Source organism: Pagrus pagrus (genome assembly GCF_965226575.1).
Source record: "Pagrus pagrus genome assembly, chromosome: 3".
Classification (NCBI taxonomy): domain Eukaryota; kingdom Metazoa; phylum Chordata; class Actinopteri; order Spariformes; family Sparidae; genus Pagrus; species Pagrus pagrus.
Genome location: NC_140187.1, coordinates 33,845,356 through 33,948,147, shown reverse-complemented (window position 1 = coordinate 33,948,147; position 102,792 = coordinate 33,845,356). Strand labels below are relative to the sequence as shown.

At 40.4% G+C, this 102,792-nt stretch overlaps 2 protein-coding genes across 7 annotated transcripts; both read right to left on the bottom strand.

Annotated features, from left to right (window-relative positions):
* Positions 1-5,015: 5,015 nt before the first annotated feature.
* Positions 5,016-17,811, bottom strand: chia.1 (chitinase, acidic.1). Its single transcript, XM_084347856.1, has 12 exons — positions 17,802-17,811; positions 17,316-17,377; positions 15,427-15,456; positions 15,105-15,309; positions 12,105-12,161; positions 11,803-11,968; positions 7,974-8,098; positions 7,446-7,569; positions 6,519-6,701; positions 6,075-6,191; positions 5,705-5,831; positions 5,016-5,451 (listed from the first exon to the last, which is right to left on the bottom strand). Exons 2-12 carry the CDS (start codon positions 17,332-17,334, stop codon positions 5,243-5,245), a joined length of 1,362 nt encoding a protein of 453 aa, XP_084203982.1. The 5' UTR covers positions 17,335-17,377; positions 17,802-17,811; the 3' UTR covers positions 5,016-5,242.
* A 2,176-nt stretch (positions 17,812-19,987) lies between these two features.
* On the bottom strand, positions 19,988-95,906 carry cntn2 (contactin 2). Of its 6 annotated transcripts, XM_084349964.1 has the most exons (25): positions 95,713-95,906; positions 95,157-95,314; positions 89,289-89,467; positions 53,813-53,977; positions 49,692-49,833; positions 48,151-48,326; positions 47,845-47,940; positions 47,272-47,484; positions 46,498-46,600; positions 46,118-46,299; positions 44,251-44,387; positions 43,210-43,339; positions 42,648-42,798; positions 37,184-37,311; positions 35,509-35,684; positions 33,684-33,804; positions 32,050-32,208; positions 31,667-31,816; positions 31,302-31,372; positions 30,632-30,866; positions 29,984-30,099; positions 28,770-28,956; positions 26,857-26,969; positions 25,584-25,752; positions 19,988-24,583 (listed from the first exon to the last, which is right to left on the bottom strand). In XM_084349964.1, the coding sequence occupies exons 4-25, from the start codon at positions 53,871-53,873 to the stop codon at positions 24,477-24,479; spliced, it is 3,123 nt and encodes a 1,040-aa protein (XP_084206090.1). In that variant the 5' UTR covers positions 53,874-53,977; positions 89,289-89,467; positions 95,157-95,314; positions 95,713-95,906; the 3' UTR covers positions 19,988-24,476. The 6 variants fall into 6 exon arrangements, with proteins under 6 accessions (XP_084206090.1, XP_084206091.1, XP_084206093.1 ...); XM_084349965.1 differs by lacking the exon at positions 89,289-89,467; XM_084349967.1 differs by lacking the exons at positions 89,289-89,467; positions 95,157-95,314; positions 95,713-95,906 and adding exons at positions 68,294-68,436; positions 68,786-68,914.
* Between the last annotated feature and the right edge of the window lie 6,886 nt (positions 95,907-102,792).

Here is a 102,792-nt window from a genome sequence, read left to right as displayed (position 1 = left end):
AGGGGTAAAGGGAAATCACATCATCATATTTATTGATAATTATCAAAGGCAAACTCCATGTAAACAGATAGGGCAGGCAGGAGCCAGACTGCCTGTGTGAACACAAACACGTGAGAGAGCTGCAGCAGCTCAGCAACACGCACTGCACAAGCATCCAGTGTGGCCAGCCTGTAAAAACAGACAAGCAACCGTTTTAAAGTGATTCAGATGGTAGGGAGAATGTTCACTGAAATTAGTCTCCGCTCTGAAAGTCTCTGTTACCTGACTGGTGCACTGAAAGCAGATGATAAAATAACTTCACACCTGCATGGAAGCAATCAGAGAATGTAAAGAGCTCACACAGGCCTCAGCAGAAGGCTGCGTTTTGAGACTTTAGCGGAGACCTACTATTGAGTATCCCATGCAACAGTTACATCATGTGCAACAGGGGCCTTTTGTCCAACAGAGTCAAAAGTTTGATACCATTAATTTACAAGAGTATTTGTTTAACCAACATGTTACCACACAGATGTTTAAAAAAAGGTTTGGCGTAGGTGTCTTTATGTGCTGCAATAACACCTCACTCATGATTGAACTCTACTGTGAATACTGTACTGTGAATCTAGTTAGTCTAGTCTAGTTAGTCACTGACCTTGTCTCTGGTGTACTGTGTCTGGCCAGAGGGTTTCTGGCTAGTACAGTATGGGGAATATTCCTCGGCCTAAATAGTAATTACCCTGGTAACAGGGCACTTTGAACAAAGGCTTAGACTAGCAGCATCATTACTGAAATTCTTAAGGCTCACTAGGCTGGTATTAGGATACTATGTTGCAATACTAAATTTAATTTAATGCTGTAGATCTCAGGATAAATATGCAGTAATATTCTGAGAGATAATGTAGTGCTGTCTTACAAGAACAAAGTTCTTTTCTTAAAGACTAATATGACCTGGGTGGGTGATGCATTTACTTTGGTTTAATCTACAGTGTGTTTGTGTTTGGGGTGATACAATAAGTCCCATCCATGGCCACTGTGTATTATTTTTAAGGTCACAGTACAAAATTCCAGATCACATGGAATACAAAGTTCAAGGTTAATTCATTCATAAAAGCATATCAATCTCAGTGCTTGTACTGTACATCATCATCCAAGCGTGTTATAGATTTACAGAAGATAAAATACAGACAATTAATGCAAAAGCAATAAAAACATACAATTCAAAAAAGGACTTTTTTCCATTGTTCCATTAACACTCATATAATGGTTTAATGATCTTCAAGTAGACTTATATATTAAATATATTAAAAATAAAAAAGGGACACATATACAAACACACAGACATACTTGGAGAAAGATTACAAATTGTTATAGAATTCAAACAGCTTGGGGCAGACATGGGCTTGGTGGTGCTTTAGCCACGTCACATATCTGTCCGGCCCCTTTAAGCCCCCAGATGCATATGGTCAACCAGTCTCGTCCAGCAAGTCATTTTGAAACAGAAATCAAGCAGCAAAGATTGTGATGATAGCCAGCTTGTTTTACGGTTTGTATACACAGTTGACAGGGGAAACACGTCTGGTTGTGGCTGCACTTTGGATATTATTAATTACGTCTCTAACATGACAGCCATTTTATCTGAAACATCATTACAAATAGATAGATAGATTGAAATTGAATTATTTTTTATTTTTTTTGTTCACCTTAGCATGTAAAAGAAATTCTAGTCATTGCATTGAAGTAGTTGAACCTTGAGAATACAAGAATCATTTCAGAAACAAGCCAGATCATTTTCATCACTGTCATTTACTAGAAAAATAAAAGCAGTCTGAGCAGGAAAAATCTGATCAAGTATACTAATATATGTCTCATCTATAAACTGATTCATGGTATGGCTCATCCCTTGCTCAGTTGCTATGTTAGGCAAATCACATCACAAGAGGAGTCACGAGAAGAGGTCACATTATTACATGAGGAACATCTGCTTTTAGCCAATCTGCCTTTTCAATTAACGCAGCACATGAATGGAATGCCATACCAGTTCACATGAGGAAACTAATCATTTGCAGGTCCTTTAAGACAGTTAACAACATGTTTGGACACATTCATCATTTGGTAAATATCAAATAACTCATATGCTGCTGAACTGCCCTGTTGCTTGACCTACATTGCTGTCAGTGTTATTACTGGTGTTACTGTTTATCTGTTTTACATATCAGTCTTTGCATATAGTTGTCTTTGCTCTTATCTGTCCTGCTTATGTCTGTTTTTGCAAAGGTGTTCTGTAACTTATGTGTCATGTTTATGCCTGTTTGCATCACAATTGTCTTTAACCTTGTTTCTTGATTTTGGGATGCCAATTTTAAATCTGGCCAGGATAAAAGCCTTTCAAAAATAAAATTTAACTTAACTTAATCAAGTGCCATTTGAACATGAATAAATTAAATAAAAAATAGGAATTAGAACTATCATTATGATCATTGTAATCCAGCACATCCAGACAAGTATATTAGCAAATGATTTACTGTAGCTATGGTTACATGGACAATATTTCTTTATTCTGATTGAAATCATACTGATAGAGATTCCATCTTGACTGTTTACATGGACACAAAAAAGTGATCTGCAAAGCAAACCATAGCAAAGCATTTAATCGGAATACATCACAACATAACTTTTTTGACATGCATGAAGTGGTAAGGCCTGCTGTGAAGTGTCTAATCTGAAGACTATCTGAAATTCTACAGATTGTCTTTCTTTGGGACCTTGCCAGAACAGCTGACTCTTCATACTTCAGACCCAGAGTGCACTTAAGTGGCTTCCATTTTGACTGTGATTAATTCCCATTTTAAATGACATTTCTGAAAAAAGGTACATTGTTCTTATTCTCCATCGCAAACAAAAATAATGCCTTTTTCTTTTTTCATCACTGAAGCCAAAAACATGTTCATCAAGAACTTTAACTGTTAAAGAACAAGAAAACCTTCTCGTTAAGAGGAAATATCTTTACATATATTATACTATATAGTGTAATCTACATCATGACACAGGTCTGCAGAAGAAACTAAACTATGATTTAAAATAACTTTTTTGTATCCTGGCTTTATCTTTACAATGTTTTTATAAAAGCGCAAATGTATAAACAATGAAGAGAGCGGTGAGACAGGGATAATATCATTATGCATTTATTTAGCTCAACGATTGCCTTAAAAATATCTCACCGAGAACAGTTCCACAGCCTAGTGAGAGAATCTTGTCACATCATCCAGATACCTATAGTGTGACACGTCTTTTCCATGTTCAGTGCACTTCTGTGTGGACACACTGACAAACATCTCAGCCCATAATTCAGTGTTAAGGACAATAACTGTCATGGCTTCCCACAGCAGACATGTCCAATTGTGTTCGCTCGAACATACAAGTCAGAGACATCACTACTAGGAGCTGAGGCCCGGAGCTGTGTTTTGACTGAAACCACATAGAAACTCTTCAAACAGCTCTAGTCTGTGCAGTGCAAGTTTCTAGTCAATTTTCAATGAGGTTTGAGATAAAAATCATTCTGAGGCATGTTTTCTGAGAGTTGGGGAGGTGACCAAATATCATTCAAACCACGCAACTTGTTTCTCAGATAGTAGAATGATAAATCCATTCCACTTGAAGGTTTGGTGTAGGTATAACAAAAAAGGTAAAATATCAGTGGAAAATCTGACAATACAGCAACTGTCGTCTTGCATGTGGGAAAATATTTTTAGTTATGAATCATAATTTTTGCCACATGAAAGACTCTTATAAAAGCCTAGAAAAAGACAAATATGATAGTTAAGTCACAGATACATATGTCAAAGAATTGATTTTTGATTGTAAATTGTTGCACAGTTACATTTAGTGGAAACAGCTCTTCTCTTTGAGGGAGCTCCTACAGCATCTGACCATCAGGTAGGATTCTGCTGAGAGGACTAATCCACTGTTAATAAGCGAAAAACATGATCAAGAACATGATGGTCTGATCTGTGTGAGTGAGTGAATATTTATGTCTATGAGCATGAATGTGAGCCCGTAAAGAAAATGTTGTTTCATTTAAAGGTCACAAACAGGCTACAATTCATCCATCTGTTTGTGTCGGTTTTCAGATAGTTTTTTGTGAGCTAGCTATTATTGCTAACAATTAATTGTTGTAATTGAACAGCCTGAGAGCTATTTTTTCTCAAGCAGTTACCAAACATCTTCATTGCCACTCCCTTCTGGAGTTGTAATGCCAACGCTTATTTGGATGAAGATTACAATCAGATTTGTGATCTGGCCAAGGAGACACATATACTGTATTTGTTTAAGTGTAAGCAAAAGTATATTACATCACATCTGGATATGAGACACTTGAAATAACAGTAGTGACTATAATGAAACATTTCAGGTTAATGTATGTCCATGCTACACACCTGCATGAATATTGGACTATGCTGAGGTCAGCTGATAGGCACGCAGCAGTGAATGAGCCAGTGATTGTGACACATGACTGAGGCTGATAGAAGCACTGCTTTAGTGCTCTCTCCCTTTATTCATTATGTACCTACTGTCAGGAAGTCTATGGAAAAACATACATAGATTTTGAAGGAGCTATGTGTGAGAATTTTGGCTTAAAACATTCAACATGAAGTAAAAACAACAACAGAATGTGGAGAAATAACAGCTTTGGCTTTATGTCACAGACGTCGAGATAGCTAGATAGCTAGGAAGTTGGCATGCCAATCAGCCAGCCTCAGTCCATGCTGTCTCACAATACCACTTTGTACCTCAAGAGGTGATAGAGAGTTACTGTAGTGTCCAGTCTGCCCTCAGTCATACATGAGAGGATGAAGCAGAAGCACTGTGCCAAGTAAAGTGAACAGCTACAGCCAACATTAGGCTGTTTAGCAATAGCTCAGAGGGATATATAGGTTGGACAATTCTTACATGTAGCAGCTTTAATACAGCCGAGTGTGTAATTGAATAAAACAATGTGTTTTAAATGTATTTACTTGTGCAATATAGAACATATTAAATGCAGAAAAAATGTTTTTATTCAACAAAAGAATGAAAGTACAAATAAATCAGGCATATCATTCATCAGGTCATGTAGGTTTTGTTTATTATTTTTGGAAAGCAGGATCCAGTTGTAACCCATGAGGTTAATCAGTTCATGTTGACACTATGTGAAAGGATTTTACAGAGTAATAAATTCATGGACTGTGTGTTTGGAGTGTGTGCTTGTAGTTTATGTTTCTATGGCTCATGGCCAGTTGCAGCACTTGCAGGAGTCCCAGTAGATGAGGCCGGGCTGGCAGCTGTGCAGGTAGGTGTTTCCTTGGAAGCACTGGAAGTAGGTGGTCTTATCAGCTTGGTTCTCATATAGGCCATCGGGGCGGCCTCTGCAGAAATCTGCCACAGGGTCCCTGGTTGTGGTGGGGGCCGGGGTGGTGGTGGGCTTCGGGGGGAAGCCTGAGGAATCAGACATGGAGAAACAAATGTCATAAAACAGGCTAAACCAACCTTTTCTGAACTTTTGACTACAAACTGCTACAACTGAAACTAAACCAAATTTTTATCAAAAACCTATCAATTAAATACAAGACAGCAATTTCTCAGGTTCCGTGATCACTTTCTATTGATTGACCAATAGATTAAAAAGAAATCAAACGCCACCACAGTGAGCAGAGATGGCTCAGTAAGTTAGCTGAACTACAGAATTTACCCATTGACATCCTGAGGTGGTTGATGAGAGGATAAGCTCCAGATGAGCAGAAGGATCCACCAAAGTCATCCATATCCAGAGTCCATACGTGAGCACCTCCCAGATTGTTGCGGGTCATCCACTGGACCTAAAGGACACCACACCAATAATAAGGTGATAAAACAGAAGCAGCTACAGATCTATGAAATATATACATAGAATGGCAAAATAGGAATGAAAAATACTAGCAATACAAACTATTTGTTTTAGGGACTTCTACTAATTCTCCTCTAAAAACTTTACAAGTACATTTGATGACAATTTACAAATGTGGGATTTGTTGCTTAGTAACATTAATAGAATTGCCAGTAGTAATGGCACCCTTGGTTACCTTGGAAGAATAGCTTCTCATGTCATCATAGCCCACCCAGGAACTGCCATAGGTAGCATAAGGAACCTCTTGTTCAGAGATCCATCCAACGGAAGCACTGGGGATGAAGTCACAGATCTGGTAACAAAGAAACATAACCATCTTTACTTGAAGGAAAAGTACACCCTCGTTTTCACGTTTGTAATATTGCATCAGTAGTTTCTTTGAGCTGTATTTGCTTTTTGATCAAATTTAGAAAAACACAAGTCTTGTCACAAGATTTGGTAGGTCAGGGATAAAACAACACGTTCTCACTCCTAACTCGTCAAATACAGCAGCTTGGTCAGTGGCCTTCAGTTTCAAAGTGTGACGCCTTTCTTGCCCCTCATCATTCAGCTCAATATATGCTGGGACATACTGATTTTTAACAAAAACTGAACTAGGCATTATATGAGTGTGCTGTACCTCATAATAGGACCAGAAGCCATCAGTGCGAGTGTAGGGTCCAGCATCTGCGGGGCCATTAGCTGGTGCGCCAAGGCCAGTAGCACCGGTGCTAAGGCGGTAGGTTCGTCCGTAGGTAGGGAAACCCAGCAGCAGCTTCTCAGCTGGTGCTCCCAGGGACAGCCAATGGGATAGAGAAGAGTTCTAACAAAAGGACCAAGGAGATAAATACTACAGTAAAACATGTTTTTTAAGATTTAAAAAAATTATATTTCTGCTTTATTTAGATAGGGACAGTTTGAGTGAGATGGGAAAGATAGGAGAGAGAGAGGGATGACATGGCCGCTGCTGTAAGGACTCACTCTTAATTAATGGTATATGCTCTACCATGTGAGCTACTGGGTCACCCCAAAACTAATATTTTTATATTACCAATCAATCGGATCCTTGTAGTGTAAAGATATCTAGTACTGCCGATTCAACTGTGAATCAACAGCTGAAACTTTCAGCTTTTTGTTTAGCTTTACAGGTCTAGCAGCAAAAAAAAGCTGACTATTTTTCTCAGGAGTTGACCAAACCAGAGCTTAAAGGGGATTGAATATTGGATTTCCTGTACCTATAAATGCTGGATAGAAACATGACTCCAAATGCATGCTAATGTAACTCCTCTGTAGCTCTACATAGCAAGTAACTATTTGTTAATTGATATCAATATCCAATATTATATCATGTCTCATTTGCACATGTTTTGTGAGACCCTCTGTCCCCTAGTGACCAAAATCAGTTAATGCAGTTTGAAGTGGGAACCATAGTATATGAGATAAAGCCTCTTAAACTGCATTTTGATGAATTTGTTGATAAATATTGAGTCAAAATCACACAGACTAATGTGAAAATGTGTGTAGTTTAGAGGTGTCTGTATTTTTTGTGTCTTTGTGTGCAACTTACAATATTGTGATGAAGGTGTGAGCCAGAGTCCACACGGCTGGGGTACAGTGGGCTGTTGTGTCCGGTAGTTGCCTCCCAGCTTCCATGGAAGTCATAGGTCATGACGTTGATGAAGTCAAAGTGACTGTTGATTTTAAAAGGTTCTTTTTAGATCAGCAGTAGAAGAAGTGACACCATTGGTGAAGAACATGGTGTACAGTACATGCAAACTATCTGGCTTAACAGTAAATGTGAAACTCTTTCTCACCCTGCACAATAAGAGAAATATTGGTCCAGTCAAGTGATCGCTCAAATGTCTGTCCTATCAGTGAATACTGGTCTGGAGTTCAGTTCTTCCTACAAAGTGTCCTTGCACAAGAAACTGATGCCTCTATGCCTCTCATTCACAGTAAGTAAGGCTGGGTATCATTTGAACTTACCACTACCAGTACCATGCTTGTGTTTCACTACTTACCAAAGCTATACTTTTTTGGCTGCCTTGCCTTTCTGCAGGTAAACATACATTGGGTCCAGTGAAAACACACTTACGGTGCAATCTTGTTGACCTCGTAGGCTCTGTCAATGGTGGGGCGGAAAGCAGCAACGTTGGCTGACAGCAGCAGCTGAGTCATCCTGTTTTCCTTGGCATCATCCTCAAAGGCCTTGGACAGCTCCTGTAGGCAGAATGAACAAAAAAAAACTTAGATCTTCTACATCTGATTGTTTCCGTTTCATCTCTTATCAAAGATTTGATGAAAACATGATGACCATGAGGTTGGCATTCTTGTTTTATATGGAGAATGTCTCAACAATTATTAGATGTATTATTATCAGATCTGATAGATACATTAATATCCCCCTCAGAATGATGGCTGTAGACTCTAAGACACAATCTCAAAACCCCCTTTGCCTCTTCCACTTAGACCTGCCCCTCTGTTTAGCCTGTTCATGCCGAGGAGTAGTGTGTCCTAATTCTTGTCGGTATAGAGGGGCAGGATGAAGTGTTAGGGCTCCATGACCCTCCAGACAGAGGCACACTTCAAACTGAGGGTCATGAGAACTCTGTTGTTTCAATGCATTATGGTCCTTTTCTTAATTGAAGCAAACATCACGGAAATTTGAAAGGAAATGGCGTTCCACCAACTTGGAAGAATCCCGCTTAGCCTGGAAAGATAGCCTTAAAACATATAGGAAGGCCCTCCGCAATGCCAGAGCAAGCTATTACTCGTCATTAATAGAGGAAAACAAAAACAACACCAGGTTTCTTTTCAGCACTGTAGCCAGGCTGACAGAAAGTCACAGCTCTACTGAACCATGTATTCCTACAACGCTCAGTAGTAATGACTTCATGAGCTTCTTCAATGATAAAATTTTAACTATTAGAGACAAAATCCATCATCGCTTGCCCTCAACTGGCACTATTGTATCTTTAAACACAGGAACCTCAGAAACAGTTCTAAATTCTGACTTATATTTAGACTGCTTCTCTCCCATTGACCTCCACCAACTAACTTCGATGGTCTCTTCATCTAGACCAACAACTTGTCTCCTAGACCCCATCCCAACTAGGTTGCTGAAAGAAACTTTACCTTTAATTAGCACATCTTTACTAGAAATGATCAACCTGTCTCTATTAACAGGATACGTACCACAATCCTTTAAACTAGCTGTAATTAGACCGCTCCTTAAAAAGCCTAATCTTGATCCAGAAACTTTAGCCAACTATAGACCTATATCCAACCTCCCTTTCCTCTCCAAGATCCTTGAGAAAGCAGTCGCCAACCAGCTATGTGACTTTCTTCATAAAAATAGTTTATATGGGGATTTTCAATCAGGTTTTAGAGCACATCATAGCACAGAGACGGCACTGGTGAAAGTTACAAATGACCTCCTAATCGCTTCTGACAAAGGACTTGTCTCTGTCCTGGTCTTACTAGATCTTAGTGCTGCATTTGATACCATTGATCATCACATTCTACTACAGAGACTGGAACACTTAATTGGCATTAAAGGACCCGCATTAAACTGGTTTAAGTCCTATTTATCGGATCGATTTCAGTTTGTACATGTTAATGATGAGTCATCCCTGTATACCAAGGTTAGTCATGGTGTTCCTCAAGGCTCCGTGCTTGGACCCATACTATTCACCTTATATATGCTCCCTCTAGGAAATATAATTCGGAAACACTCCATAAACTTTCATTGTTATGCAGATGATACACAGATATACCTATCAATAAAGCCAAATGAAACTAATCAGCTTACTAAACTCCATGCATGTCTCAAGTACATTAAGACCTGGATGACCTGCAATTTTCTGCTGTTAAACTCAGATAAAACCGAAGTTATAGTACTTGGTCCTAAACACCTTAGAGATGCATGATCTAATGATATAGCGAGTTTGGATGGCATTAACTTGGCCTCCAGCACCACCGTCAGGAATCTGGGAGTTATCTTTGATCAAGATATGTCCTTCAACTCCCACATAAAACAAATTTCAAGGTCTGCATTTTTTCATCTACGTAACATTGCAAAAATCAGGCCCATCCTGTCTCAAAAAGACGCAGAAAAGCTAGTCCATGCATTTGTTACTTCCAGACTGGACTATTGTAATTCTCTATTATCAGGCTGCCCTAACAAGTCTCTAAAGAGTCTCCAGCTGGTCCAGAATGCTGCAGCACGTGTACTGACAGGAACTAAGAAAAGAGATCATATTACTCCTGTACTGGCCTCTCTGCACTGGCTCCCTGTAAAATCAAGAATAGAGTTTAAAATCCTTCTCCTCACTTACAAAGCTGTTAATGGTCAGGCACCATCATATCTCCAGGAGCTCATATTACCCTATCACCCAACTAGAGCATTACGCTCCCAGAACGCAGGATTACTTGTAGTTCCTAAAGTCTCCAAAAGTAGAATGGGAGCCAGAGCCTTCAGTTATCAAGCTCCTCTTCTGTGGAACCATCTTCCTGTTTCGGTCCGGGAGGCGGACACCCTCTCTACCTTTAAGAGTAGACTTAAGACCTTCCTCTTCGATAGAGCTTATAGTTAGGGCTGGTCCAGGACAGGCCCAGGCCTGTCCTGGACCAGCTCTTAGTTATGCTGCTATAGGCCTAGTCCGGGGGACAATGACACACTGAGCTTCTCTCTCCTCCCCTCTCCTCTCCTCTCCATCTGTATACATTATGCCTGTATACATGCCCCATCTCTGCATGTCACTGACTTGCTTCTTCCCCGGAGTCCTTGTGCTTTCTAGTCCTACAGGCTCCCTTGGATCCTGGCCGCGCCCGGGTCGTGGATCGTGGATGCGCCCACTGCTATGGCCCTGCCTGATCGTGGATGCGCCCACTGCTATGGCCCTGCCTGATCGTGGATGCGCCTACTGCTATGGCCCTGCCTGATCGTGGATGCACCTACTGCCATGACCCTGCCTGACACCCACCACTACTGTCGCTAATATTAGTCACATCTCTGTTACATACGTTCCACTACTATTATCGTACTGCATTGCTACATACCATCCTTGCCATTGATCATTACTACTGTTATCACTAGTAATCACATTTCCATGTGCATTTCATCATTATTGCTGTAATACATCTTTGTGTACTTTCACTCCTGTCAACCATCGCTTATAATTGAATACATTGTGATCTCGTTGATCTGCTCTGTACATGCGACATCTATTGCACGTCTGTCCGTCCTGGGAGAGGGATCCCTCCTCTGTGGCTCTCCCTGAGGTTTCTTCCGCATTTTTTCCCTGTTAAAAGGGCCTTTTTTGGGGCAAGTTTTTCCTCACTCGAATCGAGGGTCGAAGGACAGAGGGTGTCGTCTCTGTACAGATTGTAAAGCCCTCTGAGGCAAACTGTGATTTGTGAATTTGGGCTATACAAATAACATTTGATTTGATTTGATTTGATTTACAACAAGTATAAAACAATCACTAATGTTACTGCTTTACTGTCTTGGTAGCTAACTAGCTAGCTAGCTACATGACATTGTTACTGCCGATTTAATTATTGGTTTGTCAAAAAGTACAACAGTGCTGATTTGTAATTATTTTAAACAATGCTGTAACTTCAGTGAGCTGAGGGTTTTGAGATCTTGCGGTGGTCTTTAAAGTGGGTAGCAGACAGCAAAACAAATGCTCCAATGTATCCAGCACAAAGACACTGAGATAAGCGAATTGCAAGCTACATGGACTGCACCATTTCTGAGCAGAGTTGCCTCATTTGTTTCACATTAGGTCATCAGAATATCTTTTTAACATGCTATAATCACGAAAGGTTCAACACTAACAGCTTTAGGGACCACATTGGCAGAAGAATCAGTGGCACACTAATTTCCAACAACCATTATTGAAAATGAGGTCCATGCTAACCTGGACCAACAGAGAGAACCTCTCTCGATCTGCCTGTGGGCTGCCGTTGTGTCCAGGATATTCCCAGGCCAGGTTCAGGCCATCAAACTTATGGGTGCGCAGGAAGCTGATGGCTGACCTGATGAAGGCTGCACGAGTCTCAGGCTTGGCAACCATGGCGATGAATCTGGTGGGTTGTATGAAAAAACTGCTGCCTCAATTCTGGTAATACAGTGTCGGTGGAAGGTTCACTGACTTGAGTTGAAAGGATATTGAGAATGTGTGTGGAAGACTACAAGAACTGGGCTAAGATTTGAACTTACGGGCTGATTCCATTGACTGTGCCTCCGACAGACAGCAGAGTCTTCAGAGCAGGGTTGCTAATAGCAGAGAGAGAGAGAGAGAGCGAAACAAAACCTTACATGTAATCATCACACCATTAGACAACAGCAAGTGTCAATCAAATGCATGCTCATAACATAACGCTATATGTCACCACTTAACTCTGAAATTTTAAACATTGGTGACTGATTATAAGTGAGAAGACTGAAGACCTAAAAACGGTCAGATCAGACTGTTATCTGGTGTAGACAAACTACAAACTAAAGAAACTCTAAATTGTGTCTGTTCCTGGCAACCCTAATGTCCACATGTTTACCTCTGACTATATTCATCTGTAAATAAATGTTTATTTTTCACTGTACATGTTACATACTTGCTTGCAGGGGTATAACCACGATTTGGACTTCTTGTGTGGGGTTTTTCTGTGCTTGTTGTGTGTTTGTCTCCTGTGTATTTCAGAGGTGCGTTTCAGAGGCTGGGCGTGGTTTTCCTGGAGGGCTGGAGCTCCTGTCTCACACAACTTCAACGCATCTAATCAGCAGCTCCAGCTTAAATACCCTGGTCTGCTCTACTTGCGCTGTCAGATTCTTTTTCGACTGCACAACGTGGTAGATGGCTGGATCTCTCATGTCCTTTCTTCCATCTTTTGCCTAGGTATTTTTGCTCTCCCGCTGACCTAACTGTGTTTCTCCTCGACCTCTCTAGTGTTGATTGCCTGCGAGCCTCATCTCCACAAACTGCCCTGCCATCCAGTTTCCTGCACCCCTGTCACCAGCCTCGACTATACCAAGGACCTTCGGTGTCTCACCCAACCAGCGTCTCCTCTCCTACCACAGCTGACGCCATAGTGGGCCCTGCTACCACACCAGCTGACCAACTGTCTTCACCTGTGTCCCACTACCAACTCTGGACTTCCCCCTGCTTGACATGCAACTCGATAGGACTTGTCTGTCTCCCACTAAACGCCAAAGACATTTTCAAAACAAACTCTGCATCTACTGTGGTTTACCTGGTCATCTTCTCGCCTACCTGGTCATAACCTTGCCTCCTGCCCTCTAAACCAAAAGAGCAGGCTCACTAGTGAAGGAGAGCACACTGGTGAGCTAGACCTCCTTCAGCTGCCGCTCCTTCTGCCATTCACACTGCCGCCATTCTGCTGTTTCCATCAACAAAGCCCCTTTGGCGCCCCCTCCTGTATCTCTTGACCTATCTCTAGTACCGCGAGTACCATGACTTGGCTAAGGTTTTCAGAAAGGAGCTAGCCCTGTCTCTCCCCCCTCACAGACCTTATGATTGTGCCATTGACCTTCTTCCAGGCGCTGATTTATCCGTGACTACAGCAAGGTAGCAGTACCCCTCACCAGGCTTCTTTTCTCTCGACGCCTATCCTCTGCTGAACAGAACTATGACGTTGGTATTGGGAGTTACTGGCAGTGGTTCTGGCCCTCCAAGAATTGTCAATGTAATATTTTGGCCTGGTATTTTCAACGTGTTCTTTATATTTTTGAATGTTTCTTGTTTTCTTTTGTATGTAGCCAGTTTTGGAGGTACAATATCTTTTTGTGGATTTAAAGAATAAAATTGTCAATATAGTCTGCTGCCCTCTTGTTATTCATACTGTACACTACACAGATAGACTCATTCTACTGTACTTGACTAATTTAGTTATAGTTACATAACTGACAAATTATAGCTACATGTATTACATATTTTGTGTATTGTTTTAATTTGGTACATTTTCTACATACAGTATCTCAATGAAATCTATATACTACTTCACCCCACTGGACTACTGTTTATTCAGTTAATACATCTTTATAAAGTATTCACCTATATTACCAACTGGTCAGATAACGCCCATGCTGCTTTTTCAGGACTTGCCAAACAACCATAAGAAGATTGCCACTGTGTGATATAACTCACACTACAAGATCTGACTGCAGTCTTAATGACTCTGCTTGCTGCCTGTCACAGTATACAGGGTTTTATATGACCTTGCTCCAGGGTTCAGCTCAGATATCTTTGTCAGCTGTGGGCCTGTTAGACCACTCAGCTCATTCTGTGCTGGGTTAAGTAATGATCTCACTCCTCGCCCTTGGAAACACAGTCAGCTTTTAGTGTTTGTCCTTGCAGGAATGGAAATGGTGTTCCTGCTGACCTGAAAAGTGTCTCTGTTATATAAATCTAAGACAGCTCTTTTAAATAGTGTCTACAGAACACGGAATAGATGCCAGTGCTAGTGTGGAAAGCACTTTGAGATACCTTTGTTTTAATAAATATGAAATAAATGTAACTTACATTTAACCCCGCTTTCATGTGAATGTCTTATCTCAACACATTTATCTGCTGTGATGTGTCATATGATCAATTTGTTGTTTTATTCCTTTAGCTCACATTAACTTAGCTTTAGGAAAAAAAAAAAAAAAAAAAAAAAACTTCCCCAGGTCAAAATATGTAACATCAGTGTTAGGCTTGATCTCATGATGATCCGAATGATAGGACTTTGGAGTTCCAGAAGTTGTCAGTTGGAACTTTTCTTTAACATACTTTTGTTTTAAAATGAATTATTGAAGTTTTCCCCAGCCATCAAAACATGTATATTACGTTCATTCTCCTACCAGTGCCCTTGACCAAGGTGCTGTCTCAGCAATGGAGCTGGTCCCTGGGCACCCACAGTGACTGCCAAATGCACGTCATGGATGGGTTAAATGCATTTAATGTAAATAACATTTACATTGTCTACCTCACAATGTTGAAATTCAGCATTCAAGGCTTCAAATGGTCCTTATTGTTCTAAACGCCATTCCACTGAGACTAGAATATAGCTCTGGAGGAAACATTGCATATTTGTTTTGTTTTGCTGAACAGTAAAACATGTTAAATGTTGAGTAGTGGCACCAAAACAGTGTGTGTGTGTTATTCGTCTTGAAAAAGGCCCATTTGCTGAATGATGGTGTCCATATTGGCTAAGTGTTACTCACACATTCTTGAGGCCGTTGAGGCTGCTGTACTGCTGCTCATCGTTCCACTCGACGGCGCTGAGCTGGTTGAAGCTGTTGATGGTGGCCAGAGCGTAGATGACATGTGTGCACAGGAAGGGATCAACATTGGCTGGGGCGAATTTGCCTCCCCCAGGCCTGTACTGGGCCCAGTTGGTCATGTGGCACACCAGTTTACTGGATGTGGCTGAGGGAAGATGGGAAGATAGACGCAATGAGGGCTACAGTGTGATCATTCTGGAGTTTTGATAATATTAGTGTGAAGAAGAGTCAGCACTTGTTGTTCTACAAGACGAATTCTTACCGATGTGCAGCATGAGCAGAACGCCCAGAGCTACAAAAAAGGGAAGAGATAAGATGTCATTGTTTGGCATTATATACATGAGATGTATAGAGTAAATACATACATGTCCAAGATAAGAAAAACATAGAATCAACAGGAACCAGGTCCGCAAAACAACAATCAACTACAATTAATAGCACTGCAAGAGTGACATACTGTTAATATATTCGCCAGGTCATTTTTAACAATATACTGTACATGAGCACGACAGATTTTAAGGAAAGTAGGTGGTAGTAACATATTTTTGAAATATCTTTGAAAAATTACACCATTATTGAATGCAAATATTCATCTTTTTTCCTATATAAAGCTGCATCAACTTCAATTCACTGGCCTGCTGAAGGGAAGTTAGACAGAAACTAGTTGGAAGTTAAAATAGAATAATCAGCAGGATTAAGCAGGTTAAGCTGGAGCCAGTTGGAAGTTTCCTGGAAATATATTAAAGAGATTAGCAGCTATTTATTAAGTGCTTATTGGTAAATAGTGGAACATTATTATTAAATAGCATTGGGTTCATTTTAAATACATTTTGAGGTGATTAATGTGGAAATTTGGGGGTAATTTTAAAGAAATATGTTGCTTGGTAACTAGCACTTACTTACCATGAAATTTGCAGAGTTGTAAAATGAAGTGTTACTTATTCTATTTATCAATATTATAAATCTGTTTAGTTTTTCTCAATGTAGGAAGTTACTGAATTAGAAACTAGAGTTAAGTCAACTGAGTAGCATGAACACATTTGCATTTTTTGAGAAAGAAGGTAAATAAGATTAATAATGCTTCCAGAGTACAATGCTAAGTTGACTGATATAGCTTCTTCACAAATTAAGTTATTAAAAATGTTTAAAATTGTTAGTCATTTCACAACAATTTTAATTTACATGCTTAGTTTTATCTGTTTACTAAATGCAAGTTATCATGTGAATGCATGAGTGAATGAATTAATAAGAGGTTGTTGTATATGCTCTCCGCTTCCTACCTCTCTCTCCAGGAGCTTTTTGAAAAAAATGGACACAACCATTTTGAAAGTATGCAATCGGCTTTGAACAGTGGTGATGTTTTTCTTTTTTCCTTCAATAATTGCTGTTTTAGTATTGATAAATCATAATAATTCAGACACTAAATGTATTGTTTCCTTTTGAAATAGTTTTGGCCCCAAAAGAAGAATAATTAAAAATATCATTATGTCAGTGTCTCCACAGGGTTGCATAACGAATACCATTGTAACCATTTTCCCTTCCAAATACTCTGCAATTATAAATTTGTTTTCCAGTCAAGAAAAATGCAGGTTCTATTTTGAAACTTTTACGGATAGCTTTGCTAAAGCAACAAACCTGTCGATTCCAGCTTGTTATGGGCATTATCGTGCACTAGACACTGACACAGAAACCTGTTCCTATTTAAATCTGCATAGATTTGGATGCTAAGCTTACAGTTAATTTTTAACAATGACTGGTGATTTCATAAGGTCTCATGTAACTTTTACTCAGAGGTGTCTTTGTCTCTTTCTGCCCTTTTAAGTGTCAGTCTGAGTGAACCATCACACAACGTTTTCTCCATGTATAAAATCTTTGATTTTTGGAAACCTTTTATACAAATAATATAATATACAGTATTGGTAAAGCGGACTTTGAACAACCCAAAAGCATGAAAGAGCATTTCAAAATATACAGTAGAGTAGTCAGCATGTCACTGTATTGAATGAAGCTTGTGTGGCCAAACCTCTGAATGACTGTGTGTACTAGGCCAATATACATTATTTTGGCATCGTGGCATATGTATGTGTGTGTCTGTGTATAAACATAACTGGTGTATGAAGTATACAAATGAAAAGAGTGAAAGGTATTTACCGGTGAGGAGTCTTGCCATTGTGTTCCCGGAGATGCAACCAGTCAGCAGCAGCAGTGAACCTCTGATTGATCATAAAACATTAACATGAAATGATGATAAAATAAATAAAAAACGAAAGCAGATTTCATGAAACAATCAAACAGATCAGTATGTTAACACTTGGCAGCTCTGCCATTCTCTGCTATAGACAGAAGTAATTCTCAGACGTCACTTCAGTCACACATCTTTTGATGATCAATTCTTTAACATTTTAGTGTAGCTAGTGTATTAATATTGATTATTAAAAAAATAATAATCCTTAAGTTAATCAATAATTAAAAAAAAATTCTTAGTTGTAGGCCTATATGCATCTACTAATAATTGCAGTACAATTTAACCACTGTTCCCCTTTTAAATTAAAATATTTACGTTTGGACATGAAGTTACTTGCAGCTAAATGCTAGTAGTATACAACACAAACCCAAATGGAGTGATGATCTCATTACCTTTCTTCAAGAGGAACCGAAGCAGAGTCAAGAGCTCCGTGAAGTTGGGTTAGATTTATATTTTGCTCATTAATGACTAATAGCTGGTGGCAAAGTGCAGCTGATAAGGCTCAGGGTGGTGGGAGTTTGGCTGACGTGTGCAAAGCCATGCAAGAATTAGACTTGCTGGGAAATGAGCTATCAATTTGATTTCCACATAATACCGACTGTAGTGATAAGTGAAGGAATCAATGATCAGTAATAATAAAATAGGTGATATAGGAGGTAAATAGCTGACAGATGCAGACAGCCTAAATGCAACCATTGTGTGTCCCATGAAAAGCAAGTTTTCAAAAGGGACGGTTTTAGGAAGCAGTGGTTTTAAGCTAAACCGCAATCTTTTCCTAAACCTAACCAAGAAGTTTTGGTGCTCTATTTTGAAGGTTTAATAGGCATTTTAGCACCATTCTGTGCATGTTGCTTTGCTTTGTAAGAAATACTGACTTTGACACTGACGCTTTGGGGTGGCAGTCAAGCCTAGTTTAGCACAAAGACTAGATTCTGAAGGAAACTGCTCGGCTAGCTCTGTCCTGTTCAAAAAAACATGCTGTCGCCTGACTCTTGTCTCACCAAGAGTCACCTGGGTTTTGTTCAGTGGGCAGTGGTGACCCTACTATATGGACAGGATTCCTGCAATTCTTCCAACTAATCCCTAAACCACAATGTCTCATTACTTATTTCTGCATATTCTAAAAACACAAACAGGAAGGGATGCAAACTGTGTAACCTCGAACATCAATATAAGTACGATATTATTTTGCCTAAATACCAGTGATGGAATGTAACTAAGTACAGCAACTCAAGTACTTTTACAAGTAACTCAGAACTGAACTTGAATATTTTGATGTTATACTTGCACATTTTGGAGACATATTGTACTTTTTCCTCTACTACATAATTCAATAACTGTAGTTACTTTGCAGATTACATGCTGCATAAGAGCCGAGGCAGGGTATTTTTAAATTCATGTATTTTCTTGGACATCAAATAAGATAACACTGATTCCGATAATCACAAAATGCTGAATATCACATATAATAATCATTCAACCCATGGTATGCAGTATACATACATTTTAGTATACGTTACTTTATGTTTACTTTTGACATTTTTTTGTCAGATACTTGAATACATTTGATATTAGATACTTTAAGATGCACATGCATCAAATGCATGACTTTAACTTTGATTACATTTTAACACAATGTAAAGTATGACTTGAAGGTACTTTTTACAACATTGCTGAATGTATTCCGTTTCTTTTATCTTCATTTCATTTTGTGTTTTAAACTGTTTAAGGATCTATCTTACCACCATCTACTACATAAAAAAACCTAATATGGAGCTGCTGATATGTGGAAGATGCAGACAATGCGGTGTCTGTTCTGAATTGAAGGTCAGTTTTATGTCACAGCAGTAATTTTGGCCACAACATGTTTCAAATACTATAATAATATTAAAACAAGCTAACTGTAATGAGCTAGCACAAAACTTCTGAAATTAAAGGAATCTATCAGATTATCTTAGAACCAGATCCCTCAAACTACATGTCAAACAACAACCAATTCCACCAATTTGTGGCAAATATCAGGCTGGATCCTTGAGGCGCCTGCCCCACTTTCCTCTGGTGAAACCCGCACAGCAAAATGTCAGTTGACCTTCTCTATGTGGATAGTTCATCAATAAACACAATTGTAAATACAGTCAATACACACAGCACTGAAATACAATCCCAAGGTGTTTATTTTCAATCATATTTACAAGTAGCACCCGCCCACCCCTCCCTCACATTTCCATTCAATTACAGTTTTGAAAAGGCCCAAAGGCAACATAATCCAGCCATATGAAACACAGACTCACTGTCACCACCTTCAGTGGGTGATGAAACCAGTCAGTCGCCGGTTAATCAGCCAGAACATTCAGTGACTGGGCACCCAGAAGCAATCGGTGAAATGACTTTATGGCTCTTCGATGAATACTAAAGGCATTGAGAAAACACTTTATACAGAGTTAAGCACATAAACACAAAACCAGGACATCATTCAATTGTTCTGTATTTCCAACTTCTGGACTAGTGCGGAGATGAAGCAGCTACGTGACACTCAACATTTCTGAATGAATGACTGTGATGGTGATTTAAATTCAGGTTTGGACCAACTTTGTTCATAGAGGGCTTGCTGACTCCATCAGTATTTAGACGTCAAACCAAAACCAAACTACTAAAATGACTGTAAGGTCTGAGGAAGAGCAGGCTAACCCAGACCAGAGCTGCAATTTGTCTGCTTGAAATAGCAGTACACTCTGAGATTGGTCAAACCACAATAAATCTCAGTTTTTACTAATCAAACGTGTTATCAATAGTAATAATAACTGTCTAAAGCTAACAGTCTACAACGTGAAGTTCAACATGTATGTGTTTTACATTTGTGATATTTTGCTTTCCAGTGCTCATAGAAAATTATACGTTAAGCTGGTTTTGCTACACCCACACTAACATGAGTTAAATGATGAAGTAAGGGCAACATTTTGGTGTAAAGTATGAAGCATGTGATGATAAGTGACATTTTCCAGACAAAATAAAGCACATAATTGTACAATCAAGTGGTCTATCATTCAACCACCTGCAAAGTATAAAATGTAATGCTCAAGCAACACAAAAAGGTTTTGGTTGTCCAGACCATTCAAATATTTAAATTCAGCAACAACATAAACATCTTTAAAATACAAACGATAGTTGATCTGGATCTGATGGCCAACAGAGAACCTTCCAATTGCACTCATAGGCTTGTTTCTCTGCTGCTTTTGGCATTTTGTCAACATGTATTTAGTTTTAGTTGTATTTTAGATTCACTTCCACAGAGTTTAAAAACACATCCAAGCAGACCAGAAACCACATTGGTGAATCTGTATCTAAAGGTTAAATCCTTGAGTTTCTTGTGATTCACCAACTCCTGATGATGTGACTTTGGATAAGTCTCAGAAGCAAGCGAACTGATAAACATGGCAGCAGCTCATCTGCAGGCACAGACTGTACGTAATAACAACAACTTCTCAGATGGAGATCAAATTATCTGAACATAACTCCAACAAAGCAGTCATGAAATCTTGACAGGCTGAAACTACAACATGCAACTTGTCTTAAATTAGTTTTTTAAACAATGTTTAAGGCTCTTGTACAATTTGTGGCCCTATCATATTGTGTATGAATCAGCAGTAACTTGATTCTGGTTCAATTAGGCCAGTGTCCTCTAAGCTGGAAGTCACAGTGACAGCATTAGATGAAGGCCTGTGAGACTATACAGGTGCAGGTTGCACCCTGGCCAATAAAGGGGCCCAGGGGCAGAACAAGCAATACAAATTATTTGCCAATACAGGGTGTTTGAGGCTGCTATAAGTATTTGAGAGTTTAAAACTCAGATAAACAAATATTGTGGATAAGACTTTCATAAACTTGATATGGAGAACTAAAAATCTGTGATTTGTAACAGGATTATTTACCCATTAACATATGCAAATAATGACACATCTGCAATAAGCTAGTAGCAGCTGATATACTGGCCAGGTCAAGCTATCGGTCTAGTTCGTATACAAATCCTTTCTAAAAGAGATGCTAAATATTGTAGCCTCAATAAACAATGTCCCTCTGTTCACCAAAACACGGTGGTGGCTATGTTTAACTCCTGAAACTTTGCTATTCCCTCAACAGGCAAAAAAACCGACTGTGTTAAACCTGCCCCTAACACTTCACTCAAGGCGTACTAGCTTTTTCCAGAGCTTTCCACCGCATGTCAGGGTTTTCCTCAGTTGTCATTTTCTACACTCACATGATGACAACAGATCTATCTCTAAGACAAGACACAAGAAAAGTATGAGATGTGTGTGAAAGTTAGTAAGTGGACCTTGAGTTCATTTTTTTTTATTTCAAACTACCGTTTCCAGAGTCAAAATGAACTTTCACATTGTACTCTGTTAAGATTTGGTATAGAATGAGTAATGGCAACAAAAATATGGTTATACCAAAAGTGAATTAAAAGTAAACTCGCCTGTTTTTTTTTTATGCCATTAGAGGAACCAAAACCATCAGCACCAGTTAGCATTTAACCCTTTGAGTATTAAACTGTTGACATTTCTGATCAAATCAACCAAAAACAAATGAAAAAAAAAAAAAAAAGGCAACAACAACAAAAGACATTGTAAGCACTTGCTGTCAGTCTTTGACATGCTGACCAGACCTGACCTGGACAGGATAGCTGTGGACAAAGAATACTGAATGAGGTCACACACTTCCTGTAAACTGTAGCGAGCAAGACATGTTATGTAAGCGCTGATAGAAGCTGACAGGATTACAATGAGGACGATATATGACACTGTTAACTGCACTCTCTGATAACTTTGGTGACCAGCTCTTTCATCTCTAGCAGTGATTCATCCCTGCTGCCCCGGGCATCTCATATCAGCCTACCAGCATAAAACAATAAACCTAATAAACACTTGACAGAGGCATTTTTACATTGTTACAGGAATTATTCAAACAGTGCAGGCACAACAAATATAAAAAAATAAGGAATAAATACGCCTTCATCTATCCAATTTTACTTCCCCCAAAATGAGAGATAAAAAATAGAAAATGTAAACATTCATTTGGACCTGTGACATTTTCCTGTAGTTTGCTATAATTACAGCAGAGACACAAACACAAATAAGCATACAGACATTAACAGGAGCTTAACATAACAATAACCAATTCTTCAGTGCTTTGATGAGTGACTCTTATTCTGTGTTCACACTGTGAGCAACAAGACCAGCAAGTTCAGTTGGAGCTGCTCAAAGTGTGTGAGTGCAGAGAAAAGAAACCTGAATGGTCTGTCAGTAATATTTGGATTTGAAGCAATGCAGTCTCAGAACACAATCACAGAAACCTATAACCTATGCTTTGAAATCTTGCTTTAAAGGTGTGATTTGTAAAATATGACTTGATATGAATTCGAAGGTAGCTCCAAAAACGTGGGGCAGCATATCACCAGAGTAACTGACAACTGCAGTGGCCCTACAGTTTGTCTGGACCGGGACCTCGGATCACCGAATGAGTTTTTGTTGAGTATGAATGACGTGTGTTTTGTGATGAGTTGACAAGTCGGCCACAAACTGTCATTCAGATGGGGTACCGTTTTTTTTGTTTGGTAAGGAAAAGTAGAAGTATTTCTTGGCATTGTGTGAGTTTACTTTGGACAGCTGTCTCAAGTTGCATCATCTGAAGCCAAGTGACGGTCTAGTCTAGTCTAGTCTAGTCCAGTCCAGTCCAGTCCAGTCCAGTTCAGTCCAGTCCAGTCCAGTTCAGTCCATCCCAGTCCAGTTCAGTCCAGTCTAGTCTAGTCTAGTCCAGTCCAGTTCAGTCCAGTCTAGTTCAGTCCATCCCAGTCCAGTTCAGTCCAGTCTAGTCTAGTCTAGTCCAGTCCAGTTCAGTCCAGTCTAGTTCAGTCCATCCCAGTCCAGTTCAGTCCAGTCTAGGGAGCAATGCTGTTTTCTGGCGAGTTAAGGGAAACAAGGTGAGCTTTGATCCTGACATGCTGCAGTCCATCCGAGGTGAGGGCTTAAGTAGAAACAACTGGTGTGGGTGTTTTGATGTGCATTCAGTGTGCATTGTCCTAAGTTCGGGATAGATAGTTGTGCTGACTCAGAAAAACAACAAAAAATGCACATACTCCCTGAATACAGAATATTTGAAGAACTGAATGAATATTTTGATATCAGACATTTATTGTGATCTTATAGAGCTTTTTTACTGATGACTGTATATCATCTAGTATGCTGGGTTACTGTGTTCTGATATTTGTCTCTGCCAGTCCTAACTTTCATGTTGTAACACTGTCAGTAAGTTGATGTTTACATTGTGATGTTCACATAATGAGTATAACCTGATAAATGTCAAAACCTTGTAGCTGTATTCAATAATAATCTGTTTAGGGAGCATCTATTCAGTGTGCTGGTGCCTTTATTTATTTGACTGTTTTCTTTTTGCCAACACACCTAATAATAATGGGATATGTATAGACTACTTTCCACGACATTGTCAAAGACATTTGTCAAATGCAGATGTCATAGTTTGAGGAACTTAGGTTTAAGTTTAAGTTAAGTTTACCAGGCAGTGAAATGCACGTGGAGCTGTTCTGATTATTTTAGCTCTTTACAGCTCTCAGACCACCCACAACTGGTCACAGTACACAGAATTATCAGTCAAGTTGCTCTCAGTGTGAACAGACATGTAACACTTTATTGTATGTACAGGTGTTTTACACACCATTGAGCCCATGAATAATTTACAACTGAAGTCTGTATGTCTCGCCAGCTACAGTTTGAAGGACACGAATATGAGACACGTCAGCCACAGATGTGATGGTCCCCATAAGGCATGTTTTACACAAATACACAACCAGACAGGGCTGCCCTGCCCCCTTCTCCTTTCAACCCATACAGACTAAAAAAAGACCCTCTTTCATTTGTATTATTATTCAAAAAATAAATAAAAGAAAAATGAAACCCTGCCTTCCTCCCCCACCTGTCCAATTCCTGCAGTGCTACGACCTTCCCCGACCGCTGGAAGCCACTAAATGTAAAAAGTCCACAGACTGGTTGAGATCACAGGCCTAACAACGACACAAGAGTGAGTAGAACCAAGCCAGTGAGCAGGAGGAGAGGGTGACTGGACAGTGTGGAGGAATCGTTCTGCACCATCATACCAGTCCCTGTGTGTGAGAGAGACAGAGAGAGAGTGTGAGAGAGAGAGAGGGGTGGGGTATAGTCAATTTTAAAAGGTGCAGAAGTACTGACGGTAAAATAAATATTTCCAGCCCTGATAGTTTGCCTCTCAAGCTGTAAATGAGTACGCTCTCAGGTTCAAATTTGTACCAGTTCATACATAACTGGACTTAGTTTTGACCCTCAAAATAACCATCAACATAACAGCAAAAGGTAAAATCAAATGTTCATCCTGTCAGACGGTTGAATTGTTCAACCAGATGAAAATGTTGCCAGTTTTGGACAACGTACAATTTTGTTCTAGAGTCTTTACACTCCTTCAGTACACTGTGTATTAGGGTGATTTCAATAAGGTGCAGACAGCACAGTGAAGTCTGTCAAGTAATGTGAGGGGAGAGGTGTTGAAAAGATGGAAAGATATCAGGAGAAACAAAGCCCTGCCTCAACATTGGAGAAAACCTTTTGACCTTTCTTTTATATCCAAAGGAACTTAAATGTCTAACCATATAAAACCATATATAACTGTCACCGTCCTATATTTGTTTTAGGTACTGCAAAAACATTTATGATAACACGGCCATGAAAGAAGAAAAATAGCACAAACAGATTCTCAGATTGTGCATGTCTGACCGCTCCTGCTCTCCGTGATCCATTTTATTCTCTTTGGTAAGTGACCATGGTAGAAGCAGGGTACTGCCCTTTGAGGTGTCCATTATGAGGAATCAAAGGACCCCATGTTTTCAGACATTATCCCTTACACATACAATAATATTTATTTGTGCTGGTGACAGGTAGCTCCTTTCTCTGCCATTGATGGAATATTAAAATCTAGGCCATCCTAGCCTGAGAGGAATGGGGTGCTATAGGGGTGTTGGATCACAGGGTTGAAGCTGCTGTACCACAGACTTGTGGTGCAGATGCAATGATTCCAGTTACTGTTTCTGCAATTCCTCAAAGATCATTTCAGTGGTGTGTGTTTATTCTCACCTGAGTCCCGGGACACAATAATCTCGTGTGCTGGCCCGTCCCCTCCCTCTCCCCAGGACCGAATCTCCAACACAACGTAACCGTTGTCTTTTGGCAGTGGCAGACTCACTGATGTCTTTGCCTTGTCCAGAACTTTCAGCGCAGTCTGACCTTCATGCTTGTACAGAACCTGACACACAGAACACAGCAGGTCTACAGTTTTGTTCAATTACAACATTAAAACATACAGGCGTCCTTCTAGTTAGCATCAGATCAAAAACCATCCTGCTAAGAATAATCCAAAACTTGTTGAGATTTTGGTGGTTTGTTCCCCGCAATGTCACTGTTTGTGTACAAACTAGGGCTGCAGAGATTAATCAATGAATTCATTTTCAATGATCAAATTGTTCAGCAACTATCTAACTGACGAATTAAAAGTCAGAATTTTCTGCTCTTTAAATGTGTTTCTCTACGGCAGTAAACTGAATATCATTTGGTTGTGGACAAAACTGGGCATTGGGAACACTGATCAACATTTTTCACCCTTTTCTTACATTTTTTAGACCAAACAATGAATTCAATTGAGAAAATAATCCACAGATTAAGTGACAATGAAAATGTTCCTTAGTTGCAGGCCTAGTTAAAACCACAAATAGATATCTTTTGATGACCTTGCTTTTCTCACGCATAAGCTGGTAGGAACCCAAAACATGTTCTGTACTGTTGTACTCTCTTTTTATTGCTTCTCATATCTATCTATCTAGGAGATTACAAGTATAATGATCTGATCAGTCAGCAGTATGTTTACTCCTGCCAAACTGTATGAGGGGACATTTTATTCAGCCTCTTAACACGATCATCATGTGAGCTCAACAGTTACATTTGTGTGAACATTCTTAATCATGAAACACCAAACATCAATTAATCTTAACAGTGTTTAAATGTTCATAACATACCAGAGACATCGTGAAATCATGTGGATCCAAGTCAAAATAATAAGCAAAAGAAAAAAGCTACAGTTTATTTTCCAGTGTAACTAGGATTTTGTCGTCCTAATAATAGACTTGTAATGGCTTATTTATGATTTACTGTTCCAACATTTTACCAGGTTAAACGTTAAGATCTGAATATTTTTGCAACAAGTCTGAAGACACGATGTCTGTCTGTGAAGTCTTTTTTGTCTTAACTTGACTTCTAGTGTCACTGTCTTCAGTCGACACCTTTGGATAGTGCTACCTGAGAGAACCCTTTTAGAAAATGCACATACACACACCTTTAGACAGACAGTACTCACTTTGTAGCCCAGTACAGCTGACTCATTGTGCATGGCCTTCACATGGTCCCACCTCACCGTTACCCATAAGCCATCAGTCTTCCATGACACGTTGCCTGGACGACGATTAGGAGCTGTAATGGAAACAGAAAAATGTTTTTAAAAGATTAAAATAGATAGCAGAAGGAAAAGAAAAAAATCTGACAGTGTGTGTGAAAGAAATATAACACCACTACTCGGCTTGCTGTTGGGATCTTTGGAAACTAAATATCTGGATACCCTGTCCTCTGTTGCTTTGGTTTAATTTTTCTCTTTCACAAATCCCCAAACTTGATAAAAGTGCAGAACTAAATCACTGGAGCAGCCTTTTAAAATTCAAATCTTTACATGATAGGATGGTTAGGATTGTCATAAAACATTGCAAAAACAAAATATAAACATTTTAATTTTAAGACAAAACTTTATGTTAAATGTCTACAACCCAAAGACTGTAACACATACTTTTATATAACCTCTTGTTATTTATTACGCAACTACCAATTATATATTTATCCATGTTGTAATGTACTTTATGTATGTTAATATTTATATTGTATTTATATTTATATCTATCTATACTATGTGTCTATAAAGAATGAGCAAGCGGTTATAAATTGTCTTAGTATGTGCTAGCAAAGGTACATTATAGCATTTGTATTACCATAAAGCATAGTAGACCACAGGGTTTTAAATACTTCATAAAGACAGACACACATACTGCAATTATTCAGTATAGAGGTAAGTGAGGTATATTATGACAGGTCTCTGTGTACAGTCTGACTCCAGGCAGAGGAGTGATGCTGCTCTGAAACAGAGATCATGTCTAATCCTCCTGTTGAAAATGTTTACAACCTCAGGCCCAGGAAGTGTTAAGTACCTACTCTCCTTCCTGAGTACTGAGACCCACTGGCTGCTACAGCTGAGAGGGAGGGGTGGAAAAGGAGACTACATGGGTCATTTAACCAGATGGTATCAGTCATAGGACCTTTAATACAGGACATGCCTAAGGAGACAACACCTGTGTGTGTCTGTACAGTGTATCCGATACCTCTGTGTTGGTGCTGTTCCTAAAATATCATAATGTATGTTGCTCCAGGACCATCATTGCAAATGACAAAATAGAGACCAAGTGAAGCAAGCCATCGTGGCTGAATAAGGATATGACTTTCAATTGTTCTCTCACTTGTTCATACTGTTCCCTTATTATTTTCTGTTTCTTGTCAGTTTACTGTCACTGTTTGGTTAGGTTTAGGTAACAAAAGTACTTTGTTATGTTTGGGTGAAAGAAATAGTTAAGTTTAGATAACAAAAATACTCGGTGTAGTTGACATGGTCCATCTCACAACATTGAACATCAAACACGTGTTTTAACTTCTCTCATGTGCATATTTTTCCGATCTTTTTCCCTGAGTCGCTTAACTATGACATCATAAAAACATGATTGGTCAGTTTCAATGATGGCCTTGGAGCAACGCTAATTATGATCCTCCAGGAACAACACCAACAAGGCGATATCACATTATATCACCTCAAATGTCATAAATAAAGGCAGACAGGGTAGTAATTATAGAGTATACACGCATATACAAGGTACCTGACTGCCCAATCATTTTAAATATACATGTACACCATTAATACAGATTGCTTCCTTAAACAGCTGGCATTCAGCAGATGGATTTATCAGTGTTTAGCTTTAAATGTATCTAGAGCCATAAAAACCTGTCGCTAATCTGCTTTGCTTTCACCCTTACCGAGCTGAGGTGACAGACAGATATGGTCATATCCTTCTACAAATCTGACTGTGTGCACTCAGAAATCTTCACTTGCCGGTTTTGTTTGTTGCTCACTGACAACATATGTAACTGTGTATGCATGTGTGAGGGCAGAAGCCATACGTGGTTTCCTGGTGGTGACAGTGGTGCGCGGTGAGGGTGGCCCGGTGCCGGCGCTGTTGTATGCCAGAACGGCGACATGGTATCGAGTGCTGGGTCGAAGTCCAGAAACTCTGGCTGTCGTTTCCAGTCCTGCGGTCCGCACTCGGTCTGCTGCCGCTTCCCGTTCATGCTGCCGCCAATACCGGATCTGTGGACACACATCATGTTAAAAAGAGGCCCTATCCTCGCTGCAGTGGCCCAGTGCTTGAGCCTGATCTGTTGCCCTTTGCTACGTGACATCCCCTCTCTCTCTCATCACGTTTGCTGTCCTATCCATTTTTTGGCCTTGAAAAGGCCAGAAAATACATATACATGAACCTATCCAGGAACTGCCAGTTTATTAAATACAGTTTAAGTTTCAGGATGTCTCAGATTATTAAAACTCGACACATTCACAGCAGCAGACGCAATTAATATGTCACTTTTTTTTCTATTTGAGTTTTGTGTGTCTGTGGTTGTCATGGCTGTCTGTCTCAACATTTATTTTCTTAACTTTACCAACAGGCCGAGAATGTGCCGATATCAGCCACAACAGCACTGACTGAGTAATACATTTGTTATGATCCTTGTTATGATCTTGCATAACAGATCAAATCAAGCTGATTAATTGAGCTTCATCAGGTTCCTCAGACTCAGAAACCCCTGAACTCATCCTCAACACTCCACCTTTAATCATACTTTATTTTTATGACTTTTATATCCTTTGTGAGTAGCACAAAGGGACAACAACAGGCATTTTGTTATATCACCCTGTGTTGTAGAATGATAAATAATACAATGTAGTACCTGTAATAAAATGATAAGAACTTAGGGGTGTGGAAAAATAAAATAGTCCTAGACACAAGGTCAACCTTGTTTATGAGAACAAAGTGTTTTCCCTATGACAGGTCAAAGAAAATCACTGTGGGATCAGTGAGAAAACTAAAGACAGTCGGAAGTTGTACTTTTTGTCCTCCATCTTATTTTAGTAGTTGGATGTCACATCACGTCTCTTCCCCTGCTTTTGTGGTGCAGTAAGATGCTATAAAGTTTCTAGATATGATTTAGCTGGACCATACTTACAACAAATAAGAGACGATTCATGTCCTACACAAACTACATTTTTCTGTACATTGTAAAACAGATTACATTACTCAATCATGTCATTTTTTTACCACCTTTGAATTTATACTCACCTCATATCCTCTGAGGATGCCGTTGGCACTGAGCTGCTGGACAGGCTCCCATGAAACCTGAATCTCAAAGGCAGTCAGTGCTGTGGCGTTGATGCTCGACGGTCCCACCGTGGGTTCTGTGAGGAGTCAGTGAGAGGTCAGTCGGGCCAGATATGCCACAAACATCATGATGTACACTGTGACCTCATATTACACAAAATGACAGCCATGTTCATCTTTTATTGTCAGTGACGTCATAATTGACTGCCCTCTAGTGGTGACAGCAAATACTGCAGCTGGTGACAGAAGGCCCTTTTCACACAGAGACTCTGCATTATAGCCTGGCTTTTTTTTTGCGGAGGAGCATTTTAAGCTGAATATTGCAGAGGAACTGGAAAACATGGACTGTTAGGAACAATAATGCACTTGTGATCTGCTATATTTTGGTTTAACACGACTGTTCCATGAGGCATCCTGTTTATGGTCTACAAAAAAAGAAAACTGCTGGGTAGTAATGCAGAATACTTGTGAGTAAATGTTTCCCAAATGGAAATGACTTGGGCAGCCCACCAAAAGAGATCAACTCCTCCCCAGATGGAGTTAGTATTTATTATTCCTTTAAATTATCATTCCTTTAAAAAGTCTTTCACTTCTTTCACAGTGACTCACCTTCCTCAGCAGAGTGGACCACAGCGATCTGGCTGAAAGGACCTTCTCCTCTGCGGTTATAAGCTTTGATCTTCACCTCAAAGGGACTGTACGGTGTCAGGCTGTCGTTGTAGTAAACATATCGGGAAGACTCCACAAGAGGAATACGCACCACTGTCCAAGATGATGTGTCTTTCTTCCTGAACGCCAGGATGTAGCCAAAGCCATCTCCATTCTGGTACTCTCTGGCCATGGGCTGGAAACGTCAGCAGAAAGTTAAGATGCAAAAGCTTCATATTATCTTCATTTCAACTTCAAGGTACAGTGGATTTTTTTCTCATCATTTACATTGGAAGTGTTTCAGCAAAGGTTCTTTTCACAGGAATTATTACAGCAAGCAAAAACAATCTCAGCGTTCATATGGACACGTAAGTATTGTTTTATGATAGATTTGAAAATAGTAAACCAGCGGACTCCTAATGGAAGTACATAAAACTCACAGCTGTAGGCAGCAACACTGTGATCTTAAAGGGTAACTCCACCAAATTCACACATTAAGGTGTGTTTACAGGTCTTTCGGGAGTACTACTGCATGTAAAGTAATGTAAAGCCTTTTGTACATGCATAATATACTACAGTATGTGCACATGGAGCAAACACACACACAAACCACTGAGAGTCACCCCCTTACCGTCCAGGTAACAATAAGTTCATTGTGGTCTCCTCCTCCTCCTCCAAGTCCACTGGGGGCCACTGTTGGAGCTGAGGGCCAAATATACAAACACACCATGATATATGTATATATATATATATATATATATATACTTACATGATATAATCCACATTAGTGGATCAGTGATAAGTGGTATAGGTGGAAACAACATGTGGATGCTCCTATAGCTGCTGCATCACTGCTCGTCTGCTTTGGCTTGGTATTCAGATTTCTTCATACAGTATGTTCCAACATCCAGACATAGTGATGAAGTCAATGGTGAACTTAAGTTTAATGTAAAATGAGTGTGTGAAGCCTACTGGATGTGACCTGTGGCCTCTCACCTGCTTGCTGTGTGCGGATGGTGTGTGAGGGCATGCTTGGCTCTCCGCTGCCCAAGATGTTGCTGGCAATGACCTGAAATTCATAATCCATCCAGGGCATCAGACCCATCACACGAGCCGACTCTGCGTTCCCCTCGATGTTAACCGGGTCTGGTGTACAGTGAGGAGTTGTGTGATTATTTACATAGAAAATTATGAAAACAAATTCCCACAGCCAAAAATACTGAAGTACATATTTAGTCTGACTTAGTCCTCCCAACCGAGAAGCTGTTACCAGTAAATATTTTTGATTTTAATGCTAATACTTTAATTCTACAAAAATGATGCACATGACTAAAAGTTGATTAATCGTCATCTACACACACACACACACACACACACACCTGTCCTCATCTTCTTCCACTCTGATGAGAGTGATGATCGGCCCATGATGATATATTTGCCGATGGGACTGTGGTTATCGTAGCCACGACTCCACCTGAGTTCCACCGATGTCTCAGCGACGTTCTTCACCAGTAAACCTCCAGGAGGCCCTGGGGGGCCTGGTCAAAACACAGGAATGTTACTGTTTAGTCCTTTTCACACAGAGACTCCACATTATTGGCGCAGTGAAGGCTCGCTATTTCTCCGCCTTTGTTTGTTCACACTGAACCAAGCGCGCTGTGGATCCAAAAGCGGCGTGACGGTACACATCATGACATTGAGATGTGTGGTTTATGTGTGCCGTAATGTGTTGTGATTGAGATCCTGACCCACCATACATCCTGAAAAGTTTCAAAGTTACGTTTTTTCGCTCTAAATTACATAATCGCCATCATTAAACTGCAGTATTTTTTTCCTCATATAAGATGCCAAAGACACTACCAGTAACCACATTACTGTTGTCTGGTCCTGTAACGTTGCTTTGAGGGTTGAATTGTGGGACATTTCTCTTTTATTTGATGAGTGAAGGATCTGTTTAGTGATCAGACTGTGAACACCATCAGACCGACACACCCCTGTTCCACGCTGCCAGCTTTTCCATTCACACAGACACTGGCTCGCCTCTGTGATCAGAAGAGTTATGCCTCCTCTACCTTTCTTCTGATGGTGTTGGAGAGTAAAACAGAAAGCCTGAAACTGGGACGATTCTTCTCTTTTTTGGGTGGAAACTTTTTTTAAAATGTGATGTACTGCAAAGGTTAGAATATCAAACTGTACAAGAAGGACTTTAGTATAATGCCATCTACAACAATAATACAGCTGAAACTTCAAGAGAGCATTTATCAGAGTTAATGCTTGACTTTGACACTAACCACATGTCCTGTCATGTACTTACTTTGACTAGTGATTAACAGGATTTGTCTGGTGTTCTCTTCACAGCATGTTATGCATCTGTAGCAACTGTGTACCTCACTCCATCACTATACAACAGTACCACATGATAAACTGGTTCCTTCTACACACCATACAGTTCTAAAAATGAATACAAATGATAATTGCTTTATCATTTATCAAAAGATAGTGAACACAAATGCGTGCAATTTCACTGCTGTTTTCCCCCTGAAATAATCCAATTCAGAACCAGTGTTTGCCCTCAGTAAATAATATGAACCTATCTGTGTCTTTCTTTCTCCTGAAGTTGTCCTTCTAGACAGGCAGTACCTGACAGGCTGAATTCAGGGCATGGTCATCAACCTCACTCGTTGTTGCTGAACAGCTCTGAAACCTCTGATCACCAACATCATATTAACCAAAAATACTTGTACTTTGGAAAGAAAAAAAAAATTAAAAGAAAAAATTAGCCATTGATTTGATAGAAAATGGAAAATAGCATCCATATTAGAAAGAGCTGGAATAAACAACAGCCTTTTACACTAACTTCTGTTTCTAGTCTTTGTCCCTGTATTTTGCTGGATTGCATGAATGAGTTTGATGTTAATTGTTTTTTTTTAAATGTATTTTCTCATGTTTCTGTAGTAGCAGATGAAGTGGTTTAAAGGAAATAATATGGAGACAGAGCTCTGATGCATCTTACCTCGAACCACTAGTTTAGCTGACGCTGAGGCGCTGTCCACCACAGTCTGAGCTGTGCATGTGTACATCCCTGCTTGACTCAGCTGAGTATTCACAGTCAACAGGTCTCCAATGTTTTCCTTCTGAAAGGTCAAAGACAGAGCAAAAGAGAGAACCAAGCAAATGAGTCAAAGGCTCTGTTAGTCAAGAGCATGACAGACTGAGGAAATACACCGAACAAAAATGGTATGCTGCAGCAGAACATTATAGTGCTGACCATAACTACAATAGCTGACGTATAACTCATTTTCAGCTAGACCCACAACCAGCTTATAAAATAGGAGCATCTTATTAAATCAACATTCATTAACATAAAGGAGGGGGAATGGATAGTTAATCTAACTTGGGATCTTATTTCTCTCTGGTCCTCTGCTCAGGCTGCATGACATGCATGACATGTCATGACATGACATGACTGACTGTACTGAAATGAACTCTTAATATGTTGGAAAATATCTTGCATATATTGGTGGTAAGATTCAGCCTCTACCAGACTCTGCACTGTGTGTTCATTTGGACATGAGGGGAAATCTACAACTATTCAGGACATGAAGAAACAAATCTGTGCTCTTTGTGCTCGAGGATGTGTTTCCTGCTTAAAAGCCACAGACACAATTATGATCCAATAACTCAGGTTGCAGATTACTATGGGCGGCTGTGCTATGATCTTTTAAAACAGTGCTTACAAAGGCCTAGTTTTGTACTGAACTGAATCAAACAGCTTGAACCAGCAGCACTGAACTTAAGTAGAATCAAAGACTAAACTGAAGACAGTCAGAAGCAGTACCTTTTAAGCATATGTCTGGTGATATATTTTCCTTATCGTGAACAAATCCTTTAAAAAAAAATAACAATAAATGTTTCCTTCAAACAAGTCTTGTGTGTCTGATACATCTTCCTCCGCTGTGCCATAGAGCTCCATTGTTGTCTAAAAACTAGTAAAAACACATCAGTGAGCCACACTGTTGCACTGGGTGACATATTCCTTCATTATCATAAACACACATACTGTAGTTTATTTTGACTCACACACACTGTCCTGCTGCCAGCAAGATTAATCCACTGCTGAGAATATTCCCCAACAAATGCACTATTTACAGCTGTTTGATGGATGTTTTCTGTTGAGCTGTATTGAAAGATCAATGTTTTCTGTAGGAACTGGTTGGCTTGGGGTTGAGAGCCACTTAAACTGAGAGATGGACTAACATGTTTCTTCTAGACTCTTTGAAGAAATATATAAAATATTGTCAGCCTTATTTTGACAGCACAACCTTATGAACAGTGATTTGATAACTTAGAGTTAAAGAAACAATTACTACAAATCTTTGTACTTGTCTGGACAAAACTATTTAAATCTATACAAAAAAGGCTGTTTGAGTTTGGTGGAATGACTAAATGGCGAGTGGAAACATAAAATCCCGAAAAATGTAACCACACAGTGTTTATCCTCCTCAGTCAAGTCAGCTAGAACCTTTGATCAAAGATGGATCAATGTCTTGCAGTCGTTTCTTGAGAATTATGAACACTGACAACAGCTCAAAGCTGAGGTCTGCTAATGGTCATCCATGGTGTTACTTGTGGATTGATGTTCTGAAGCCTGGATGGAAATAATGAGAATGCATCACAGGCTCAATTATCAATGATAGCCCTCCTTCCCCCACACTGCCTAACAAAACCACCACTGTAGTGTTTCATCTCAGATGAGTACAGTTCTGCAGGATCTTCTAGTCCAACACACAAAATATCATCCAAACCACCTTCTCTCCAGCATGTTACATGGGACTCACCCCCTCCACCCGGTGATATGGCCCAGCAGAATCCTCAAGGTCCAACAGGACCCCGTTGAGGGCCCAGGTGAAGGTCAGGTCCATGGTGGGGTCATGGGATGCGTGACACTGCAGCGTCACATTCTCCCCCTGATTGATGTCAGCATTGGAAGGAGCCAGCGTGATCTTAGTGGCATCTGCAAGGTTTGGGCAAAAAAAGGAGAGCCAGTGGCAGAGCTGTGTATTGTCTTGACTCTATGGGAGGCTTAAGTTTTAGAATACGAGAAGGAAAAAGAAAAAGGGTTTTTTATTTCTCAACATGGCAAGTTTTTCCTCACTCGAACTGAGGGTCTGAGGACAGAGGATGTCGTTCACTTTTACAGATTGTAAAGCCCACTGAGGCAATGATTGTGATTCTGGGCAATATAAATAAAATTGATTTGATCCGATTTGACAGTCGTTGGTCCTGATAGGCGAGTGGTGTAAAATAATGAATAATGAATAATTAAAACAAATGCAGTCCATTTAGGTGAGCTAGTTCCATGCTACTGGAGTTGTGCATGTTGGCTCACTGGCTCCTCGTGGACCTGAGCTAGGGATGCACAATATGGATATTTTTTTAGCTGATACCAATGACAGATAACTACCTGCTCCTCATGGCTGATACATTTTATGTAGAACAATAAGCTGTAGTTTCTGCACACTTGAGAAAGGCTAAGATGTCCGTCCACACGGGTGATGACTTGTTTAGTTCTCTAGTCTACACTGCGAGCGTGGCTTTATCCAGGTGCAGCAGTTTGAAGTCAGAGTGTGACGACAGCGTGCTGCGCTTGTTGTGCGTAAAGGCTGCTCTCGTTCAGTCAATGAAAACAATTTGGCTTCAAATTATCAACTTTATTTCTTGGCTATTTCACAGACACCAAAAATATCCCACAATATAACATTTCCCAACATCAGGCCAATAATTTATTGGTCTGAAATATATTGTTAGTGAGCCATGAGCCATTATCAAATGATATGTTTGTCTTTCCTGCTATCATAAGTAAAGTTGATGGATACTGAAAGACAAAACAGTTCTCTAGGTGATGGATGGACTCACTGTCACTGAACACTTCTGTCCAGATGTCAAGAGCACCAAGAAAGTGTGCAAGGCTGTGATCAAAGACCAAAACTCATAATATGGTTAAGTAGGATTTTGGATGTCTGAGGAACTAAAAAAAAAAGAGTCAGTGTGGTTTAGATGGTAAATGTCTGCAGAGGTTATAGATCCTGATCAGACACAAAAGTGACAAGGTAAAAAGTGAAGAAATAAATCTTTATATAAAGCTTCAATTGTAACAAATACAGGAAAAATACAATATTCTTAGTTTTTTATTTAATGACTGATAATGTATTAATCAGATTTTTTAGTACAAATATACTTATTTATCTGTCTTTTATAATAATGCTGATTTATTTATTTCCTGTGTTAAGTTTTAGACCCTGATACATACTTGTGCAGCTGAGGGCAATTTTAATGATGTCCATGATGTGGATTAATGGTACGTGCTTCAATTGTTTTGCTGGGTGACTGTAGTTTTGTTGTCAGTTGCTGTCCATGCGCATGATAATACATTCACTGCCAGCACTATGAATACAAATATTCAGTCAGTATCAGTGTGCGTGCTTGCGTGCGAGCGTGCGTGCGTGTGTGTACCTCTGACAGACAGGTGTCCGGTGCTGTTGGCTTTGCCCAGGTAGTTTTCAGCGAAGCAGGTGTACTTCCCTTCATCTGCCCTGCTGATGTTGTGGATCCACAAGATTCCGTCTGGAGTTACTGTGATTCTGAGGAGACAGGACAAACATACAGCGGGTTAAGAGCGCCCTCAGCTGGATGACTACAGTGCTGCTACCAACCATCATGTTGTCCAATACAACATCACAAACTATGGCTTCAAATTTTATAACATAACATGAACATTACAGGCATCACAAAGATTTGTGGAGGTGTTCCTGTTATTGCATCCGCCTCCTTTGTGTCAGCTCTCACTTTATGTGGCACAGCAGTGACAAATTGTTATGAATTTTAAGGTAAATACCCCCTGCATGCTGTAACCTTTATAAATCCATTCCAGCTGCATCCTGCTGCAAACTCATGAATGTTAAATCATTTACTTTTCTGCCCACATATTCCCAGCTGTTCTGCTACTTTCAGCCTGAAGCCCACAGCTCTAACATTCACAGTGCTGCTGTACAAGTCATTAGTTTAGCTTTAACTATGCCTTAAAGGAAAATAATGTTGTTTTACAACTTATGTCTGAGTTTGCTGGGGTTGGTGAGTTTTTAGAAACCAGCCAGAGAGAGCTTAATATTGTAAGTATCCAATTGAAAAAATCCCACCTCCCTCCAGACCAGAGCCACTCCTCAGAAACACATGAACGTGCACTGCCTGACTACACAGATACAGAATGCCCTTAGCTCTTGCTGGTCAGCAGGGAGATGTGTTAACGGCTTGTATGCTACATTCTCATGTGCGTGCAACAGTTAGTCCTTACTGCTGTAGGTGTGTGCTTTGTGCTAACATTAGCCGCCAAATGAGTGTGTTGCTGCTGCAACGGCTCTTTTGTTGGGCTCAGGGGCTGTGTGCTTACTGTAGCTAGCTGCTGAACAACAGGCTCAGTGGCTATGTACTGCAGCACATTGCTGTCATCACTAACCAAATCCAACTTCTTCACAATCTCACTCACATGTAAGAAATGTTAAGATCTGGAAATGTGGCGAAAGCTACCAATTTACATGAGGGCAAAAGCAAACTATGTGAGTGATCAGGACAAATCCACAATTATACTGTAATTTTCAATTTTAAACTTTAACATTGTGAAATCTAACAACTTGAAATTGTGAAAGCAGTCAAACTTTTAAGTTATTGCCTAAACTTACCCAGTCACCTTTAACCTGCACTGCTGTACTCACATGGAACAGTTACATTAGTACGTGAATACAGATGATGTGCAATTAATGTGTGGTGTAAACGCTCTGACCTCGTCACCCCCTGCAGGACAAGCACTTGGAGACTTAAGTAATGAAAACAAACCAACCCTACAATTTACAGGAGACTAGAGCCTTGAGGTGGATGCCTGGAGTGTAGCTGTGGCCAATTAAGAGCTACACTGCTAAGATGCAGTGTGATAATGCAATATTCATGCAATGAGAAGAGAAGCAGACGTGTGGCAGGTTACATATAACACCTTGGATATGCATGGCAGGGGGTGGAGTAAGTTCTATGTACATATGGGACAAAAACAACAAAACAAATAAATAAATGTAGAAACATAACAGATGCAGATTCTTCCATACAGAGCGGGAGGGTTCACTGAAAAGTTTGATGAGTATGAAAATGATTTGAATCAAACAGTATATAACCATCAGGTAATGTTACTGAGATCAATATCTGGTTTGATCGAGACACCTGAGTACAGCAAAAAAACAAGACAAAAAGAATATGCTGTGGTCTGAAGCTCAGCCTGACTAAACAAATGTTAGAGAGTGCTCTCCACCACCATCAACACACTAAATAAAGGAATATCTTTTGGAAGAATGCGGTTCATCCATCCAGTAGAGCTCCCCTCACTTGGACAATCTAAGACAAGGGGCTTTGAAGCTTTTCTGGAGGCTTGTGGTGGAACAATGCCTTACTGACACACTTCATGTTGGATTTTCCTTTAATTTGTCAGCTGTTTGTGGCAGTATCATTTGGGTTGTCTGCCTGATCTAGCTTACAGGCTTTGGTCCCTCTGAGCACCCCTGCTGTTTGAAAGTGCAGTGATCTATTATAATACAGCTTTGTGTGTTACTTTTAGCTTCACTGCCAAATAACTGGCTTAAGATATTTTGGCCACAGAATGACTGTTTCATCTCCTGTGTGTGTTTACCTGCTCTGTTGGATTTTGTTGTAAACCGTGTCCCCACATCTCAGCAATGGCTTACAGGCTGGCCACACTGGCTGCTTGTGTGGTGCATGGTGGCTGCATTGTTGAGTTGCTGTTGCCCGCACAGGATGCATTGCTGCAACACAGCTCCTGCGATCTGTTTACATGGAGTTTGTCTTTGATAATAATCAATAAATATGATGACGTGGTTTTCCTTTACCCCCGACTTTACCCCTTGTACTTGGTGGGTACAACTGGTGATATCCCGACTTGAATTAAGCTGAGGCTATCTGGCTTCCCAAATGTTATTACAGGTGTCATTTGTAAGAAATGTCCAGAATTCAACAGTAGCTCCAAAACTATAGGGGGCAGCATCATTGCTTGCTTCTGCTCACCATACTCTTTGCTAAAGCAACTGGCTGCTTTTCGCAAGTAGCTCGTTAGCTGTGGAGGTAAGTGGCTCTATTAGCTGACAGAAGTCTGCCTGGACCGCAACTGTGATGAGAATTTTGTACTTCATGTGTAGAGGAATGTGAATTGACGTTTACACAGCCCTATTGAGAGAGACTGTTAAATGTGAACTGTGACCTGTAACCTTGGATGACAGAAAGGTGGGGGCACCATGGTCAACGGGCCTCAGCTCGATCAGCAGTGGGTAAAAGCGGCATGTAGAGTTAAATTCTGACCATATGTTACATATTAGCTCTTTAGGCATAGCTAATCCCTGGCATATCTCATATTCACGCATAACTTTAAACTGTGGAAGTAAAGCATTACTCACATGCAACAAAATGACAAAAATGACTACTCATCTTAGTTCAGTGGTTTGTGGCTTTAAATAACTGACAGTTTTTTTAAAGTTGCTGCTTTAGCACTGAGAGGTTGACTGATGTGTTTGGACTAAAGGGGGATGTCACTGAACACTAGTCCATTCGACACTGTCACTCACAGAGACTGATGTTTTCAACTGAGCCAGTAACAGATGAGTGCCTCTTAAGTTCATGTGAAATTTGGAACAAGCAGTGGAATTCTCACTCTTTCGCGTACTTAAACCCTTAAAGGGGGATCAAACAACTGACATTTAGTAGGTTTGCTGAGCGTACAGGCAAAGATGAATTCACAGCTAGATCAACATCAGTGTTAGTTTGACTGAAATTGTCATGATTGGACTTTGTGGTGGCCTGTTTTGTGGTTGTGGTTCTGTACTTTGTTTTTCAGAGGTGCTTGGTGAGGCTGGGAGTGGCTTTCTGCTGGCCGGAGCTGTGCCTGTCCACCCACCTGCAGCACATTGGACTTAATCAGCACCTGCTCTTGTACCCAGACCTTCCCTCTGCATGCTGCCAGATTATTGTCGCCAGCTCCAGTGGTACTTGGTTTCTCTCAGTCTCCAGAGTAAATGTGTTTAGAGGGTTTCTTAAAATTCACTTGCTAGCGCCTTAATCCAGTTTCTCTCCTCTTCCAGTGTGACCAGACCATACCCGTGGACCAGCTCCTCTACCACTCGCCACCCAGCCTTCCGCACCTGTGCCACCCCGCACAACCCTGACTGCCAGAGCCAGCTATATGTGTAAACGTGAGTCTCCCCTTGCACCACCTGTGGAGCCACCTAACTGTGCCGGAGCTCACCACCTCTACCTGCCATATTCCTCTTGTGTTCAATAAATTCACCTTTCAAATCTGTTCCCTGTTTGGCGTCAACTTTTAGGTCCACCTGTTCACCACTACAATCATCACAGAAATTGTCTGAAAACCAAATGCAAGACTTTAGTTAAACTCTCACATTTTCCCTCTATTGTGTGTTTAGCTGAATCTTTGATGTTTTTCCTCTGAATCAATATGACACACAAACACTCAGGTGGTTTCAGGCCTTCATGGCGCTGTGACAGAATCTGATGAAATCAACAGTAATTGACAGAATTGAAAGAAGTAACAGAATCCTCCAATACATACACACAGCACTGTGGGAAGTTACTTTTGATCTCACCTCCAAGTAATAAGGGTTTTTCTAAATCTTTCAACAGCTGACGAAAGTTAAAAGCTGTTTTTTTTATGTGCTGCATCTCCCTGTTGTGCAGAAACGGAGGTCTCTCTCACCCTGCAGACAATGACATTTATTGTAGCTTTAGTTGTTTATGGCTTTAATCTAAACTTGCAAGATGGGACAAGTTTGATTGTTATAGTTTGCCTGGAGCAGGGTGAGACCGAAGCAATGACCCCACTATCAAGAGAATGTACAGTGAGTAAATTAAAGACCTACACCTTCAGGTTCCCACCTGAGCTGGAGCTTGATTTGTATAAAAAGAAGTGTGATGAACTGTATGAGCTGCTTTATGGGAGGATACATACAACAATTATACTTATTGCAACTCAGATTTTTTTTTTTGTGAATAGTCCACGGAGACACATTTGATTTTAACAGTTGGTCACATGAATACTGTATTACAATACAGCTGTATTGTGTAAAATATAACTAAATATATACTGTATACAGTAAATAGTGCACTGGACTTGTATAAGCAGATGTGTGCCAAATAAAAAAGTTGTACATTCCATGAGTGTAATGGATGACGCGGGAGCTAAGAGCCACCCAATGCAAAGCAGAATCCTTGAATGTACAAACTTCAGTCACTTGCCAACTATATAAATAAATAATTGAAAAATATCAGTTGTTAATTTACAGCTAATTTTGATCTTGCTTTTCTATCTTAAATATAACATACAGTTCCTGTGCTTCACAATGTCTTTGTTTGCATCAGTATCTAGCGAGGCTGGCCTTGGTGTTTGTGTTTGTTTTTTTTAATTTATTTTTTTTTCCAAGTCGATGTAGTAGGAATCATTCTTTAATTAAATCTTTATTTCATTTTTTAAACGCTTTAATAAAAAGTGACAAATCTACCTTGTACCTTTTTACCTTGTTATCCTATTTTTCAGTAGTTGTTAGTGGTTACACAAATAACCAAATCATCAAATTCTTCAAGCCCCACTGTTGCTATTTCTACCAACTATAAAGATTAATACTGGCACATTAATTAAAAACAGCAATCAAACACATGTCATAGGGGTCCAGTTAGACTGGCCGATAACCAGAAACTTAATCCACATCTTTCAGCCAATCAGAGCCCAGAATTATTGGTGACCATGGTATAATTACCACAGGTCTCTAGATTGTCTAGATCTAGCCAAGTTTGTTTATTTATTTTTGTCTTTTTATAATTGTCGAGCGATATGAAAATCAATTCGACTTAACACTACCTGCTGCTGTTGGTGAGCAGCTCCGTCCCACGGCTCCAGAACAGGATGGGCTTCGGGGCAGCTCGAGGCCGACACTCGATCATGACCTGTCCCCCTCTGGCTGCTGGGATCAATTTCCTTACTGGGTTTAACCTAAAGTCTGGAGCCTGAACTGGAAGTACAGAAGGTAGGATGGAGTCAGAATAACAATACAGAGGGGAAAAAAGGAGATAGATGATGGATGAGATGCAGAGAGGAAGACATAAAGATGACAGCAGGGAGAAAATGATGGATGCAGGAAAAGTAAAGCAATGTCAGAATCATGTTAAATTCTGACAAGAGAGCAGTAACAGTATTACACCTAATTAAATTATAAATATTAAACTTAAACATGCACTAATATGAAGAAAATGTGTGTTTTAGTGATACAGATCTTAATGTTTAACAGCTCTATTCAGTATGATATAATACTTTTATCATAAAATTGTAATTTTGGAAATGAAAAATACATCTTTTCAAACTAAAAAGCATGTTAAATGTTTTATACAAGGTAAAATAAAGACAGTTCTATGTAGATAACTACCTTGAACTCTGAGCTCCGCACTGGAGTAGATGGTGCCATGTTTGTTCTCAGCTACACACTGGTACATCCCAGAATCCTCCAGGGCAAGGTTACTGACCTTCAGACGAGGCCCGTTCACCTCTACCCGGTCCTGGAGGAGTCGGAGGGAACGGTCATGTGGGAGGTAGGAAACAAGAGAGAAACGAATCAACTGACAGGAAGTGTGAGCTGTGAAACAAACCATACATGCATTGTGCATATACTGTATGTGTGGTGGTGTATGAGAAATACAATGTCACAATAAATTCTACCTCATCCAATAGACTCCTGTTCAGATTTACACTCCACCCATATTTTTCATGTGGTACACAAGTTTTTATTGAGCCTGTTAAAATGTTACTTATAAACTATAACACCTGTAAACTCATTAATATCTACTGTATTTACACTTAGGGCTGACATAACTTACAGTAATTCATATACTGATGGCTGCCATGCAAGGTGCCAACCAGCACATCAGGAGCAGTTTGGGGTTCGGTATCTTGCCCAAGGACACTTTGATATGCAGACCAGGGGAATCTATCCAGCGACCTTCTGATAACAAGACGCTGTTCCCTGAATTTGTTCTTACTCTTCAGAATGAGTCTGAATTCTGAGCTGAGCTGAATTTGTGCCTAAATGCAATCATGGCTCTCATTAATATAATGATTTTCTTCTCTAGCAGTCAGGTTCACTTGGGATGAATAATAACAAATGACCTCTGTAACTGGGGAAATTTGGTGCGTAGTTATAGCGTAAAAAACATGACCTTGTGTGGGTTTAATGTATTCTCTAATTTAAGGAAATGTAGTTTCTCTGGATTGAAGTATTGCTGTTGCAGAGATTTTTCAAATAAAAGAGAAACAAGAACATCAGACATGAACACTGTTTGGTGTCCTGAGCATTAGAACAAGGGGAGGAACACAGCAACATGTTTTTTTTTCAAAGCAGTGCTGCAGGAGTATTTTAACAGAACTTTGTGTGTGTAGGTCCATAGTACAGTGAGAGAGCATACTGCATTACCTGTGTGCTGAGTGGCTGTCCATTGCGCAGCCAGCGTACGGAGGGTCGCGGTTTACCAGCAGCAACACAACTCCAGTGTAGCTCTGAACTGATCTCCACCTCTGAGTCGCTCATCACCTGCAGCCACTCCGGCTGAGCTGGAGGGCAGGAGAAGAAAGGTAAGTGAGAAACAGCAGAAAATAAATCAATAATAATCATGCCATGGTCGGGGCGAAAACTCAATTCTGACTGGCTAATTTCTGATAATGTGAGTAGTTTACTGCTCTAAATTAAATTGCTGGCCACATACTGTAGCATCAGCCTGTATCTACAATGAGTAATAGTTGGGTGATCTCCTGCAAACTGTGACCATGGAGGGTGAAGTTTTGTTTGTCAGTGGACTCCTCAATGAGGGTTTTAAAACTAATGTATCACTTATGCCTCACACAAAAATGCGGACTAATTTTGTAAGAGCCACAACCCAAAATGGCTTTCATGAGTCATGTTGGAAATGATCTCTTCAATGGTTTCACCTCCATAGCACATGGTCTCTGGGACGTTTTGGGTCCAGGAATTCAATTGGTTTAGTCTTGAAGATTTCACCTATTCTTGACCATTAAATTTACGGCTTATTTTCAGCTCAGAGCGGTCAAGATTTCATTATGAAACATGACATGATCATGAACATGTCATCATAGAGGCTTCATATTAGGCTTTAATGAAATCTGAGTTGAATTCTAAAGAAGTAATACGACTAATAGGTACAAATGGATCATGTCATGGGTCAAAAAGGTCAAAGTTGTGGTTGATTAGAAACAAATCCAGTTTGAAACAAATCAAACTGGAACGACTGTCTTTGAACAGAGGAGGTGGCCTACGACATTACTTATCACCCACAATGCAGTACTGAGTTCTCTCCCCAGACAGCTTAACAACCATTCACACCTGGGCTCACCCAGCCCTAACGACCCACATGAAGGCTGGTTGGGTCAACGATCCACAAGTGGCCCTAACGACTCTGAAACTCAGAGCTCACACGTGTCCTTAAAGACTCTGTAAGGACACTCCCACACAGAGTTTAAAAGCCTGCAGCTCCCCTCCAGTTAGTTAGAACTGAAGAAGCCTCTTGGATAAGAGGTGAAACGTCTTCAGGGAACTGAAACATGCCTAGTTGCCGACGATACAGCACTTAGAATTACCATGACCTGGATGACTGAGAACCTTCATCAACCTATTTAAGCTGAATTTGCAACTTCACAGGGATTCATTTTTGAGCTAATGGGCTGCTGCTCTTCATCTGAACAGTCAGGAAGTGTGAGGGCTGGTGGCACGTGGGGAATGGTGTCGGCACTTCCTAATGAAGAGTTCCCAGGCATTCCCAATGGGAGAGAAATAGAGTGACTGTTGGTCAGATTTTTACTGTAAGCATTTTTTTCTTTTAACCTATTATGCTAGTTAATAATAATAATAACTAGTTTTTATAGAAAACTTCAAATTTCACAGTTTTTCATAGTGTATTAAGCACATTTTTTAAGAGAAGATGGATAAGATAATACATTTATCACAGTAATCACAGATGGCAGTCCAAGACATGTCGATTCTCTCTCTCTACATGTTTTACATGTCTTTGCATTAATTTGATGGTATTCAACACATACTTGCTGAAAGTGATACGGAAATGTTTCAGCTCAGACTGCCATCCTGTCTTTTATGTAAAAGTGACCACGATGCTTATTCAGTCATGAGATCGACCCGTTAATATACCATGAGCATGGTAACATCAACGTCGGACTGTGTCTGTAAGGAACTATAAAACCTCACTGATCAGCCTGGTACAATATGCACTGCTGCAATATAAACAGATGTTTACACAGTATCTTTTCTTTACCTTGCACATTGATGCGTCCCTGGTATGTGTCACTTCCTTCTGAGTTGTAGGCTTCACACTCGTATAGGCCCTCGTCATCGAAGGACAGATATGGCAGGGTGAGGGTGGGACCTTCTGCACTGGAGCCTGCTTTGGACGGCATCAAACCGTCCACCTTCCTCCATCGCAGCTTTGGGACTGGACTACGAAACAAAAAATAGACTGCAGAGTGAGGTGAAATAAAGGAAGAGCATGTGGTAGTTTCATAATAAAAAAGCACAGAGTCCAGATGGGGTTTAAGTATAATAAAAGAGGTTTGTGATATTTCTAAAGCTAAACAGGGCACAGCCTCTTAACCCCAAATGGCTTGCAGACACAGACAGATTTCAGAGTTTTCTTACTTTCCATAGGCAAAGCACTCTAACTGGGCGGTGTGTCCAGCAAGGGCGTAGGTCTCTGCTGGGAAGCGCACTTTGATGCTTGGAGCTGACTTCTTGGGATTGGCTGAAATAAAATACCATTGCAAGTGTTCAGATTAAATCCCATCCAGATTGCACACCTTAAATTGAATCTAATAGCAGGCTGGGACAGCACCAACTGTCAGTGATTTTGGTGAAACTGGAACACGTTTTCTGTTTACCTCAAGGCAAAAGTTTTCAAGACATAAAATTGTTATGCCGCAAGTTTTGTTTATAGTTAGCACGTAACATAAGATTACATCTGACAAATTGTTGCAGAAACTTGGGATTTGTCTTCATTACAGACATGTTGCACTCAGAAATGGTGGTGGTGAATATACACATTTCTTTAATATGTTGTAATGTAATGTAATGTAATATATTTTATGAAATGTTTTAAGTTTTTGTATGATATATTTAACATCTGTAAACACCTGAGCTGGAAGCAGCATGAAAAACAACTGAAGTCAGATAACCAGGCCTAATTAATAACCAGTGTGCTGCTAAATAGCTCAGTTACTCTATTACTTCTACTCAGATATTAACTTAAGACAGGTTATCACACATAACATGAACACCAAAGCAATTCTTCTTTTGGATATCCCTCTGTCCTTTGTCATCAGGTACACACAGCTAGTGCTTCTGCAGACCTCCATGGTAGAGCTACATGTGGTGACTAAAGATCAGTAATGTACTGTAGCTGCAGAGAATCCGTACCATCAGGCAGCACAGTGAGCTGGTTGTCCTTGCTGAAGGTGCTCTTAGTGCTGATGTCCAAGTTGATGGTGGTGAAGCAGTAGTATTTTGCGGTATCGTTCGGCTCTGCTTTGGCCAGGTACAAGTTCCCTGTTACCTGCGACACAAACCAGCGACCGTCTTTCGTCTTGACGAAGTTGGGAAATTCATTGATTATCCAGCGATAGGACAGAGCTGGGGAGAGAAAAAAGGTCCACCAGTAACACGGTTGGAACATACTGGCTAGTGCTCAGATTTCAATATCAAAACAGCCAGCATTCCAAAACAGATGAATAATTCTGCTAATTCCAAACAACCTTTATGACCCTTATCCCACCTGTCAACTGCTGGCTGTTGCAGGTTTTACACAGTAAAGTTCTCAGTAAAAGAAAACAATGGGAAAGTAATAATAATTTTCCTGGTGGCACAGGACATTACTTTCTATGGTATTTGACTCTTTCTCTCATCTTCCAGGTGCTTTAAAATAGTTAATAAGTAGTCTGAACATGTTTGGGTTTTTCAGGATGTGTAGGAATGCTGGAATAGAAGGGATACCTGGGTAATGTGGAGGGGGCTGGCAGGCCAGGAAAGTTCCTAACCCTTCATATGCTGTCTGAGGACTCCTGCTGTCTGGAGGGAAGTCATTGACATCTGGAGAAACATGGAAAGGTGTAGAAAAAGAGAAAGTAATGGAAAGGTTACTGTCACATGCTGATCGTAACAAAAGCAGCAATACACACAGTTCATGGTAACCAATGTACAACTGAGGAGAATTAGTGTAAAGTAAATCCTCTGAATCATGATTTTATCTAACGATCCGTGCCACAGTGACCCAAAGTTGAAAGGCCTTTTCTCACTCACAGCCAAATTTGACGTTAGCCGCTCGGCTGATGATGGTGCCACAGCGGTTGATGGCCAGACACTGATAAGAGCCTGTGTCTCGAATAGACTCAGGGCTGCTGATCACCAGGTTCCCAGCCACCAAGGTGTAACGTGGTTCCAAACCCAGTGGGACCTCTGTGCCATTCACAAGCCATCTGCAAGACAAAAAGCGTGGCTAATTGATAATAACACAGCAAACAGGAGATAAACATGTCTCACAATGAACTTCATGAGTGAAATGAATGCAGCCCTACAGCAGCGTCTCTCCCATTCCTGCACACACATTCTGCACTGGAATGTCCCAAGGAACGTGACAATGGAACATCCCTGAACAAATCCGATCCATAAAGGTCCCACAGTGGATAGCACCTGGCTCTGACCCATTGAGGCGTGAACACAGTACCTCTAGGGTTGTCCCATGGCGTCTGGCTCCGGGGCATTGGCGACAAATGCTTTTAGTTCTGTAGGTTGGACTCCATGAACCAGACTTGTTCCAGCACATCCCATAGATGCTAGACTGGATTGGGAGCTGTGCAGGGCCAGGCCAGGTCAACTCCTTGAGCTGTTTGTTACATTCCTCAGGCCATTCCTCAAAAGTTTTTATGGTGGCAGGTTGCATTTACTTGCTGGAGGTGCCACTGCCATCAGAGAGCACCATGGTCATGAGGGGGGGTACTTTGTCTGTAACAGTGTTTGGGTGGTTGTTCCATGTCAAGTGGCATACACATGAATGCCAGGACCCAAGGATTCCCAGGTGAACATTGACAGGTGAAGTGATTAACATTGATCAACTTGGTACAATGCAGTGTGTTTAATGTTGTGGCTGATCAGTGTATATAACATGACAAATTACTAGTTGTGGTCATACTTAAGTGTAACTGTTAATATTAAGACTGACATTTACACAGAAATACAGAAAAATATTGATATATGCACAGAAAAAGTGCATTGATCGACATGATTTCTGTGTCATGCATGAAATAAGAGGGAAATCTAAGTATTCACTATGTCATAATGGGTCACTGAGGTCTGTGTCAGATCAAAAGCTTCACAAATGTGGCTGAGATACTGAGCCTTCTTTTGCCTGAATCTCAAGGACTGAACTGTCGTACTGGCCGTCAGTATCATACAGTAGTGTCAGCTGCTATGTAGATTAAGGATCTAGGTGATCCACCAACACCAGAACACTGAGAAAAAAACGAGTAACAAACTCTACTTTTTGTTCATGTTAGCAGCATGGACGTGTTGTTAATCAAAGTTATGGAAAAATGGAAGTCATATGTTTATATTTACTATTCACCTCAGTGGTCCTTCTTTGATTTACAAATAATATCACAATTATTGTGATAATTGGGCAGCACTGTAAGCGCCGCTTTCCTCTGAGGAATGTACCTTCATAGGCCAAATTTTTGTTGAATATATGCTCCCTAAAACTGATCACATTCAGTGAGTGTGTGTGTGTGTGTGTGTGTGTGTGTGTGTGTGTGTGTGTGTGTGTGTGTGTGTGTGTGTGTTCCCACCTGTAGGAAGCAGCTGGACTGGCTCTGGCCTGACAGCTGAGGGTCACCTTGCCTTCCTTCAGGCCCTCTGGGTAAATTACACTGCTGGGCTGTTCTTCAAACACTGGCCCGCTGTCATGACCCGATACACACACGTCTCCACCTGGAATCAACAGTTTTAACAACACACTAATCACACACCAAACGTTGTGCCAGAAACATCCGAGTGGTGAGGCATTTCTATTGTGTACTCATAAACAGCACTTCCTATCAGCCATATCTCCCCTTGGTTCATGCAGTTTCCTGTTACTCTGTTCATCTATCAAAAATGGCTATTGCAAATATAAAAAAGTACAGAATTGTGGAAAAATGTAAAAACTTTTCCTTGTTTGATCTAAAGCTGGAAAAGCAGAGGCTGGGACTTAGACTGTCAAAAACAACTTGATTGAACTTGAAACTTGATAAATTAGGCCAGGGCTGCCCAAAGTTTGGCCCTGCTACAAATAAGTTGTAATAAGTAAATCCCAAATTATAAATTATTTTTCAAAATCTGAACACAGAGTGACATTTTGTGCAGGAACTCAGTCAATTCAGGGGACTTGGGATCTTTGTTCTATGGAAGCAAGCAGGCAGGTAACGAAAAAAGAACTTAGATTAACTTAAAGATTATCCTGGCAGCTCATAAACAACATAACGAATAGATATAAAACCCAGTCTAAAACGAAAATAAATAGATAAAATATAAATAAGAATGAATAAGGGTGAGGGGGGAGGGGATGTGTGTCTGTATGCGTGTGTGCTGGGGGGGGGGTTATCATCTGTTTTTTACCGTCTCCGTTACTATCAATCAAAAAGCTACTGTTATATTAGTCTCCCTATGATTACTGCTCTGCTCCCTTTTTTTTCCTATTATTTTGTTCATTTAGACAAAATGATACATTTCAGTGGCATAACAAGACATCTCAGGAATAAGGCAAAGACTGTCCAAAGCCAAGTAACAAGGACTTTTTAACTTGAGTTGTATTTCTGTAGAAGCATAGAGGAGGGCAAGAGGGAAGGGTGACCATCTGTTCTCTACTTAGGGTCAATTCATCACCCACTGAACAGGCTCCTCACACTGCTCTATGAGCTGTATACACAACTGTGACCCAATGCTATGTGGTCTGATGATGTCAGTCCACAACAAGACCAGTCCCTGACCATCTTGTTATTACACTCAATACACTCAAAGGACAAAGGATTCATTCCTCTCCATAAACAAATGGCACAACACAGGAGGACCAACTCCTCAGGTCAAGACTCTGCTGTCCACTTACATCTGAAGGAGACAAATCATTCCTTTGAGGACAACAATGTAAACATCTTGTCCAGAGAAGACAGATGGTTTGAAAGAGTAAAAGAATCCATCTATGTCAAACTGGAACGACTGTCTTTGACCAGAGGAGGTGGCCTAAGACATTACTTATCACCCACCTACAATGCAGTACTGAGTTCTCTCCTCAGACAGCTTAACAACCATTCACACCTGGGCTCACCTAGCCCTAACGACCCACATGAAGGCAGGTTTAAGTCAACGGCTGTGTCTCAATTCAGGGGCTGCAGCCTTCGTAGGGTGCATTTGAAGGGCAATTACGTCACAACGCCGCGCGAAGGCTGTCCAAATTCGAAGGCTCCTTCAAATGCAGCCCACAAATGCAGTCTGCCCTTCCCTCTTTTTGGAGGACGCACCGCTACTATCTTTCGCGGCCTCCCATATCCCAAGATCCTTTGCGCGCCACTCAGTCCCGAAACAGAAGAGGGAAAGAAAGAGAAAATGGCGACATCAAGTGGCGCAGACATGACATTCAAATTTAAGTAATGGGTTTATACTCGGTTTTTAGTCATTTGAACATCCAACACCAGATATGTTAAACTTCAAGGGACTATAAAACCTCCAAATTTTAACTTTCAGTTAAAATACGTGACGCTGGTAATGCTATGGTAAATATAGTTGTTATTCACCAATGGGCGAATGTTTTTTTTGTAATGTTGATAATTCAATTTAGATTTGACACACTGTACACACACAAATAAATGTACACGTTTGATAGATTTGAACCAAAACAGACTTTAATGCATGAACATCTGGTGACAGCATTTCATTACTGTTCAAAGCTAATATGGCATTTGTGTGAATGTGTGTGTTTCTGGTGGCGTTACACTAAAAAATATCTTTTTTAGATCTTTTCTTTATTCAATATCAACATTGTCAGCATAATTCTAAACAGATCTTGAAAACCGGTGGCTGGAAAGTTATTAGGTTTGACTTTAGTCTGATTAAGTATATTCTGAGTTTTGCATTTTCTTTGAGCATACAGTGAGTTAAAGGGTGACTCCACCATTTAACACATCCGTGTGTTTCCAGGTGTGTTTCCAGTTCTTGGGGAGTTCTTCTGCATATGTGATAAAAGTAGAATAAAGCCTTTTGTGGCTCCAGAGGAAGCTGAATGTAATCTGATAAATTGCCTCCGGTGATGTTACTCAGTAGCTAAGTTAAATTGGAGGTAACGTAGGCACCATGTTTTGAAAAGCTTTCAACTGGTCTAACATTGCACTCCTGTAACACTGTTGGGCTCATTATTGACAGTTTTAAAACAAATGATCAGAATCAATACCGCAGAACAGAGATATCATCTTTTCTCTCCACACACTCTTCTTGCTTTTCAAAACCTGAAAACATTTTATTTTGTTAAATTGGTGGATTTACCGTTTAAACAATGTACACTTGTGGAGACTCAGCCTGCACAGTGTTAGGTATAATGTGTATTGGTTTTAACAAACAGCCACCATTTTGAAAGTAACTTAACCCTAACTTCTTTCTCCCCTCAAATATATCACCTGTCGTTCTACGAGAGCAGAAAATAGTTTCCAAGACCCTGGTCATGTGCTGCAACTGCTCACAGAGCATTTTTTTCACAAAATATCTGTTATACAACAGTGACTAACTGCCCTGCCTGCTTACTTTTCAGTAGGGCATTATGTCACCGCAGCTTGATGATGGCTGCAGCTTTACTGGGCTTCACAGCTGCCATGTATCAGATCACACTGTGCAAATATTCTATTGAACATTGCAGACGCATGAAGACTTTATAATATGTGTCTGTGTGCATATGAGCATGCACATATATTATTCAGTTGACCATTGTTAATAATGAACATCACTTTTCTGCAGTGTATTATGAGCCAAGGGAGACTGGACATTTGTGACTGCAAATTTCAGCAGACCAGCAGAGCTTGTTAATTCCAACATAAGTGACAATGGTCCACCATCTATCATTCATCATATCGGTGTCTTTCAACACTGAGGCCCGGTGGAGAGAAGAGGAAAGGGACTTCTTGGAGAAAATTGAATCCCCTTCACCCGCTGTCCAAAACAACAATCATGAAATTTTAATCAGTCCCCAAAGGCCTCCACATGAACTGCACCCACACATTCAACTCACTCTCTCTATCTCCCTAACACACACACACAAAAACACGCACACACACACACGCGCACACACACACACACACACACACACACACTTGTGTGAGTTAACGACTAAAATGTAACTACTTTTTAAATGTTGCTGCAGCGAGTAAATGATGTGCAACCACAAATATTTTCTAGCAGTTCTGTTAAGTGTGTCGAGATTCAAAATATCAGGGCGATACGAGGAAATTTGGGGACACTATTGACTGCTAAAGCAAAATGGGGATGATCCTGTCACCTAGAAATTACATTCTCATTACTCAAATGTATTCTTAATTACATTTGAGCGGAAAAGTTTTTTTTGTTTGTTTGTGACATATCAAAAATACATTTTTAATCAACATGTTTTTGCCGTCAGTTTTCTTGCTTTGCTACAATGCTCCCGACCACATGAATTTGAACAATCTCGTTCTAGTATTTTTTATTTTTCTGTGAAACACTTGTAATCCGGGCATAAATATGTTTCCCTTTAAATGTAATTGAGAACGCATTTTAGTTGTATGAGATGATGAAGAAGAAGAAGAAGAAGAAGAAGGAAAAAAAAAAAGAAGAAGCAGAAGAGGAAGTAGAAGAAGAAGAAGAAGAAGAAGAAGAAGAAGCACAGCACAGCACACTGTGAAGTGGGGCTTACCGACAGCCTCCTTCAGAGCCACGGAGCTGAGGACCAGCAGACACAGCAAGCGCTCCATCATCTGGATCCAGCTGGATTACTACAGGACCACAAACAGATCGGGAGCAGATGGGATCAAAAACCGTTATCCTTTTCAGACTGGAAGAAGAGATGTCCAATTTGGCCCTGTGTAGAAAAAAGAAGAATACTTCCATGAATAACAGCTCTACAGAGGAACTGAATTTATTTAGAATGGATGGCTTAAAGAAATGTAAAAATCTTGTTTTGTTAATGAGCAAGGAGAACACCATCATTGAGATGCACATTATATTTTATTGAGGTAGAATATGAGTACAATGTTGAAGAAGGAAATTGAATACAAGTGCAATGTTGATGAAGTGTTGAGCAGCTGCGGTGTGGGGAAGGGATCTACGGCTTGTCCCAGGGCTGGCAGGTGGTGGTGGTACATTACAGGAATTGGATTGCCAGTTTGGTTGGTTTTGCTAGATCGAGTGTGTAGACCAGGCACTCTTCTGAGATGCAGTGAAGGTCAGACATGGATAGATGGAGATGAGAATTAAATTTAGCAGACAGTGTGGTGAACTCTGAGCACCGAAGGAAACCAAAGAAGAACAATGGGAATGTCGATTCCGGAGTATGGGCTAGATGGTGAGGTAGGAGGCTAGAATGTAGGGTCTTGAAGTAGTGGGACAAGAGATTGGGAGTTGACGTTATTGAAGTGAATGGGAACGGATTTTCTTGACCATTGTGTCCCAGTAGCAGAGCAGCGATTATGATGGGGGTAGATTTCGAAAATTGGTTGAATAAGTTCTTGAAAGGACTTGAGAACTCGGGTGCCCATGTGGCTTACAATAACCACTGGCTGTAGAAACCCTAAAACCGGCAGAAGGGGCAGCATCAGTGAAGAGCTGAATAATGTATGGGTTAGACAGTTGGTCTTCGTAGATGAAGGTGATGCCATTCCAGTTTGCGAGAAGGCGCTTCCAGGGGCACGTTTCAGCTTTGGATGAGCTGTCGAGGGCATCTGTGTTGGAAGTGATGGTATGCTGCAGCCAGATCCATTGAAGTAATTGCAGATGAATCGACCTCCTAACTGCAGCACCAGTCTACCTTTTTGTCCATGCCTTGGGCTAAGGGTATGGAGGCAACAAAGCTTGTGACTTTTGGCTTTTTTAAGCTTTATTTTATTTTATTTTATTGTTAAGGTGCATGGTTCCCGCAGTGGCGAAATCTAGATGATCCATGTGTGGAGGATTAAGCTTGAAGCAGGAAAGGTGCGACAGTGCAACTGTAGTCGAGGCACCCCACGTGTGTGTCCTAAATTGTTGAAGCCGTGCTGCTGCATTGAAGGTGAACTGAACGTGATAGAAAACCTGTGCCTCCGAAACAGAGGACCAGTTCGAGGACCAGAGTCAGGTAATCATCAAAATCCTGTCAACTGGAGCTAGACAGAAAATCTCTATATATCTAGCTAGGTCGATGTACATATTGGTGAGGATTTGTTGTCGAAGGTATGACGAGACGGGAGAGGGTTGAGGAGGAAGTTGCTAGATGGAGGGATTTCTGAAGCCAAGGAAAATTGAATGTTTCTTGGGATAGGTGCGTATGGAGGAATTGTACATGGTGCAGCAAGGATGGCTGGTGGGTTGCAGAGAGAAACTTGGGAGACAGGCAGCCCTGAGCTGCTTGGTGCAAGTGCCAACCCGGTGGCAGTAAGAAGTGGGAGAGGTTGCTGTAGAGGAGGAATGAAGGGCTGGCAACTTGGTGCCAGTAGAAAGGGATAGAGGTCGTTACAGAGGAGGTAGTGGTGAGAGGACCTGGCAACCTGGTGCCAGTAGACGTAAGTAGAGGTTGCTGCAAAGAGGTAGTGGGGGGAGGAACTGGCAATCCGGTGCCAGAAATGTGAGAATCCCTGCGTTCCACTACCCATGCTACCATACTATTAAGTATGTCCTAATACAAAGTATGTGAAATGCAGTATGCATAAATACTATGACATCTTACTACATCCGGTTGCATTTTGGAGTATGCAAACCAGTGCTTTTCTGGCTGTTCTGACCCAGAATCCTCTGTGCAGCGGAAGATATGTCACATTCATCCCGGTGTGTCACGCAAATATAAACAAAGCCGAGACAGGACGAACATTTAACGGCTCCCTGACAGATGAACCGAAATGACAATTTGAAAAAAGTGTCAGTACTGAATTCTTTGTATGTAGGCTGCAATGTTTTTTTTGGAGCGAAAGGGTCAAAGTTCAGAGTGCACTGTCACAACAAAGTGGCATGTTCTAGTTGTATGCATACTGCATGCAACAGTATGTACTTTGTAGGGGCTGCTGCATAATGTACTAATAGTAAAAGTAAAGTATGCGATTCGGAAAACACCCTTTGTACCACTTGTATGCATCCTGCATGCGACAGCATGTACTTATAGGGGCTGCTGCATTACCTACTAATAGTAAAAAGAAAAGTATGTGATTTGGAAAACATCCTGTGTCCAATTGAATGCATACTGAATGCAACAGTATATAATTTGTAAGGGCAGCTGAGGTACATACTAGGGTAAAAACGAAAAGTATGTGATTCAGAATGCGCCCATGAAGGTTATTACGAAAAAGAAACAGTAGTGGGGAGAGGAACTGGTGCCAATAGAGAGACATAGAGGTTGTTGCAAAGAGGATGTAGTGGGGAGAGGAAGTGGCAACCTGGTGCCAGTAGAATTAGGAAGAGGTTGTTGGAAGGACGAGAAGCGTTGTGTGAACCCAGTATCTCGGTGCCATTTATCACATTTGATGTGCTGTGACTTATTGGAGGGCCCTGAGTGCAAAGTGGAGATGCGTCCATGTCCCAGGTGGGTCGCCTGTCTAGGGAAGCGAGCGAGGGAGCAAGTAGGAGTTGATGAGGGAGGAATTGCCTTGTTGTTCACTCCTCTGGTGGTGGCTGGTCTTCTTCTAGTGGAACATGTGGGTGGTACCATTGTCCTCCGGGCTTGCTGCAGGCTGAGATTAAAGGAGACTGGAGCTGAGCTGAGGAGGTCCTTGTCAGAGGGGCTGATGGACAGGAGGTCCATGTCGAAGCAATCCATGGGTGAGTCCAAGGTTTCTACTGACTTGAGACTGCCATGTGGTGCTCTTATGAGTGATAGGGTTGATGTTCCATGCACAAGAAACGAGAAAGGCAGGCATGAAGCATGGTGAGGTTTATATAGGCACATGACAGGAAGGGGAGTGATTGAGGTGAGGTCCTGCTCCTGAACTTCAGCTAAAACTTTATCTCCATTAAAAAACAGTTTTCAGCCAACATGTGACACAGTTATTGAGTTACTCTTCTCATTGTCTTTTAAATGTTAACTCAAACTTTCTCTCTGCCCTCTCTCTCTCTACAGTCTCTCCATCCATTTGGCATTCTCTATAAAAAAGGTAATACCAGAAAGTATTTTATTATAGTAGGATCATTAATAGTGTTGTGAAGCCTTTAGAAATGCTCACCTGCTATCGTACACATTTGCATAATACCTTTGTAAACACAAGTTCCCTAATTATTCTTTAGACCCCACAACAAATTAGACCACAGACTCCCTTCACTGTACATGATTCCACCACAGTGAAATCAAACCTGTGTGGACTTTTGTAACACAGCATTCAATGAATGATGCTGCAGTGAATCTAGTTTAATTTTGTTGAGGTCCCCCTCCTCAGAGACTTTTGCTAGTGTTAAAGCCCCACTATGAGTTTGAAGTTAACAAACCTGAGATAATGTTGAACACCACAGTGGCAGGACAGAATGCACCAAAAAGAAAATATGTGCTGGAAATTGGACAGAAAATTAAAGGTTTGAAAGGAAATTGCAAACAAACATTTATGCACTCAGGGCTGCAGCTTGCCTTGAGAAAATCATCCCAGTTTTCTTTTATAGGCCATCCAATATATCCAAGGTTCTTTCTTAATACAAAGTTGTTTGCAGTGCATGGCAGTTGTTCTTCAGGCTTGCACCTTGACAGAAGCCACCCTTCTGGAGAATTCAAGAAAGGTTCTGTAAGATGTATACCACTTACACACCAAAATTAGTGTTGGTTAGTTAAATTAATGTGCATATGCTGTTTAATAAGCGGGTAAACCTGCTAAAAATGGGTGGCTGGCTTTCACATTGCCAGTAGACAAGCATGCCTTTTTTGTGTTACATTCAATGTCACAAAAGTCACAAGGGTGTTGTGTTTACATCACAGTCGATTGGAGCTAGAGCCCTATCAACAGCTGGAATTACTACTGTTGTTTGACCTGGGAATGAATGCAGATTATATCCATTCACATTAAAGACAAACGCCAGATATCAGTGGTTGTTTGTGGGGTTTTTGTCCAGTGTGGAAAAAATAAAACATAGTTCAAGCTTCTAAAGAGTTGCTATAATGTAGAGGTCTTCAAAGGGCCACTGTTTAACAGATCAATATGTCACGCAGTTCACGTCTGGGAGTCATTTTTGAGTCATTATGGTTCCATTGTGAGCCACTACACTAATCAGAAATCTTACAAAGAGCACTATTTTTTCTGTCAGTCCCATTTTATTCACTTTTATTGTTTTGTTTAAAAAAATACCCTAGGGCATACAAAGAGTGGGGCTCTTTGAAAATGAACATATTGAGTAGTAATTTGAATTAGCTGAATGAATTTGGGAAAAAAAAGGCTTCATTTGTGTCCTGACCTTTACAACGCACTGCAGCTCTTACTGGCTCCTGACAAAGCCCCTAATGTGCCTCTCTTTACATTTGATCACAGTGAATTACTGCAATACCAAACTGTGTTGACAAGAACACAATCCCCTCCTCTCTTCAAAGGAAATGAACCAGGGTCACTTTAAACATAACAAAATGTTTTTTTAAACAGAAATTGTGGATTTAAGAGATAACTGGAAAGTGTAGACAAATCTCAGTGTTTGAAGCTGTTTTCATGTGCTCCATGTTGCATGCATGCTAGATTAGTCCTATTGTGATGTGACTGAGTGTCCAGTACGTATGCATGGCAGTAGTGGAATGAAGGAGAGACAATATGCAGGTTCCAAAGAGCAGTGATGAATTTCGTGATGTTGAGAACTTAGCACTCAGCCCCTACCAGCCGATGAAGATAAGATAAGACTTGATTTATCCTTCACCGGGGATATTCACGTGTTATAGCAACTTACAGATTGAGTGAAAGATAAAAAAAATAGATAAAAGCAAAAGCAAAGATAAAAATACACAATAGAATAACAGAAATATAGAATAAAATACTACTGTCAATAACAATAAAGATATACATATGTAAATCCTAATGTGAAAAGCAAGAAAATGTAGTGGAGCGAAAAGAACAATGTTTCCCTCTGAACTGTAGTGAAGTAAAATTATAAAGCTAAGCATAACCATGCTTGGGTACAGTACTTGAGTAAATGTACTTACTTACATTCAACAACTGGTCAAACAGTATCCCATCTATTTTGTGTCCTACCTATTAATGAAAACAAGTAGAACAGTTACAATCAATACTGCCTGAACAAAAGGTCAGATTTGGGGGGGTATTTGTAAGTCCTCCATTTTCCAGGTCAACACTCAAGACAGAACTGTGTGTAAATTCTGTTCACAGCAAGAACCAAATGTATCAATCATGTACAATCAAAAAGTGTGATGTGAGTTTTGATGTAAGTGGACCTTCAATTTGAAACTGCTGAACCTTTCACAGCCACATTCATCCCAAGATAAGTTGTCCTGACATGACTTAAATATCATCACAACCAAACTCAGGTGTCACTTACAATTGAGCACACTCCATTTACTGATGTAGACCAAAAGATGACGCTGAAAGTTCAGGGAAAACGTTAGTAAGTGGACCAAGTTCTTGAGCTTTTGTCAAACTACTATTCTAAGTGCTGTATTGTAAGCAACTGGACTTGTTTCAGTTTCCAGTTGCCTACGATACAGCACTTAGAATTACCATGATGAAAGGGTGTCAAACTACTATGTCAAGAATTAACTTCACACTCAACTTTAATTATGTCCTCTATCTATTATGTCCTCTATCCATGCATAGAGGAAATTATTTCCCAATCAAAATAAGGAAATTAGCTTTGTGGGCACATAAGTCTGATAAACTAGGTTTATTTGGTTTGTCTGAAACTGTCAACTCCCTTTTTTATTTCTAACCAAAGGACCTCTGAGGGCCCCTTCTATCTGTGTATCACCTGATGTCCTAAAAGAGACAACCCCACTTTATTGGCTTTCATTCACTAAATATAACAAAGGATTACAATTTTCCACGCACCAGGCCTGTCTGACTTCAGTCAAACACACACATCACTATCAGTGTGAACTCTCACACAACCTGCTGAGATAGAAGGGAAGGTTACAGCTAAAATGAAATCTAAATATACGTGGAAAATTGGACACAAAAACCATAACAATGGAGGAGAAAGAGTGCACGAGAGGAAGAGTAAATGTAGGAGCGACGGACAGATGAACAGAGGGAGAGGAGGATGGGAGATGATACAAAATAAAGAGGAGGACAGACAGAGAGAGAGAGGCCATGAGAGAGTAAGAAGAGATCAGTGTATCATGTAACTTCATGACCCCTCATTGTCTGGGCATCAGAGTACGGCAGAGTACACTCAGCTCAGTGATTATAACAGGCAGAAACCACATTAGATGTTTTACTGAAGTAAAAGTGTGACACTTAGATAGGTTGAGAATTTACTTGCAGTGGTGTGATTTTGTGTTTTGTGTTCATACCTGGGCAAGTAGCATCTGTGTGTGGGAAACACAACTGTGCTTACTGAACTAAATTTCCCAAACTAAAGCTACTGCAACCATCATGCTTTGGTTTAGATTTAATATGACTAGGTTTTGAGTGACAGGAGGTGAGCAACACGTACTCATATCTCAACGAAAAACAGTTGATTTGTCAGTGGCTTGTAAAATAACACAAGGGCAAATTCTTAGACACAGACACTTTTCTGCTCACATTGCACCAGATTCTTAAAAACAAGATGTGTTAGCATGTGATGGGATTCTCGTTGTGAACGGTATTGAAAGACCTAGAAAAAAATCTAAGAACTAAGAGAACAATAACAATGCAAAGGGAGGGAGATGAAAAGCTGAGGAGAGTGACACAGACACTGCAGCACATTAGGACACTAATGCTACAGCTAAACCAGGTGAAGGTTTGTCTGAACATGTCTAATACTATTTCACAACCACATGATCTCTGTCTCAAGACATAGTTAGAATACACAGAACAGTTATTAGTAAGAAAACATCACAGTGAGATAAACTGAAATATTTGACAATTTGAATACTGCATTAGTTATTTTGTTACAGTGAATAAAAACCCTTCAAGGTCAGTTTTTCAGCAGCAAATCCTTTCTGAAGACAAACAAAAAACAACCATTCCCTGTGGAATTCCTTTCAAAGTGTCGACCCTTCAGGTTCTGAGCATTTACTCCTGATAGCACACTGAATCTCTGTGGCCATCCCTGCGGGGTAAGTGTAAGCCTGAGCCTGATCTGCTGCCTTCACACTACCCACCAATCTGTTTTCTCTGTCTGTGTCTAATAGGAGTCAGAAACACAGCCTAGGATAACAGTAAAGAATGAGAAGCTCTTACTTTTGGAAAAGACTGACCCACGGCCTTCATCTTGTTTCACTGCTTGCAAACAAAAATCTCAGCTTAGTGAAACCTGATTTAGTGTGGACAAAATACAAAAACAGTCCTTCATTAGACTGGTTCAAACATCACTGAATAATAGTCACACGGTGGCCACCTGGACTGTGAAGTGACTGGAGACATCCTGTCTACTACTGACACTGATAAACTGCTTTATCTGCCCATGCTCAGTGTTCAGGTACTCTCTAGAAGGGATGCTGTAACACAATATGACACTGTGCAAAGGATGATGATGCTTCCTCTGTGGAGGTAGGCAGGCAAGGCAGCTCCTGGCTGCAGACAGTCATGCTGAGTGAAATGCATTGTTCGCCTGGAAGTAAATGAATAATGTAATGTTAATGTTCCCATCCTTTACTCTTCTGCAACAACTGTCATGTCACTCTTACTGATCATAATTTTACTTTGCCATGTAACGTTAACCATATGACTGAACACATTAAAGCTATATTCACAGCAGCGCCGGATGTTTGTTTCTTTTAAATTGTATTTACTTGCGTTACATTGACAGTTCCCCTGCAACCAACAGCAATGGCAATGGTCATGTCTTGACCCTTTGTGACCATTATACACTAAAAAATAAATATTGCAAAATTGCGTTTCTGGTCGTAGTTTGGTTCATAATGAGTTAAAGTGAAACTCTCGCCAAAATGCAACCTTGGCTTTTTTTGTGAAGGAACCCGAGTCAAGCCTTCGTGTAAAAGCATAATTACGACAAAAAAGGCAAGATTTACCGTAGTTTCGTTTTCGGGTCAAAATCATTTTCAATTGTGTGCTAGGGGCAACATTACGGTAGCATCAAAATCGCTATTTTTAAAACACTAAGAAGACTCGACACAACATGAAACTGCTCGTAGTATCACCAGGGTCTCTACACATGAACACGAGCATTGAGAACATTGTTTGTGTACACAGAGTTTACTAAAAAGAAGGTTTTTGAACAACTCACGTTAGCAGTAGCTTGTTCCGCTCATCTCCGTCCTGCCAGTCGACAAGAGTCGATCCCTGAGTGCGACGTAACATGGAGGAGAGTAAAGGTGGAAAGCTCCTAAAGCGTCGCACTCGGAGATCAACTCTTTAGCGCATTTAGTGTCTTGATCGTTGCTTTGTTTGTTTGCCGAATTAATTTTGGGAGATGCACCACATGTTAGTGCTTGGTAATTCTGTGTTGACTCTGTGTTGTTTGCAGGAGGATTATTTTGCCGTGATCCGAAGAGAATGTAAGTGTTACCACCCCGATTCCCTGTTTTGGAGTTTCCCCATTAGGCTTTAGGGACACCTCCCCCTTTGGGCAGTGTCCGTTTGTTATTTTCTTGGTTAGAGTGGTGGGGACGTGGTTAATGTCAGCTGTCCTTGGGCAGCAGTCTCGGGAGCACATCCAGAGGATTTTTGTGGGGTGGCCTGTTAAGTTCGCTTCTCAAAGCCTGCTGGGTTACAGTGCGTAAATATGAGTTGGTCCCTGAGGCTTATTGTCAGAAGTTCAGAGATTGGGTGAAAGGTGATAAGCAGACTAATGTGGAGAATGCTCGTGATTTGCTGTGTCATTTTAACCGTTGGTGCTCTGCTGCTGATGTGGACAATTTTGATTACTGACTTTCATACCTCATGTTATCACGTTGCCTGTTTTATCCTTAATTCCTTTGAAACAGTGAGTCTCTCTTTTTGTCATGGCCTAGAGCCAGCTGTGACAGTACAAAAAAAACCAAATCATTTTTAATGAATCTTATTTTTTTATTTTTGGTGTAATGGAATCTTAAATTGTGCAAAATAATGACATCATTTATGATAGTCTTGTTTTAGGTGTCATGATATAATGAGTAAGTGTTACTGGTGAGAGACAAATATCAGTGTTCTGCTAGAAAGTAAGAGTATTAAACTGTGTATAAATAGTGTCGGTCACATTAGTGGATTTGGTATGTCAGATTAGAGAGGCTCTATGTAACAATTTGTAGCAAATAAAACAATTATTCATATTTTTTTATATTGGCTGTATGTGAGCAGATTGTAATGTGACGTGAAAAGCGAGACCTTCCTCATCTCTGTCCTGTGGATGATTTGTTTAAGTAGTTTAATGCTGCTGGACTGTGGATTTCTTTGTGAAGGACTCGGGTTGGGTTTTCCACGACAGTCTAAAGGATGTGAATTAATGACGTTCCCGGCTGCATCTTCTTAGTGCTTCTTTCCGCTCTGCTAACAGATAGCAACAGGAGCTAACGCTGGGTTACAAATGGAGTCCGTTCACATAAACCAACTACCAGCTTCAAGCACAACAAAATCATTTCACAGAGAACCTTTAACTGTTGTGCTGAGCTGCATGTTGGTACATAAAAACTGTCTGAATTGTGTGTTACCAACTTTTTAAAAAACTGTTGTTGACATTGCAAACTTGTCAGAGACAGTTGCTTATTGGGCTGTACAATATGGTAAATAAAAAAAAATACAAAGTAAATAATAATAAAAATTGACAGATTGTATTATATTGTATTGTATTATTATATGTATATTGTGATTGTGATAAAGTCACGATTAAAGATTTAATTTTTGCATCACAATTTTCATTTCCACTGAAAGAAACAAATAAATTGTGATGAAGTGACATTTGTTGGGGTCTTTGCCAAATGAACATGTTTTCTTAAATCTGGAAAACAAGATAAGTAGGACAGGACACCTCTGCAGCACTACAGTTGTCTACTGTTCCGTCAAAATATTTCAGTTATATCCAGCAGACATAGATTTTATTTAGAGTCTAGTTCTTGACAACTTTATTATTATAAATCCAATATTCACTTGTTCTGAGACGGTAGTATTTTTAAAGCTTTTTCTCAGAAAACAGTGACTCTGGCTGTCCTGCCATTTCAGACCTCCCTGGGTGCCCCGGTAGTCCTGCTGTACAACCAGAGGGAGGGAGGGAATGCTAATGGCTACTGGCTACTGTATTGTTTTGTGATTGTACATAGTCCAATCATTCACTGCCAAACATAATTCATGGCTACTCTTTGCTCATGCTTGGGTCATGGCTATAGAAGGAAAGCAGAAATGACTCAAGTAAAAAGTAAATACAAACTGTATACAAATAATAAATGCTGTACACATCACATTTATTATTAAAGGATATCGTCCAAGTCATCTTTAATATCGTGATAATTATCGTATCGTGGACTATATATTGTGATGAGTTTTGGTATCGTTGCATCTCTATATATTACAGTATTGTAAAAATATCGATTATAGTTGCTTTAACGTACAACTTCTGATGCTTTACTGTTGATTTCAATATATTTCGAGGAGGACAAATGTGTTTTTACTCTGGAAAATTAGCTGTCAAAAAAGTATTATTTTGTTATGTTGGAATACATATCTTCCTGGTTATAGACCTGCAGTCTGTTTCACTGAGTCAGTTCAATGTAGTCAAGCCAAACAATGCTGATGATTTTTATCAGCTTAGCCTACAGATCTCATTAATTAGAATACTCTCTGTGGTAGAAGGAGCCTGTAAGGTACTGTCCACATGGTGGATGGTGGCTGGCCCAGACTCCACATGATGGAGCAGCCTGGTGTCAGACTGCATCTAATGTAGCTTTAGAGAGGAGGTTTATTGTTATCATTGTCTGTTTGCTCTGCTGTCTGTATGTACATCAGAGCCTTTTTATGTAGATTTTATGAAAAGTACTACAAGTGATTTTCAAAAAACTTTTTACACTGATAATGATAACATCACTTTAAAGTGCTACCAAACTGTCCTACCAATTCTTATTTACTGATTTCAAATTTAAGATTAATTCCTTGTCGTGCTCTTTTATTCTGCCCAAAATCTGTGGTATCTCCTAAAGAGACTGGAAACACTGGTATGGCTACATAGTGGACCAGCTGCCCTGCTCTCCATTGTCTGGCAGCCATTCATGAAATAGCTGAGCATCCAACAAAGCTCAACCCTACAGTGCTCCAGCTCTTATACCATGCAGATGGTAAGCAAGACGCTCAGTTCTGTTCGTCTGAGTCAGACTGATGGTATGCACACACTGTGGAGAGTGTGTAGGGGCAGATATGTGTGTTTGAGAAATAGTCAAATGTGGTACCAGAGTTAAATCTCTCCGCTCAAGCACTGTTGTGTGAAGTCGCCCTTTTAAAAAGCAGAAAAGAAATGAATGACCTTTGAAAAGCACGACTAGAGGGATTATTTTGCATTCAGACCAAATATTTGTGCATGAGGTAAGCTGTGCGTCTGACCCTACCTTGGGGTTTCTATCTTTGTGAGAATACTTAAAGGATAACTACCGTTTTTTACAACCTGGACCTTATTTCTAGCAAAATATATGATCATTTACTCACCCAGATAACTTTGGTGTCATTTGTAGTCGTTCGGATGAAATTAGATCCAGTGTAGCGCCGGTATATCCATATAATGCGAGTGACGGGGCATCGACACACAGCCTCTATATAACACATTATCTGCCACGAAACTAGTTCATTTCACCAATATTTTGTTATGATATGCTAGTGCTATTCCCCTCTGAGTCCGGGCTCGTCTATTGTCAACATCCGGGGTCTGTAGGTTGACCTACTACCTCTGACCTGGAAGATGTCGTCTCTTATCTGCGCGCGCACCCGCGACAGCCGGCTTGTTTACCTGTAGCTGCTACTGCTAGTTTGACCCCGGATGTTGATAACAGACGAGCCCGGACTCAGAGGGGAATAGCACTAGCATATCGTAACAAAATATTGGTGAAATGAACTAGTTTCGTGGCAGATAATGTGTTATATAGAGGCTGTGTGTCGGCGCCCCGTCACTCGCATTATATGGATATATCGGCGCTACACTGGATCTAATTTCGTCCGAACGACTTCAAATGACACCAAAGTTATCTGGGTGAGTAAATGATCATATATTTTGCTAGAAATAAGGTCCAGGTTGTAAAAAACGGTAGTTATCCTTTAAACATCTGAAAAAGCAAGCATGATCCACCTCAATGATTTGGAGCTTTTGTAAGATCTACAAACATGTATGTGTATTTTAATTCTCCCCTCATATCTTTATTTTTATTTATGTATATATGCTTGCTTAGAGGTTGACCATCTGAGGAGGTCCTTCAGCTTGGGTGATGGCAAAGCATTATTGTCAGGGGAAAGTAGAGAGATTCCAAAGAATCAAAAGAGGTTGAGAGCTGATTTCACAATCAAGGATCAAAAACTGGCCTGGCCACTAGAGTCCATTATGAACTCCTTACATTGTCCTTTAGAGTCCGTTATCGTCCCAGAGAAATTGGCCGGGTGATTTCTTGATTTTATACTGCAGCTACAACAACCATCTACATCACACACAGCTCAGTGACATACTGATGCTCTTCATCAACCGTGTGTGTAACTACCAAACTCAATCATGTTACAGTGTCGGCTTTATTTTGTGCAGTTTTTCTAAACATGTATTCCATATTTGTGAATAAGAATAATATCATGGCTTACGTCATCATTCCTGTTTCGATGTAGACTTTTCTTGCTGTGGTTTTCACGTCTCAAGTAATTTTAACTCCTTTCATTGCTTGTACAGGAGCTGCATTCTAAAATCACCAGACTGTAATCTCTCAGTCTGGTTTGTGCAGTTACTTGGCACCAAGCCATCCGTCTTGGGGTTATACTAATGTATTATTGATGGGTGCTGAGTCAAGAGAGTGCTGTGTATCAGTACAGTGCTGCTTGACCTTAGTCTGCCCTTTAACACTATTGACCGTGCCCTTTCTGAACAATACATTTCAAACAACAGGATGGTATTTCTGCCTTGGAGTGAGTCTGTTATCCTACCATTTGTCAGATAGGAAGATTTTTAGGAGTTTATCTCATCAGTGTGTGTGATCCTGCAGAACACTTCAAGAAACTCTTGAACTTATTCTGTCCTCACTGTATATGACTGGAAAGGGCATAGTGTGAATATGAATGGATAGCCCGGAAAGGTTGCTTCACACAAACTACACAAGTGTTTTCACCTGTTACATGCTACACTTGGCCATAGAGAGGGACGAGGCCCAATGAATCATACAAATGCTGCTAATAATAACAACAATAATAATAATAATAATAATATTCAATAATCTGGCCAAACACTGTATGAAATGGACATGCGTTTCAGATTCTTTAGGAGTCTTTATAGCTACACTTCAGTGAAACAGGAATGTTTATCATGTGCCTTGAACACCTCACCAACAAGCGCTGTTGTTACGTAGTTCATAGTGGGCTCCGCCCTCCACCCCGCATTTACTTCCCACAGAGAGACAGACACAACAACAATGCAGCAAGCAAAGAGGTCGTTCCCAAAAAAAGACACAGTCTCAGTAGTCAGTGGTTTGGAACTGGTTTTGTTTTGCGGATGATCGATTGATGATTCAACATAACGGTACACATGCCCTGTGTGTGTGTGTCCTGTGTATGACTTTGAAGGTGCACTGTTTACAATGGCAGGGCCACTTTGTTTACAATAAAAGCATTAAAATGAAAGCAATACTTTGTAATTTGAAGGTTGTTTTTAAGAAGGAAAAAAATCGTAAATCAAGTTTTGTGTGAAAAAATCAGAGATTCAATTTTTAGGACCTATCGCCCAGCCCTACCCCATCCTGATGTTTTGAGAGGCAAAAATCCAAGACAACATCCCTGCCAGCCTGGACCCTCACCAGTATGCTTTCAGAACCAACAGATCGAAAGAGGATGCCATATCTACTGCCCTCCCCTCAGTCTTCACACACCTGGGGATAAGAACAGCTGTATCAGAATGCTGTTTGTTGACTTCAGCTCAGCATTCAACACAATCTCACCCATGAAGCTGGAATTACAGTTCTGCAAAATAACCAGAGGTCTCTGCAGACGTACACAGAAGGGGGTCATGGTTGCCTGCAGGTCACATAGGCTCACATAACAGTCGATGTGCAGCAACAAGCTGATTGTTTGATCCAACTTCCTGTTGGGAGGCAAAGAAAAACTAAATTGAAAGAATAAAAGTAACTATAAAAGAATGTCTCAGAATGACACCCGGGCATGTATCAACCTCCTGTACTCAGAGTGATAATCAACTCATCACTATGCTGTAATTAATTGATTGTGATCAACAAGCAGAAAAAGTATCTAATTAGTACTCCAGAGAAACTCATAGACTTCAGAATACACTGTGTACCTGCCACCACTTTTAGCAAGTCATGCAGTAACTGACTGACCACATACTGGGAAAAACACAATTATTGCAACATTAATGGATGGAAAAAATGAAAGATCATATTGAGACATGCTGAACTGCTCACATACTCACATACCAAGACAAAACTGAGCCCCTACCCAGGCAGCCAACCAGGGGGGAAAGATAAAAATCTCCAGGCTTCCTGCTGCACCCTGAACCAGCTATTAGTTTCCCATCCATTAACAAGGGGAGTGTGGGGCCTGAGAGAAGGATGACTTCATGCACGCTGTGGCTGACATCATCAGAACACAGTGAAACACATCTATTTTCTGTGTGTGTGAGTCTGATCATTAGGGAACAATAGTGGGTCTATGACTCCCGTTTGCCACTTCTGGCTCTGTTAAACAGAGAACCATTTACTGAAGTGCAATCCACACTTACATCACTGACACATACATGAAGGGCACTTGCACAGTGGCTGACCACTGTACCACTGCAGCAGCACTCACAGAACCCACCCAAATCAGTCACTTGACATGACGTGAGAGCAGAACTGGGTTGACAAATAATTTTTTGGTCCAGTTTGAATTGTGGTGTGATTTACATGATGTTTGTCAGTTTAAAAGATTTTAAAAAGAGCAGGCTTCTCTCTGTTTTACATAATTGCAAATGGAATAGCTTTCACCAGCTTACTAATGAAAATAAACAGCTCTACATTAGTTGATCGACAGAAAACTAATCAGCAACTGAAAATCAATAATCATTTTTTAAACAAAAAGACCACACAAACATGCACATACAAGCACACACTTAGGGCTGCACAATTGATTGCAAAATAATCAAAATCGCAATGTGACTGAGTGCAATATCCAAATTGCAAGAACTGCAATTATTTTATAAAGGTAGTTTGTGTCACAAATTAGTGTTATTAATTAAATGTTATAGTGCTGCAGAGAAGCTCTGGCCTACAAAGCTTGTTCTCCAGATGTAATAAAACATGTTTGTTTGGCAAATACAGCAAGAAATGCCACATCATCATGATTTTACTGGTTTTTCAATGACAATGAAAATTGTTATGTAAAATGTAATTATCCATAATAATCATGAATTATATTTCTAAATGATCATATATCAAAATAATCACAACATCACTTTTTGACCATATCGTGCAGCCCTACACACACTCTACTCCACTTTCTCCTTTCTGCTTCACAACCTTGTTCTGATTTCTTTCTGGCTGAAGGACAAACTCCACACAGCCTCAGGGTATTGTGTGTGTGCGTGTGTATCAGCAGATGTGCGACTTCTGACCTCAGATATAAGTGCTGCCTTTCAGTGGTCATCGCCATCTCCTCTGACTTCCTGTCCCATCTTAGCTGACCTCAGGCCAGAAAAGGATGTAGGAGGAATAAGGTCAGCCATGCACCCAGGGCCATGGCTGGACAGCTTGGCCATTGAAGTACTTAAGAGACCACCGTGATCGTTCCCTCCTTCTTGGGCCTTTATTAATCAAACGCCTCAGAGGAGACATATGACACACATTTGGTCCTACTTGCCTACTACTACACATAAGACTAAGATTAGGCTTTGAAAACCTACTGAAGTCATCCTTAGAAAATAGGAGAAGGCTTTGACATATACCATGTAATATTTTACATTTAAACTAACAATCTTCAAAGATACTGACTGAATATAGTCTTTAGGACTGATTTGGTCCAGGATATAATCACATCCACCCAGGCAGAGATATAATCTATAGCAGATGTGCACAAAACAAGTTCTTGCAATTGTCTAAAAACAATACTCGCATGCCTATCCATACATTTTTGGTGGATGTAATCATTTCATACTGGCCATAAAGAGATTTTTCCTCACACTGCTCCTATTTAATGACTGGGGCAAAAATCACATTATGTGTGAAAGTGAATATGAGGAGGGCAGCATGCTCACCTCTGGGTCAGGTTGCCAGTTATCATGACACACATCCCACACAGAAACTGAACCATTTGATTTGTATCACTATTAAAAGGGAGATTAATAAAAGAAATAACCAATCGGGAGCACAGCGGGAGAAAGGGCAAAAATGGGGACTCACAAAAATCTGGAGTGTTGGCAGGTATGATTCACAGTCCCAAAGGGGATTTTCTCAACTACTTAGCTGTATTACTGCCAGTGAGGATCCCATCCTGTTTGTCTCTATCCTTGTGTCACCCAGCAGGGACAGCTAACACTCAGGTAGATGAGTTCCCCCACCCACCCTTTCCATCTGGAGCACTGAGGCTCTCCTGAGACCCGACCCAGACACTGTGACCTCTGGAGTCAGGCACCGGCGCCACCGGAGTCCCTGTTGAGACCCAGCCCTGGTAATGTCCCTGCTCCTCTGTCATACTGCACACAACAGTACCAAGAGAGATGGAGCAGGAAGAAGACAGATAGGGAAAGAAAGGTGAGTGCTGGGTAACACTGATGTATGAGGCACTTGTTAGCCTTTTATAACAATTCTGATACTAAATCCAGTTAAGGCATAAACATAAGTCATATTGTCAATAAGAAAAATAGAAAATTATACAACACAAATCACAGTAACGTGCAATTGCAGGGCTGTTTCGTAAGGTGACCCTGAATGTCAAACACAACAACACTGCAGAAAGCAAAACTGCATTTCACAAAACAACATTTCACAAACACAACATTTTACAACACAACATTTCACAAAACAACATTTCACAAAACAACGTTTCACAAAACACAACGTTTCACAAAACACAGTATTTGCTCGCTGGCTGATTGTCTTCAACTGACTGAGTTTCTCTCTGACGCCTCCCCTTGTGCTGAACCTGAAGCAGCTGTCTGACAGTGTTTAGTTTCTCCAATTTAATTTTGGAGCACTTTTTGGAACACATTTATTTGCAGAACTTTAAGTCTTTAGAAGTTCCCCTTTAGATGTTAGTTCATAACCCAAGGACCTTCTCAACATGACTGCTTTAATCATCACTAATCAGTCGCTACCACCTGCAGTTTGTCATGTTAGGGTCTAAACTGAATGCAACATACGATAGGATTCCAAGACTTTAATCTATCAGGGAATTTCAAGTCTGGTAAATGGTGAATGTGGATTATGCTGAAAAATATGGTAGCCTAATTAATGTTTGACTCCTTTCTCCACTCCTGTTTTATAGATAAATATCTGCATTGGCATGCATTCATATTCCCAGCTCCACTGGATTAAACTACTACTGATCTTTATTTACCTGTTGCCATGGTGAATCTTACATCAGCACTCCATTGATGAGCTTTTTTTTTTCTCTGCCCAAGGTTAAGGCTCAGTGTGTTAAATCTGCTTTCTAAAATAGGCCCCTGCTACTCCCTGCTTCTTTTACATCTCGTCTTACTTGATGAGAGTATATGAGACAAACAGTGGAGTTCTTCCCGTCAACAACACACAACACATCTGACAGATTTTTGAGGGCCTTGTAGTCCGCTGAACAACCAGAGGGAGGGAGGAATCAGTCTGGCCCATGTCCACGGCCAAGTGCCTGTTCTAGGCTATCCTCCTGACCCTAATTCAGAGGGAGGGAGGCCCCCAATAAATGTACTGTTTAATCACACCACAAATTAACCTAATTTCCTAAATGTATGTTCAGTTGGTGTCTGGTGTATTACATGTTTTTCTTGCAGTTGATCTGTAAAAAAAAAGAAAGGAAAAAAAAGCCAGCTGCAGACAAAAACTGTCAAAATACCTTCACAAACTGAGGCCCTCTTTACAGCTGCATGTACTGTATATGGAACATGCTGAGGTGACAAAAACAAAATCTCAACTGGGAGTTTTGTGGGACTTAGAGATAAAGCCTTTTAAACCACCCAATCACAGGCTTAGGAAAAATGTAACTGGCAGCGATAGCTGTGGGTTAATGTTCATCTATCTGTTGTGTCGATGTTTTCTGCAGTGTTCAAACTGGAAGTTGTCACTAAACTTGCACACACTCATGATGGTACTGTGCTGTTTTGCTTCAATCTAGCTCAGTGCCTGTGTGGCTCAGTGCCTGGTTTCGGGAGTGTAGGCGGCTATATTTACATAAAGTGGAGTGATTAAAGATTTCAGGTCAGTCAGTATTGGCGCTCAGTGAGACAGTCATTCTGTTTGTGACTGTACAAAAAGCAAATGCTAATAGTCTAAATTGCAGTTTTTATTCTGTTACAGATTAAGTCTTAATCTAAGTCATGAATTGTGTGAAAATGTTGCAATAAATGAGCCCAACTTTATGCACCAACTCTACAGGAAACCATGTGCAAAATGAGTCATGTGATCACATGATTTAACAGAGAAAGTTATGGGAAAACAGTAACTACTTTTACTCTTTACTCTCAAGATTAACCATGCAGGGTAACACAATGATCACAAAATAATATATATATATTGAATATAACTGTTACTTGGCTTCCTTGGTAGGGTGGGTCTGTGTTGGGGTACTTCTCCTTAAGAAGAATCCTTATTTTTATCAAATATCATACAATGCAGTGTTACCCACAGGATTTCCTGAGACTATGGTGGATGGATCTCAGACCCTCTAGGGGGGTGCAGGGCCATGTTTCCCTGAAAGAAGATTTTCACATTTTAAAGTTAAATGTATCAATCTGGTGCACTTTGAGAGAACAATTAAGAGGCTAACTCATAAATTACATGACTATAAATGAGAAATTGTTGAGAATATAAAATGTAGAAAATGGCACAGTGAGTGCCATCTTAACTATATATTGTCCGGACTGAATGGTTGAGGATGGAGTTGGAAAACTCGACGGTCATTTTGTGCATGTGCATGTGAACGTGTGTACACATGCAACGCGATTAACTTTCCGAGCTGCGAATCATGAACAACACTGCCCGCTGGCATTTATCAAACGTAATAAACGACGCGAGTTGTATTTCAGTCTCACGTTTTTAAGGCACAGGCACTGGAAGTGGCTGGCAAATAAAACACAGACAGGGAGAGAGAGGCTATGTGCTATCCAGCTAGGTTAACAAGACAGACAGACTGTAGAGAGATTGACTTCAAGCGAGCACATCAACTTAAAATTCCTGTTAGAGACCACAAGTTTATCGGACAGCTGTTCCTCTTTCTTATTGATAATTTTTTGTTGTTTTCTCCCATCTAGAAAACAGGATTTATAGACCAGGACATCTCTGCAACACTTTATTATGATGCCATTTGTCACATTCTACCATAATAAAAAAATTGCAGCCTGTCCGATTTGGATATTGCACTTGGCCATATTGCAACTTCGATATTATATCAATTATTGTGCAGACAGCACAGACGGTTCTCAATAAGTACCAAGGTTCTACACTAAGCCCAATAGTTTAGTCAAATTTCTTATGTGGTCAAATGTGCCATTGCAGAGAACTGAGCAAATGACTCACACCAGTCTACTTACATTCTGCTCAAATGCAGCAAATGTTGGTATAAAAATATTGCTTCACAGAGCAGATAATATTATGCCAACTGAATACATAAAAATAGTGTAATTCAGTTGGCTGATGTAAAGCCAAGGAAGAGTCAGAGTAGATGTCAGCTTGATCAGCAGCAAGGGAATAAAAGATAGGCTGGATGACAATAAAGAGATACAAAGTCCTGAAAACAAAAAATCAATGAAGGACAAGTACAGTGAACGTCTCTGAAAGAGACATGCTGACATTCTGTTGATAACACTGAGCTGAGCTGCACTATTGCTGGAAATACATTTTCTCTGAGAGATCAAGCATCACGTTGTGTTTCTCGGAAGAGATCAGAATGTTTAGAGACAGACTATCTGTGCTGACAAGCACTGAAAAGAACAAAACTGGACATTGAAGTTATTTTATTCCCCCTGGTCTGAACTCGTTCCATACCAACGCTCATATTACCCCTACCCTGTGGTAAACTGAGACACAAGACCAGCTTTTTATGTGTCAGGGCTCTGCTCTCAGAAAACACCTGATTACTTTTACTGAATACTGCAAATAAAATTAACCAAGAATTGTTTTTCCATTCTAGCAGAAAATGTGAAATGTGACTCATCAGTATTTTCCTAATATAAAAAAAAAAAATGTTCTCAACTCTGCCAGTTTTTGTTGTTTAACTGGAAATCTGCAATCAACCCAGGCCGAGACATTATCCTGGCCAATATTATCAGCTGATTTTGCTTCTCACAGCTTTATTAATCTGTGTGTTTGCTGCCAGTGAAGAAATGTCAAAGATACGGAAGAGGCCATTTAAAAACAGTGTCGCCATTACAGATTGTCCACCAAAGAACACTGACAATTTTATTTTTTAACCCAAAAATTTCCCATTCAATACTTATCACAGTCAGAATAACCAAATAAAAATAACCACATTTAAATATCCTTATAGAAAAATATTAGAAAGTTTGTCTATGTCGTGTTTTCTTAAAAAATCCATGTTGATCAATATATCATTGGAAGATTATTTTCATGCCTAAAATGTCAATATTGGTATCAGACTCCAGTCCAGCTCTAATCTGTCACCTTCCACAGGTGAGAATATGACAGAAGCTGTTCTACCTTGTTGCTGCTGGTCTGCAGAGAAAATGTCACAGTATGCAGGTACCTTTTGAGATATACATTCAATATACTGATGTGATGAAAGTAGTGTTGGCCTCTCACATCTGATGACATTTCACAACAATAGTGTAGACAGAGCATATCCAAACAGAAACTGTGAAGTGTCTGAGCACATTCTATCCTCAAAACACACTATGTCAATAAATTAAACGGCTATAGAGAAACTGAGGTGAGACATAAATCATGTCAACATAGATTATTTGTTAATAGACATCAGTCAATATAAACACTGAAAAACAATTGCCTCTTACCTCAGTCAGTCAGTAGAAATTTTTAGATTTAGGATTATTTAGGTCTCTGAAATTATTTGCAAAAATCCAGCTGGTCACACATTTCTGAGGGCAAAAACACTTTGCTCATGACACAATGTAAAATTAGGTTTTAGCAAAACTTGGGAAAAGTAAAGATCATTATATGTTTACATTTATATGCCAGATAAGTCAGGAATATCCCTCCAGGTTTCTCAACCTCGTAACAGAATATGATGTTTACAGCCACTCTTCACATTCAGCCTAAATTTCAATACTAAATGTCTTATTAATACTACAGGGATATGAGCATCCATGTAAAATAACCAACTCTCCAGCCAGTTTTAGCCCAAGGGCACGTGTCCACGTAGCATTTTTTCAGGCAGAAAAGCACTGGCTGTGCACTCAGGAGCACTGAGATGAAGCGGTTGTCCACTAAGAGAAAAAATATCCTGACAACCACCGCTGTATGATTGACACTACCCCTTTGCAGTTTACTATCTGTTTCTTTTTTATTTGACATTGGGACATCAGAGCAAGGAGGAGGTGAGTCCATGACATGATCCATAACAGACAAAAATACGGTGAATATTATCGCCTGGGCCAGGGAAAAAAAGGCGCCTTTCTAAAGCTGAGAAATGTTCAACTCAAAGTGCTCAGATCAACCACCAAAAAAATGCGCTAAAAAAAAAAGATGCTGGGCACTGCGCCTTTTCTCTGGGCAGCTGCCTGCTGCTGCAAACGCTCGCTCCTCATTGGAAACAATTGAAAAAAGACACTGCCGCTCAGAAGAAAAAACTATTTTAGCAGATTAGCTGGGACCAAACAGTACCTTTAACGTCCAGTTATTCATGGTGAGCAGCATGGTACCACACTTGTGTTAACAATGCAACACTTGAAAGTCCAGCCTTGTATTCTCAGTGGGTTCACTGTGCAGCCTTAGCTTACCTAACATTATCAGTGTGATAGCTCCCCAGTGCTGTCCTGCTATTAGCAGTCTGCAGCATGTTCTCCAGCACAGCGCTTCACTGAGTTTTAATTTGGACTCAGGCTGTTGGAAGGCTTCTATCTACAGCCTCAACCCTTCCCAGATACCGGGAGCCTTCCAGACACTGACACAGACACACACACAGACACACACACACACAGACACACACACACACACAGACACAGAGACACACACACACACACACACACACACACACACACACACACACACACACCTGGATGACATTGTCATTTACTATTCTTAACTGACATATTGAACATGCAAAAATGTAGACAAACCCAGTGCCTGTACACACAGCATCCTTACACACTGATACACGCACCAATAATTGAAACTCCCTGTGATATGTGCATGACTGACAGTGTGCTGGTTCTTATCTGTGATCCTCACTCTGCTCCAATCATGTGATGATGGCAGCATATTACAGAGGCATGACCCCCAACTGGACAGTGTTGATCTGTGCATCAGATGTGCCATGGGAATTTCAAAATACAGGCGTATCTTAACAATGGCGGTGATATGAATCGATGTTTTCACTTTGCATCGATGCTATTGGATCGCTGATCATTGAATCGATATATCGATCTGGATCGATGTATCGTTACACCCATAGTATTTTGTACCAGTAACATAAAGGAGTATTCATCGATCTGCCGCAAACAAACGTTTGCTTCTATATTTATGTAGAGAGAATAGAGAATAAACAGTTTCAATGACACTATCCTCACATCTGTTTGTGTGTGAATATTTGTCAGTGTGAGTTTATGCCAGTGTGACAAACTCCTCAGTTTGTCTGTGTGTGTGTGTGTGTGTGTGTGTGTGTGTGTGTGTGTGTGTGTGTGTGTGTGTGTGTGTGTGAATGTGTGTGTGCGTGCAGACGTGTGTGTGTGTGTTTCTCTTTATAAAGTTAGGAAGAGGAATGATCACACTCCATCTTGTCTAATGAGCGTTCTGGGGCTCCGTATCCCAGCAGTCTGTTGTTTGTGTCTCAAGCCCAGTCTGCAGTGAGGGCTGAGCATTGTTCAAAAATATTTGAAAGGCTATTTGTACCGACACCAACACCTCTGGCTTGACTTTGTTTCTGGTTACTGAACAGTACTTTTTGGACCAATTTTCTGAAATCCATTTGAAAAAAAGGAAAATACATTATACATCGTGGCACAGTTACTCACTATAAAGGAGGAAGCTGTTGAACAAAATGAACAAACTGATGGAATATCTGTACAGTATTTGACTATATAAAAAATATAAATACCTTTCAAAAGGGATCATTAATTACAAACAGTATAGCAGCAATATGCCATTGTAGCGTCTAGTCTGCTTAAATCAAAGAAGAAGGGAACAACGATGTTTATGGTGCTGGACAATAGTGGAAGAGTGTGACCTCTTAATTTCTCTGTCTCTCTGTCAACTTCAGCTGAATTTCTCTCCTTCTACTTGTCCTTCTACCAGTCTGTACGCAACACCATGTTTTCGCTGTCTCTGGGCCCAGCATTACATTATTAGCATACTGACACTAATCAGATTTACTACTTAGGTATTGAAATTTTGTACCGAATGACAAGCATTTTTCAATGTTCGAAAGTATTGAAGCAATTCGGTCAGTACAATAAAAGTTTGGTACCCAGCCCATCTGCAGCCCCTGACTGCAGATGTTAAGAGTTCAGAGTTCAGAGTTAAGAGTGTGTGTGTACATGTGTGGTGAAATAATCTTAGGCGACAAAGCTTAAAAGCAATCAGCCAATTAAATATTCATCAAATCCAAAAGCTGTACAGACAAAAACAAATAGTGTATGATTACACACCATCCAAATTGTCATAAGACATAAGACAAAGTTAACTTTTTAGATATACCCGCATTGAATTGTTCAGTCCTGTTTGCTTTATTTCCCACAATGCCTTTCAACAACCCCCATGTTAATTCAGTAAAACCTGGGTAGATAAGCACGTATTAGCAAGAGAGTGTAATCATTCAGGACTCGCAACATTTAGCAACACAAGCACATTACACATTCACAGAACTGGTGTGAACTGTGAATGGACATGCTGGTATCTCTGCTTCTTATGGGATTATTTACCATAGGAGCCATCTCAGTTAAGAGGGTTAGCATGCTATCATTTACTTATCAGCACCAAAAATTATCTGATGAGAAAATTATCATTGGTATTACTGGTATTTGATCATCAGCCTCATCAAATTATACAAATTTAAAGCTGACCTTTTTTTTGTTGTTATTGTTAATATGACAACCAATAATTATCTGCTTCTCCCTGCATAGCCAGATAAGGTAGTCAATAATTTCCCATTTTCAGACTCTATTCCTCTGAAACTAAAAAAAACGTTCACATTGGTGACGACATGTTTAGCTCTCTAGTCTAAACTTGGCCCTCCCCAGCTGCAGCAGTTAGACGTGATGAGTGCAACAACAGCTTTGTCTTCTGTTTCTTGGTGAATCACAAACCAAATTTAATGGTGCATACTGCTACCTACTGTATCAGTGTGTACAAGCCGCCTCAATTGATAAATAGCCGATAAGATAAATTTCCCATTATCAGGCCAAAAAACATTATGTATCAAGCCCAATATACACAGATCAGGCATAACATTCAGACCACCTGCCTAATATTGTGAAGGTTTCCCTTGTGCAGCCAAAACAGCTCTGACCTGTCAGGACATGGACTTAAGACCTCTGAGGGCGTCCTGTGGTGTCTGGAACCAGGGCGTTTTATAGTGGATCCTCTGGGTCCTGTATGTTGGGGGGTGGGGCCTCCATGGATCAGACCTGCTCCAGCAGGTCTTACAGATGCTCGATCAGATTGGGATGTGGGGACTTTGGAGGCCCGGTCAACACCTCGGGCCCTTTATTGTGTTCCTCCAGCTGTTCCTGAGCAGTGTTTGCAGTGTGTCAGGGCACACTGTCCTGCTGGGGGGCCACTGCCATCGGGTAGTGCTGTTGTGATGAGGGGGTGTACTTGGTCCACAACAGTGTTTGGATGGGTGGTGCGTGTCAAGTGGCATTCACATGAATGCCAGCACCCAAGGTTTCCCAGCAGAACATTGCATTGTGATGAGATGATCAATGTTATTCATGTCACCTGTCAGTGGTTTTAATGCTGTGGCTGATCGGTGTATATCATGCATCCTTTGTTGATGCCACTATAGTAATATAAATACAAACTCTTTCAAACCAAAACTATATCAGTACTAACCCAAAAATAAATGCCCTTATAAAAGTATTCTGTTGCTATTATCTAGCCGATAATAATACAAAGCCAAATTGCTTTTGTTGACTTAACAAGTCAACATTATCTACAAACAGTAGGTGGTGGTATGCACCTTTAAAGTTGTTTTGCCAGCAGCCAATAAAAAAACAGAGGAACAACAAACCTGCTGATGTCGCATTCATAACATCAAACTGCTGCACCTGTGTAGAGCCATGCAACGTAAACAAAAGCCACACATGCCATCACTGGTGTGAACACAACACTTTTACAAGCCGAACACAACACGAGGGATAATGTCTTCAAGTTTAACCATAAAATCTTATGGTATATCAAGTAAACCATCTTTGCTCACTACATCTTAGCCTTTCTTGCACTCAAGTGTGCATAAAAAAATGTTGGTATCTATTATCGGTGTCAGGTAATTATCAGTTATCGTATCGGCTGAAAAAAAATCCATAGCATGCATCCCTACTAAACTCATCACTACCTACATGAGTTTCAGGAGATGCATTTGACAAACACTGACTAATACATTCTGCAATTTGTTCCTTATAAATGGAACCTTTATGACTGTTGACTAGTGCAGCTGTAATGAATGTTTATAGTTATAGTAAGCTATATTTACTATATTAATAATATAATATTAATATTATCTATTAATAATATCTCTATATTTATCATTAATAATAACATAGTGGGCACAGAAGTACCCAGCCAAAAGTTGTTCTTGTGTCATGTGTCTTGTGGCAGAATTCACAAATGTCATCTATGCAATATATAAAAGCATAAATATCGAAAAACATCTGTGGAATCTGAGTGTGGAATTTCAACAGCAGTTAATCAGCTTTCAGGGTAATTTCTCTGAGCAGAACAAAGAACTCTCCTTCCTGTCGGCTCCATATCTCCACATCTATCTGACAGTTAGGAGAAGCACAGAGGTTTAGCAGTCATGACAGGGTTCTGAGGCTCATATCTTTCTGAGATGGAGGGATTGACCTCTCTGGTCTCGCCCCTTATTAGAGAACAAAGAGCTGTTGAGTGAGCTGGGCAATCTCACATGAATCTTCTCTGAGGGAGAAAGGTTTGGTGAAGGCTTTACTGTTTCAATCCAGCTCAAAGCATGACTTATGAAGCACAGATGGAGTCTGGTCTATTCAACTGGTGGATCGATAGCAGCCTTGATACGGAGACATGGAGCAGCCGAGTAGCAGACAGTATAGATGTAGGGGCGTGGGACTAAGGGAATAAAGACAGAGCAGATAGCACTCTTTCATTCTCATTAACAACATGGTGTTCTAAGATTTTTGAATTGTCAGAAATCAATGAAAAAGAATGGAAACAGGAGCAGTTCTAGGTTCCCCTACAAGTAAGTAGTGCCTACGTTTAATCTAATGTGCCAAATTTTGGTACCTGCAAGCACAGTAACGTTACATAAGAGAGAGAGAGAGACGTCACCCCTGCAACAAGTCACAGTGAGTCAGGGCAATATTATTATTATATAATATGGAATATTTTAAATGCAAAATACAAAGCTGACCAGGACAACACATCTAACCTGTGGAAACATAAAATAGATCTAAAAGCTTTAGAGTGCACTGTGTTTGACAGCCAGAAAGTCAGGTCCCCTGCAGCCGCCACGGCTGACGATAGCACAAATGCAGCGACCGCGGTGCTTCTTCATTCAACAATTTGACTGACATCTCTATGTAATTAATCAAATAATTGGAGAAGTTGTTGTCGGAGATAACTGGGATTTTTTCCCTGTCTTGGTTGATGTTATCTTACCATTCTTACCAGCAATAACAAGAACTCAGCCATTGGCAGCGCCCAAAATTCCTTACCAACATGCTATTTGGTACGCTAAGACAGTATGTGAGGTTTATTTGTATGTCGCCAAAATCCAATATTGGTCATCATCCCATTATGGATTACAATAGAACAGCTGTATCCTACAGTTTTCGTCATAAAGTAATTTCTCTGAGCTGAGAGTGAAAAAGAGAACAGAACAAAAGTCAGGGGAGCTCCTGAGGAAAGGAGAGGTCTACACATGTTACCATTATGGCCACCATTTGATACAATGACTTAATTCTATTCTGAAATAATTATTTAATGTAATTGCGATCCCAAGACAATAGACTTTCAAAATTAGCGCAGTAACAACTGCTTACAGCTTCTGTGCACAGCTCAAATCATTAGGAAATGTGATGCCAGAGAGTGTGATAGACTTCACTCTGCAGTCTTTGCAGTAATTTACCCCCTCTCTGGTGTCCATACCACACAACTGCACATGAAGAAATTACTATACAAACAGACTGCATTTTGTTTTTCAATACATGAATAAACACCTGTTGTCGAAGAGAAACCTGCTGGGACCATTTCCCTCACTGAGAAACAAATGCTCTGAATTCAGTGTTACAGACGAGAGCACGTAGAAAATGTACTCCGTTATCATCGGATTATGTGATTTTAATGGCATAAACATAGCAATAACCATGCAAATAAGACAGGTCTGGAGTTGTTGAATGCTACAGTTTACATTTTCTCTTTTAATGGAGCTAAACTAGCAGTTTCTCCCTGCTTCCAGTCTTTGTACTAAACTCCGTTCACCAACATTGAACAATCTGGACCTTCAAATGTGTCACTGCATGTTGTCAGAGCATGTAGACATCTTTACCATCTAGGCTATCTTTACATGCAATCTTGCTTTGGCGCACTATTAAATCTTGGCAGTCCAAAGTTAAACGCTGGAACAGCTGATTTCACTGGAGGCTGACAAGTGTGGCGTTCAAGTCATCTAGTCTCGCATAGCCAGACCTCTCAAATATATAATGCAACACCATCACCTTGTCCACAATATGGACAGGGCTGTGAAGGCAGCCAGACAGGCAGGAACAGTTCTTCATCACATCACACTTCTTTCTCAATGAATGAATGGTAAAAACACTAATGGAACCGGACAGGAATTAGGTACTAGAACCCACAGTGAATCAATATATTTTGTTATCATGACATTATTGTTTTGAGTTGTGATACCCAGTAATCATTTTGCAAGTTAGGTAATTTTATATTTTTTATAACTTTGAAGGTTCCTTTAATTTATTCTTGCCTTTTTATTTTGCCAAACAAAATTTGAAATAATTTTGTTCAAGATTTGAAAATTAGTGTTTGAAAATCATTAACATAAGTGATTTAAACATGAAGAGAAGATGTGGTAAAAATATCCATTCGAACAGTTTCTGCTCATTAATGTCAGAGGTAAAAGCTCCCACTTTTTCAGATCTTGTCTTATCTCCATAATCAATTTTTCATAATTAGCTCTAAATAGTTGGGATGTAAATGGTGTATTTGTTACTTCTAATTATCTAAAACCTCTTTTGGTCCATTGGACCTTTACTTTTTTACCACATGGTTTGCTTTACCCCATAAAGCATCATTCCAATAGATTTTGTTTCATTTATCAAAGAAGCCTGAAATGTTTCCCTTTTTATTTAAATCCCTCTGCAGAGCAGGAATAGATAATGAAAATTTACCAATAGATGTGAGATGTGATATTTTATGTTCTTTATTTCCATTAATAATTCCACATATATCTTTATTACACCTTGTAGTGTCTGCCAACGGTTCAATGCTAATAAGAAATAATAACGGACTAAGACAATCCCCATGTCTAACCCCTCTTTTAAGAGGGAAAAATCTGAGCAATACCCATTCACTCAATACAGGGAAAAATGTATACAATTCTCCAAGTAAACTGTCTGCTCCGGATGATTTATTACTTTAGAAAGATGTTATGGTTTTCAAAACATTCTGTTGTGTTACTGGTTTAGTCATACCAAGCACCTCCTCCTCTGCCAGTGATGGTTAATTCACTTTTGAAAAGAAATATTTTGGATTCTGCATTTATTGTTTGCAACCACTCTGTTTGATTGGGCCTTTCTTAATTGAAATGCTAATAAACAACTTGCTCTGATCCGGGGACTTGGTAATATTTCTGGCTTGAGAAGCATATAGCTCCCTCTGCCTTGTACTATATGTTAGAAGTTCATCTAGTCTCCGTCTAGTTTCCTTCTGTTCCACAAGGGTATCTTTATCTGAAGTCATTTTGTGCTCTCCAAATTCTTTATTCTCTTCTCAAGTTCTGCCGGTTTTTTAGACCTCTGTCTTTGGTCTGGTCGATATTTCTATCATCCTTACCTGAGCTACTGCTTTACATCCTTCCCATAGAATTAAAGGTGTTACTTCACATTGTGATGTATGTATGTAAGATATTTAAAAAATAAACAAATAAGGTAACCAGGCTGTAAAATATGCCATTGTGAACAAAAGTGTAAGACCCAGTGGAGCAGCACTAACTTAAATGAATAATATGCAATTGTTATTTTGTAATTGTAGCCTATAACAAGTGTGTAGTACAGTGCACCATAAGCAGATCAGGGAACAGGTGTAACTGTTAATGCTCTGCCTTCATTACACCAGCATCAGTGTCGACACATGATTACTGAACAAGAAGCCACGATGACCTGACGATCCTTGAACACAAACCTTTTTGTGTTTCAGAACTCAAGGCACACTCATTTAAGATCCCACTTAGCTTCATATAGCTGTCCACTACACAGTGGGGAACAATAGTTGAGAATGTGAGCCTTGTGACAGTCACTGATTATTGTAATAATTATCACAGCATTATCTCAGCAAAATGATGTCATGTGTTCAAAGTCACATGAGAAAAAAATCCATATACATGGAGGCATAGTAAGATAATACTGAAGTATAACCTGGCAACTTAATCACTATTCCTTCAATTCTTAGACTTTATATTAAATGATATTATAGTTGTTACATTCTTATTCATGTTGCTGGGTCCACCTGGCCAGGACCTTTACACAAACCCTCAATGCCCCGGTTTGGAAACCGTTGCTGAAACTGGTTCACTTCTCTCAATGAGCCTCAGCACAAACCATCATGATAAACCTGAACCACCTACTGATCCACAGGCTGCAAATCCTCCTCTGCCAGACTGACCACAGTATCCTCAAACGCTCCCAGCATGCAGCTTGACAACATGAACACGTCTCTTGTCAGGATGTTACAAGAAAACCAGCTTGCAAATGTGCTCTGACTATCAGCGACCGAACAACACACATGTCGTAACTTACCAGAGAGCAGTTACATGAGTGTGTTGGACACAGTCGGCACGCAGCGCCTTTACCCGATTCAACAGAACATCACCTCATTCATCAGGAATGTAGCTACACACACGATGCACACATGTAGCTACACACAGGATACACATGTGAAGCGTTAAAGACGGCCCGTGTGGAGTGTGCTGGGAGAATGAAGGCGCAGCAGAGCTCCTCCGTCATGTTGCGAGCTGGACGTCTGAAGACGTTAAAAAGCCAGACTGAAGGTGAAGTTTGTGACGTTCACCTCCTTACATGGAGAACAACACGTTAGCTGTTGGTATTCTGCTTATGTCCGAGGTACACTTGTGCTATTGCGTCAAAATACAAATATGCGGGATACTCATTCACACTACACTGTTGGAATACATGATTAGCCCGAGGAAACAGCTGAGACCAGCTTTCAACAACATCCCGAAAAACCGCATCCGCCGTCACCGTTCCATCCTCAGTGGTACCGTGCAGAGAGACGGAGGGGAGGTGTAATGAATAAGACGGTGAGCAGGTGGAGGTGTTCGGAGCGAGCTGTGGTTTGTTTACCTGGCTCAGATGCAGACAGTGTTCTCAGCAGCGATGCGGAGCCGCGATGATGCGCAGAAGAGAAGTGATGCTGCTCGCTACGTCGGTGAAACCAACACCGTGATTCAGGCGGTAGAAGCGTGTCTTCTCACAGCCTTGTTAGCCCTCCGCTCCTTCTTTCTCTTCCCTCTCCGGTCGTCCTGTCCGCTCTGCTTCTCCTCTACGCTGCGAGATGTTGGGCAATCCGCATTCAAGGACGGGCCAGCTTCTCTCTCTCCCTCCCTCTGTCTCTAGTGTCTTCCTCTCCTCCGCATCCCCGCTTTCTTTCATCACCTTCTGTTCTCCTTCCACCAGTGTCAAGTCCGCGAAAATACAGCAAATCTACTTCCGGTAGATGTATTACAAAATAAACGTCTCCCGCGTGATGTCGACAACGCGCTCGATACTATATTTACAGATACATTAATCAGTGTTTGACATTTTAAAGTTTATTCTAAACTTAATCACAACGTTTAATATGACTCTTAATGGTAATTACAAGCCCACAGAGAATTATCAGTCAACTCTTCCCTTTTACAGCTAGTTTGGTTTCTATGCTACAAGACCTCACTGTTCTGTCAGCCCGGTTCCCAGCAGCAGCAAGCGGCCATTTTCAAAACCAAATGGCAGAAAGACAATTACGCCATTAGTTTCAGCATTTCATTACAATTTCATATTTAACATGGGGCTACAAACTAGATACAGTCAGAAGTTTAATGTTTGCGTCTTTTTATGCCACTTGCAAGCTTAATGTGCTGTCTCCAGATCTCACAGGAGCTTGTTGCTGGGGCAGAGACAGATCTGAGCAGTTCTTTTCCAAGTACCCCTCTGCCAGAAAAATGCTATTGTAGTGTCAAAATGTTCTGTGGCTTGTGGAAAATGGGTCCAATGTTTACATCAGTGACTGTGGGTCTAGGAATCTGTCAGAATCTGTGCTCATTTTCACTTCTGCTGGAATTAATAGACTTGGGGCCTGCCACCAGTCTCCATAAGGAAATGACTCTTCCATGAGCCATCTCGTTTCTGAACTGTCTCTGATGATAGCTATTAATAGCCTGCATCAGTGGTGTGTGTCTATTATTTCATTTAATTTTCTTCCCTAGTTGGTAAAAGTAGTCTAATACAGTTTAAAGGACAAAAATCTGTGTATAACTATTATAATATACATATTTTTACAGTCAATAATCAACACCCCAGTAAGTGATAGCTTCCCACCAGGTGTTCCCATCAGCGAATGGTGTAAATGCAGATATCACGAGTCATCCTGATTAGAGTGTTTGAATACTGACACGCCTCTTCAATTTAAATCAATCAAGGCAATAGGATAAGGCCTCCATCTGAGCATCAAACCAAAACCTTTTATTTTGAAGGCCAAATCGAATAACTCGCGGTGAGTTTTTGGCTCCCTCGCGCAGCTTGACGCACCCCTTGGTTGTCAGATGGAGCCCTGTCTCCTTTTGTTGTGGGCGCTCTGCTGCCCGGAAGTGAAGCACAGAGGCGGCAGGTGCTGCTGCCTGCCTCCCTTCACAGCCCGGCTCCCTGGGGCCCCGCTCCCTGGGGACCAGGCACGACAACGACACTCCACTAATTAAACACTGCATGGAGATAGACTGGGATGATAGACTTCTAATATACTTGAAGTATTTTTTGCTGAAAATCATCTATAGCCTTCTCACCATTTTATTTTATTTTACTTTGTATCTTAAATATACAAACAAAAAGTTGTATGAAGTAGATGAACAAATAAAGTTATTAATGACGCATTAAAGTTATAATAATCAATCAACCAAAAGAAAAGTCTTAAACAGGTTTATTTTTCATGGTCTGAAGTTTGAAGACATTTTAGTCGTCCTACGTTTCATTTAAAATGTAGGGACTGGCAGTACTGTTGGAAGGCTTTTTAAAAAGATTTAAAAGCTGTTGGGATGTTTTTGTTTGTTTCTTTGTCTGCTTGTTAAATTTAAACTGTCATTAAATAACAAAAATAAAATGTAAAGTTTTTTTCTTTCTATCACTTTGATTTGCTCCCTTGAAGAAATATTTTTTATCAGTCTGGTTTTTGGTTTGGTTCTGTTTGGTTTGGTTCCGTTCATTATTCTTCACAATGCTCTGTCTACAAAAGAAGACTGGAAGTGTTACTGACAGATGAATCTTCAAGGTGTTTGGATCACACAGAAGAACATTTGTGAGACGCAGAAATAATGAAAAGATGCTGGAGGAGTGATGATGCCATCTGTCAAGCATGGTGGAGGAAATGTGATAGCAGCATAGCTCCCCCATGCTAAGTGGGAGATTTGTACAGGGTTAAAGGGATCTTGAATAAGAAAGACTTTCACTCTATTTTGCAACACCATGCCATACCCTGTAGTATAGTAGAGTCAGCTTCATGCTACAATAGGATAGTGAGCCAACGCACAGCTCTAAACTATGAGTAACTATTTAGGGAAGAAGCAGTCAGCTGGTATTCTGTATGATGAAATGGCCAGTGCAGTCACCAGACCTCAACCATACTGAGCTGTTGTGGGAGCAGCTTTACTGTAGGGTACACAATAAGTCCCCATCAAACTGTGGGAGCTGCTTCAGGAAGTGTTATCTTCAGATGACCTCAACACATTGACAGCCAGAATGCCAAAGGTCTGCAAGGCTGCAACTGCTGCAAACGGAGGGTTCTTTGATGAAAGCAAAAGGACAAAATTATTGTTTAAGGTAAAAACATTTGTCTAACCTTGTCAGTGACTATGTTTTCTATTCATTTGGCAACTCATTTGATGAATTCATGTGTAGGGTTTTTAAGGACTCCAAACTTTTAAATGATAGTTTACACGTGACGTACATTGGTATATTCCAAGTGCTTAAAGACATGCACCTCGTTAGTTGTACAGTACAACAATACCCAGCCCTTTGTCCTTTGTGAATATATGTGTTTGTAGTTAATATTAAAAGTTGACAACATCGTTGAACATTTGGTGTGCCTCTGTAATCACTGTAACCAATAAAAGGAAGGCAAGAACATAAATCATCCTCAATGAGCCCGATCATTCACAGGACAGAAAACTACCATGTAAAAGCAGTAAAACAAACAGGATCTGTGATAGTGACAGCATGACAACAGAATGTGTTGAGTGTTGGTTTTATAATTTCTTATTCCACCCTCAGGGTCATTTGAGCAGAACAGGCGACATACAAAGTGCCACCAATGAGAAAGACAGGGACATCTTAAGACAGCACACAACAACAGACAGTGTGCAGAGCCGGCATCATCAGGCCCTGGCTAATTGGTAATTACCCAACTCACAGTGCCTCGAGGACGACTGATATGTGCTTAATTCATCAGCAATAATTCATTCTCTTGTTTTGCTTGATAGATAATGAGCCTATAGGCTACTTCCTGCATTCTAATGTGCACTGAAAAACAGTTGGTGGCAAGCAGTAAAAGTGCAGATTGGAGAAATTAGCTTATTCAGTGTGCCAGCTCAGACAGTCAGACAGTGCACTGAGGCAGCCAGTGGATCTCAGTGTTCAGAGAAGGACAGCACTGCAATTTTTTATTTTGTTTAGGGTTTTTGTTCACCTTTTTCCATTTAAAAGAAGTCCTCATCTACTTCAGTTGTTTCGGAGAATACTGAAACGCTGTTCAGCTGTGAAGCTCCGTGTGCATTGTGGACCGATTTTCTATTGGCATGGGGGTGAATAGATAATGACTAATGATTGTTCTGGTCTTCCAATCTGCAAACAGGCTCACAAAAGTCTCATAATAGTAGTGCTTGATGCAATGCAATGAAACGGTGTGAAAGGCTTACAAGAACTTTCTTGTCTCTGTCCAAGTCTTTAAGATGTGAGACTGGTGGGAGGAGAGAATCACGGTGAAGGCACACTGAAGAGAAAGTATGATGGAGAGTGGAGGCCCCTCAATGATGTGCATTGTTTTGTTGTGACCAGAACAGCTTTGCCGCTGTTGTGTGCAGATCATCTCATCAAACTGGAAAAAGAGAAAAATGAAATAAGGCGTAAATCTACTACTTATTGAGACATTGTTTTACTAATGTAAACACTGGTCCATCTGTGGGAAAAATCCTCTGGCACACAGGGAGCATATATAGTCCATTTTCACAGCAGACATTTTGACCTTCAGTCTGCAAATCACAGATGCAACTAATAACAGTAACAATGGTGATATGTCAAAATGTCTGCTGGGAAAAGGGCCTGTTGAAAAGAAATAGAGTAACATTATAGATACATCAACAGCAGGAGCAAGCTAAAGTTTAAAAGTATCCTGGAGACTACTTTCAAAAAGCTCTTTTAGCTTTTTAAGTCCAATAAATACAATAACAACTCTGTTAACAGCACAATCACTTAACACAAGCAAATAGCTGTCACAGATGTACCTCAGTTTGGAAAAGTTACTTACTGCTGTAGGTGTGCTTTGTGCAAGCTACTGTAGGTTAGCTTGGTTTTGGACTTGTGTGGTTTGTCACTGAAGGAGCTTGTTGCTGTTGCAGCAGCTCTTTTATTGGACTCAGGGGCTGTGTGCTCTGGGCTGCTGAGTTAGCTGCTGAAGAGCAGGCTAAGTGCCATTGTGGTAATCGCCTATCATATCCAACTACCTCACATCTCACTCACAAACTGAAAATTACTGTAAGAACACAAACAACAAACATGGCAATTATTAGTTCTCACAGCTGTCAAACTACTATGTTAGTATTGGATTTGGTATGTTAGTATAGCTCGGATTTGGAAATAGAATAGAATATCTAGATTCTTTCCAAAATAATACATTCAGCAATTATATGTTCTCCAGTGGAATATTGTAATTGGTTGTGAATGCAGGAGGCATTCAAATAAATTCAATGGAATATGTAGATTCTGTTCAAATCTAACAACATTCTAGAAGAGGACACACTGCCCCCAGCAGATGGAAATATGTCTGGGTGGGACTGTAAAGACTGTGTTCCAATAGGTCTCCTGATGCAGTGGAATTGCGTCACCAAATGCTTTCTGTATGTGCCAGCTCTTCATCAAGTCACGGACAATTGAGTTAAATTAGGTACAAGAGGACATCAAATGTCCTGAGTGGTTTCCATTAAAGGTTTCAAATTAAGTTCCCTGGCCATGTTCCAGGAACCTGTATTTGCCTACTTCCCATTTACTTCTCTTATGCAAATGTTATTTTTTCTCTGGACCAATCCCCTCTGAGCCTCTTAGCTCTTAGATCTACTGATTGTAACTTTCAAAACACCTTGAGAATGTGAAACCACCATATCTCACACACACACACACACACACACACACACACACACACACACACACACACACACACACACACACACACACACACACGACCCTTCTCACAGGGTCCAATCAATATAAAAGGTATTTAAAGCTAATCTATAGTCATTTTTGTTTGCTTGTTTAAATTCCCCCTTTTTTTTGCAAACATTGAGGATGTTCAACATTAACAGCGTTCATTTAATAAAAAAAAACTGCAGCTGCTGCTGTCGAGCTTACTGATGCTATAAACACCATTTGAAGAAGCTTGTACTTACTGTGTAGCCTGTTTATTTGTATCATGGTATTAAATGCATCCTTAAGCTGTCCAATTTCCCCACAAACATCATTAGAGTTGCATCAAGTTATCAACTCCATCATAAGTATGTCACCAGTCAAAGTCATCAAGTCATCATGTCAAAAGATGACCACACTGTGTGCAACGGATGTGTACCAAGATCACGAGGCCTCCCCTCTCCCGGTTCCACAAGTTGGCAGAACAAGCAATCAGCTGTGATCCAGCTGTGATCCTCCCAGCTGTGATCCTCCCAGGTGCAAAAGTACCAGGAAATCTGGCCCTTCTCAGATGCCTAAGCCTAGGAAAAGGAACATCTATTCTCTTTCTCGTTCTCTGGCCCACGGCTCTTCTCCAGTGCAGACAATACCTGGACCACAACTTTGCAGTCCCTGGCTAACTCCATTCAATCCATCCGCACATGCCTCCAATCCATGGAGAATGCTGCAGCGCCCAGTTGAGGTTGCTCATCAGTCTCTGGCCAAGGCACAGACATTAATTTGGTGCGTCTCATCCTGCCACCAACCCCATCAGCATCACTGACATCAGTCCAGCTGTTAAAGTTGTTGGCTCTTCTTTGAACAAAACATCTACAATGAATCAAACCTGGGTTTGTTATAGGAAATAACAGCAGTCCCAAATTTGAGGATCTTGAGATGTTAGTGGCCGCTGAAAAGAAGCGTTTGTAAAGCTATGTTCTAATCACATGTTGGCAAAAATGTAAGTACAGACTGGGAATCCTGGGAAAGTTTACTATATTATATGTATTGCAACCTAAATTACAATCATACATAACTAATTAGCTTAGGTAAAATCATTTTGAAGGATTTAGATCACGATTTTTCTTTTTTGGCAAATCAAAGCAGTTGGTTGAGAAATGATTGTGGTTTTAATAGAAAGTCACCGCTGACTTTGAACATGAGACAGGACACACTGACTTTTTCAATATTCAGCCAAAACCACCAGGTTTTCCCAACCTGAGCTAATAATCTGAACCAAACAACACATGTCAACCAAGCTGTGAACCCAGGTCTTGTCATGTGATTTAAGATAATTGTGGTACAAGAGCGTCACACTTCTTGTAATTGAAAAGAATGCTGCTAGAGGCCATAATCCAGGCACTGGGTCCTTCAATGTTTGGGGAAGCAGTTATTTTGTATGGAGACATGGTTACCTATTTACATTTCTACTACAGTACCTGCTCAAAAATGCATTATTGAATATGTTTTATCAAATTATTAGTCTGTACTAAAAAAATATACTGTAAAAAAGACAGAATAAAACAGACTAAGTGTGTCCCCCTAACTGCCCCTCCTTTGTGTATTTGGTTACCCCAGACAGGCTCACCCCCCCCCCCCCACACCCATCCAAATACCAATCCACTGTCTGCCCTCTGCGGTCCCTGACGTCCGATTCATTTTCATTTGGGCCCTGCGTGCACACAAGTCAGCCTGCAGCATCCACAAATCATCCACCAACTGTCACATGTCATCTTTGCCAGGCTTGTGTGTGCGCGAGCGCGTCCGCTGGTGGTATCAGCTTTATCAAACGATGTTTACAAAGAGTGATGTTCAGCAAGAGCAAATTAATTAAATGTGTCGCCTAATGAATGACCACAGTGACAAATGTATGAAGCAGCCTTGAGGAAATGAAGTTTGAAGATGGTTGTGTCCACATGGAACAGTATAAAATGTAATTTACCTGATGTCTTTTTTACTCCAACTGCACACTACCAAGGACTAGAGCAGGGACTCTTTGGCTGACATTTGCCCCACCAGAGAACTTTATCTCATTTTTCTGCACTATAAGCATTTGACCACTTTAAATGTTATCAGAGTTTTTGATAATATAAAATATAAGCCAGGAAATTCAATCCCACATTACTTGTTTTGCTCATGTCTGTGTGCAACACTACAGATCAATCAGCTTGAGACAGATCTCATTTATTTCGGCTGGACAGCAATGCTGACAGGTCTTCACTGTGACATCAAGATGAATTCTTCTTGTACCAGTTCTGTTTTGAATCTGTCAGATTGCTCCTGAACTTTCCATCAAACTCAATCTGACAATTAATTTGAAGGAAAAAATAGGTTTTCAGTTCCTTAATAATGCTTAATTTTGTTATGTGCTGTGCTGTTAATGAAGTTTGGGTGTTTGGAGAGGCAGTGAGGCGCGTCATAATTTAAACGTTGGTTCATTAGTGTGGTACATATCAGACCACACTGATTCAATTATCTTTGTCTATCACAGTCTATAGTGAAAACTAAGCAGGCTATGCAGCTTAAGCTAAAAAAATCTATTAGATAATCAAAATATGTATGACATGAGGTGAGAGACACATCTGCTGGACAACATGTCTCGTGTCCCTATGAAATGTAGATGACTTTATATTCATGTAAAAAAAAAATAATGCAGTGGAATGAACTGTATTTATATTGTGATTTATTCAGAGCTCTTTATCTCTCATTTGCCAGTTGGCTTATGACGCTGAGGTCATCGTGATACACTTTAAACAGCTGGTTTCAAAGAGTCACTTCAAGGCTGCTGCTGATCTGTTCACTGCATTACAACACATATATTGCATAAAGCCCAGGGACATCCTATAACTATGCATTCATAATATGTTAACATCAGGCCCTGTTTGATGAAGGTCTACTTGTCTCAATGTTTTGGCTTGCCTAAAATATAACTCCTTATTTCCAGAGGACAACAACTCTAGGTTATTAGTTTGTCTGTGAGACAGCAATAGACCATATTCAAACAGCAGCCATTTTTCTCTGATATCACATAGTGGCCAAACCATGTAATAACAACGTCACGTGATGCACGCCCAAACAGACTTTTCCCCATAAGCTTACATTGTGAAAGAAGCAGCTGTAAAACAGTGGATAAATTACTCGTCTCACTGTCATAGCTTGATCTATTTGCTCCAGTAACAGCTAGAAAATCCAGAACAGCAAGAACAACTTTATAAGTCTGCTAAACTAGAAGTTGAACTGAACAGAACTGACTCGGCCAGCGGAAACCTCTAGTGTGTCAGCTCTTAGGGCCCCACAACGCAGGAGTTCTGGGTAATTCTTTACCCGCAAAATACAATTTTTTTGGCTTCATAAGCCACTGAGCAGTTTTCATAGGAATAAGCAGGGCTCTGCCTCTGACGCATTATCCAGATTTCCCTGTTTAGATCCATGGTGGAAAGCTCAAATGCTATTATTAAAAGGATGATGTCTTATGTAGAGAATCTGACAAACAGAGGTTGTTTCACTGATTCCTGATAGTTGAGCAACTGAAAACCAATATAATACCCCTTTTCCACTGGCCAAAAATCCCACTTAAACCCGCTAAGATCAGGCTTTTGTGGGCAATGGGAATGTGTAAACTCTACATTTACACCCGGATCAATTGACTCTGCAGTAGACACAGGTTTTTATCACCCCAGCTCAGATGGGCTTTGATCTAAATGTAAGACCTGGGTGAACACGTTAAATTCTGCCGCGGGAAGTGATGACACGTTATCAACATCTGATGGTGGTGCGTAAATAAGGAAGTGTAACCTTTTTCTAGGTCTTCTCGGGTTCGTTCTGATCAACTAGGTTCAGGTAAGGAGACTGGCAGTAGCACTGAAGCACGAGAGCAATTGATCTCCAGCCCGCATAACACACAACACACAATATGGTATAAATGTATATATTTAAATGTTCAATTTTTCTCTCAACATAAAATAGTCAGCCTTACACTCATTAAATGAAATGCAGTTCTTTCCACATAACTTAAATTCACAGTATGAAATAAAATTAGCTGACCCAGTTAAGTACCGGTATAGAAAAACATTTTTTTTAAATGTGTTTCTTTCCCCTTTAATGGGTTCAATTGTCTTTATTCTTCCCTGTTTCTGTTGTCTGTTTCAGTTTATTTATTGTCTTTCAGGGTCCTCCAAGGAGAAAACAGTTCTTTAAGTTCCTTTGTCGGTTTGTTTGTTTTTTGTTTTTTTTGCAAAGGGTAAAAAATGTCAAAAAAAAAAAAAAAAAAGTAAACCAAAAATACTGAGATCTCAGAAAAAAAAGTGCAACTAAAATGTGTCACTCCTCCGGACTGAGCCTTGTCCTACCACACTGATGTCCACACTGCGGTCCCGATGAACCAAGAGCCTCCATGCAGCATGGCGGGTGATACAGGTTGCAGTTGAACCAAGGGCCTCCACGCGGCAACGGCGGGTGATGTGGATCACAGTTGGGCAGAAGAACTCGTCCCTCAAAAAAAACCAGCCTGCATAATATGCAGCGTAATTATTTATCGGCCTAAATGACTGTCTGTTTACTTCTTCCAGTGTACATTAAACAATGCAGCTTCATTACATAGCATATAAACAGTTCAAATACAGAAAATATAAAACACATATGACATACTGCATCATTTTAGTATCAGAGCTACAGCGACAGCTATGGAGCTACGCTCGGCCTCATTACCAGGCCGCAGCTGAGCTAACAGCTCGGAAAACTGCTAACCGTTCGTCACGGTAACACACAATAACAACATATCACCACAACATCACAAAAACATGTCTCAGTACCATTAAACATTTATTGACCATTCTGACTGGCTTTTTCTTTATGTACTGAACCAGAATGATACTGCTAATCAAGCTAACGGTGCAGCTAACTCACCAGAAGAGTTCAGAAAAGCTCGAGGAAACACTGTCGGAGTTGCTCCCGGGATCGACTTCACTTCCACCAGGTAAGTATGTCTTCACACTCACTTTCTAACGACAGTTTTATCACAACATTCACAACTATGATCACGTTTGGTCGCCGAACGAGGACACTTTACTCCGCAGCTACATGAGGTTTCTCCTTTCTCTGTCGCTCACCTTCTCACACACCGAGAGCTGCGGGTGATGCATTCAGGTAAGCTCATAAATTACACTACCAGACGAGAAACAACTACGATACATTCAAAGGGTCCTGTAAATTACACTACTATGAAATTAACCAGGGTTACACTCTCCCCGTCTAGACTGCATGAGTCCCTGCATGCATACCTGCCTCTACAGGTACAGATACGTGCGAAATGGCAGCTCCTAAAGCCTGAAAGAACGAACTGATGGCTGACTACAGAAGGAATTTGGAATGTGGTTTTATTCAAGGACGTTTTATTACTGGGCGCAGTGTTGGAGATGGAGCCCTGTTCATTCCTATGAAAACTGCTCAGAGGTGTTTTGAAGCCAAAAAAGCTTGACTTGCTGGCTGAGAGAATAACTAGAATGCCGACCGGGCTAGCTCATTTCCGGTTTAGCGCCCCGACTAACTTGAGGATAAAATAATTTAATCGTGCAGCTTTTCTAGACTTTCCAAATGTTGGATCAAATGGTTCTAATTACGATAGTGAAACAAGTCATTTTGTGATGCTCAAAAGAAGAAGAATTTAAAAGATAAGAATTTATCCAGAGGCTTCTTTCGCAATGTTAGCTTGTGGGGAAAAGTAATCACAGCATTACCTGTGGAAAGTGGGAATTAGGTCAACACATGATTTTTAGTGGGTGTACCCACATTAAAAAAAGCTGTGCAGACCCACAATTTTTGGTGGAAATATCAGGGCCGAGCAGAGGGTGGACCCAAAATGCAGGACACAGGCCTCAGAGAAGACAAAAAACTTTATTCCAAAAATGGGTACGGTACACAGAATATCAGTCCAAGGCAGGCAAACAAATCCAGAGGGGGTCAGGCAGAGGCAGGGTCGGAGAAGCAGGCAAAAGTCGGGCTATCAAAACACACCTGGAACACTAGGAAAAGGGCTGGAACGCAAGACAAGCTAAGACGAACTGGCACAGGAGTTGGGGGAGGCAGACTACTTAAAGCACACAGGGGGTGAGACGATGAGACACAGGTGAAACACATCAGGGCGGGACAGGTAATCACACAGGAGGTAAGATCACGGGCAGGAAGTGATACTTTTGATTATGTTGTACCTTAATATCTGGCCTGATGTCCGTTCTAGTTTGTCACCATCAGTTATCTTTCAGTTGCTGATCAGTTGAGAAGTGGAAAGCTTGTCTTGGATTTGGTTTGGATCTTTTACTTGTTTATTTTGCAAAAAAACATGAAGGTCAGTCGTATTTAAAAAACAAATACAATGATATCATCTAGTTTCCACAAGCTATATCAGTGAGCCGTCATTAACAACAGCAGGCCCTGGAGCTGGCCCACCTAACTGGAATGCAGCCATAATCATTTCAACTTTTACCATGGGATGTGAAGTGTCCACTCTTCTCCCATTTACAATGAAAAAATGTCCCATTGCAAAGCTTTCTAGGCATCTGTTGAGTCAGTCTCACATCCTAGGGTGAGACTCATCACCATCATTGGAACCTTGTATTGATTGGCCGAGTCCAACACTGTTCATGTTTTACAGTATATCATACTCCCAGGTGGGGAATGACAGACAGGCCAGATTCTGCTCTCCCTTAAGGCTGTGTCCATCTGTTGCTCAGAGCAGCACGATCAATACTGCTGATGTTAATGATGGCTAAAAGCCTGCTAAGAAACCCGAGAGGCTCTTTTAGCCCAGGGCTAGTGCTGTCACCTTAGTAGACTATCAGTCCACACAGAGGTCGACAGAAGATTCAGCTAACTCAAAGAGGGTTCAAGGTGGCTCAGTCTGCTGTAATGATCATTTTCACATTTGTGTTCAATTTAGGGAAATAAACCTCTAATTAACAAAGCATATGCATAAGAGGTTACCTGTTTGCCCAAGGACAGTTGCCTGAAGGATTGAACAGCCTTAAAGAGAAGAACTACAGTCAAATAATTCAGTTCTCCTGAATATCAAAGATATGAGATAAGGAGACCAGATTTCTGAAATGAAAAGTTCAGCGGCCAATACCTCATAAAAATATCTTATGTTATTATCTATGAAATAAAAAGGCATCTGATGACAGTTGTGTGTATTTAGTATGAATACACCATGTGTATACCATGTGGCTGTTGCCTGTAATAAACGTGTATGATTACATATGACTGATAACATTGTGTAGCCTACTAACTGTAGATGTTTGAGGTAATTTGAACTACTTTATGTACAGTCAGGTTGTTAACCTAAAGAATGCATCATACATATATAATATGCATCATTTCATCATTTGCAGCGTGGTTGTCCTGCGAGAACCATGTATCTCTAAAAACTTTTCACGGTATCATAAAAAGCTTATTTTTGTTTTGTGCATTTTCCAGCCAACCCAGGAGGGTTTTTAAAGAGTTCATTTAGCTGAAGACAAAGTTTTCTCAACACATAAAGTCTATCAAAAACACATGAAAAATTATAATCTGGAAAGTGACTAGTAACTTAAGCTGTCAGATAAATGTAGTGGAGTAAAATGACAGTAGTAGTGGAGTAGTAGTATAAAATTGCATAAAATGAAAATACTCAATAAGTACAGTACAAGTACCTCAAGTTTGTGCTTAAGTAGCCTTCATTTCTGAGTAAATGTTCTGAGTTACATTTCTCTACTGACTCAGAAGCACACTGTGATAGAGAAAACAGTAATTACAGAAACACGACAGACGAGACAGAATTGATCTGAGCAGCCATTTCTTTTCTGTCTCAGCTATTCATGCCACACTTTACCTTCGCTCCAATGTTTAGTGAAAAAAACACACAAAAACAGTGTACATCATAAAATAAAATACTTGGGGGACAGGTTCCAATTTCTTGCATGGTTTATTATTTCAGTTCACAAACATTGGTGTAATAATAAATTGGCAGGCTTTGTAATCACATCTTTATGTTTTCTCCTCTATCTCATTCACACTTTCACTCAGTACCTCTGAGAGAAAAAAATTACCATCATATATTACATCTACATTACATTGGAATCCTGTTCAATTTCTAACTCGCTCCGCTGACTGGCTGGTTCTTCAGGTGCCTCATACCACGACTGATCTGGGGAAGATAGTTTTTGGTGTTGTGCTGCAGTCTCTCGGACTCTCTTGCAACATGAACTACAGCTGAGCTCTCTCGTGTCACTTGGATGCTTTAGGTCTTTATCAAATAACCCGTCCACTATCAGCTTAACACTGTCGTTGTTTTGCATGTTTGTATTTCCATATTAATCTTGTTTGCCTTTTGTCTGCTTGATGTCTCTGTTCATGCTCTGCATCACTGTAAATGAGAGCCTCCCTCATTTGATTCCCTGAGTCTTAAATAAAGGTTTGAAAAAAAATTAATGAATGATTAATCTACAAATTACTGTGAATAATTATTGCAACTTAATTTCTAAAAAATTATGTTATTCAGTCAGTTTGTATGACTAACTGCTCTCAATACTACATTACCCGTGTATTTAAGCTGCCATTGCTATGGGAATAAAGTCAGTCCGTGTAAAACAGAGCTGAAGCTGAGACTGCTCCTGAATGGAATTGAGAACAGGACAGCCAATTTTTGTAGCTGCTATAGTACATCCATCTAACACATACCCAGAATCCTGAGGTGAGCTGATTTTATCTGGTTTCTACAAAGAGCAATCTTTAGCTTCCAATGCTTCCTCAAAGTAGCTTCAACTTTTCTTTTTACATTTTTATGTTCCAGGAAAGAAATGAGATAGTTGATAGTAGTTGCACAGATTGATGATTCAACCTGGAGAGTTTAATGTCCATCTGATACTTGGAAGATCAGGACACACTTCATTCCTTCCAAACCCCTGGAAGGTGAAAGCAACCCATGACCATAGAACTTCCAGGCAATATTTTTTTTCAGGCAGCTGAAACGGCTTTCATTTAAGTCAGCAGTGCAAACATCACTACAACATACAGGAACTGGCATATGGCAGCCACATCATAAACACATTTTGTCCTGGTCCCCAGAGACACTTTCAGCGCTTCATCACCATCCTAACCAACTGTCAGGCTTCTTGCAGGGCTGTTTGTGAGTCGCAGATAAGATGGTAAATTGTATAAGGTGGTTATCATGAGGGTTTTCATCTGTCGTCTAGCCTCTGTTTGTACAGTGACACATTGCAAAAGGAATTTCATGGCTTCAGTTCCTTGGTACCTGTCAAATAAGACCTATGATGCCATTCTTATTTACAGTGACAGCACCTCAGGTGACCAGATATCCCCAAAAATTCAGGGCTGTCCCATTATATGAGTTCTCCTGAATCCTGTCCTATTTGTCCTGAAAATTTGACTAAACTCGAGTTTAAATTAGTTATAACCTAAAAACAAAGCTGAAACATTATTTTGGTGTTGTCCACAGCCTGCTTGTGGCTCAGATCTGCAAACTAGAGTGGACTGCCCTAGTGCCATTGTTGCACACGGTATGTGGGCCTGATGAATGTGGGTTCTTCCAATCGGCAAAAAAGTACATCTACAATGTTGTCCACATACAACAAATGTGGTTACAATTTCTTACTATTCTTGGCATACAGCCAGGCAAAATGTGTCTTGCTGTCTGGGACTGTCCATTTGTTACATAGTGTTGTGCTGTACTTGTGTGAATGTCCAGCCCTCTTTGAAGCTTCACTGCAGTTAGTTCTTCTCTCGTACATGTTGATGGCTTTACATGACACAGAGTGACTGTGACCACCTATCAGTCTTCACATCCAGTCTGACTGTACAAGGCTACAATTAGTTATGTTAAGTATTGTTGTCAAGCTTTTTTAGCTCATTGTGTAGAAAAAACCCCCCAGAAAATAGCGGGTAGGGGGAAATGTAAACAATGCATATGTTTTTTGTTGAAACTCAATACTGAGACACCTGCTGACACGGGCTAGGAAAGAGGGATAATAGAAAAAAAGGAACAATCTCCACCTGTTTGTTTTACAGAGCCCTATTGTGCAAGAGTGCTAGCAGGGAGCTTTGGTTGTTACCAGAGCAGTTTTTATCTCCTCTCATCTTCGACTGGTCTGCTGCAAAGCCTTGTTTGACAGTTTTGGAGATTGGAAAAACACAAAAACATGTCATTTCGCAGCAGGACAGAGAGAGAGGCTGCAATACCAGACTGAGCCCTGAAGATGAAAGTTAAAATGGGAACAAAATGGCCAGTAGAAACACAGCAGAGAGTATGCTGAAGTGTTGAGGGTTTAGTCAACAATAAGAGTGTCACTCATATCCTCAGTATCACATTGAGTGATGTGTGTTTCTTTCTTTCTTCCATCACCAATTTTGCTGGACTGCAGCACAGCAGGGCCCGCCTTATAAATGTCTTACCCTGACTGAGTGATTACACCACTGCTTGGTCTCATGTTGGTGATTCCCCATTGGCCGTCACTCTAAAATGAATAGGCACTAACAGTCATCAATCACATCCTCAAGGGGCTTTTGCAACTTATTCCAAATCTATCCATAATCTAAGTATGAAATATTCTGGTGGTCTTGGATACGTCTATGTAAAGACTAAAGACTGAATCCAAGGTAGGTTAAATTTTTCACAAGTATACATTTTCCAGTAATAGTTTAATGTTGCATGTTACATGACACTCTGCTTGTGGATATTGGACTTCTCACAAACAGACCCCAGAAAATGTAGTTTGGCTGCCCCCCTTCTTTACACTAGTGCTCAACACCGGAGCCCCTCAGGGCTGTGTCCTCAGCAAGCTCAGAAAAAACTGTAGTTCTTAAGGAAACTTAAGAGAGCAAAATGTGTTCTGCCAAGTTCTTGTTGACTTTTAAAGAGGAGCATCGAAAAGCATCCTGACTGAAAAACATCACAAATTGGTACGAGATGTGCATGGCCCAGGACAGGAAGGTTCTACAGCGGGTGACTAAAACCTGCCAGAACATCACTGGTACCATCTACAGAGCATCAGTGACATCAGTGAAGTGAGATGTCTGCACAGAGCCCAAAGGATACTAATAGACAACAGCCACCCTGGTCTTGCATAGCCAGAGCTATTTCTAAAGCAGCCTGTCAGCTCTGGAGAAAGGTCTAACTTCCCCAGTTAAAATATTTATTTAAACCAATCACGGTTTGATTTGATGATTTATGCCAGATTTAGCCATTGACTAATTTCTCTCTGCAGTCCCTGTGCAGATACAAACAGAAGAAACACCTTACACAGAGCATTCCTTTACAGGCATATAACATTTTCGCCCAATTCCAAAACAGACTCTACAATAACAAATAAAAATGTTTGCTACAGCTTGGTTCCTGCTTTCTGGCCACATAACAGCCATGCGAGGATAAGGTACACCTGGCATGGGATGTGTACGGCCCAGGACAGGAGGGTCCTGCAGCAGGGTGAATAAACTGCCCAGAACAACTGACAGAAGATCTGCTGATCAAAGCGACAGCGCCACAATGGCAAGACACCACCTGGGTCAACGCCATGGGCTGGAAACCAGCCGGCTTTACTGGACTCTCAGAATGGCGTACAGAGCATATTGAGACTGTAAACCAGCTGCTCCACATAGATAAAAGCATCATCTGTAGAGTGGTTCTAAAACCTTCCATACGTATCCGCTCACAACGCCTCCTCAGACAATTGGCCATGATAATACATTAATTACAACTTCGATACAGAAGCATCTGCTGCCATACCACCAGACTACAGAGCAGATTCTTTAATCAGGCTGTGAGACCTCGCCATAAAAATGGTTTTATTATTATAACTTATTGACCTATTAATATTTTGATTTAGTTTAAAATGCTTCAAATGTTTCTTACTAGTACTTTGCTTTTTTCTTTTTTCTTCACAGCTCCGAAGTAACTGCAATTGATGAGTGTCATTTGCTTCATTCTAAATTCTCTTTCAA

Bases quoted from the DNA above. Each gene is read 5' to 3' on its own strand.
- chia.1 (XM_084347856.1), bottom strand. The intron at 15,310-15,426 runs GTAAGAATTCGT...ATCTTCCCTCAG, and splicing joins TCTGCTCATGCTGCACATCG to CCACATCCAGTAAACTGGTG. The intron at 5,452-5,704 runs GTAAATTCTGTA...CTGATTCCTCAG, and splicing joins CCACCTCAGGATGTCAATGG to GCTTCCCCCCGAAGCCCACC.
- cntn2 (XM_084349964.1), bottom strand. From the start codon at position 53,873: ATGATGGAGCGCTTGCTGTGTCTGCTGGTCCTCAGCTCCGTGGCTCTG. The intron at 44,388-46,117 runs GTAAAGAAAAGA...CCTGCCCTCCAG, and splicing joins GGGACGCATCAATGTGCAAG to CTCAGCCGGAGTGGCTGCAG. The intron at 26,970-28,769 runs GTATGGCTTCTG...TTTCCATTACAG, and splicing joins TGTCACCACCAGGAAACCAC to CTCCTAATCGTCGTCCAGGC.